We start from the raw sequence: 144,179 nt of genomic DNA, 5'->3' as shown, positions 1-144,179 counted from the left end.
AAACCAGCTACAATGGGAAAATACAAGAGATCTTAGGCTGTTCCTAAAACCAAATAAAAAAACAGCCAAAACAAGAAGCAGAAAGGCAGTCTACATACTGACTAACAGAAAGATGATGGACGGTGGCAAATTCAGGAAAACTTATTAAAGCAACATTCACACAACAGTCTATCCAAGATTCAGTAACCCATAAATAAAAACCTTGAGGCAAAAGTCTTTTAGACATGGATGCATATCCAACAAGTCGGAGATTGAAGCATCAACATTTAAGAAGCTAGAACTACAGGTCACAAGGTGAGATTGCAAAACAAAGCAGAACCACAGAAACAAAAACACAAGAATCACCAAGCATTAAACACCACAAGTGAATGTGGAGATTTGATGATTAGGAAGATGTTTATACTAAAGAAACCCTTCTTGTTAATGCCCGTGCCATTGCATGTTCCATTGAAACTTTCACCCACCCCTACCCCCACCCTCTACTCCCAAAAAGAATCTTTATTTGAATTACCATAACCCAGCACAAAAAAGATTAGTAAAGTAACAAGAACCACATAGCAAGGTCATGAGCTCATTCAGTCCAACCACAACAATCACATTAACTTCCTTAGGCAGCAATTTTATGTAACAAAACCTATCACTCCAGAGACACTGGTTTATTGCAAGACCTTAAGCAAACAAAATTAAGTATAAATAGAATCAACAAATATAATACCCCTGGACACAAAAACAATAACTATGGCAGCAAACTCAAGAAAAACTTATTAAGGAAGGACTTCCAAAGAAAATCTCAAACAATACTAGTTTATTTTTGGAAAATATACCAGCAACTGTTCATCGTCCTCAACAGCCCATTCCTCGTCGTCCCCATTGGAGATAATACTTGAGCCACTCATCATATTCTCTTTCTCAGCTTCAGTATGCAAGGCTGCAGATTCATTTTCTGGACCCAACAAGGCAACATCTTTGCCTTCACCAGCTGATAACATTGGAGAATCTCCAGATTCATCCAAATCATCATGAGAGAGATGAACCGGAGAATCAGGGGGGCTTGAAACAGAGAGTGAAGACTGTGAGTCACACCTTGTGTTCCTATTCAGTTTCTGCACCTCAGTCTCGGTATTCTCTTCCTGGGAAATTATTTCAGCTCGTCCAAGGTTCTGTTGATAACTGCTATCATACCTTGGCTGCATGGTAGATTCATTTCTAGCTCCATGATTGTACCGCATCTCATTCTCTGGAAAGGTTGAGGGACCAGGACGTTCATTCTCACCTCTATAAGGGTTTCTGTGCAATGAAGCCATAGATGGAGGGGGTAGAACACGAGGCTGCCTCATGGGATACCGTGACCTTCCAAATGAATAGAGCCCATCTGCCTCGTGGTTTTGATACATTCTTTCATGGTATTGAGGATAAGGATTGCCCTGACTAAGACCATGCCCCCATGCACTATCAGCAAAGTTCTCTTGAAGCTCAGGTTCAATCTCTGAGTTTCTACTAAAATAATCTCCATCCCCTGAAATATTCCACCTTTGACTTCTAATTTGTTGACTAAGATCATCCACATGAGGATCAGTAATCCTTCCTTTATGATAAGGCCTAGAGGGCATTAATCCAGGTCCTCCATAGAACTCTTTCCTAGAAAATGCTCTCCCTCCAACGGATGCATCTCGCCTAGGACTAGGGTGACCATTCTCCTGGTCTTGTGGAACAAATGCTGCACTGTTCTCATTGTCAAATACATCTCTCTTCCATGAATTCACAGGTTTTCCTCTATCTAAAAAAGCTGAAGAGCCATCTCTAGAAAAGTGAGGCCTAGAACCCATCTCAAATGGTCTATTCACTACTGAGGAATCAGAAGATACTGAAGCTGTGATGCTCTCCACCATCCTTTCACTTTCTTCCCAATCACCAACATCTATCGCCCTGGAAACATCTTTTTCTGTCACCATCCGTGTCATTTTCTCATCTGCAACACCAGAAGAAATGTCATTGCCACTCTTTTCTGCTTCAGCTTGCCTCTTTGCAATTTTTTTTTCCAATTCTAAGAGTTTCTGCCTTGCACCTTGTTTCCTCCTCTCCTCCTCCATAAACATTCTCTGTTTCTCCTCCTCTCTAGCTATCCGGTGTTCTTCTGCCCTTTGGATGGCTTCCAGTCGCTCTTGTTCAGCTCTCCATTCAGCTTCTTTAGCTTCTTCTTCCAACCTTCTCTGCATTTCTTCTTGTTCCCTAGCTAGCCTCATTCTCTCCTCTTCTTCTCTACGAGCTAGCTCCATAGCCCTTTCCTGCTCTTCAACTACCCGCTGCCGTTCCAGTTCCTGCATCTTCTGAACTCTCTCAAGTTCAGCCTCAAAAGATTCCCGAACAGGATCATGGAAATCAGTCTGTTTAAGCACATCCTTCTTCTTCTTAACCAAACTGATAAGCCCCCCGGAGAAGGGATCCCGTCCATCAAAACCAGAAATTCCAAAATCCTTCAAGAAAGGGTCCTCTAGATAAGGTTTTTCACTCTTTGAAAAGGGGCGTTTCTCCTTACCAAAATTCAGTATGGGGTCATTAACTGAAAGCCCTTTACCACCCACAGAAAATGATGATTTGGCAACTGAGTTATTCTGGTACGAATCACTCCTGAATCTGTTGTATTGTTCACTTCCATAACGATCTCGAGTATTCCGTTCAGGCCCTCGATTGCCAATAGAATCGATAGTATTGCTCCAGGGCTGTCTCCCTCCTTGGCCATAACCCACATCCCTACTTTCAGCATTGTCCTGAGAACTGTCCCGGAAAGCTGAAGGGATGTACTTATTCTCCTTGACTGTTTCTCTGTTCAGACTAGGTGGTCTTACACCAATACTGTTTCTTTCATTTCCAGCCTCTTGGGTAGGGAGTCTATCTTTTGTAAGAGGTGAAGAAACTCTCCATGAGTTTCCTTCCCTTCCCTCCCTGCTTAATGTTCTGACATCTCTTCCATAAGTGTCAACCTTAGTGACTTCACTGGAAAAAATCTTTCCAGCTTCATTGTCACGCTGTCCTCGCCTGTCAAAAAGATTGTGAGCTGGTTTCTGTGGTAAAACACTTGGTCTTGGAAAATCAAAATCCCTCTCCCAGTAAGCCTCATTCTTCGAAAAACCATGATCTCTCCCTCTGTCAGTCAAACCATGCCCTGTGTCCCGCTCATCATCCGCCCAATCTGACCTAGGATTCAACCGAACTAATGGCAAAGGACCCAACAAGTACTCTTGCTGTTTCCGCTCTTTCTCGGATATAACAGAACGACCCAACCGTCGGTTGTCACCACTGTACTCATCCAATCCATTACCCAAATTATTCCTTGCCTGCATTTGGGGACGCATATCAACAACCCTACTCAAACTAGATCCATCCCTCTGCCCATTACCTAACTCCTCACTCAACACCTGCTTCTGTTTCTGACTCAAACCATCCTTCTGCTTCTTTTCTGGCCCAGACACAGCAGGCAAAGTTGCCTTCAATGAAGGAAAATCCTCACCCCTCAAAACCACAGCTTTCTCCACCACTGAATAACTCCATCGACCACCAGAAGCAGCAGCCGGACCCACTGACCTCACAGAAGGCGGCATATACACACTACCACTGCTCGCTTTATTAACCCCATTACCCACATTACCCCCTCCCAGATCACCACCATCGTAATTATTTACATTATCAACTCCATTATTATTACCACTAACATCCAACCCTTCTTTCTCCTGCACAGCAATTGCAGCAGGTTTACTCCACCCCATACCAGCAGAACTAGGCCGAGGCCCATTTCCAGGACCACCACTACCATGCCCGCCACCAGATCCCAATGAATCAAACCTTTCATGCTCTTTACGCAAGGATGGCAAATTCAAGGGGGGTGGAACAGAAAGTTTCGGCCCAGCAGCTTTTTGCGAGCTACGTGGCCTCGAAAGCACCACCATTCCTCCTCCACCTCCTCCTCCAGCCCCACCAGGCCGCCCCCGACCCTGCCCATAATTATACTGATTATTATGGTGATATTGCTGTTGCTGGCCATAAGATTTATTCAAATTCACAGATACAAACTTAGACCCGACTCCAGGATTGGCCATTTCACGGTCCGACCCAAGATTACAAGGAGGATTCTGATTCAGATCCCCGCCAAAGCATCAAATACAAAAAAGCAACAAAACCCTAACCCTAAAGAGTTCCTCTTCTTTATTCCAATTGAAGCAGATCTCACAGTATCAATTAAAGAATTAGACTCCGCAAAATCAAACCCTAGAGAGTGAATCGATAGGCTCCGTAATCCTGATCGAGTAAGGACAATGAAACACAATTAGTGAAATTAATCAGCTACCAACAACAATAACGATCTCAGTGTAATTAGGGTTTGAAGAAATGGGAGCAGGTGTATGATAAGGGGATTACCTCCGGGGGCGTAAGTTAGAAACGGCAAGGATATCGTGCGCCGCGGGAGACAAGAGTTAGAGAGAAGTTTTTTCTTAAAAGTGAAGACTACTGTAAGGCAGGAAAGAGAGAGAGACAGCAACCGAGAGAACAATGAAATGAAGCTGAAGCAGTGCGCACGGGAGTGAAATTAAGGAAAGTTTGTTTTTTATTATTAGTTATATGTTTTGTTTTCTTATAGTTGGTTAATTTATGTTTGTGTCTGAGTTTTTTGTGTCTTTTTATGTCTTAGCGGACCTAAGTTCAGTTCTTTGCATCTTAGTCCCTGTAGCAGCAACCGGTTCTTTTCTTGGCTCCCATCGAGCTAAACAAACAAGAGTTGCTTTCCTCGTTTTTCTTCGTACTGAATTTTGCCTTCACTCTTCCCTCCTTTTGTTGTCATTATCATACTGATTTTAACTTTCTTCTATTGCTATTGTTGGCAATTTTTTTCCATAAAAAAAATGTTATTTTATTAATCTTGGGTTGTAAGGATATTCTATTTAAAAAAATAAATGGGATATATATATATATATATATATGTTTAAATTGGATGATGATCTTGGTGCTAATATAGGTAATTTGTTATAATACTAATAAATGTGATGATGAGAATGGTTTTGATCATAAGAAGAGAAGATAGATGATGATTTTCTAGTTATAGTAAATAGTTATTATTTGGTGCAATGTATCTTTCTTCTAATTATGAATCCCAAAACTTTCTAGACTCCGATCCTAACACTTCTTCTGGCTCAATATTATATTTTATGGGCAAATTACTGTAACTCCTGCTACTGTACATCCAGACTCATTGTTGTGTGGATTTTCATGGTGCTTTTCTTTTCATCACAAAACTTTATTTTTATTGCACTCATGTAGAATCAAATTGAAGGTCAGTTTAAGTAAATTTGTTAGGAAATGATAAAATTGAAAGACAAGGTACTAATGGGAAAAAAATGAAAAAATTGGTAGCTTTTTCAAGTTTTTGGTGAGTTTTTTATTGTAATTCTCATACTTTCCAAATTATAAATATCATGTTGCTTTTATTTTTAATTTTTCAAAAAAAATTCATTTTTTGTCCAAAACTTTATTTTTCAATCCATGATTTAAGAGAAGATAGAAAAAAGTCATCATATCCTAATGATGGAGAGAAAATCATTGTCGACATCGATTTTGACTACTAAAATAGTTGATCTTAGTGTTAACGGGTTCCATTTGATGAGAAGAATTCCACCTATGTATTTTTTTTCACCTTCAAATTGCCTAAAAAAACATATATGAGCTTGGGAAATTTTTTTTATTTTGGGCTGATTTTAGGTTTTTACACAATATTTTGAAGTTATGGATGAGTTTATCAAGTTATATAGAGTGTGTTATAGGTATTTTGGGTAAAAACAATGAATTGAAAATCGAATTTTTGAGCAAAAAATACATTAAAGCCAATTTTTTGGCAACCATTAATCATCGAAAACTAAGCCTATTGTTGTACTTTAATATTTAGAAAAGGGAATAGACGATGCATCTACTACATAGGCCGAGCACGTGGGCAACCCAACACCTCTAACCTGTTTATTTTTTTTTATTTAATGTATTTTTAACTCCTTAAAAAAATACATTATTTCATCATTTCTTTTTTTTTTTTAAGTTTTTCTATTTGACTTGAAAAAAAAATCTCTTTTTGTTATTAAATATTAAAAAAATTAGTTGTTTTTTTTTATTTCAATCCTACACGTAACCTCTATTTTAATTTTTAATTTTTAATTTTATTTGATATAAAAAAAGTCTCACATGCTTGATTGACGTATAATTACATAAAAAATAATTTTGGGAATAATTTTTTTAAAAATCCAATAAGGTGCATTACCCAAATTATAAATTTGGCAGGTTAATCTCGGATAATTCAGAATTTTTTTTGTCATCTTTTAAATTGAATGTTTTTATTGCCTATTTGGTATTCAACCTTTTTTTTATTTAATGTAAAAAAAATGCATTAAAAGAACATGTATATTGATTTTTTTGTTGAAAAAAAAAATATACCCATAATAAAGCATGGGTAAAATGTGTTGCTATGTTGGGTTGTCAAGAAGTTTTTTATGATCATATCATTAACACATGTTTATATACTCTAAACAAACTGATATCTTTATCTTATTCACTAATCTTTGATAGGTTGTTCTTATATTTTTCAATTCAAATGGCTTATAGTAGTGGCCAGCGCTTGATATATCGTGAGCAACAATTTTTTTCTTTATCGTCCCTTTTTATCAAAATCTTGAGGTATCCTTAAAATGCGTCTAAGAAATAGAGAAGTTCATCTACTAATTTTAGAAGAAAGCCATCCTTCGACCATACTTCGTTAAGTCAATAAAGTTTTTGTATAGTCTTTACTTCTAATTAGCTTTCTTTATCCAAAGTATATTCTCCAACTAGTTTTGATATCCCTTTCCTCAATAAATATCACCATCAACAACTTCTCTAGTTTTTCTTCTAGTTCCTTCTTTCTTTTTTTAATGAACAATTTCTATAAAGATCACCAAAACCCATTTTCCTTTCAACACATCTTAGAAGGTAGACTTGTCATTTTCGAAGCCGCGTATGTCACGATATGATGACAACGCCACTAGAGAACGCCTTGTCTGGTTGGACTAAGCTTTTCTTATTTTCCTGTTTATTTTGGTATGTTTTATTTTAGCATATTTAACATGTATTTTTATACTATTCATGCATAAGTACATCGGGTATGGATTAATGCCTTCATACATTTTAATTTTTATAAATAAATCCAACTCGAGATTAGGTAAGGAGTAATGGTCTACCTCATAACTTTCAGTTGGGGTTCAAACTTGTGAAACATCCAATTATGAGCTTAGTGTTTACTTCTTGATGATGCTCACACTGTACCTCAATCATTCCTTGTAAACCTCTATATTGCTTCCACAAAAGGTGATCACTAGGCAGCTCATAAACATGTAATTATTAAATTATTAAATGAACATGATATAGGCATATAATAAAGTGAAATAGTAAGAATTATTAAAAAAAATCTTAGTAAAAACCCATAGGAGGTCGACAAAAAAAGGTTGATGTGTTTTGTGTAAAACCTTAATAATTTGATGTCAATGTGATGATTAGACACTACTAATTGCATGTGAAAGCTATGATGTTAATGGCACATGCGGTGTTATTTTGCCTTGCTTATATGTTGAAAATTTTAAGGAATACATGCTTGTTTGAATGGTAGTTAAATATATATGCAATAACATTTCTTGGTGTATAAGTGAATATGTATACTTGTTTTAATGTTTATGATATTGATTAAACCTTTTATGTTATTATTTGTGTAGTTATAGGTTCCTCACATAATAGGCTGCAGCAATGGTATCAGTTGATACAGGGATATAATTGATTATATTAGATTGTTGAATTAATTTTTTTTATTAAATGATGTATGTTTATTATTCATACTATTTGATATGGAATTGATATGATTGTTGGGAGATTAATGGTAAATTATATGGAAATGAAGTAATCAGGTGGCTACCCATGTGATCATATTGGAATATGATCTAAGATGGCTGGATCATATATATACATATATGTTGAGTTGTATATGTGATTTATAGGTTGTGAAAATTTGGATTTGTTCCATTTTAAGGGGAAACTTTATCAAAATTCTAAAAGAAATATTGGAATATGCCATAAATAAAAACAAGAAATATATAAGTTGATCAAATATTGGAATGTGTCATAAATAAGCACAACAAATATGAAAGTTAAATAGATATTGGAATGTACTATAAATGAGCTTAAGAAATATTTAAATCGAAAAATATATTAAGGTGCCATAAATGAATACAAGGAGCATTAAATTGTATAATAAAGTTGTAGTGGGCTATAAATTGGCATAAGAAGTATTCAAGTTGAAAGGTGTTAATAAGTTTAAGGATTTATATGGACGAGCCATAACGGATATAATAGATGTTAAGATCAGAATTGATATTGATGAAAAAGAAAAAGAGGTGATATAATAGATATTGTGATGAATTAACAAATAATTAGTAAGCCATGATGACATATATGTTCGAGAAGCCAGACGTAAATATAATGTGTTAAAAAGAGAGGAAAGCTTGGGTAGCCAAAAAGATATATATATTAAAATTGTATGAATTAAATACGTGGAGAAAATAAAATGTGGAATAAAGCCAATGTGCTGTGAATGCACTAACATTAATGTGCCCGTGAGGTAAAACAAGACTCAAAATGAATCTGATGTGTAAAGGAACAGGATATGGAAGTATTAAAATGAGTCCGATAAATTCATAAGATGAAACAAAAAAATCATATTGAGTAAACCTAAGCTAGATTATAAATGTAAGAGTCATTACGATATGACAATGATAGTTTGATGCATATCATGATGAAAATAGAATTCAACACCAGTTAATGAGAATATACTAAGTTTGGAAACTAATAAAGATTTAAGGAGTTTACGTAATGATTAAAGAAATTGGTTTTGCTTGTGTAGTTAGTATATGTTAGTAACTATGATGATGCAAATATTTATTATGATTTTTATGATCCTATGTGTGCGTGCACGTGTTTCAAGTATTTTTTTTCCTTTAAGGTTTTAATACATCATAAGTGTCATTAAGTTATCTAGCTTTCCATGTAGGAGGGATTATTGTATTTCAAATGAATACTCCTAGAACAATTTATATGTATGTAATTTAGAAAGTATGAAAACCTCATTAATGTATAAAAATAAATTTTGTATCATTGTATTCATTGATAAAATTATTGGAAAGTGAATATAAACAATCTTGATGTTGTGTGTGTGTGTGTAATTCACCTCATTTTCATTAATGTTGTGAAGAACATTTGTTAAATCGTGATTTAAAAACATGGGATGTTGCAACTCATATCTTATTTTAACATTAGTATTCTAGCTAAAAAGAATACAATATATATCTTTAAAATCAGATAATGAGAAGATGAGAGCACCAAAATATATCTCCAAAAATTCAATGAAAAAAAAAATGTTTAACATGGAAAAGCTATTTGAACCCATTTCCATATAAACTTTGATTAATGGGGTTTACAACTATTTTTTATGGGAAATTTTGTATGCTCTCCCAACATTACCCTCCTCAATGTGAATAAGCAATGAAAAATTATATTATGGTAGAAGAATTCAGTATAACCAAACAAGAAAACTTTAGTTTCTAATCACGTATAACAAAATCTCTCCAATGCCATCAATCTCTTACCAGGGCATCTAAGAAAAGCACCAAGGAAAACATTTGAAATTATATGACATTCTATAAGCTCTTGACAATGCCTCTGAATACCACACGTAATGAAATGCTAGTTGTTATCAAAAGAAAAAAGCTTGTACATTATACTACTCCTATTAAAAACACTGTAAAATATAGGAAACCCTTACAAGTTATACCTTTTTCACCATAACCATGGGTATGACATTAAGAAATTCCATACCCTAAAAAAGATATAAAAAGATTAATAGTTCATGGTTTTTTAAAGAAATATATAAAGAAACAAATGAAACCTAAACAAAAAAAGAATGAAGTTTGCATATCCTATAATGAGGTGCCTAAGATCATATAATGTCTAAACATTGTATCTACTTATGCGTATGAAATGTTTTGAGATTTTCAATAAATAAAAAAAACATTAGTGTTTCTCCCGTATTTTCATGAAAGTCTCCATGTCTTCAATGAAAAGTTTTTATGTCTCCAATGAAAAATCTTTGTAAAAATCTTTATATCTCCATAAAAAGTCTCTAATGACTTAAATAAGAATATTCATGTCTATGACAAAACTCCATGAAAATGCCTCTACTGCTTGTGAAAAATATTCTTTAACTATAACCTAAGCTCAATGATACAAAAGTCTGTAATATTATGAATAAATTTAAAGACTTCAAGGAGCAAATTATAATGTAAAATGACTTTTTTAAAAAAAATTTAGTCATTTAAGTCTGGCTTACAAGTCTAGAAAATGACCTATGCATTTTGTTTCTCTTCTTTAGCCATGCAAAATATGTATGGATAATGAACATTTGTCAACCAATTAGTATGGATATCTAATGCCTATATATATATATATAACGAACAAAGAGATCCAATGACTAGGAATAGAAGAAAAGGAAATGAGTTTGCATAAAAGACAAAAGGATAAAGAGAAAATAAAAAAGAAAAGAAGAGGGAAAGAATAAAGCACCAAGGTCACACCCAAGCTCTAATAATAACATCTTTAGTAACACCAAGAAAACCTCAATGAGAAGAATCTAAAGACACATTGGAAGGCCGCTATTAGAGGCAAAAGTTTGTCACTTACACAAACGACCTTGCATTTTAGGCCCCCCCCTCTTACCTCAAGCTGATTAATGTTATCCCAATATATTTTTATGCATTTTTTCAAGTTCATGAGTCACACAATATTTTTCTATGCCACTTTTCTATGCCAATGATTATTTTCTACATTGTCATTGGCTAAGATCTCTAGCAATAGAGTATAAGGCACAACAACCCAAGGTTGCCATTAACATTTTTATCATCAACGAGCATGACACATACTAACTTTCCAGGAAATCATTTTGCTTCTCTATAAGGTAAGTTCAAGGACTGAATGTATAAATATACTCAGTTATCAAGTAAGAAAGTGACCTTATTCTTAGCTACACATGCTATAAGTTATAAGAGATAAGTCTTGAAAATATAGACTAAAACAGTCTTTTCCATGCTAGACACAAGAACTCTCTTCAGAGACACACTTATCCTACACTTCCAACAATGTATTTATTTTGTAGAAAAGCTCATAGAGTCAGGATCAAGCCTAATCACTTTGCCAACTTAGAATGTATTAATGGAAAGCCTCATTCTTATCCAAAGTTTTTAACTCTATCATGTTTTGTTTGTTTGTTTTAATTTGATTTGGTCTCATTCAAGTCAATTTTTTAGTTTTTGCACAAAAAATTGATCCAAATTGATTTTTTTAATCAAAACTATCCAACAAAACCAACAAACTATTCAGTTTAATTAATTTCATATACTGAATAATTTGAGTAATTTGTTGTTTCCTTTACACATTTCTTTTAGAAAAAACAAAAAAAACAAGTGGTGTGCAGTCTGAAATCTATCAAAATGCACTTGAAAACTTCCAAGAAAACAAAACAAAACCGTATTAATAATAGCAACAAAGTAGTGATGCTAGAGCATTCAGCAATCAAAGGGCTTCCTTCAACAAATCAAATAAAAGTATCAAGGGTATAATAGTAAATTAAATAGAATTGAAATATGAAAAAAATATTCACAGTATTTTTTCATGGTTTACTAGCGATAACACTTTATCTTTGTACTTTTTAAATTACATACAAAATAATTTTTAATATATATATGATAATTATTTAATTTAAATTTTAAAAATTATTTTGTATGTACACACACACACATATGAATGATATCTTTGAACTTTGATTTTATATTTTATACGTGTACATATTTACTTTTTATGTTATATCCTTAAAATCAATCAGATCTTTTTGATCTTAAAGTAAAAAGAGTAAAAAGAAAAATAAAACCCTCATAAGTAATAACTCTCTTTTTAATTAATCAATAATTATGGTAGAGGAGCAGGCGACAGTTGTTGGGGCGATAAAGGAGGAGAAATTTACCGGCATGGTGGTTTGATTCAGCTATGTGGTTGTTTCAATAGTAGAAATCCTAGCCACATAGCTAGGGATGAAAGAATAATAGTAGTAAGAATTACAATTACAATAATAATAACAATCACAGGCAGCGGTGGAGACTTGGTTGCTATAAGTTGTAAAAGTCAAGCAACTGCAATTGAGATGGGTTTGGGAATCGGCCCAAAAAAATTGTTGTCTGACAACATTTTTTCAAATGGATCTCTTAATAATTTCCTTTTCACCATGAAAGAATAGTCAAGAAGATTGTTGAATTAGGAGAAGAGGTTTAACATTGCCCTTGGAACTGCAAGACGAAGCATAAAAAGTAGGGTGTTCAATAACATCTAATGCATCTCAAAACGACGCAGTATTAAGAGAATATACATTATAATAGAATGGTGGGGCAGGGGCCTCTAGCGTGAAAAAAAGTGAGAGAATTAACAGAAGAAAGAAACGACAAATGGTAATAACGGATGCAATTGAAGAACCATCCCCTTCTTCTAATTTCAGGTACTTTTTAATTTTCTTTTACACAATAATTTATATATTATTCACTAACAAATCAAGAATGAAATCTAATCATCAATATCGTTTCAGCCAACCACCACCGCATCATTTTTACGTGACTGTTGTCGACAAACCCCACTTCAAAATGGTCTCTCTCCCTTCTCTCCTCTTCTTTTCTTTTCATCCTTTTAATTCCATATTTACTCTCTCAAGATCACTCACAGGAGACGTTGGTCCATTTATTAGGAGTTGTTGCCCGTTGCCCTGCCCTACCCAATATGGTTTGTTGCACTTCTCGTGATCAACTCGATGCTGTCTGCTCCACCATCTCCACCTCCCCTTCTGATGCGAACCTCGTGATCACGTGGTCACGCAACCCACAATCAAGATTGAGATCTGATCCCGGAAAGCCGAAATAGGTCTGATATGAGTGCGACACAATGGAAACCTGCCCCAAGGCACCAACACTATTGGAATGAGTAGAATGACGCCGTGAAGCCAGTTAATCTTCGATAAGTCAGATTCAGTTCGTTCAAGAACTGAAGAATGCAAGAATCACTCTCACACGTTAAAACTGAAAAATTCAGAATAATAATCATCAAAGCTGCCAAAATTGTGGCCTACATGAGTTTAAATAGTTCTTGAAAACTTAACCCTAATGGACCTCTTATGTGGACTTATATGAGGTCCACTCAAAACTGGCTCAAAACCCTAAACTAAAAAGCCCATAACCTGATCCAAACAAGCCTTGGATCCTAGCTGAAAACAAAATATTAATTAAGCCCAAACATGAAAGAAAATAATAAAAATAACTAGCTTGTCATTAAATACCACCAGCCCTTCTTTCCTTTTGTAGCTAGGATGAATAAGGAATCCTTATAAGAAAAGGATTCCGAAACATTAATGAATCATTGCCACACTTGTAGATTATATTGTAGCTCATTAAAGATCCTTGTGGAACTAGGAAATTCCCAAAACAAGCTGCCACATCCTTGTAGGAAAAGAATCCTAACCAAATAGGAAGTCCATAAGTCAAATGGAAGTAAATAACAAAATCCGTACAACCTCTGTTGACCAGTATTGGGGTGCCTTCCCGAACTCCGATTGACCTGCAATTTTAACCCAAGGTAGTAAGATATGTCTGGAGAGTCCACATAAAATATTAGCTCGATCCAATGGTCGGATTGAGAATTATGATTGTTGCCGTAAACCTGGACTGTTGCACTTTTTACGCCAAAATCCGAATCTGACCCTACTTGGGTCGTATCACAGGGCTGAACCGTATCATTCCCTTCATTTCTCTTGCCTTTATGGTACCTAACAATATTTAAATTTCTAATTTATTATTATTACTTTTTGTTGTTGTTGCTACTGCAATTGGGTTATAAATCATTAAAATTATTTATCGTTATATGCTATTGGCAGAACAGTGACCTAGCTGAATCGGACTGAAATGTAATTTTAGAGGAATTTAGGAAAGCAACAGTGAGGTAGAGCCAAATTGTAAATGCTGGTCAATCAGGCGACGACGGCAATAGTGGTGAAACTAGAAATAATAATGATGAAAGTAATACTAATAATAATAAGACTAAATCACATATGATAATTGTAATAGATGCCTCCCTTCTACTTTTTGCGCTCGGCATGTAGTGCAATGACCTCTCCCTTTCCTAAATTCTTCTAGTTTGAGCTTTCCTTTTCTCTATTTAGGAGAGGGGTGGCTTACAAATGGTGGGTCGAGCCCAGTTTTGAGACCAATAAATCCTAGCCATTATTGATCAAAGCATTTAGTAATGTGAATGCATGCGTGCTAAATTAGATTTTGATGTACGGTGTGCTAAATAAGAAGTTGCTCTACATGCCTCCTTTTGTTTTGCTAAACAATTCAGGATTTCATATTCTAGTAGTAGTTTTATGTGGGTGAATGCACATTATTTATAAATGACAAATAACAAAGATTCATGGAGAGCTTCTGATCACTATTTCTGTTTGCTTACTTGCAGAAAACATAATTGAGACATATGGCCACTTGCTTGGCTGCAGGTTATTTCTCAAAACTTATAGCGCCTTGTTTTTCATGTTTTTGCATTTCTTGAAAACTTGACAAGTATGTGAAAACATGTGCAGATGGGATTGTAATCAATGTAGCTATTGGTGGTGAAGTGATAACTTTTAAAAACATTGAAGAAAGCAGTAGCCTTGTCATGGTTGAAATGCCCATAAATGTGAGTTTTTTGCATGTTCTATGCTCTCCTATTAATGAGTTTGAAATAAGATCAGGGTAGGAAATGAGTTTTAAGAAGTATTCTAAAGGTCAAAATGATGTAACATGAAGCAAGTTCATTTAAATTGACCTGCCTGGATTTGAATTTATTCTTTTTATCATTTTCCCCATCTGAACTATGAATTATAGAGTTGTTGTCTACCTTTATTCTTTGGGCATGTCATTAACTTGAATATGGCATATTGCAGATTTCTGAGATTTTATGAAGATAGTCGATTTTTATAAAAAAAAAAAGGTGCTTGATCTCTTGAGTCAGATGATCTGTGAGTAGTGCAAAAATATTGAAGCTTTATCTCCATGTTTGCATATTTTCTTAATATTATATTTAAGCTTATTTTGTTTTATTATTTTACTAGTCGTTATCTAACGGTAATCTGTATGATCAATTGGCAGCCAAAATAGAGGAATGAAGAGAAAAATTGATTAAAAAAGATGCATCTTTTTATTTAAGAAATAAAACTTGAAATTCAACAAATTTTTTGTCAAAGCAAAGTTATTTTGATTGATCCTTCGTTGACTTTATCATCAGAAATGTAATATTTAAGAGATCCATAGCCCTCGAATCCCATCGAGGGGACTTGTTTTCTTGGTTGAAGCTTCTTCTTTTGTTTTCTCTTGGCTTCTTTAACAATGTTATTCTTCCAACTACGGAGAATATTGATTCAATCACATGGAATAGAATTTGGTAGGCATGAAACACATAAACGACACTACGAAACCCTCGCCCTTGCGCATTAGCGTATTTTCTTCTTTTTTCCTTGACATATATTATTCCTTTTTCCTCGAGACAGAGAAATGATTTTGAAGCAGTTGCCTTACTTGAAATGGATACCTAGATAATATTTTCAGGGAGCGATATGATAAAGAAGGAGGAGATATGACGGGAGCAACTTTAGAGAACGATAACATGACAAACGTAGAGGTAAGCTTTCTACTACAGATTTAAGAAATTAAAAACTTAGACCTAGGTAGGTCTCAGACCTGCTCCATTTAGCCATGCCATTGATAATGTCACTATTTCTAGAAGATGAAAAATTAAAGAAACGATAATTAATAGTAAAGGGAAAAGGTTTCTGCAATTTTAGATCATTTTGATTCTGAAAATGATATCCTCATTACAAAAATAGGAATTATTTACTACCACATTTAGCTAGAATCATTAAGCCTAGTGAGTTTCAAATTATTTTGTGCCTTTTTAAGAGCAGATAATTAGATTAGATTGGATTTATTTCCTTAATGTATCCAAAACTATGTATATGATGTGTTGAACTCTGTCATTGTCATGGAATTTTGTGATTAAAGTTTTGACAAGAACTTTGTTCTTTATCATATTTGGAGGTATTACTTAGTTTGGCAAAATTCAACATACTGTCTTCAAGTTTGTTAATCAGAAACTTTACTGAGAAAGTATATTGGCATGGGTTCATATTAACAAATACTCTTAAAAATCATGGAGAACAATATGCTGCCACTTATCAAGGAAGTAATAAATTACTGTGAATTGTCATAGTGATTTGTTTTTTAGTTCCTTATTTTTATTACACCTTTATATAGCCAATTAAAGCATGTTTATTAAGGAAGGATAATATTCAAAGATAGGAGACTAAGATGAAAAAAGAGACAAAAAAAAAGATGTTTCTAACCTTGGGGCTAAACATCCACTTATGTACTTTAACTTTTTAAATTATAAACTTTTAATCCCTAAAACTCGATGAAATTCAATTTTGGTCCTAAACTTTATTTTTTTTTTTTTTTTGGTCCCTAATTTAAGAGATGAGAGAGAAAGTGACTAAATTCTAGTGGTATAGAGAGAAAGTATCAGTTGAGATCAATTCCGATCATGAAAATGGGTGGTATTGGTGTTAATGAGTTTCTTTTTATGAGAAAAGTTTATACAAGGTTTTCCCCCCTTAAACTTGTTTGAAATGGTAGATTTGAACTCAAAAAGAATTTTGGTTTCGAGTTGATTGTGAGTTTTAGAGCCAATTTTTAAGTTGTTAGAGGTTATGATTATATTTTACAAGGTATTTAAGGTGTTTTTTTTTTTTTTTTCATGTTGAAATATAGTTGGAAATAGATTTCTCTTGGTTTAAAACATATCGACTTGGTTTACCAGTGACTGAAGGTTGCTAGAATTTGGGTAGTGCAGGTGACGTGTTGCGTGTTATTTTTTTTCAAAGCATTAAAAGGCACACTACAGGACGACCTGCCGCCTACCCTTTAAGAGAAAAAAAATGCCTAGATGCGTGGGCTACTCTAAGCCCATGCGCCTAGGCTTTTTTTGCTTTTTTTAAAAAAATTATCCATTACAATTGCATTTTTTTTCTTTTTTTTTTAATTTCATCACTTAATATTTGATTAATTATTAATTGGGAAATATAATTTGTTTCAGTTTGATTTTTTTTTTCAAACACTATGAATATGATATTTTGTTGATTTTTAATTTTATAGGTGTCTATTTTAGATAAAAAAAAAATTTAAAAATAAATTATAGAATTCAATTGAGTTTATGACCCTAGTCAAATGTTTGACTTGTTAACTTTAGTTGGTTAAGGATCAAGCTTGATAATTTTTTCTTTATTGCATAAATAGTTCTTGATTTATTTAATTAGATGTATGCATGAAATTTTTGAATTTCGTTTGGGATTTTTTTTATGTAAAAAAAAACACATTGTAAAAGTTTATATATACACTTTTTTTAAGAAAGAAAAAAATATTTAACCCACGACAAAGCACAAGTTAAATAACTAGTGTATGAATTCTTGTTAATGTCAGGATCCTAACCCATAACATGTTTTTCTATAATGCTAGATGTCACATATTGCATTCAAATAGTATAGACACGACAATATATACAATGACAAGCTTTTTCTCTAGTCCACCCTGGTAATATCTTGGCCTCTTGTAATGAATTTAAAAGGTGGTTGAGAATGTTTGTGTGTTTACACTCTTTAAAAGTATTTAAAATACATTTAGGCCGAAAATGCATCAATTTTATGCCTTTTTAATTCAAAACACACTTTTACAAAACTATTTGCATTACATTATTAAACACTGAATTTGGCATAAAACCTAGCCAATGTCTTTGGTTTTCATGTATTTCCCAATAATATAGATTTGGATGAACATACTCCTGAAAAAACTAATGTACAAGGTGATGATGCTTATGCTCTAGAATCCAATATGCTAGGAAACCTAGGTTTTTAAGTGTTTAGATTATGGGTGATCACATGTTCATGTCAATCTTCTATTCTCTAGAAGCGAGGCCCCAAATGGTTGGTGATGGAGGCCTGTATTCCTACAAAACAGTCTCTTTTGGTGGGATTTTATGACCTTCTATTGACCGAGTCAATGAGGGAAAGTTGTAATAAATAAGCATTAAATTCTAAGAATAAGCACATTTGTTCTTAGTTCGTATATGATAAATGCAAAGAATATGTCGCAAAAGAGTGAAGATTTCAAAACCTTTACCCGCGTTATTTAGAGAATATTTATAACGTTTGTATTTTGAACTTTCTTCTTTTTGTTCAACTATTTTTTCCCCACATCTAAATGGGCATGGAGTCCCTTGCATTAACATTAATGTTGATTTAAGTGTCTTTTTACACGATATTAATATTGATAAGAATACCACATGCCTATAGAAAATGGTCCTACATAATCTTATACACAATATTAATGTAGATGAGATTAACTTTTATAATCAACATTAATATTGATAAACATGTATTCAGCTTTTAAATGATTTTTTACACAGTTAAGGTATAGAAAAATGATGACCCTAGTTTCTTATTTTGTATGTTTGCATAGTTGAGTCCAAGAGAGTTGCTCATAACATTTTGCCAGATCCACATGTGTTTAAGCCTGGCTCGTACATAGGAGTTGCATATGACATCTTGCTAGACTCGTGCACTTGGGTCTGACATTTTGTCAAGCACATATACGCTTGTGCCGAGCATATAGCCAAGCCTAATGGAATCAGGTATGACATCTCGTCAGCCCCATATGCTCTTTGGCCTGGCATGCAGCTAAGTCTAAGGGAGTTAGATTTGACATCTTACCAAACCCACATGCTTTTGGGCTTGACATATAGCCGATCCTAAGGAAAATGAGTCTGACATCTTGTTAGACCCTCTTTCCACAAGTTTTGACTTCTATTGAGCTTTTATGATAGGTTATCCTTCTCCCGACCCTATGTTCATGTGCCTTTTAAATAATTGGATTTTAGCATAAAATATGATCCATCACAAGTTAATGAGAATTCATTCAAATTAGGCTAGCAATATACATCTGTCTATTTGTGTTATTTATGTGATTAACATGATATTAAGTTGTCTTTTATTATAATTGAAATTTGATTACATTTGACTTCCCTATTTGTGTTGTATATGCATTACTATCCTATGATTTCTTAGCTCTATTCAAGGAAGGAAAGGTTTGCTTTCTATATTTTCTTCCTGTATTAATGGTTGCAATTATTAGGAAAGAGCTTGGAAGTGGATTTAACATGTTCGCTAATAAAGTTACTGTAAGAGTTATTTTTCAGAAGAAAATAAATTAAAGTAAACTTAGCACGGGTAGGGATTAGGTGGGTCAATTTGTGTAGGGATTGACTTAAGTCCATCTAAAATGACATCGTTTTAAGGATTTTTTTTAAAAAAATAAATGAAGTTGTTTCAGGAATTTTATTTTAAAATTCAAATCGGGTCTCACTCGGGTAGATTAGGTTGTGGTTTGCCATCCATGTCAATCGAGTTTGATTGAGTTAATTTTCAACCCGGTTTGACATATCCAAGCTAAGTCCTAGATTGGCGAGTCATCAGGTTGACTCATTATGTGGAGTTAAGTTTTGTAACACCAACATAAACATCCAAGATCTTAGGCCTTGGTTTAAGCTAATTTACATTATAGTTTTTACTAGTTACTTGGCTTGCGTTTCAATGCGGGGTCAAATTCTTTTCTTTCATTTTTTAACACCAAAACATGAATATTTGCATTTTCAAAGTGCTTTTTGACATCAAGAAAAAAATTAAATGTAAATCAGAAAGTTGATAAATCAAGAATCATTTGCGCCAATAAATAAATTGAGAATAATTTATGTCAACAAACATAGAAAAAAAAAGTCAATGATAAGAAAATACTGAATTGAAATATTGAGAGATAGAAGTAGATCAATATATCTTAACTTACAACATGGGTCATGTACCTCGTCTATGTTTAATAATTTTGTTTATTAAAATTATTTTTTATTTTATCAAATGATAATAAAAATAAAAACGTATATAAAAGTGATTGAATAAAATCCAAAAAAAATAAAAAAAAGACTTTGTAGGGTTGCATTAAAAAAGTGCCTACTAATATTAGAACAAAATGTTATAATTTTATTAAAAAACCAAGCAGAAATTAAACAATATTTAATTAAAAACTAAACTAAAAAGTCGAGAGATAAATATAAATTAAAATTTTTGATCTTGAAAGATGAGTTATGAACTTGGTTATTTTCAATAACTTTATTTTCTAGAATTATTTTTTTTATGTAATCAAAAGCTAATGAATAAGTACATGAAAAAAATTGAAGAAAATAAATAAAAATAAAATGTTATATAGGATTGCAATAAAAGAATACTTGCTATACAAAAAAAAAAAAATAGCATTCTTATTTGTAAACCAAAAAAAAAAACGATAATTTATTAAAAACATCACAAATTATTATTTAATTTAATTAAAATTGAATAAATGCTAGGTCCCTCCCACATATATTAATGTATTTTAATTATTTAACATTTTCTAAAATAAATTAAAGTTAAAAAAAAAGGGTGGTGTTTTTCGGCTGTGGTGACCCAACTTATTTAGCCCATTAATAAGAAAGACTATGCATGCAGGCTTGCAAGGCCAAGACTGCATGCATGATATTTAATTTTTTTATTATTTATTTGGAATTATGGATGATGTTATATCATCTTAGGTTGATTACTTATCAATTACTAAATCTTTATTATTTTAGAAAAAAAATAAAATTAATTATTAATTTTTTTATAAGGTTCCATGAAGAATAATTATTTTTTTATAGCAATTATAACTTTTTTTTAGTAATTTTGAAAAATAAAAGGTCTAAAAAATGAAACATAATCATTAATTTTTGTGATATTGTATGAAAAAAAAAAAAAATAATAATCACTAATCATTTGGGAAAAAAAAAAAAAATGAGATGATGAAAATGAAAAGAAAAGAAAAGAAAAGAAAAACTAAAAAACTAAAAATAAAGAAGAAAGATGGGCCTGGCGTTTATCAGGCTTGCGCTCATGTGCGTAGTGGCGCCCAAGTCCGAGCGCCTAGGCTGGAAGCATCCACTATGTAAGTCTTTTAAAGAGTTAAAAAAGAGAGGCAAATGAAACGTCATCCAATTGGATGACATGTCGTGCATCAAGCCACCATCGACGACGATAATGGAACTCAAGCGTTCCCATCTTTAAATTTTGGAGACCATTTGTCGCTAGAAAAAAGAGGGCCACTGTTTTTCATCCCTCGTGCAATGTCTACTTTCAGGGACCTTGTTGCAGCATAAATAAAGTTTAGGAACTGTTTAGTACAAAGTCATAACTTTAAGGATCAAAGTGACAACAAGTACACAAAAGTTTCAAAAGATTACTTAAACAACATCGTTTCAAGGAAAAGAAATTCCTAAACCAAGGTGTTAGAAAATTTCAAGAAAATGGCATTGGGAAGAAAAGATATTGGGAAATAGAAACTGTAAGTGGGAACTGCGGTTTTTCAAAAAGCTGGCAGGTGGGAAATGTGTTTTCTTGAGAAACAGCGATTTCTCTTAAAACACTTTTTTTAATTTAAAAATAAAATTAAAAAGATAGATTTTTTAAATAGAGTTTCTATATAAATAAAAAACTTAAATATGGTTTTTTAATCTTTGAAAAGAATAAACTGCTTTTTAAATAGATTTTGTATTTAACCAAAGTTTTTTTTTTAAAAAAAAACAAATATTTAAAAACCAATCAAATCCTTCAAAACACTTACAATTAAGAATCCAAATCTAGCGAAATTGTTTCTCCTTGATTTTTCTTTTAAAATCTTAATTAAGAAAAATATATATAATTTTTTGTAAAATTAAAAAAATAACAACCCAATTTAGCTAGATCGGGATTCTTAATTGCAAGCGCTTCTTATTAAGAAGGATTTGATTGGTTTCTCAATTTTTTTTTTAAACTTTGGTTAATTAAAAAAATCTATTTAAAAACTAGTTTATTCTTTTTCTAAGATTAAAAAAAAAACATGTTTATTCTAAGATTAGAAAAACATGTTTAAGTTTTCTATTTATATAGAAACTCTATTTAAAAAAAAATATTTTTTAATTAAAAAACTATTTTAGGAGACCAGTAAGTTTTTTTGAAAAACTGTAATGCTCACTTACAGTTTCTAGCAATTGTGCTATTTAACAAAATAATTTTCTGTATGTGCTACTTTCCTTCCTTTTTTTATTTTTTTTTATTTTAAGTCCTAAATCAATGTTGTTTTAGCAAGACACTAGTTTGTTAGAGCAAAGGTCTGTAAAACCTACAAATTAATTATTTTAATGATAATAAAAATTACTAAATTTAATATGTATGTCAAAGGTTTTAATGTTATAGGAATTTTTCCAAGTCAATTAGAAAAAATATGGACTCATTAGATGCAAATATAACTTGAAGATACTTAAACTTATATTAATGTAACCAAGTCTTTATAGAATTTATTTTGGCATCACACAAATGAATTTTATTCAAAATTACATTTAATTTCCAAATTTTACCATCCAAAATTACCTTTATTGCCAAAACCTATATATTGAAGAATACCTTATAAGAAATTATTTTATCAAATATTTTGATATTATCACTCAATTCTTTTTTATATGGAGAGCATGAAAGTTATCATATGTGTTCTTGTGCTTTTAACCACCAAAAAACTTTTTACCCATTATTAGCTAAAGTGATAAGTTTATAATTTTAGAAAAAGGGTGTTTAACAATAAATAATTAACTTGTTTGGCTTGATTAACTTATTTTATACTCAAGTTGTTTGTAATAATTTTTTTTTTTTCAAAAAGAGAGATATAGCCATTCCTAATAGATGAAAAAGCACATAAAAAATAAAAATATTCTATCTCCATCTATCTTGTATGAGTAATGGCTATTTTTTATCATTGAAAACTATTATGAAAGGTTTTCTAATCTTGATTCCATAAAAAGATTAGGGTATCGGTAACGGCTCATCCATTAAAGAAACTGTGAATGGATAATAAATACTTAAATAAAAATTAAAGAAGTGTGTGAGCGATTTTTCAAATTACTATAAATTTGATTACATGCATGTTGTCATGAAAACATTAATTTGGTTACACATTCATGCACAAGATGATGAAAATAAGACTCGTTGGAACGGTGACACTTTTTTAGTCTTTTGGAAAGAGACAAAATTTTGGTTGTCAACTTTGTATCCTTGGCCAAATGAAATAAGAAATTGGACATATACATTGGAACTTATAAATGTGCTATTTGGTGATGTAATATTGTGGATCTTTTTGCTATTCGGTGACTCCCTTTTTGATGTGCCAAGAGGGGAGAAAAATATGGTGCTTGCATGCATAATATTAATTATTTAGGAGAGAAAAATATGGTGTTTATGGTTGAATGTGGATTGTGATATTTATGAATTTTAATCCTCAAGTTATTAAGATATGATATGATGTTATTAATGGCATGGAATTAAGATTTATGATGATATATTTATGATATGCTATATTTTTAGCATATCTTAAACATGTATTTTGGCAAGGGGAGCTTTTAATATTTTAAGAGGCATATTGCGAGTGATAAAGGGACATAATATTAATAATCATCTTTATCTCCTTATAATATGAATTATTTGTTATCATAAAAAAGGGAGAGATTGTTAGCTCAAAGGTCTTTGATACCCATTGATTAATTATTTTGATGATAACAACAATTATTGAATTTAATACATATATCAAAAGTTTTAATGTTGTAGGATTTTTTCGCATTAATTTAAAGTAATATGAGCTTCTTGGATGCAAATATGACTTGAATAGGCCTAAACTTATATTAATGCAATTAAGTCTTTATAAAATTTAATTTGGTATCACAAAAATGAATTTTATTCAAAATTATTTTTAAATGCTGAATTTTCCATCCAAAATTACTTTAATTGCCAAAACTTATATATAGTGAAGAATACCTTAAAAGAAATTCTTTTATCAAAATATTTTGGTGTTATCATTCAATTATTTTTAAAGGGAGAGCATGCACATTATCACATGTGCTCTTGCACTCTTAATCACCAAAAATCTTATTATACATATTATTAGCTAAAACGGTATACTTGTAATTTTGAAAAAAAATATGTTTAACACTTAAGAGTTAACTTATTTGACTTGGTTAACTTATTTTATACTCAAATTGTTTATAACAAATCTTTTTCTTCCAAAAAGATAAATATAATGTTCCTAATAGATGAAAGAACACATCAAAAATCAAAATATTTTATTTCTATCTATCTTGATTGAGTAACGACCATGTGTGGGTTTCCACATATAAATACCACCTTTCACTTCATGTGAATTACCTCACAACAAAAAAACATATATATTTTTACAACACTTAATGCTTACAATTTTTTTTTCTTTTTCTAAAAAGCTTTTATTATTTTCGTAATCCTTTAAAAGCTTTAAACTTTGCATCAAATCACTATTTCACACTGATGAGCTAGATTCCTTTAATAAAGACTTGAGTTAATCTTATTGTAATTTTCTTTTATTGTAAGGTTTGAGGATTTTTATGAGAGAAATAATTATTATGAAAGCATTCGTGACTTTTTAACCACTTAAAAAAAATTGGTTATGAGCCATTAAAAGGTTTAAACTTGATCCTTGAAAAGATTGAAAGGTTTTCTAATATTTATTTCATAAAAGGATTATTGTATTGGTAATTAAGATCTCATATGTTGAGAAAACTATGATAAATAATGAATACTTGAATGGAGGTTTAAGAATTGAAATAGATGATTGTTTGAACAACTATAAAATTGATGTGTCTCTCTTACTTTTTATATCTCTTTATATGTGCATTGCTTATTTAATTGTTTTTGCTAAATGTTTGAGGTATTAAAGGGTTAGAAATATTAAAATATCAAAGTTTAAGTTAAACTTAATTCATCCCTCTTAGATGCTATTTTAGACTTTCATATTTTATTTTAGGTTATTTATGATATTGGGTAACATATCGATATTTTATTTTTGAAAATTAGCATCCTTTTTTTTTAAAAAAATATTGATGAAATAACATAATTTGAAAAAATAATTGACAAAACAACACAATTTAAACAAGTTGCAATTGAAAAATACAACATTCAAGCTTGTTGCTATTCAAAATCGTTACATTTTAATAAAAAAAAATTACTAGATGGGTTGCATACGAAGAGATAGAAGAGAGAAAATAGAACTAAAGAAAAAAACTTGGGAGGCACACCCATTGACATGAGTGTATCACACTTGTTGTCCAAAGATGGCAGGTGGTTCACTTGCCTTTGGTGGCAAGTGTATCTCACTTAGTTTATCATAAATGACCTTTGTTGTTGGATTTATCTTGTTGAAATATCTCTGATGGTATCGATAATGTTATAATCAGAGCTTTATTGTGTCTCTACGGTTTTTTTTTTTCTATTTTTTCTCTCTCCTCTCTCTTCATAAATTATAATGAGGAGAGAGAAAAAATAAAAAAAATAAAGAAAAAAATCTTAAAGATACATCAAAGTTTCGATTATAACACCACTGATATTATAAAAAAGGTCTCGATGAGATGTATCTAACAACAACAAAGAAGGTTACTAATTAATGGTGACCGAATGGGCCACACTTGCCACTAAAAGCAAGTGAGCCACTCACCATCCTTGGATGACTAGGGTGTTTGGCGTTGTGGTTGGATCTCACTTTTGAAAAGTTTTTTTTTTCTTCAAATTAGTTTTTATTTTGTTTTTGGATCGTTTTGATGTGGTGATATCAATAATATATATTTTTTTTTAAAAAAAAAAGCATTACTTTCATACATTTTCAAGCGAAAGTAGTTTGAAAAGCAATCTTAACAATTATCTCAAACACCCCCCAACAAATATGGTATACTCAAGTCACTGTTGATGACATTGCTTGATATTGTTGGATTCATCTTATCGAGATCTTTTTAAATGTACAAATAGTGTCGTGACTAGATCTTTGGTATGCCTTCGAGATCTTTTTTTTTTTTTCTCTTTTCTCTCTCCTCTTACTTACTTCTTTTGTATAGTAAATTTTATAGTTGTTTATTGAAATATCACGATTCTAAATAGTAACAAGCATATTGAATGCGTGTTTTTTTAATTACAACATGTATAAATTTTGTTATTTCACTATTATTTTTAAATTATGTTATTTTATCAATATTAAAAAAATATATTTTTATACAGAAAAATAGCCTAATATATTTCGCATTAATCAAATGTTGACGGTTCGCTGTATGAAAGCTCTGAAAGTTTGAAAATCATTCATTAATAGTAGCGGGTCACTACAACTTGGTAGAAGTTTTTGGAGCATTTAGTCATGTGAGCTTTCAATGGCAATGCTTGCCCATATTCGGCCAGGAACCTTTTAAAGAGTTCCCTAGGCATCTCTTTTTAATTGGAGCATTTAATAGGGCGAGGCCATGTCTATTAGAAAGGAAGAAAGCAGACACAAGTGACTGTTGTTGCTGTTGCGTACGCTGTATATACATTTATTATGTTGCTTGTTTTGCTGTAAAAATTAAATCGACTGAGTCCCTACGCCATATACCAGTATTTCGTAGTAGAAGAAACGATATAATTAAGCTTATGGTGTGGCCATGGACCACTTGTCCTGGTCCCATGTTACCAGATATATAGAGGGAAACTATTGATTTTAGGCGCCCATAGTAGGTTAATTAGCCTGTGTTTTGAAGGTAAAGAGTAGTAGTTCAATGGCAATCCTTTCCCAATTCAATTGTTTTTTTTTTTTTTTTTGATAATATCCACCCACAAGAATGATTGCTAAGATAGCAGAAAAGGATAACAGTAGAGAAGATACACTTTGGTTCTCTTGTCCTGCTTGAACTCATAAAGCTATTCACAATAAACAGCAGGCACTCTGGATGACTGATTACTCAAAAACAGTATGCTATTGTTCACAAAGAGCTAGCAGACAGATTAAGAGAGTTGGTTTCATGATTTGACAGTGATTTTATTTTATATATTCCAGTTTTGACCCAATTTCTTCAAGTCCACAAGCCAAGAATTTTTCCACTTCTAGTCTTTGTAACTTTATGTCACATGGAATATGAAGGTGCAGATTCAAAGTTATGTGGCTAGAAATAAAATCTATGGGTATGTGGTATCTAAGTCTGCAAGACGAGAATCATTGAGCCCTAATTGTACAATGTTTAGTTGCCTCAGAAGGAAATTTGACACCACATTAATGCACTGTAAATGTAAATATAAACGGTATCTCTTGCATAGCTGGCCGGGCTACAGAAAAAAAGACTGTATATAGCAAGAAAATCAGAAGAAGAACCTCGTTCTTGAAGCAAATGGCCAAATGCGCCAGACTGCCACTCTCTGCCAGTGGCTTTTAGTCGAAACCAGGCGTGTGTGATCGATGTTTGAAGCTCGGAATCTTAGACTTTGCTTCTACTTCCCTTCTGCATGTATTAATTGCACGAAGACTCCCACAAGCTTCGTAGGTGATATAGAATCACCAAACCCCCAGCCTTCTTACTTTTACCCAAGCCAATGGCTTTCATGCATTGCATGGCTGTCCAAAGGCACGTGGCAAGTACAGCACACACGTGCTTGCCACTTATGATATAGTAGGTGAGAAGACCCGATCGATCCATGGAGTGTGGCCCCCCGGGGCCTCTCTTATTTTTGAGATGGTGTGTGGGGGCAAGGAGGACAATATGAAATTGGCAGAAAGAATGGGTGTTTCAGGCATAAATTGATTTGGATGATAGGTTGACAGCTTTTCATTTTTGGCCTTTGGATTTTGGAGGGGCTGCCAGCAACTGTTTAATTTTGCAAGTGAAGGCACATACTTTCACTCTATCATTTATATTTACCAGAAAAGATAAAAACCGAAAAAGCTTGTAGGTTTGGTTTAGTTTGTGAGTCGCGACGAACCCTTGAAGAAAAGGACGAGCCATCCGCATGGCCACCTCCCAGCCTTATCCTCCTCACGCTCGTCTATTCTTCACCACCAAACCCTAACTAATCTGGTGATAAATACTAGAGAGAGAGGGTAGAGTGGAGTAAAATTGAAGTGTGAGAGAAATATTACAGAGAGGCCGTGATATTTGAGTACTGAGCTTTATATATACACACATATGTTAATGAGATACAAGGAGTTAATAAAAGAATGTCCTCTGATAACAAAACTTAAACCCTGAAAGTACTGTCACCTCATAAATACCATCAGTTAGACATTTGAGCCCAAGACAAATCCTCATCTTCTGAAAAATGAATGATCAAGGGATTTCAGCTTCAATTCCTCTTTTAGGCCATTATAGTTGTCAAAAATCAAGTTTACTACTAGGAAGTGATAAGAATGTCTTACCAGATAAGCAAGGATATTGTCTTCACTGCAAAGATCAAGCGTGGCGTCCTTCCCTTTCCCAGGTTAGTATCAATGACGCCGCCATTCTTAGACGTTTGTTTGTTTTCTTTGAAGTTGTTTTCATGGGGTTAAAACTAATTAAAGAACTCAAAACTCCATTTGTTTCTCCTTTGTGTCTCTTTCATTTAGGTGGTTGCAGAGATCAAAGAGCTCTGTACCATAGCTTTTCCTATGATCATCACGGGCCTACTTATATATGGAAAATCTGCCATTTCTATGCTTTTCATGGGGAAATTAGGGAAAGAGGTTTTAGCAGGAGGGTCTCTCTCCATTGGCATAGCAAACATCACTGGCTACTCTGTCATTTCCGGTCTAGCTATGGGCATGGAGGCCATCTCCTCTCAAGCCTGTGGAGCCAAGCAATGGCCTCTTATGGGCCAAACCCTTCAGCAAACGATAGCAATTCTCATCTTGGCATGCATACCTATATCTCTTCTTTGGCTCAACTTTGAACCTGTCCTTATCTTCTGTGGCCAAGACCCAGCCATCTCTTCTATTGCCTATACTTACCTCGTATTTTCGCTTCCAGATCTAGTCCTCCAATCTTTCATTAACCCTCTCAAAATTTACCTAAGAACACAGAACATAACCCTCCCTCTCATGCTCAGTGCAGCTTTTTCACTAGCTCTTCATGTCCCTATCAGTTACATCCTTGCTTATCGTTTCCGCCTTGGCATTCGAGGCATTGCTGTGGCAGTAGCCATAACAGACTTGAATCTTCTCGCTGCCCTTCTGCTTTACCTTTACTTCTCCGGCATCTGTAGAAAGTCATGGCAAGGCTGGTCCCTCCAATGCTTTGATGAATGGAAGCCGATTCTTAGCCTAGCCATCCCTAGTTGCATCTCTGTGTGCTTAGAATGGTGGTGGTATGAACTTATGATTGTCCTTTCAGGAATACTTGCAAATGCTCCCGAGGCAGTTGCCACCATGGGAATTCTAATACAAGCAACTTCTCTTGTCTATATCTTCCCCTCCGCCCTTAGCCTTGCCGTATCAACTCGAGTTGGCAACGAGTTAGGCGCAAACCACCCCAACAAAGCCAAAATGTCTTCTATAATCGCATTATTTTGTGCCGTTTTGATGAGTATTATCGCCATGTTGTTCATGACATTAACGAGGCATGCTTGGGGTCAGATTTTTACCACCGATAAAGCCATCTTGTCATTGACAGCGACAACAATGCCGGTCGTTGGGCTCTGTGAGCTAGGGAACTGCCCACAGACCACCGCTTGTGGGGTGTTGAGGGGCAGTGCTAGGCCTTCTCTTGGTGCCAACATAAATTTGGGTTCCTTCTATGGTGTTGGATTGCCTATAGCTATGTTAATGGGCATCGGTATGGGTTTGGGCTTGCTGGGCTTCTGGTTCGGCTTGCTAGTAGCCCAAGCTGTTTGTGCTATTGTCATGGTGGTGGTGTTAGCCAGAACAGATTGGAAAATGCAGGCAAATCGAGCCAGAGAGCTTACTGGTATTGATAGTGAGGATGAAGCAGAGAGCAAAACGCTCGATGGATCGGTATCAATCATACTAGTGGATGAGTTGATTATTGCTTAGTATTTTAGTTTTCTCATGAGTTTTATATATTTAAATTTTGTATTATAGTGTTTAGTACAGCCTATGCTCACATTTGAGCCTTCTTTTTGGTTTGAATTTAACGTCAATATTTAGGCATATGAAACTTTCATTTGTCTTCCTTCCAAGTACAAGGCAGTAGTCTCATTGGGTGAGCACAATTAGATCATGTGTTATAGTAATTAATTTGGGGCCGTTTGGCGTTTTTTCTTTTTTTTTTTTTTTTTTTTCTTTTTCTTCAAATTTTTGGAGCCAGAATAGGGTAACCATGGACGGAGAAGGGAAGGCAGCGTAAGAAAAAGAGCAGCCTCCTCCAATTCCAAGGCAAGTATTTAGTGATGTATGGCTTGGGCCTTGGAGGCGTAGTGGATTTTTTTTAATAGGATTCACATAAAAAAATATTTTTTATTTTTATAAAATATGATTTATACTTTAAAAGGATTGAACTTAAAAAAAAAAACAACTATGGCTCCAAGCCAAACACACTTAAAAGGACGGTCATACCAACCACTAGTTTTTGATAGAATAAAAGCTTAAATTGGTTTTTACACTACCTCTAGAATAGGTAATTAGCGAAAAAACTAAAACAAAATAATAATTAAAGTTTAATATGGTGATTCACTATTTATATAAATAGTTCACTTTTATTCTTAAGCTTGAATTTTCTTTCAATTGTTTATTACCTAATCAGATAATATTAAGTTTGAAAAAACTAAATTACAAGACAAGGAACGGAAATATAAAACACATAAAATATATGGTTAATTTCAAATTTAAGATTTTTTTTTATTTTGATTTAAAAATTTATTTTATTTATTTTTCAATTCCTGAAATTGAAAAAATGAAAGAGAAAATCACTAAAAAACAATGGATGAACGAGAAAGTTGTTGATTGTCATGATTTTGACAACCAAAATGACCAAATTTGGTATTAAAGGGTTTTATTCAATAAGATAAGTTCAATGATGGTGGCTTTTGACTTTTATCTCGCTAAAAAAGTAGACCAGATCTATTTAGATTTTTTGGATTTAATTGATTTTGTTTTGAGTGATTTTGAAATACTTGAGAGTTGTTAATTGGTTTATAGAGGATTTGATTGTGTTTAGAAGGTTTTTTTAAGATAAAAACAACTTTAAAATTATGTTTCAGGGGTCTAAAAACTTAGCTATATAATACTTTGAAGAGATTAATTTGATTTCACGTGAATATCTTCCTCTTATATTTTATATTGATTAATTATATTTGAATGGAGTTTTTATAAAAAAAAATAGAGATGATTTGTTATTAGTAACTACAATTACTCGCTAAGATAAAATGAATGAAAACATTTAAAATAAAAAAAGACAATAGATGTAAAATATTCACATGTGTATTTATCTTTTATTTTTACAATTCTTTTTGGATTGATCAATTGATATAATTTTTAATTTATTATATGAGGCATAAACAATATTTCTCCATTGCTAAATCAAAAAATAATTATGATACATGAAAACATACCAATAATACAATTGTGTTCCTTTTACATTATAAATTAACTTAAAATCCCACATGTAGCATAATGTAAGTAGATCACTCCTGTATTTTTTTAATTTGCATTAACAACTCTTTTATATTTTATCAATTCATATATATTTTTAATTTATTTCATCAAGTGTAAATAATATTTTTGTATTTTGTTTAAAATTATGATTCAATAAATAAATATTCATAACATGAACACATTTTTTACTATGTTAAAATTTAACTTGAAATCCTATCCGTGATATTAGGCGAGTTTTTAAAATTGATGATTAACTATATAGTTTTAAGAAGGCATTAACATTATTCAAAATAAAAAGGCATTCCCTGCTGACTTTGTGTATTTTTGAGACTTCGTGTGTGTTTTTAAAATTATAGTAAAATATGCTTTTCACATAATTTTTTTTAGATTTTTTAATTAAAAATATTAACTTAATACTTTTTGTAAACAAATACTCTTTTAAAACTTATGAACATAATTAAAAACAAGTCGGATAGTAACAAAGCCAGGCTGGATAGGCCTTTTATTTTGCCTTTGTGGTTCTGTCTAATTTCCAAAGTAATAGAGGCCCAATAAACAAGCTCGAGCGAATGTTTTAGTACCATTATTCAGTTGGTTTTTCTATACAAATGAAACAAATTAAGTGTTTGTGGTGTGATTGTTATTTTTAAAAGTTTTTTTACTCTGAAATGTATTAAAATAATATAAATTTTTTATTTTTTTAAAAATTATTTTTGATATCAAGCACATTAAAATGATCTGAAAACACTAAAAAATTATTAATTTAAAGCAAAAAAAAATAAAAATAAATAAATTTTTTTCAAACCACTTTTAAAATGTAAAAAATAACAAAACCTTTAATCTTGGGTAAAGAGGGTGCACCAGGCATATAGCTCACCGAATCAGTAACTAATACACATAAGTCATGGGTGATCACTGGTCCAATGCTCTAGGCAAAACCAATTCCTAATTAAGGCTGGGGTGCATATTCATCTTGCCATGCTGATCTAGTGAGGTAATCATTATGGATTCACTCCCCTTGTAATCTTATTTTCTATTGTTGCATGTATGTCACGCGACCTATAAAGTCAATGTGAAGTTGATGTATTCCTCTCGACAAAAAACTAGTTTAAATTGATCAATTTTGATTTGATTTGATTTTTTTAGGAGTAAAATCAGTAAAACCTTTCGATTATAAGAAAATTCACAAAAAACATTTATTTTCAATGAATCAGTCTTGTTGCAAAATCAGGAAAATTGATTAAAAGTTTAGAACAATACAAGATTTATAATCAAAGCTTCAAAAAAAAAAAATTAATACATCAAACTAGCTCAACACTAATAAATAAAGATACAAAAATTGATGAAATGTTAATAAAATTTCTCCAATTAATAACTAGTCTTTGAAAAAGATCAAATCGCACTTCATTGGAAATTATGGATTGAATTGATCTTTCTTCCAAAAAATGGCTATTCATGCTGTAATATTGTTTGGAAAGTCTAAATGATCGTTTCAGTTACTTTGGGTGATTTGGTTTTTGTGATTATTTTGAACAATTCCAACATCTCAATGAAGGAATTTTCAAAAATAGTTTATTTTAGTCTCTATGCTTGCAAAATAAAATATTATTCAATTTTTTCAGGGTTTTTATATGCCTTCCTTAATTAAGAGGACTTTGAATTTCAAAATTAGAACACTAAGAATTAATCACTCAATGAAAGTATTAAAAGATAACTAAAATTTAAGAATAAGAAAATTTATTATAAATAAAAAACATTATAATTATGAAGTTGTTCTTGATATGAGTAAGATTCTTGATATCAGAATATATTTTTAGGTTTTTTTTTTTTTTTAGTTATGAAAAATTATTGTCTACTAATTATATACTTACTATTAAAAGCATATCCATTCTCAACCTACTAAATCTATTAGCCTACAAAGTTATCAACCTATTTGATAAACAAGTTATGAAAACTCTATGAACTTGGTTGAATTGCAAATCAATTGTTATTTTAATTATGATGAATGATTTGTTCCTTTCTAATAGCCTTCTTTACATTGAAAATCTAAAGTAATTGTTATTTCAATCTATATCATTCTTTGTTTTAAGGATCTTGCAGCAAATAAACTCATATTTACCTTCATGTTAATCCATTCCTTGCTTTAAGGATCTTTATAGTGTATATAATTTTTATTTATTTATATGACTTTTCTACTAAGTCTGATTCTCAATTAGCTTGGCTTGTCTAGTTAATTTTTGCTCTTAAATAGGTTTCCTGACAACTAAAGATATTTAACCCTTCATTTTACATTTATATCAATTAGTTTTTCCTTGAATCCTCCTAATCTATAATTTCTGTTAATTTAAAACTTGTTTAATTTTTGTTCTCTTCTTGGTTAATTTTGGTGTATGCAACTTGCTTTTTGATTCTCTTTCTCTTTTTATGATCCCTCTTCTATAAATAGCAGCTCTGGATATTATTCACCTCTTGAAGTTCTTTCATATTTATAAAGACTTCTCTAGGCTTTTTTCCTTTGTTTAGAGACCTTTGTAAAATCTTTTCAATGCCACAGTTTTGTTTTAAATTGTTTGATCACCAATTTATTTCAAATTTTTTTTGTGCTTGATTTAACTAAAAGATACTTTAACGCCTTCATTTACATTTATATCAATTGATATTTTATTAAAAAAGTTTACGAAAAGGCTAACAAATCCTTCCATCTCCAAATTCTATATCCCTGGTTATTTCAAATACATTAATGAAAAGGAAGCACCGATTCTTTTCTTTTCTCTTCCACTATGCGGACTTTGAACTTGGCATCTTACCGAAAGGAGGGCGATCAAGATGCGAATCAACTTGCAAGGAAAGTAAAGAATAACCTTTTCCTCTACTTTCAAGCACATCCATACTTTTTACTCCATCGATCATAGCGTAGAATGATAACCTTTTCTTTCATGATATTCTTCCGCGTAGAGGATATAAATGGAATCAGGAGCTTAAATAAGTACTGAGGTTATAAACAATTTGAATACAGCTACTCATCATATCGTAATATCAAACAAAAATGTCGCACTTGAGTTTTCTCAATTTTCATGGTCTTCCAAGAAATTCCTCCTCATCATCACTAACACCAACCGAGTCAAGAATTTATAGGGAGAAGAGGCAAAGCTGTAGTGTTTCAAAATCCATGGAACAAAACGTAATCCTGGGACAAAGCTCTAATGAGTCAAAATCTTTCCAACCGAATGTGGAAGAGATGAAATGGGTGTTTGACAAGTTTGACCTCAACAAAGATGGCAAGATTTCTCGTCAGGAGTACAAATCAGCACTGAGGGCCTTAGGCAAGGGACTAGAGGAATCTGAAATGGTCAAGGCATTTCAGGCTACTGATATTGATGGAGATGGGTACATAGACTTCAAGGAATTCATGGAAATGATGCATAACATGGGAGATGGAGTAAAGAGCAGTGACATTGAAAGTGCTTTTCGAGTGTTTGATTTGGATGGGAATGGAAAAATAAGTGCAGAAGAATTAATGGAGGTCTTGAAGAGGCTGGGAGAGAGGTCTAGCTTGGATGCTTGTCGTAAAATGATTCGAGCAGTGGATGGCGATGGCGATGGTTTGATAGACATGAATGAATTCATGGGCATGATGACCCGTACCATGAAAATGTGTTAGGGTTCATTTGGGCCGGATTGCTATCTATGATGACTCTCTTGTCTGCAACAAAGACCTGATTGTTATTTAGGGTTGATTTCTCTTGTTTGTTAAAGGTGGCCATTCATTCCCCCGAGCATTGTATCCTCGGAGGAATTATTCGATGTATCTGGAGTTGTATTCTTCCTTTAATATAAAGTTGAGATTCATGAATAATTCTTATAATGAATCTCATGTTAATGTGAGAGGAGGAAATGCCTACAACTTCGAGTATATTTAATAATTTCTCGTATCCGTATAATACTAATAATTACATGCTTGGATAAATTGAGCCAAGTATTTCTTCAAGTAGCTGGTCTTACTTATATCATATGAACCTCTTGGGACTGCTAGATTTCACAATTATCACTGTAAAAAAATTAGCAAATATAAACAAATACACCAATAAAATATTTTTCATCAGTAAATTGTAGTGTATTTTTTCAAGACTGAATATGCCCTTGCAGTATCCATCGATAAAACCAATCTTGTAACGTCTATGAAATTTTAAATTACAATAGTAATCCTTATAAGAATATGATTATGAATGCAATGAGATTGAATTAGGGTTTATGTCGATCAATGTCCAATCGTAGTAGATAAAAAAATCTAATAGAAACACGACCAAGTTTTTTGATCTTTTGAAAAACTCTAACGAATCATTACGAGATGAGTGCATAAATCATAGTAAATTATTGGTTGTTGCACAAGTTTTCACCATCGAGTTAGATCATGGGCGAGTAAGGTCGATTATGATAAAATCGTCGAATGAGTGAAAAGCATTTTACGTGAAGGGAATTGGCTTAAAAGATAACTTTCATTGCTGTTAAATCCATAATACCAAACCCCTCAGCCGTAGAATACTAGAAAATTAAACAAGTGTTCCAAACTTCTACACATTGTACTACCTTGAAAATGAAGAGCTTTTTGACCAATTACAGAACATGTGAGCATGCTCGTTTATAAAACCCAGGAATTCACAGGGGAAGGACTCTTGTTGCACATAGAAAACAAGAATATTTCTCAATCACACCTAAACTGTAAAGGTTATTTATGTAACCAAAAACTGCTAAGCATATGACATAAACATCATTCACATGATGTGATGGATGGAGTAATGGTGCACCTATTTTTATGGTGAAGCCTGAAAATATTTAATAGGGTGCATCCTTAATTTTTCCAGTTAAATTAGGTAACGTGTGTCTTGGGTTATGTATAACGGATTCAATCAATTTCCGGGTTAATTTCGCTACTTATTCTTTGTTGGCCAGTGATTCTCACGGTTTACAACTTGCCACCAGGATATGTTAGTATAAGGTAGAGTTCATGTTTTTATTCATGGTCATACCCGATCTTAATAGTCCGGGTTGAAATATAGATGCTTGTGTTTGTCCGTTGATTGATGAGTATTTGTGATTATTGAAGACTTTGACATATGATGTATTGAGGAAACATGATTTATTTTATAGACTTGACCATATGCATGAAAACAAACACATTTTTTTGTTTTATATTTTTTTTTGCAACATTTTTGAGAAAAATGGATATTTTAATACTAGATTTATATCTTTATAGTATAAAAATACAAACTGATATTAATAAAAAAAAAAAACATGGAAAATGACAAATTTTTTGAAATGATTTTTTTTTTTAGGCTCAGCCGGCGCTGCCCAGCCTAGTAAACAGTGGAGGACTCTCCATTGTTCACATGCAACATGAACAGTAGAGAACGAAGATGATGAAGAATAAGAAGAAGGAGGAGGAGGGGGAAGCTGACCTGTAGTGGATTGGTGTGGTGGCTTACGGTTGGTGTGCGCAAGTGGCAGTGGTGAACTGAGGTGGTAGACGGTGGTTACTGTCAGTTTTTTGTTTTTTTTTTCTTCTCCCTTGCTTACTTTTGGTTGTCTCTACTCCTTTTCCTCTGCTTTTCTGTTCTTCTCTCATTTGTTCTCTATGGTGGTGGTGGTGCTACGTGGCCGGTGTTGCTACGGTGTGGTGACAAGGAACTAAGGGTGGCCGATGGTTCTTTTTTCTGTGTTTTCCTTGCCCTTCTCTGTTTCTGCCCTCTCCTCTATGTTCTTTCTCATTTTCTCTGTTTTGTTTCGATTTCTCCTTTGTTCTCTATTTGGTGGTGGAGTTGTGTGTTGATAATGGCTCAAGGCAATTCTTGTCGGCGGCAATGAGGAAGGCAGACGATAGCGACTCTTTTCTCTTTTGCTCTATTTTTTCTCTTTTCTCGTCTCTGTATCTCAAAACAATTCGTCTATGTTTTTTTCATCCCTTGCCTCTCTTCTTTCTCTTTATTGCCGCCCTCATAAGCTCCTCTCTTTTTTATTGATATTTATGCAGAAAAAAAAAAAAAGAGCTACTGTCCCTATCCAGTCAGGGCACAAAGGTAGTAGGGTGGCTAGGCGGCCACTAGGCAGCCCGCTCCAAGGCTTGTCCCCTCTGTATTTTTTTCTGGTGGCAGGTGAGGGGTGTGGGTTTTGTCAGGGTTTGGGCAAGTGGGGAGAAAGAAAAAAAGTAGGAAAAATATAGGGGAGCGAACTTCTCCTTCCCCTACCTCTGCGTGTGTAGGGGAAGAAAGAGAACAATGTCATTCAAAACATCACTGTTTTTAGTTTTTTTTTTTTTTTTTGGAATAACCTAAAAATTTATTATGACAGCTATATGTTGAGCTTTCTTAATCAAATCTAAGTCGACCCTCAACCTGTTATTATTATTTTTTCTATAAATAAATGTAACACCATATAATTAGGACAACCTATTTGAACGAGGATAGCAGTTTCAGTCTTATATGTTAGGAAAAAAGGTGTCTTTCCTATTAATATCTTTTAAGTGGTTTTGTATGCTGATAAAATCTCATCAAGCAATTCATTCAACTATCTTTTGTCTCTTTATATCTTCTTCTTTAAACCATTCAACAATAGTTTATTTGCTAGCTCAACTGTCTATTATATATTATCGTGTGTGTGTGTGTGTGTGTGTTAGAACTAAAGAGAACCTATGTTCGATATTAAACCTCTAACATTATTTAACACGATCAAAAGATTGATGTCTTATCCCAAGTGTAGGAGTGTCGAAGTAATAATAACCTAGTAAGACTCGGGGTCGAACCACATGGAGGTGATCTATATAAATTACAAATAATATATATATTTAATAAAACAAAGAGTTTATGAGAATTTTATGGATATTGATGCAAGGATTAAATAATGATAAAATAATTGTTTAATGTTAGAGAATCCACTAATGGTATTAAAAATAAATGTAATATAAACTTTTTTATTTTTTTAACTGGAAACCACACACAAATTGAGGCTCTAATTGGATGATTTGTTATTAACAACTCATTATAAATTGTTAACATGATCATATAATTATTTTATTTAAGTAAACACCAAAATTTTAAATATTGTCAGGAATTCATGATGCTAACTTATGTTAACAACAAATCAAGTTCCTTTTATAACATAGGTGTAGGTATACCATACAGTTGGCTATGAAAATGCCCGAAGCATTTATTGTACCAAGTGTTTATACAACAAAAATCTAGATTAACTATTTAACAAGCAAGGTATTAAGAATTAATAAGATAAAAATAATAAGATATGTTAATAGCAAGTTGTTTTAAGATATAAGTATTGAAGTCCATATTGAGTTTATATTTACTTATCCTAACACCATTAATAAAAACCTTTTCACCTTGACATAATAAACTTAGCTAAACATAATAAAGAAAATAAACATAAATAAACAAGATAATAATATAAATTTGATATAAGTTAACTAAGTATAGTAAAGGAAATGAAAAGCATAAAATTAAAATAAAGATTACAAAATACAAAGAAAGAGAGTGATCTTGATCTGAACACCAAGATACCTAAATATTTGGCAAATGCCTCATTTTATAGGCCAAAATTCAGAACTATTGACTAATTGTTGAGTGGGTAGTCACCTCTTGACTTGGTGACAATCCTTATCTTATTTTATGAACAAAACATCATTGCTAACGTTAGAATTTGAACAGATAGTCTTCATGAAAGTTCTGAGAAATTGTCGCCTCTTTTCAAAAAAATAAAAATGAGCTCATTTGGACTTCTAGAACTCGATATATAGGCTGAACACTAAACAGTGTATGGGCTAAAGGACAGATTCCAAATTCTCTGTTATTGCTACCATTTGAACTCGAAAATGGCACTTTTAAATCTTGAACTCTCACGAAAGTTTTAGGCCTATGTCTTAGTTTTTCATACATATAAATCAGACCTAAATCCAAGTTTTACAGCTCTAGTTATGATCTAATAACTGAATGGTGTTCCAGTTTGGAATGAACCAACATCTCTTTTCTAAGTCTTAGCCATCTCTTTGTCTTTCTTAACTTTTCAGTAGTTAAACTCATCAATCAATCTTTTGATTTATGTGATAGACCTACATTTAAGATGAACATTTATCATAAATTAAAGGTATCTTATATTATTAGACATGTTATTATAAAACATGCTATAGTTAGGGAATTTAATGATACTTTAAATGCAATATGATGATATAAAACCTTGATAAAAATATACTTTTTAAGTACTAATAATTATTCCTATATCGTGAGATTGATTTTTTATTGTCAAATTAGGTGTCATTACCCATAATTAACACACGAGAAAGCCTAAATCTATAAATGATATTTTTTTCATATAAAAAAAGATAACTTTGCTAATGGTTATTTCTGCCAAGGCCTTTGCTTTCATCTATTTCATAAAATATCTCACAACCACTAAGATTAATTGCTTTTTTTTTTTTTTTCTAAATGCCATAGGGAATGAACATTGTATATCCATTCCTTACATTAGGAAAAAAGCCAAAGGAGCGGTGGTGGTTGTTTTAACTTGGTTGATGGTTGAAGAGGAACTTATGTAAATATTTGACATTTATCATATTTTTTAATGTTGATTATTACATTGATCTCATGGAGAACGGGACTTTCTAACATAACATCATACACTAGGTACATTTTGATCATCATGAATGTATATGGAAGCATACAATAGTTAAGGTGCGTGCTGATGTCATAGGAAGGTCTAAGGCACCCTTCAGTAGCACTTTTTTCCCCTTAGGCCATGCTTGTTTCCTGAAAAGTAATTTTCGGGAAACCATTTTCAAAACTTTCTTGTGTTTGTTTGCTATTAGAAAAGTTGGTCAACGAAAAACACTTTTTAGTCAACGAAAAACACTTTTTGGTCAACAAAAAATAATTTTCAGTCAAAGAAAAATTTGGCTTGGTTTTTAGGAAAATGTTTTCCCTTTTAGCTGTGTTTTTTTTTTCCGGAAAGTGTGGTTTCCGGGAAAATCACTTTCCAAACTTTCTTGTGTTTTGTTTGCCATTATGAAAGTTGGTCAACGGAAAACACTTTCCAGAAAAAGAAAAATTTGGCTTGATTTTCAGGAAAGTGTTTTCCTGAAAAATTTGGGCGGAAAACACTTTCTGGAAGTTGTGAAAAAATTAGAAATGTCATTATTTGCTGATTATATCAAATTTGATCATCAAACTTTTGATTGCTATATATATTTTGTTTTGAATATTTATTTTTCAATTTCATCTCTTAAAATTTTATTTTTATATTAACTTTTGGTCCTTATTTTTATAATTGCTATTTGCTTTTTTACTTATCATTTTTTTTATTGACATTTTTTTTTCTATCAAATTGGTCTTCATTCCTTTGATTGTTACTTATTTTATTTGAAATAATTTATAAAATGTTGATTATTATTATTTTAATTTCTTCATCTTTCATTTTTTTTTTAAATTTTTTAGATTTGATCTCTATTATTTTGATTATTATTTTATTTTATTTGAGATAATTTATGAAATTATATTTTTTTTCAATTTCATTCTTATTCAACTTTTTAATTTGTAAGAGTTGTTCCTCATTATTTTAATAAACCTGAGAAAAATAAAATATTAATAAGTTATTTTCCAGCTCATTTTCCATGACATAACCAAACACTGGAAAGTGTTTTTCAACTTATTTTCCATTACACTACCAAATATCGAAAAATACTTTCTCGGAATTCAATTTTCCTGGAATTCACTTTTCAAAAGGAAACTACTTTCCAGCAAACAAACGAGACCTTAATCTCTATTAGATGATTCTTTACTATAATCAACTTAAAGATGTCCATGCCCATTTCTATTAGGGCATCCCTTGAAATGATGCTCATAGTACTTCCATCATCAACAAACACTTTATTCACATTATAGTTAATGTAGGACAATAGAGATAACCAAGCATCTTCATGAGGAAATGTCATTTCTTCCTCATCCTCAAGAGTAAACAAGTGCCTGCTTTCTATAGGCCTTTTTCTTTTCATTGGAATCTCTGTCAGTTGAGACTCCTCCCAGCATCATATTTATTTTTTAGAGAGAAACTTGAAAGTATCACATTTTTCACTTGGTTTCTCATGGTGCTTTAATTCTCATTTCATAAACTATTGGAGATAGTCTTTAGCTATAAGCCTTTTTATTTCTTTTATAAAGCATAGCATTTTATTGGAACTAATAATATATATTTTCTTTATATTGAGAAGACATTTATAAGGTAGAGCATATATTGCTCCTAAAAAGAGTAATTATGTACACCACTAATAAGTGTTTTTATCACCATGGATTCTAGCAAGTTTTTCATTTTTGACATCTTTTCATCAAATATTTTTAAGCCATAGTGCTCTCTCTTTCTTATTAATAAAAAGTTTTGTGGAGCTTTTCTTCTTAGGTATATTGGTGTTAAAATGAGCAATTAGTTTATGACATATGTCAACAAAGCTAATTATAGAGAATGGCTCTATATTGTGGCCTAAGACCTTGGGATGGTCCATAAAAAGTGACGGGGAGAATTTTACATATGGTGTTAGTATCTTGAATCACCAACCAAGATTGTTTCTAATATTTTAGATGTGCTTTTTAGGATCAAATAGACTATCGTAGTTGTTCAAATTCATCTTTGTAACTATAAAATCTTTAATGAGATGTTTTTTAAACATTTTTAAAAAAAATCAATAGTCTCCTATATTACACGTGACATTTCTATTTTTGTCCTCATCCATGCATGATTTTTTTGGCTTTGGACTACTAGGATGGGATTTTGATAAATAATAGGTTTGTTGGTATTATGCTTACTTTCCTCCACTTCATTTTGCTTATTTTCTTTAATGAAATGGAGTTTCCTATACAAAGAAGGTGCTAAAGGAGTAGGTTGTTGAAAAGTCAGTGGTCAATGGACAGAGAAAGTTGCTGGAAGTCAATCGGGGTTGAAGAAGACAATGGAAGGTCTATTACTCTTTCATCTAGTGTTTCTATGTTATCAACCATGAAAAATATCAAGTTATAAAAGAAATGGGAAAAAGTTTGGATAGAAACCAAACAAAGCTTTCATTCAAGATTTCTATAGACGACGCCACTAATAAAGTCAATAAAAAACTTCAATGAATCCCTTTGGGCTTTTTCATGGCTAACAATGAGTTGTGCTATGTTGGTATAGGGTCACCCACAAAAAAAACTCTATAATGCTTAAGTCAGTTTTTTGACTATTTGTTGTTTAAAGGATAACATGCAAAAATTATTTAAAAGATGAAAAAGATGATTTTTCATTTGTATGTGGTTTAGAGTGAGCCTTCCTTACCTCTCGTTGGCGATTAAGTTTTATGGAAACTTGTTCCACAACTTACCTTTCCTAAGATAAAGGTCTGACTTAAAGACAACAAATTTATTTCATAGCTCACCCAACAAGGTGGTTGCGCTGAAAATGTCCTTACTTGTAAATAAAAAAGCAAGCTTCATTAGTTTAGAAAATAGTGCTTTATTGGTCGTAATTTGTTCTTCTAATAAAAAGTATGGGTTTAAATATTTTATTTATTTAATTGTATTATAAAATTTATTATGTGTAGAATCATACTCAAATAAAATAATGTAAAACAATAGGTATTAAAAAAATATATTTAAAAATACAAGACAGTTCTTCCCGTACCCGCCTAGGTTACATCTAGGCGAGCTAAGCCTTTTAGTTCAAGATCCCTTTTTTTTATGAATGGTACTTGTCGCACCCGACATCGCGGCGGCCCTAAAAATAATTCTCTCGATCATGGAAAAAAAGAACAGATTCTGGCATCCGGTTCTTTTAGAAAAAATATCTCGTTTGAGGAGTCGCCACCTAGTATTATGGTCATTAGGAACCCTAACTAGTCAACAGAGATTCTATGACTCGGGATTGGTTACGTAAAAGGGAAGATATTATCACCCCTTAAACGTTCTGCCTAAGGCAGACTGCATTGTTGGTTTTGTCTTAAATTTCTAAATATTTATTAATTTATGATGTGATGATTTGTTTATAATATTCCTGACTCTGGTGCTAGTGAATATTCGAGCTCGAATAATTCCAACTCTGGCGTTGGTAAAAATTCGTAGCTGAAAAAAATTAGATCAATATTTTTTAATTCCCTACTCTAGCGCCAGTGAATAAATAAAAATAAATTTATTTTTACGCATGCACACATTTTTTATTTTTCTAGCTAAACAAAATAAAAAATACAACGAATAAAAATAATATAAATTTTAAACTGGTATTTTTATTCCTGACTCTGGCGTCAGTGAATAAACCAATAAATTTACATTATTTTTATTCATGCATACATATTTTTTTACTTTTATTTTTTTATTTTTTTCTGTTTTTATTTTTGTTTTTCTATTGTTTTCTATTTTTTATTATTTTTTTAGCTGGGTCCAGCTCAGCCACATGGGCTGGGCTGGACCCAGCAGGCCTAGCCGGGTCACAGGCTTGACCCGGCTGGCCATTGTTTTTTTACCAGCAGGCGTGCGTGAACAATTCACGCACGCCCGCTATAGGAGCATGTAATTAAATTGCCAGAAGAAGGGAAAGCGCAACTTACCTGGTGCTGGAAGTGGCGATCTGGATTTTTTCAGTCTTTCTGGTCGTCTATCCTTGCCTCAAGATCCCTGCGTTCATTCGTTCCCCTTCTGTCGGTGTTCTCTTCTGTCAGCTGCTCGTTCCTCTCCTGTTTTTTTTCAGTCTTGTCCTCTGGTTTTGGAAGCTGGTGCTGGAGAAGAGGCAGTCAGTGGGTTTCTTGTTTCAACGTCCTCCTCTCTACGTCCCTTTTCCTTGTTTTGCTGTGTTATTCCTTGCTTCTCTGTTTTTTTTTTTTGTCCCCTTTCTGTTTTCGTTTGTGCTCTCTGTTTACTTCTTTCGTGTTCTTCCCCTCAGTTTTTTTTTATTCTCAGTCGCTCTCTATCTGTCCTGCCGGTTCCCCCTGGCTTTTTTCGTGCTCCTCGGCTCTACTCTTGTTTTTCTTTCCCTCGTTTCTGCCCCTTTTCCCTGGTTATTTTTCTGCTTTGTTCTGTGATTTTCTTCCCCTCTCCTGGGTTTTCTTCGCTCTGTCTTGCTCTCCCCACTGTCTCTGCGTATTATTTCTCTGGATTTATACTCTATTGTCCTCCTCTCGGTTCTGTGTTTTCTTCCCGTTTTATAGCCACAGAATTCCACCGTTACCAGGTAATCAATCGACTGTTATTGCAGGAGTAATGGTGGCGGCCGGCAGCTGAACCGTTGAAGAAGATGAACAGTGCTGCGTTTAATGGTCATTTGCATTTTGGTCCTTGAATTTCTGAAATCGTGCAATCAAGCCCCTGGATAAAATGTAAATTTGGACCCCTTTATTTCAGCGCTTTTCCAATGTAGTCCTTGGATTTTAATTTCGAAATTTGAACCCCAAACCTTAATAGTTCTTCAATTAAGCCCCTGAATAAGTTAATTTAATTAAATTCAAGTCCAATTAAGTCTAAAACTTATCAATTATCCAATTAAACTCTTAATTGGATTAATTAAATCAATTCCAAGCTTAATTAAGTCTCAAAACTTAATTAAATCCATGATTGGATGAATTAAATTAATTTCAAGCTTAATTAAATCTCAAAACTTCTCCAATTAAACCCTTAATTAAACAAATTAATTCCAAACTTAATTAGATTAATTCCAAAGTTTAATTAAACCCCAAAACTTCCATTCATATTGCCCTTAACCCAAAAATTAATTCATTCTTCATTTATTTCATTTTACTTGTTTTCTCATCATCATTATTATTTTTTCACCGATTTTTTTATCCTTTTCAATAAATAAAATAATAATAATAATAATAATAATAATAATAAAATGGTCAAAAATTGGGTTTATGACAGTTGCCCCCTCTTTATAATATTTACTATGCAAAGATATTGGAAAATTTCATTTTCTTTATCTTTGTGTAGTAAATTTATAAAGAAAAGTAGATAGAGAAAAAACCTTTTTTTTTTTTTTTTTTTCAGTCTTTGAAAACTTTGAAAACAGTAGATTGACACATGACCTTTACAGAGATTGAAAACAAGAAACAAGTCATTTGGAAGACGATCCACCTTTTTTTTTTTTTTTTTTTTTTAAATGGATCAAATTATTTTTGGCAACCTGCCCGATGATAAAAGTAACACGAAGAATTTCGCGAATGGTCTAATTGTTGCAGGCGACCTGCCCGATGATTGGAAAAAAACGAGGATGATTTTTTTTTTATATATAGGATGGTCACATTGTAATGGGTTACCAGCCCAGGTGGTCACATTGTAATGGGTTACCTGCCCAGTTGGTATATTGTAATGGGTTACCAGCCCAGGTGGTCACATTGTAATGGGTTACCTGCCCAGTTGGTATATTGTAATGGGTTACCTGCCCAGTTGGTATATTGTAATGGGTTACCAACCCAGATGGTCACATTGTAATGGGTTACCTGCCCAGTTGGTATATTGTAATGGGTTACCAACCCAGATGGTCACATTGTAATTGGTTACCTGCCCAGTTGGTATATTGTAATGGGTTACCAACCCAGTTGGTATATTGTAATGGGTTACCTGCCCCAGATGGTCACATTGTAATGGGTTACCTGCCCAGTTGGTATATTGTAATGGGTTACCAACCCAGTTGGTATATTGTAATGGGTTACCACCCCAGATGGTCACATTGTAATGGGTTACCTGCCCAGTTGGTATATTGTAATGGGTTACCTGCCCAGTTAAAAGAGAAAGGAAAGTGAGGGCTCTAAGGCGCACTCAAAAAGAGGTAGGATAGGAAATGCACTACCTTTGATGGTCGAGGGCTCGAAGGCGCGCTCGAAAAGAATTGAGGTGAGGGCTCGAAGGCGCACTCGAAAGGAGGTAGGATAGGAAATGCACTACCTTTGATGGTCGAGGGCTTGAAGGCGCGCTCGAAAAGAATTGAGGTGAGGGCTCGAAGGCGCACTCGAAAGGAGGTAGGATAGGAAATGCACTACCTCAAGAATGAAAAATGAAATGTGGTTGAAAAGTACAGAGATTTTTCTGGTGGCCTAATTCTCATGGGTAGACTGCCTAGGTTGAAAATTCTTAAAAGTGAAAATTTTTCAACAGCAATTTCGATCTTTGGCCATTTCAAGTTGGCCTTCCACTTGATGGATTTCGTTGGAATTTTCTCATATGAAATTTGCAAAACTCATTATCCAATGTCTCAAAGTTTAGATGATATGCATGCATCTTTACCTGATTTGAAATATAGGCCCCCCATTTAGTCTTCTCGTTGCTTGGTTGGTGAGATCTTGCTATCTGATTTGAGTCATCTTTGGCTTTCTAGTCCACTCGAGTTAGCCCATGTAAGTCTATTTCCAGATTTGTTTGCACAACTCAGCCTTTGTAGTGCTCATCATGACCCACTTACTTGCTAGAGATTTTCTGTCTCATCAAATAATCTGAGAGGATTATTCATTACTCCTTGTCTCACTGCTAAAAACATTCGGTGTCCCTTGCTGAAAGGATCAAACTGTCTTTCATAAACCAAAATGCCCCCTTGTCTTGTTGTAGGAAATGTTCCTCTCTTTTTCTAGAATTTTTCCTTCTAAACACAATGTTGCCCCCTTGTATTGGTCATTGCCACGAAGTGTGCTCTGTCAGCGACTTAGACAAATAATGGTTTTAAAAGACCATTCTCTCATTTCTCTTTTTGTTCATTTTGGTGAAGGAATGTGGGTCTATAATGAGTCTTGAAATCTTGATCATGCATTTGGAAAACAAAAATTATTTCGATGTGAATCTAAAACAATTTGCTTTTGAAATCTTGCAACTCCTTAGTTATTTTCTTTCTTGGAAAAGAGGTTATTTGCTCTTATGTTTGGCAATGAGATCTTCTGTGAAAATACGTCATGAGATGACCTTTTGTTTCAAAGTGAAGGGCTCGAGAAAAAGCTCGAGGTTTTGTATGAGAAAAATTTCTCTCTTTTTGAATCATTCATTTTTATCAGCATGAATAATAATGAGTAGTTTATTCTTGATGTCATGAATCTTATGAAAAAGTATTCTTTGCATTTTGAGAGCATTGTTTATTGTTCTAGGTCGCTTGCATGCTTGATTAGAAAGGACTTCTATAGGCATGTAACGTAGGCTATGGTTCTTGGCTATGAAAGAAAAGGATTCATAAGGCTCAAAGAGTGTTTCAGGGTTTCAAAGACTGAAGATCACGATCAATAGTTTGACTTTTGGCGTCATTCATATTTTCTTTTTTCGCTCTTCTTTGATTTGCCCCTCTTTTTTTCTTTTTCATTGCTTTGCTAGAGCATACTCATTTTATCTTGGTTATCACTTTTTCTTGTGATTTAGGCATGCCCCCTAGCATTTAAGTTTCTTGGACTCTTTTGCCTCTTGGCTTTCTCACAGCTTTATCATCTTTCTCGATCATTGAAATTTCACTTGCCCCTTACTTTTTTCTTGTGGTGTGGGCATGATCCCTAGCATTTGTGTTTCTTGGGCTCTTTTGCCTTTTGACTTTCTCACGGCTTTATCATCTTTCTTGATCATTGAAATTTCACTTGCCCCTAGTGTAGGGTGTGATCTTAAATCGGGATTTTTTTATGAAAAGAAAAAAAATTATTCAGGCTCAAAAAGGGATCACAAGAGATGTATTTATTTTAGAACGTGAAAGGAATAACAAATATGGCCTTTCCTCATTTCAAGCGCAAGCAGCTATGATCAATAAACTTTGACCTCATCTAGTGTGATGGTTTAGTCTTTGCAAAGATGTAATTCATGAGTTATGAGCAACAAGTTCACTACATACCATTATTCATACATTTAAAAACACATGATTCAAGAGTCATGGGGTAAGGGTATTTATTCATTTCTTTTTTCTTTCTTCTTTTTAGAGTTTGGTCACTTTTATGAAGGAGTTGCTTGATTCAATTGTCATTCTACAAGTAGAATGTCAAAAATATCGTTTTTGAATAAACATCAAATTATTTTTTGAAATCAAAATGCCAGATCAATTTTTTCAAAACTCCAATAGGGAAACTGATTTTTGTTAAAAGAGATGAATTGCGTCTATGAGATCGCACAAGGTTTCAAAGATGTGTTTGTGAATCTTTATAAGAAAACTCTTTCAGAAAAAAAAAATGAATAATGATAATCGTAAACATGATTGAATGACAAACTCATTATTTCATTGAAATTTTGGAAAATAAGTTCAACAAGAAAGAACTTATGACAACATCTTGGGCTGTAAATACTGGCATGATAACATATAAAGGGGCTAAACATTTAGCGATCATTGATTGGAATTTCTGGAATCTTTCAATCATTCATTCTCCTCGACAGGGGCATCTTTTCAACAATCAATTGAAGTCATTTGTAGATCATTCTTGACCTAATATCACCATAGCTTTTCTGAGAGTTGGTGTGAAGCAATTAACTATAGGAATGATAAGTGTCTTGGCAACCACCTTCAGTGAAACTGTTCTTCTCAATCGGGTTAGCAATCTTACCTAACCTGATGGCTTGTTCAATCCTCTCCGCTATAACAACCAAGTCAGTAAAATGTTGTGCAGAGCTTCTAACCAGGTACTCAAAGTATGGAGCTTTAAAGGTGTTGGAAAATAAATTGATCATCTCTTTTTCCAACATGGGAGGATTAACTTGTGCAGCTACCTCACTCCATCTCTGGGCGTATTCTCTTATGGACTCCTTGTTGTTCTTCTCCATAGCTTGCAAGCTTAAACGATCAGGGCCCACTTCTATATTGAACTTATATTGCCTCATGAAGGCATCAACTAAGTCCTTCCATTTTTTAACCTTGGTATTGTCTAACAACATATACCAGGTGAGGGTAGCGTCACTCAAGCTTTCTTGGAAGAAATGAATCAGCAGTTTTTCATCATCAACCACCTCGGCCATTTTGTTGCAGTATGCTTTAAGATGAGTTATAGGGCATTGAGTTCCCGTATATTTGACAAATTCTGGCACTCTAAACTTTTTGGGAATGACAATGTTGGGCACCAAACACATCTCAGCAGCCTTTATAGGATCATATAGGCAAATTCCCTCCAATGCTTTCAATATTTGCTCCAGGGCAACTAATTTGTTCATAGCATCTTCTTTTACCCTCTTGCCCTTTTGAGATTCCTTCTCTGTAGAATCAATGGTAAACGACATTCTCGTGGGGTATGCTGGTTGAAAATGCATGGCTTGTTGAAAATCAGATGACAACCCATTTGCCCCTAGATTCTGTGGATTGAAGGGATTTACGAGCATAGATTCAGGCTGAGCTATAAGTGTTGCTTTTCTGAATTTATCTCTCAAGGCTTGCTCGAGTAGACTAGTAAGCCTTGTGACTTCTTCCTTAAGATTGTCCACCTCTTTTTGATGTTGGGCTTCCAATTGGGCTCTTTCTTCGTTTTCCATTTGTCTTTTTCCCGAACAAGTGTTATAGATGGGTTTCAATGGGGAACCTATATTTCAACCTGCTAAATGTAAATCATGCAATTATGCAAAAATGCTGAAGCAATAAAAAAATACATATGAAATGCGGACTTGCCCTTTACGGGGTGACAACCTAATAGAAAGATCCTAATTATTCAGTGCATCAAGGGGTTGGTTATTATCTAGTCTCAAAAGGTCTCTCGCATGCTCAGTGATCGTCCATGAAAGGTCGATATGAGGCTTACAAGTAGTGTGAAGATAGAGGCCCTGAGTAATATCAGTTTGGCATATCAACCACTTCCAAGTAAACAATCAAGCGAGAGTTGGATGGTTTCACGAGTATTACCCAGGCTAAAGCCATTGGGGTACCGTTACTTCCCCACTTATCCTAGGTTGTAAAGTGTGTGCTCCCAAAGTGATGCATGACAATATAAACAAGGATGCATGCTAAAGCAATAAATGCAGGAAAAAATAAAAAAAATAAACACAACAACAACAAAAAATAATAATAAAAAAATAGCAATAATAAGACAAAATACAAAGCTTAATCCTAAGTCCCCAGCGGAGTCGTCATTCTGTCGCAACAGACATCGCGGCGGCCCTAAAAATAATTCTCTCGATCATGGAAAAAAAGAACAGATTCTGGCATCCGGTTCTTTTAGAAAAAATATCTCGTTTGAGGAGTCGCCACCTAGTATTATGGTCATTAGGAACCCTAACTAGTCAACAGAGATTCTATGACTCGGGATTGGTTACGTAAAAGGGAAGATATTATCACCCCTTAAACGTTCTGCCTAAGGCAGACTGCATTGTTGGTTTTGTCTTAAATTTCTAAATATTTATTAATTTATGATGTGATGATTTGTTTATAATATTCCTGACTCTGGTGCTAGTGAATATTCGAGCTCGAATAATTCCAACTCTGGCGTTGGTAAAAATTCGTAGCTGAAAAAAATTAGATCAATATTTTTTAATTCCCTACTCTAGCGCCAGTGAATAAATAAAAATAAATTTATTTTTACGCATGCACACATTTTTTATTTTTCTAGCTAAACAAAAATAAAAATACAACGAATAAAAATAATATAAATTTAAACTGGTATTTTTATTCCTGACTCTGGCGTCAGTGAATAAACCAATAAATTTACATTATTTTTTATTCATGCATACATATTTTTTTTACTTTTATTTTTTTTATTTTTTCTGTTTTTATTTTTTGTTTTTCTATTGTTTTCTATTTTTTATTATTTTTTTAGCTGGGTCCAGCTCAGCCCACATGGGCTGGGCTGGACCCAGCAGGCCTAGCCGGGTCACAGGCTTGACCCGGCTGGCCATTGTTTTTTTTACCAGCAGGCGTGCGTGAACAATTCACGCACGCCCGCTATAGGAGCATGTAATTAAATTGCCAGAAGAAGGGAAAGCGCAACTTACCTGGTGCTGGAAGTGGCGATCTGGATTTTTCAGTCTTTCTTGGTCGTCTATCCTTGCCTCAAGATCCCTGCGTTCATTCGTTCCCCTTCTGTCGGTGTTCTCTTCTGTCAGCTGCTCGTTCCTCTCCTGTTTTTTTTCAGTCTTGTCCTCTGGTTTTGGAAGCTGGTGCTGGAGAAGAGGCAGTCAGTGGGTTTCTTGTTTCAACGTCCTCCTCTCTACGTCCCTTTTCCTTGTTTTGCTGTGTTATTCCTTGCTTCTCTGTTTTTTTTTTTTTGTCCCCTTTCTGTTTTCGTTTGTGCTCTCTGTTTACTTCTTTCGTGTTCTTCCCCTCAGTTTTTTTTTATTCTCAGTCGCTCTCTATCTGTCCTGCCGGTTCCCCCTGGCTTTTTTCGTGCTCCTCGGCTCTACTCTTGTTTTTCTTTCCCTCGTTTCTGCCCCTTTTCCCTGGTTATTTTTCTGCTTTGTTCTGTGATTTTCTTCCCCTCTCCTGGGTTTTCTTCGCTCTGTCTTGCTCTCCCCACTGTCTCTGCGTATTATTTCTCTGGATTTATACTCTATTGTCCTCCTCTCGGTTCTGTGTTTTCTTCCCGTTTTATAGCCACAGAATTCCACCGTTACCAGGTAATCAATCGACTGTTATTGCAGGAGTAATGGTGGCGGCCGGCAGCTGAACCGTTGAAGAAGATGAACAGTGCTGCGTTTAATGGTCATTTGCATTTTGGTCCTTGAATTTCTGAAATCGTGCAATCAAGCCCCTGGATAAAATGTAAAATTTGGACCCTTTATTTCAGCGCTTTTCCAATGTAGTCCCTTGGATTTTAATTTCGAAAATTTGAACCCCAAACCTTAATAGTTCTTCAATTAAGCCCTGAATAAGTTAATTTAATTAAATTCAAGTCCAATTAAGTCTAAAACTTATCAATTATCCAATTAAACTCTTAATTGGATTAATTAAATCAATTCCAAGCTTAATTAAGTCTCAAAACTTAATTAAATCCATGATTGGATGAATTAAATTAATTTCAAGCTTAATTAAATCTCAAAACTTCTCCAATTAAAACCCTTAATTAAACAAATTAATTCCAAACTTAATTAGATTAATTCCAAAGTTTAATTAAACCCCAAAACTTCCATTCATATTGCCCTTAACCCAAAAATTAATTCAATTCTTCATTTATTTCATTTTACTTGTTTTCTCATCATCATTATTATTTTTTCACCGATTTTTTTTATCCTTTTCAATAAATAAAAATAATAATAATAATAATAATAATAAAATGGTCAAAAATTGGGTTATGACAGTACTAGTACCAACCTATCAAGGACTCACCATCAAACTTCAACCTCTATATCCTTCTCCTTTTCCATCTTAGAATTCATAATATTTAATGATCAGTCTCAAATTTACACTTTGCATTTATGTTGATTATTGCATAATTAAAGAAAGGAAAAAAGTTTTGGGGAACCAAATCAATCCAAACAGATAGCATATAAGCACAGTACATTTTTATTAAAATTCAAGATATATCATACGAACAGCGAGGGAAGATTAGATGGATGGATGGAGAAAATCATTGTAGAAATACAGGAGTAGTTTCTTTCAATATCATCTGCTCATGCCCCCACCAACAACTGGAGGAGCAACTGTAATTCCCCTGCTTTGTCTATCCATGTTAGCCTGCCAACCTTCAAATTAAACACAGTCAAATGAGTACAATGGTATCAGCTAATAGGATTAATGTTATTTCTTAAGTATTGAAAGAGAGGTAATTAATTCGTACTTACCAATCCCCATATCAAAATCACGATTCCTGAGCTCTCTATACTCCTGACAAAGTGCACAAGGCTCACAGAAGAAGTGAACCAAGCAATCTACACAAGGAGCCTCTTCCAAGTCATATTGTCCTCTCAATCTTGACCGATAGAAGCACGAGTACAAGCATGACAAACCTGTAAAACCCAGCAGCAGACCATAAACTGCACCACTTGCTGCACAAGCTGCATGAAAAGGCCAAAAAACAAATATTCCGTCACTTAAAAGGCAGCTTTTTAACTTGAGAAATTCACTAAATATGCACAGGTTTGCGTTGGATGGGGGCTTACATATTGAACCCTTATTGACTACCTCAGCAATTTGTCCAAAGGTAACACATGGACATATGCAAGTAACGAGACAATTTGCCGGGTCATCGCAACAATGGCAAAGACCAGTAGACCACCGTGTTGCGGTGGCGGTGGCTGAGGAGATATATGGAGCGTAAGGTTGTCTAGTAGAGATGTTCATTGGATACCCTTGGGATGCATATTTTGGGTTGTCTTGATATATTGGAGGATGCATTTCTTCAAGTTGCTGTTGGCTCCAGTTATGTGAAGAGAGAACTACGACCAAGAAACCTTATAGTTCTAAAAAAGATTTTTTTTTTCTGATAGCTTAGGATTGTTTTATCACTCCTAGACATTACTTAAAGTTCCAAGATTTATTGCTGTCAATCTTTGACCAGATTTGGGTACGTAGCCCAATCAAAGCAAATCCTAGTTGGGTTACAATTTTTCTTTCCTTTTCTTCATGTTACACAAAGCTCATTTAATTACGCTCCGAATCTCAAAACAAGTTCATATAATTTCTCCGACACTGAAAAAAACCATGGCTTTCGGAAGAAAATCTGAAAGTTGGCTTGTGGTCGTGGGCTGTCGAGACTGCTGGAATCTTTAGTAATTAATTAACATCAGAACGATTGGTGGTGGGGGGTCATTATAAACATCAAATTATGAACATTATAGGCGTCTTCTTTTTTATGGTACAGAGGAAACATGTTAATTAAAGATAATTAGCATTTATAACAATTATCTAAAAAAAACAATAATTATTTTACCATAAATTCATAGCTGGTGCCTGGTGGAGGTGGAAATTAACGAGTGTGTGTATCTTTTATCGATGCATATACATTTCTTTCTTGCGAGGAATCTTTCAAGAAGAAGGACCAACTTGTTTTTAGTTTAGTTTCTGAAGACTCTCTATCCAAGCAACCAAAGTCGCAACTTTCATGATATCTTCGAAAGAAGAGAGAGAAGGGGGAGAGAGAGAGGGGCAGCACTTGGCTTCATAGGGAGGCGGTATTGGCGGACTACACAAATCATCACAGCTTACATGCTCGGCTTAAATCTGATTTAAAAAAAAAAAAAAATCAAATTAAGGTCATCATACTTGGATTTCACCTTTCTCAATTCTTTTTGTTTCGCCTTGCCATTCATTTTTTCCTTATTGAGAAATACACTTATACTCATTGATTTTACTTCTATTAAACTCCATACGACAAAGACATAATATTGACAATTGATTTATTATGATAAAAGAGCAAAAATTATTATCGAGTCTTCTGTTGGATAACTCAAAATTAATATAAAGGGGACATGTATTTTACTCTATTGTTGTCTATAATAGTTTTGAGGAATGTTATTAAACTTGATTTAGTTTGATAGGTTAATTCGGTAATTTTTTAATTTAGAATTTTGTCTAAATTAATTTTTTGTTAATCATTTTAAATATTTATATCAAATCAAACTTGGATAACTTAGTAGGTCAATATGTGCCCTAATTGATTTAATTAAACTCGAGTGAGACACAAACAAGTTAATTTTAAGAATATAATTTTTATTTTTTATCCAAAACGATGTCACGTTAGTTTTTTTCTTTTATCTTTTGTCCAAAACACTATTATTTTATTTTAAAACAAAAATTCATATATATATCATTTTGTGTTGATATTGACATCCTTAGATGGGTTAGACGAAAGATTTAGTATGATAACTATAGTTTTCATAATGGCTTTATTTTTTATATATATATATATATATATATATATAAAACCATGTCTTCAAATATGACAAGGAAAGAGAAACAGAAAAGAACGGGGAAGAACAAGCATCACTTTGAAGAATAAGAAAAAAATGGCTGAGAAGGTAGGGCTGCTTTTGTCCAACTCCACAAAATTTATGTGCTTGTTATTAAAAGTGCATGTCGTTTTCTTTTCTCTTTTTTTTTTTTTTTTTTTTCTTTTAATTAGAATGAGGGCAGAGGGCAAAGGCCATGGAAGAACAAGATTACATTCTCCGACGTCTTTAATTATTTTATGGTAATGCATGCCAATATGAGCGTGCAACTTCGCTGATGTCAATTATTTTATGCTTATGTACGAGTGTTATGCCTCATTTATTACTTTATATCTGCAAGTATTTCTTCCGTATGAATATTGGAGCTAAAATTTAAAGTATATTATTTTTTAAATAGAGTCAGTAACAAATCTCGACTAACTGAGACCCTTAATTAACTCTTTATTATATTATATAGAAGTCTATTAAAGTTATCATGATTTTATTCTTTCCTGTCAATAAAAAATTATTCGATACTACACCTAGCTATTTTTAAAATAAATCAATATCAAGGTGCCTTCTTTGACTCTAGATTGATCTTCAACATTTCTCGTTCATCACATGTATCAAAATGAGTCTTCCTTTACATTTTGCACACTATATTCTACTATTAGGTAACGTATATACGTCGGTCTGACCAGGTAGAGAACATGCATTTCACTACGAGAATAAAGCTGTGAGCTTGAGTTCTAATTAAGTACCATAGAAATTAAGAAAAGATGCAACCAAAACTAAAGAAATGGAAAGGAAAGAATATATTCGGTGCTCCACTACAACCACTCGAGCATTATTATTATTATTATTATTTTGGTGAAGCAATTATCTCCTTTTATGTGCTCGTAATTCTCAAGCAGAACAGCCAACTACAACATATTGCCATAGCAAACAGTACTCCATATTCCAAGAACAACATGGCCATAATGTGTTGTTTTCAGGTGAATCCCAACCGTGAAATGACGGTGGAAGATTTCAAAGCCTGGCTCCGTCAGTTTGAAATGGACAACGATGGACGTGTTAGCCATGAAGAGCTAAAAGAGGCTATTCAAAGCTTGAGGGTTTGGTTTCCCTGGTGGAAGGCGCGGCAGGTCATGAAGGTAGCTGATACCAATCACAATGGCCAAATAGAAGGTGCAGAAGAAATCGAGAAGCTTGTGAACTATGCTCAACAACATTTGCACATGAAAATTCAACGAAGCCATGGTAGGTGGTGAAGGTGTGTATTTGTCTCTTTGTGCTTGTGCAAGTAATGATTAATAATTCGTGATTTCCCCATGGAATGATCAGCTTCCATTTGTGGTTGAGTTTTTTCCTTCTGTTCTTGACACCATTTGTCTTTGATGGAGGTATGCTAGTCCTTCACGAGGGGACAAGTTAGTCTGTTGATGGGGTTTTAAACCAGAGGGGACTAGGAACACTTGCAAAGTTTCTCTCCCCGATGGATTAATGATGGCATGCCGATCTGTGCAAGTTCACCATGTTTGAACTTTGTTCTTGAACAACATTTGTATGGAATAATTATTTCTTTTGATGTCCATTATCAAATAAATAATCCTGTTTCGATGTCATTTAATTTAACGTTTTCATTAACTCTTCGGAGAAATCAATTTTACTACGTAATTGCTCTTAGTGGAGATACCATGATCTCTGAGATTCTTGTGATCAGGTTACGCTTCTCAATACCAGGTCCAGCCTTTTGATATCCTCAGGCCTAACCATCATAAGCCCAAATTGGTAAATCATCTAGAAAGACATCGTAACCTTCGAATCCCTATCTATACCACCTCACCTTTCCCAGATCGCACGCATAAGAGAATGGTGCTTTTCTTATATACCAAGTACTTGTAATTCCTTTCATTATCATGGTTTTTTAAAGTAATTTTTTTTGTTTTGGCCATAAACATTTTTTATTTTATGACCAAATTGATAATCAATTACTTTTAATTTATTAAAAAATAATAAGATTAAAAGAAAAATTATCAAAGTTAAAAAAGGAGGTAAATGATTTTTTGATTCCTAATATGAGAGGTAAGATAAGAGAAAAAATATCGTTGGATTCTCATGAAAGAGAAAAAATAAATTTGGTTGGTGTCAATCTCAACCATGAAAAAATTGATCTTGATATCAATTAATTCTATTTGATAAGAGGGGTTAAAAAAAAAATTCTCCAAAAAATTCTCCTTCATCTCACTTGATGAAGTAAATTTGAGATTGAGAAATTTTTTTATTCAAGTTGACTTTTAGTTTTTGAACCAATTTTTTGCTAATTTGAGCTCATAAATTAGTTATTTATGTCTCTAAGGTTTTTTTTCATGATTTTAGGTCAAAAATTGATGAAAAGGGATTTCATTAATTTTTGACCTAAAACTGAGATGGTCCATTATGCATAATCTCATAGGCTCCTTTTTAAAGGATTATTTTATTGCTTAAATTAAAAAAAAAAAAATTTTTGTTTAACTGTTTTTATAAGCTCATGATCTAGTTTAACTTTGAGTTTTTTCATTACTTTTTTAAAATTTATTTTTGTTTTTAATTTTTTCCATCAACAATGGATTGGTTGAGAGCTGACCTTTGTATTTTGTTTTTTATTTTTTTATGGGATGATCTTGTTTTTATGATCTAAGTCGTGAATTTGACAAATTTATCTAAATCTACTCAAGTTGCTTTTTGTAAATTCTTTTTAAAATTGAATTTTTTTTTTATTTTTATACTTTAATATTTGGTTTATTAGAATTATATTTTCTAATTTGTTTTAATTTTTTTTAATGTTACCATATTCTTATGACTAATATCATGAATTTTATAGGTTTATTAGGACTGACCCAATCAATTTAATATGTTTCTATCTTAATATTTAAAAAATAAATCGTAAAATATATATCAGTTTTTGAATTTATCATTTTTTTCTTAAAAAACACGTTAAGAATATCATTAAATTTCTTTACTATTAGGCCAAGTGACTTGTTCATCAACGATATAGCAAGGGCAAGGGAACAGGTAAGTTGGATTGATGAATAGAATTTGCCTTGCCATCAGACAGGAGAATAAAGCAATGTCCACATGTACACCTCCGTACGCTATACAAGGTTAGATATATAATATACGTGAAACACTCTAGTAAATTAATAAAACAATTTTTATTCTTAAGTAAACTGTTTACACCAATAATTTATTTTTTCTCAAATCCAACATTTGGAAATCCGAAAAAGAAAAAAAAAAATCAAATGTACGAACGACGCTCTTCGAAATTAGGGTTGTCATCAATAAAAACCATAGGCTTTGATTGCTCCTATAATTCTTTCTTAATATCCGATTTTGAATCCCTATACTTTACATTATTTTGTGATTTAGTCCTTTCACTAATTGCTTGTTTCCTAAAATACCCTCTAGTTCTACTCAAAATTGCCACCATCAACCGCTACAAACAACACCGAGAAAGCATTTAAAAGGGGCAGCTCGGAATCTGAGAAAGATCTGATGGTCAACTGTACTTAAGCGACTAAAAAATAATCTCCGGAACCAGAAGTCCCAGCCTACAAGGGCAGAAGAAAGAGAGGCACCAAAACTACTCGTGGTCTGATTTAAGAGGTTTGACTGGTCTTCACTCAAGGCATCGGTCCGTGGGGATCCCGACACGTGGCAGAGCCGGATTCGTTTGAGGGATTGTAAAGGGTTTTAGCCATGTGAGTGACAACCATGTCCTTTGGGTACAAGTTAAATTAAAGAGACTACAATGTTGAAGTCCAGGCCTTCTTTTTATTCTTCCTGGCCTGGCCAGGCCTGCGCTGCACATGTTACTAAGACCTATCCCAGTGGTACAAAATGTCTCAGTGTACTTGCTGTCTTATTATCTTTATCTGTCTTCAAGATGCCACTCCCCTGCTTGGAGACCTCTCCTTGCCATTTCTATGGCATCTCTTGAGAGCCCGCCTCTATCGTATTTCTTAAGAAAATTCAGTTCTTTTTATATATATATATATATATATAATCAAATCCCTGAGCAGTTGATCGCCAAATTTGTTTAATTTAATCAGATCCCATATAAGAGGCGAAATCTCCAAATCCAAGAGTTGAATTTGTTGATTCCAGACCTTGCCAACTATTTTTTTCTATTTAATTATTAGATACTCAAAATATCTCTGCCTTTCATGTTGCCACTACATTTTCAGGACAAGTACTGCTCGTCCTCTGGACTCCTCTGCTTGCTGTTTAATTTTTATTTTTTTTAATACATAGAAAAAAGAAATTCAACAGCGAACAGGCTAGCCCAGAGGCCCAAGAGTACTTGTCCAGAGGCAACAGGCAAGTGACTGTATCCTTTCTTGCCTGTGGTTGCATGTGTAATGCCCCATTATTTCACAGAAGTTACAAGAACTAGCAAGCAACAGCAGAGGCTGGGTCTGGTAACTCCATTAATGTCTATAAATATCAACTCAACTTTGGTGGAGGACTTTACTCATGATCCATCGGTCATATATCAACTTCAATATCCATAAATTAAAACAAATAAAACAAAGTGATTGAGAGATGGGATTAGGGTTGAGGATAATGAAATTAAACCTGGACGGGTGTACTTAACTAAGCAAAGATAATCACTAGCTGGATGATATGCTTCATGGCTGCCACTTAATTAGTTCCTAATTACGAATAATTAATTAGACCCCCACTAGCTAGTTGTGTAGTGTTTGATTTACGAGATTTTCATAATGTTTCTATACCAATATTTTTTTGAAGGAAAGGGCTAAAGGGAGCTGATGATCACGTGGTCCCTTGATGGGTCGGTATCGATGGCCAGCTCATTCACTGCCTATTTACTTACAAGTCAAAGCTGGTCAAATTATCCAATGCATGCCACCCCAGCCCCTCTGGACTGCTCTATCACTGTGCTCCACTATTTCCATGACTCTCTTAGTTAGCTAAAAACAACCAGATAGAGCATTTACCCCCTTTATCTCTTAAACAAAGAAAGCTGTAGCACTGCATGCCAGCCATGGATACCGGCCATCTCCCTAAATCTGGCTACATGACAGCTTATTTTATCACGGCCCTCCATCATCTGTATCATTTACTCACTGTCCAGGCCATAAATGATTCTTATCTTTGCCTGTCTCTCCACATGCATGCATGCACTTCTTTTGAAAATGTGCATGTATACAAGATTTTTGATGAGCTAGAAAAGTGAGCCATCATGCATTGATGGCAAGAACATTGCTAAGATGGTAAGAAAATAGATAAAAAGAAAACTATTTCTATAAGTTTAAATCGGTAATCCTGTTTCCCCGCTCTCACCTCTTAATTAGTGTTAATGTTTTGATTAATTATTAATCCTACATAAAGGAGTGCTTTCGCCATTACCAGTAGCTTGAGAATATTGTGAGACATGTAACCCAGCAATGATCATCACTTAATAGTTAATGTAATTCCCAAATTATTTCTAGTTGTTGGTTTGTCATCTTTCACGAATAGGATCTTCCCAGATTTCTATTTTGGCCACATTGATAATTAAAGAAAATGGGGGCTTAAATTTTAAAATCTTTTTTTACAAATCTTCGTCAAAAAGAACACCTATCAATAAATCTCATTCTCAATTCAAAGAAACTTCGAGAGAAGTAATATTCAAACATTAAGTTTTTTTTTTTTAAAAAAAAAAACATGCATTAACGCCTACTGGTTGGCTCCTCCTATGAAGAGAGACTGCGTACTATTTTATTCACTGGCCAGTTTATTGTTTTAGAAAATGGTAGAAGAGAAGAGTTTCTTGGTAACTTCACCCACACGGGCCACATTCGAGGAAAACAGTAAAAAATACGGGATTGTAGATGGAGCTTCGAAACTGGTCATCATTGAATACCAATTAACATGTCATGACAAAACAAAAAATCACATCATGGATTCATGGTCATGCCATGCATGAATTCAAAAGTAAAAAACATATGACATGTTCTAGCTTTCTGGCTAGCCACCTCCCTCCTTAGATATAAATACAAACACTACTGGGTAGGTTGTAACAGTGTGTGAGGGTCCCCTATAGAATTTATTAGGGCTAAATATTTTTCTTTCTCATTTTACATGTTGTTTTGAAATCCCATGGCATGTTTAGACATGTACAACTCCGAGCACAAAGGTTATTGCCCTCCCATGAGCCCTAGAATCTCCTTCTCTAATGATTTTGTTGATTCCCAACAGATTATGAAGCAAGAAAGGAGCTCAAGAGAGACCCCGGTGTCCACTGACTTTGAATTCTCAGTGACAAACTACTCCATGATGAGTGCTGATGAGCTTTTCTTCAAGGGCAGGCTCTTGCCATTCAAAGATAATGGCAGCAACCAAATGCAAAGGACTATTAGAGATGAACTTCTTGTTGACGATGATCAGGATGATGAAGTTTCACCGAGGCCACCTAAAGGTTCTACAAGGTGGAAAGGGCTCCTGGGCCTAAAGAGAAGCCACATTGGTTCCAAGAAAGTTGATAAGAGTGAAGGGTCGATGGAGAGATCAGTTGGTGAAAGTAGAAGGTCCGGTTTTGTCCATGAGGAAGTGCAACATAGCAAGAGTTCACAGGTTAGAATATACATATATAAGAAAACTAGCTTGCAATTAACCATTTTCGTTTTTCATTTCAAAATTCTGAAAATAGAAAAGAAAACTTTCAGTTTTGTTTAGGGTTTATCCTGATTTAACTTTGTGTTATAACTGCAGGAGATTGTGAGTGAAGGAGGATCAAGTTGCAGAGACGTGGAGATTGGAATATAGTGAGTGATCTGTACTTTGTTTAGAGTGGAATGACATTAATTTTTTGGAAGAGGAAGATGATGGTGATTTTCTTCTATTTTTAGCAGGAGGTTTGGAAAAAAACTTTTAGAGATCTTAATTTGTGTTAGTTTGGTCGGTTATCAAACTTTGATTGACCTTAATTTCTCCTTTTGTTTTTTGAGCTCTGCTGTCCTTATCATCTCCTACAAGTTGGTGTTTTGGCTGTTTTCTTGTACAAAATGTTTGCAGTTGAAATATTGCAAGAATATTCCTCTTGTCCTCGTCTTCACCACTGCATCTCATCGATAGATCTGTCTGGGTTCACAAAAATATATGAACACCGAGAACATTTACTATCTCGTAATTTTTCTTGGGTTTTTCTAACTTCATTGAAGAAAAAAGAAGAAGAAGAATTCATTTTAATTTTTATAATTAGTAGAAATTAAAATTGTACCGTTTCTTTAGAATTCATGTCAATGATGGAGTTCAAACTTTCCTTTTCATTCTTGATATACTGTGGAAATGGAGTTTGGCACATGGATACCCCAACTTTCTAATAAATTCTATATATAAAAAAACAATATTTCTACTTCATCATGTTCTATCCTAATTTGTCTTCACTTGACTCCTTGTCCATACAAATGAGAGACTTCATAAGATTTATTATATTTTTTGTATTCTTCTCTCTTGGGATCTCGTGAAATCTCAATGGAGTTAATTAGAACTATTTTGTAACAAAAAAGAAAAACTACAGTAGTTTATTAGTGATATTTAAGCGAGAATGTGGTTGAGATTGTTTTTCAAAGTGTTTTTTACTAAAAAAACATGTTAATAATGTTATTTTTATTTTTTAAAAATTATTTTTGAGATTAGCACTTTAAAATGATTTAAAAACATCAAAAATATATTACTTTTAAAAAAAAAAATTTAAATTTTTAAAAAACATTTTAAAACCGTAATGCCAAACACTTTAAGATAGGGCTGGGGGCCAGATGATGAGCTCTATGCATATGACAGCTACATCCCGGCTGTTCATGCCGTAAGGTGCAGTTTCAACTTTGATCACTAACTACCCGAGTAATGGAAAATGGAACAATTTGCATATATTTGCCAATTATTTTATAGAATTAGATGTCGAACCGTGCGGGATCGATTTCTTTTTTTTTTTTTCAATAAGAAAAAAATGTTTGTAAAAAATATTAGAATTTCTTTTTTAAATAAAAAAAACTAATCCCATAAAAATAGTTGAGCTAACCTGGATTAAATCGCTAAATTTATAGCTCAAATAACGAGAGTAGTATAATCTGATAAAAAAAAATACAAAAACCTATTTTTTAATAAAAAAATGTTAAAAGATAAAAAAAAAATATATATATCTAAAAAAAAAAATGATGAGAATTCATATTAACTTTTCAAACTCATATCTAGTTTATTAGATTGAAAACATCATGCCTTAAAAAATCACAAAACTCAATCTCCAACCAATTAATATTAAATGATAAAATTAAAAAAAAAAACTATACAAAAGAATCCAAAACAATAAATAGCAATTAAAAAAAAATGAGGATTAACATTGAAATAGAAAATAAATTAAAGAACAACTATTTTTTTTTATTTAAGGGTGAAATTAAACCGATCAATTATTGAAAGATGGAATTAGAAAAAAATAATAATTAAACTATAAAAAGGATAAAAAAAATAAAGAAAATAGAATTAAATTACAAGAATGGGAATCAACATGAAAATAAAAAAATAAATTAGAGGAAAACTAAAGTTTTTTAATTGAAGGATTAAATTGAAAAGAAAAATCAATTTAATAAAAAGATATTTAAAAAATAAAATAAAAAATAAATTAGAGGACAACTACAAATTTTTTATCGAATTGTGAAATTGAAAAAACAATTAATTTAACAAAAGGAAAATTAAAAGAATAGGATTCAAATTTGAAATAAAAAATAAATTAGACAATTATGAATTTTTTTATTAAATTTTGAAATTGAAAAGAGAAATCAATTAACAAAAGGATTAAAAAATAATCAAAAGAATGAGAATGAAATTAAATATATATATATATATATATATATATATATATAAAAGAATGAGAATGAAATTTTTTTAAAAAATTAACATATCACTGATTAGAATTGAAGAACGAAGTCGAAAACAAATTAAAATTTTATAAAAAAAAACCTAGAACAAATATTATAAATCAAAAGAATAAAAACTAGAGTTGAACTTCTTAATAACTAAAGGGGTAACTCTTAAATTTTACATGGTTATTACAAAATTCAAGGGGATGTGATAGAAACAAAAGTATAAAGAAAGTGTCATAGCCACTACACTGATGCCAACATGCGTCACCCTAACAAGAAGAGAGCGACGTAATGCTTCCAATGACATGATGGAATATAGGTTTTGGCTGATGGAAAATGTCGTACATGTTGCCTCAAGGCTTTAAACACTTCCCACATGCGCCACTCACTTTACTTTTTCAATTCTATTTTATATTTGTTCAAAAATAAAATTATTTTTTAACTAACCTAATAATAATGGAAAAATCAATGTGGAAATATGAAAGCGCCTTAAATTCTAGTTTTATTTTTATTTTTTTACTATGCTTTTAAAGTCTGAAAAGACTTGTTTGTCCCTAAAAAAATTGGAATAGATTAATGGATCTCGTGAAAAAAATCTAGTGACGTAATAGCTAGGTTAAAGATTTTGGTAGGAATTGTAAATCCATCATTTCACGACTCCAGGGTGAATATTGTTATCTAGAGTTTTATTAACTTTTGTTAATGTGGTGTTTCAAACCACTTGTCATAAATCCACCTTTTTTATTTATGTCTATTAGTGATCAATTCAAAATTCAATATGACATTATTATCTTTAATAACAACTTTGATGTTTTCTTCTGGCAGCAAACCTCTCTGATTATCATACCAAAACCATCTTAAAAAATTCTTTTAGTGTAAGGAATAATAGGCTGGTCTATTAAGTTCTTTTTTAGTTTTACTTCTTTAGTATCTTTTTGCTTCAAAAAACTCTTTTAGAGTATTAAAATATTCTTTACTATCGTGAAAGAATTCTTGTGGATCCTAATTTATAACAATTTTTGGATTTTTTTTCAACCCTTAAACTCCTCAATGACATCTTAAACTTCTTCACATTTGATTTTAGTGGTTAATTCTAATCCATAAAAGAACTACAATCATAAAAAATTTCAATTTCAATATAGCATATTCTTCTAGTCAAGAGGTTTGCCTTTCTTGTTCTTGTTTTTGAAACATATTCTCACACTAACTATGAATATAGTGATCATCACCCTCATCATAATTGTCTAGGTTTTTAACTATCAATTGAAGGGTTAATTTTACAAACTATCTCTGCAATTCTTCTATCATGAGTTCTTAAAATATCTTTTTTTTTTCAAGATGAAACATTCTCATCCTTTCATGAGCACATCATATTTTATGATATTTAATTTTTAGCTATGATTATTTAAGAACACACAACAAACAATTAATCACTAGAAATTATTGAGTTTTAATACTACAAAAGCAATTAGACATAAGGTATAGGAGTCAAAGAACAAGGAAGACATAATTTTCAAAAAAATAAAAAAAAGATCACACAACAATCTTAATTCATATTTCTATTACTAAATAATTCTCTTCTAATAGTTAATTGCTCCAACAAACAAGTGTCACAATCTCTTAAATATGCCTTAACTATTTTGCTAGATGAACAAGTTTTAAGCACCCGCACCAACATTCCCAAGTCAACTATTCATTAAAATTCTTCTTGTTAGGTGTGGCCCTTGACACGGTGGAAGGCAATAGATACATATAGAATGCCTTTTTATTTTTTATGTTTTAAAAGTATTTTTAAAAAAATTTAAATTTTTTTTATTTACTTTAAATTAATATATTTTTAGTGTTTTCAAATCATTTTGATGTGTTGATATAAAAAATAATTTAAAAAAACAAAAAAAAACATTATTAATATGTATTTTAATATAAAAAATTATTTGAAAAGTAATTATAACCATACTGTCAAACAAACTTAGAAGAGGTTATGTCCACTAGCAGGTGAAAGGATTCTGGTATATCTAGGGATGCAATTACACAAATTGAAACCTGATAATTCCAATTGACTTTTCATGATACCATATACAATTCCGAGCAGATAAAGGAGGATAAATTTGTAGTTGTTTCCTTGGAGGAAATTTTTGATAAACTTCAATATTGCCTGCACGTCATCCAGTAACTTGAAGAATGAAGATCGAAGATAATGAAATGAAGGGCAGACAGCAAGTAATGGAGCACCGGTGAGTTTATGGCTCGGCCATCCTTTCTGCTTGCTTCCTGCCAACATCTCGAGGGAAGACGAGGAGCACAGACGGTAGTGGACAGCATCTTGAGCCCTGCTTATTGACCAAATTCTACAGGGAAAGTAGAGCATCAAGTCCACCTAAATGCAAATCTTTTAAAGAGAGCAACGAGATTCTTCACAACCTACAGCCGGCCTAGCTAAAACGTCCATTCTCTCTTTTATTCTTTGTTTTTGTTGAACAAGCAAAGAACATAAACTTGCATGAGTGTCCTGCTCTTCCAAGAAATCTCAAGTTCGAAACTCTCAGAAGGAAAAAATAAAAAACATAAGGGATGGTCACGGGCTACTCAATGTACATGCACCATCTTCCAAGAAATGGCAACATATGACGTCCTAGATTGTTACAACATTGTTTTCATATAAATTCCTAAAAACGTTGAAAGTCACAGCATTGTCCACATTATAAATCTTAAACCAAACACGTTACAAAAGCTGTTTATAGTAACCAGGGAGAAAAAAGAAAAGGCACTGATGATAATAGGCGACAAATACATCACCACGGAGCAAGAACCTGTTCTTGAAACTTGAGCTCATAGCCTTCAGCTTTGGACTTGAGCCTTTCAACATCAGCACCATATCTTTCATAGGTTTCCTTCAATTCCACAAGCTTTGCTTCAAGATTTCTTATCTCATCTTCAGTTCGCACTCGTTTGAATCTAGCTTCTATATACCTCCTTGTTTTTGTGGCGCCTTCAGAATCGAAGGCAAGGCTTAAAAGGAGACCTAGCTTGGCGCGTAAAAATCCAACATTCATGCCAAATAGCTCAGAAGCCTTCAAAGCCTTGTCCCAAGTAGCAAATTCATCGCGTGAGGTGTTAAGAGTACAAGCTCTCATTGCATCAGCAATATTAACAGTTTCAGAAATTATCCCAGCAATCAGCTTAAGATTAACTCCTTTGATAAGATTGTCATGAAGGAATGCATTCTGACTGCAGCAGAGTTTGTAGTACTTATTCCGAATGTCTTCTGAAAGTTCCGAATCTAAAAGTAACCCATCAACCAGAATGTTGAAATCCTCAAAGCTTTTGATGTCTCTAAATTGAACAGCAGGTAACGATAACTTGAAACCTTCTAGAACTTCTGAACCAACCTCTTCACTATCATTTTCAGATTGCTCGGCAGATGGGCCAGCTTGCAGGACTGATGGTCTTGGTTGGCCGGACTTCTTATTCTTCTTTTGAACAATAGCTAGAGGAAGAGACCTGGGACGCTTCCTCTTTGAACTTTTACAAGCAGTAGTGCCCCTTTCGGCGTTATCTTTTTTTACCAAGTTAGACACCCAGATGCAACAAGGAAATATTAAAAATTAACATACACAGGAAACCAAAAATTGCAAGACAGAGCCATTACCCAACTTGCCTGCAATGTTTTGTTTAATTTGAGCATCCAAATTCAGCAGACCTAGAGCTCCATCCACTTCAGTCAAATCATTTGCCCTTATTACGTACACCTGCATCGATGAATCAGATACTTGTCATGAAGGGGGTGACTCCAAAAGTAAAGCTTCAGAAAAAAGAAATTGCATGTCCTCATGATTTGCACCACTTATATTGCTGGAATCAGACAAAGTGGAAAGTTAACAATTTGGCTGTATTGAACAAGGGAAAGCTGTTACTCCTTCAATAGAACTCAGTAGGTAGGGCAGGTCATGACACCAAACATAGTATTGGACATCTTCAATTCGAAGTTGCTGTGTTAGTTAAAAATACCTTAATGCTATTGGCTAGTAAAACTTCAAGTGTTAACTTATATTTCTGACAGAAGTTACTCTCCAAAGGTATTATTTATGTATTGTAGGTGGGGAGGCACTTGGTATTAGACTTTCAAAAGGTTTGTCAAAGGTGAACTCAAATACTTGACTGGGTTCGAAAAAAGTTGGACTTCAAACATCAAAGTGAGTTTTACCCTTTTTACATAGCCTGCAGATGATGAAAAATGCACCAAATGAACCTGGTGAGGCAGTAGTGAAGTTAATTTTCCCCCCCCCCCCTGTATTGTGTTTTTCATGATCCAGTCCCACAAGGATTATGGTCATTTGTCCTGGCACTCTCTTGTCAAATCAGATATGATGTGAGTTATTTCCATAATTCAGCCTTTATTCCACAGAATAAAAAAGACAGTTCCTAGTTTCCCAACATGAATCATTCTCCCACCAACCAAAAGGCAGATTATAAATCATTCCCCCCATGTTCTAAAGTATTTTCTACACTTATGAACACAAGGAGTCATGCAGATCACATTAAATGTAGTAATTTCTATGTTTTTGCCATTGTATCATTCTACCTTCTAACCCAAACACATACCATATAATGAGTGCTGAAAGAAAAGGTCAGCATATGAAAACAACAATCAATTCAAACCATCACCTTAAATGTGCAAGATTCGATTAATTGAAAGACCAATACATCCCCCTCAAACAATCGGTGTGCAACACAGAACTGTCTCCAACCAGCACTCAAGCCTGTCTTATATGCAATGTATTTCATCTTGAATTCCTTCCCACATTCATCTTGCAATGTCACAGTAGCATCCACATGTGGTAAATGTGCTCTACAGAATTGTCCAGGAAGCCCCTGTTGTATGAAAATAACCGTCATAGCATATGTAAGCCCTGTTTCTTTGGGAGGTTATCAACCAACTCAAGCTCAAGCAATGTTGTTGCTCTTACCATCCAAAAACAACTAGCAACATGTGATCTGACCAACGATTTCACAAAGCTAGGGAATGCTGGTTCTAGATTGGATTGGACCTCTTCTGCCCGAATCAAAGCAGATGACCTAGTTTCTCCAACAGTGTTTGATCTTTCAACTGGAGCCCTATTCTGCCTACAGCTTCAGCAAAAGCAGAAACAAATGGATCACAAGTTAGATTTTCAAAAGCCAAACAGCTAAGACTTAAATAAAAGAAAGGCATAGTCTATTCCTCACTGACCAGATACACTTCCCTGCATGACCTGATATCACCTGTTCAAGAATTTATCACAGTTCTTGTTAGTATACAACTGAGAGCAACATATAACACTAGCTAGTTATGGTCCTGAAGAAGCGAGATACTGAGTGGAAAAGTTTACAAACAATCCTGCATCTAAGCATTTAAGTGCTCTCAAGTCTCTAATCAGCATTCGTGTAGTTGCAAACCCAAGACTAACAATCCCCCATGTACAACTTGAGGAGCAATACCATCACTACACTCATTGTAATAGAGAGCTAAAGTCATCTAGATTAATTTTGGTTGACAAAATAAGAATGACATAAAACATGCCACAAGAAAGGCTAAAAACCAAAAGTCAGACATCGGCAGGAAACAAAGTTCCAGAAGTCAATTCCACCTGAATTATATCAGTTGCAGAAAATCCCAGCTGCATAGATGTATGGGTCCAATTAACTTGCAAATGAGGGGTTAGTTGATTTAGTTGAGCTCAGTAGATGACTAGATGGGTAATAGTTTTGTAAGAAAAAAAAAAAACATTGCAGGATGAGACAGACTTTATCTATAACCAGTCTAGTTAAACAGGCAGCCATATTGTAGCCAATGCCTTTCATCTGAGAAGAAGGAAAGGAAATGGAAAACAAAAAGGGACAACAACTCTGTCCCCGACAGGAAAAGGCTCATATCCATGTCCAAAAAAAAAAAAAAAACTAGAGAAAACACCTTGTCTTACATCAAACAATTAGATGGCAAATCGCTAATGTAGTGATACTATCAGCAAGAACTACAAAATATCCCATCTCCCCTACTTGTCAGGCAGGCATTACATTCCTCACCTAAAACTAGAGGAGCTAAGCAACAGCATAACAGGAAGTTCTTAACTTACAAACTTAAGTTTGGAATCCGAATATCTTCTCTTAATCTTCAGACGCTTAGCAGTTGTCTCCATCGGACTCTTCTGCTTACCCTGCCAACATTTAACATCCAAAATCACATCTTAATCACCTATTTCAAAAGGAAAAGAAAAAAAGCGAGATCTGAGGCGTCAGGCGGTGTTATTCTGTTAGAAACCAAGAGGATGAAGATAGACAGGAAGAGAAACAGAAAAATCGAGGAGGAAAGAGAGAGAACTAATTGAGCGAGAATTACGTCTCCGTCTTCCACATATTTCCGGTTCTCTTCATGAAACGGCTGCGGTTTAATCAAATCTGTTTCTTCAACTTCTTTCTTCACTCTTCCGCTCATGATTTCTCACCCAAATTTCTGAATAACAACCACAGGATTCGATCGAAGCCAAACCCCTGCCTTGCCTAGCCTTGTCCTGGAAAATGATTTTTTTTTTCGCAACAAAATCGTTTTTGTTAGCGTAATCCGACTGGAAAAGGCCGCAAAACGACTCCTTAACTGTCTAAATAATGTCGTTTTGGCCAGGTCTTCACCTTTTTTTCTTCCACGTGGTTTTCACGTGGATTGCTGGATTCTTCATGCTTCATTTGTTAGTGTGCCTGCACAATTTGCTGGATTTCGCATGATGGTTTTAATTTTTTTTCTTTGATATATTGATATTAGGCGTATCTTTATTTAATTAACCTATCTTATACATCCTATCAAAAAAAAAAAAAAAAAAAACTTTGATATTTTTTTAAAAATGTAAAATATATATATATATATATATATATATATATAAAATAACACCTCAATAGTTTATAAAAAGATTAAAACTAAATCTAAATTTAAGCGCAAAAAGTAATTAAAATTTTATTATGGTATAAAAATTATATTTTTTATAATATAAAAAATATAAGACAGTTATTTCTTACCGCATTAATAATATTATCATTAATTTTATTTATCTTGGTGTAAGGATCATATTTCTTTTGTTATAGCTTCTTAAATAACCTCTCTTTTTTTAATGAGGAAACATCATCACCCTATCTTATTACTTGAATACTTTAAAACGACATTGTCTATTGACAACTTCCTTGTAATTGACATTAATTTTCAGCATCTTCTTCCTTACATCTTCTAACATAGTTTGTTTATCCATAGTCATCTTAATCTTATGAACTGGTAAGAGATCTATCATATTCCTAAGAAAATATCAATTGTTTTTTTTTTTCATCTCAAGTAACTAGCCAAACCTTCTTTATGCAAATTCTAAATGACTTTCTCTTAAAATGTAAAACAACAAATGAAAAATTGATTATTTCTTATTGAGAACCCATCATAATTATGAAAGTCATCAACGACAAATTCTCACTACAACAATTTTCTCATAACTCACTAAAATTTTCATCATACTTATGAAGTTCTTTCACACAATTGAATCTAATGATCGCTCCTTTTAAAGTAACCACCAATGCTACTCTTATACTCAAAGTATTAACAACTCTATTATAAAACTCCAATTGTATGTATAATTTTGATTAAATTCATAGAGGACATCTTAGTGGAATAATGTGTAAAAAAGGTGAAATAGAAAAACAAGTCGCCAACTAGTTTTATAATAAATAGAAACCCTAACTAGTTTTTTATAGTTTATAGGTAAGAAGCTGATTATGCCAAATAAAAGATAAAAATCACCCAAAGCTTTGTGTTCATTTATTATGATGATAATACCTTTTGTACTTACATACTAAGAATTTACCTAAATTTTTATGTGCTTTTTGTATTGATGGTAAGAGGCTATGTGACCTAAGACAATGATTTAGGACTTAAGCCAGGCTACTAATCTTAATCCTCACTTTTAGAATACAAGCATTAAACCTAAAAAGGATGGTGGATGATAAATTAGATTTTGGATTATTTCTCATGTTATATAAAAAATAAGCTTGAGGACCACTATTCGCTCTTAATAGGTCTATGTAGGATAGCGTCGATGTGACTTAAATTCTCTCACCACATTAAGGAAGAATGTCACTCAGCACATGAAAATAGTTTCGCATGAATAAAAAAAATTGTCATTTTTTTTATTTTATAATTATAAGGAGTATGTATTAAATGTTCCTACTATCCACTTGTCAATGTCTTTGAACAACAATCAAATGGTTTATTTATCTCAGGGTGGCTTCACTGATAATAACACAATTATTACATAACAAAATTACAGAAGAAAAATGTTGTAGTGTGCAGCGTAGCAGCGATCATCCTCTGGGATCAGGATGGTCAGGAATGATTTAGATGGAAAGGACAAGAAAATCTTATTTTTTATCCGTAGAAAAATAAATAAAAGTTACCACCTAATATTTTAGTTATTAGAAACCTTAGTTAGTCTTAGAGTATGGGAAAGAAGATTGATTATGTAAAGGGAAAAGTATTAGTACTCCTAATACAACTTACCTAATATAAACTAGGAAAAGCCAATGGATTCTTGTTCTTTATCAATAGGAAAAAAAAAAAAAAAAACAGGGAGGGGGGCGGATGAGAATCACTACCTAATATTTTGGTCACTAGGAACCTTAACTAATCTTAAAGTATGGGAAAAAAGATTGATTGTGTAAAGAGAAACTATTAGCATGTCAATATGACTTACTTGAGATAAAACATTTTCTTTATTTATTTGATATAAACTAAGAAAAAAAATTGTGTTTTCTAATAGATGGTCTATATAAGATTTAAGAAAAGTCTTCATCAATAAAGAGGTCTTTATTTTATCAGATTAAAAACCTAACCGTTCTAATGATAATAAAAAAATAAAATGTCTTTTTATTTAATATCATGATTATATCTTACGTATAAGTTCATAATTTTGCGTATTAAAAGAAATAAAATACAATTTTTTGCTATTTTTGTATAAGACCAAATCCTTTGGAAATTTACAAAGTTGTTGTAAATCCATGCAATATTTTTAAAAATACATGTCAAATTATTTTAGATTTTTAAAAAAAAATATATATTTATATATTTTTTAGGCTTTGTTTGGCAAAACTCATTTTTTCATTTTTTGTAATAAAACTACAAAAAATAGACTTACAGGATGTTTTCCAAACACATTCATAGCAAACAAACATAAGGCTTTAAATTGACCCAATTTGTTTTTGGCCCGACTTGACCAGGTTGACTCAACTTGGTTGACCCAAAATCTTTGGTTTAATAATAAACCAAACCAAAGATCTTGGTTGACCAAAAAAAACAACCTGAAAACAAAACCAAACCGAAAACATATAAAAAATTTAAAAGAAACACAAAAATTAAAGAATTTTTGAACAAAATAGATCAAACACCCCAAAAGATGAAAAAACCCAAGAACAATCAAGAACATTCAAACCAAAAACCCAACAACATGAACTCAAATCTAGACATATTTCATGAAATCAAAAGCACATAAAGGTTGTAAATCATTCAAGGATTAGGAATTAAGAGTTTATTAACCTCAATTATCATTAAATCATCACAATTTGGCCAAAATAGGTTTCGGTTCAAAACCAAAACACTATAATTAAAAACTATTTAAGCATGCTATTGATGCGAAGAAACACTAAATTATTGGTTAATCGTGCATAATGAAGGTGTATGTGCAAAGAAATATACCAAAAGTTTCCCAAATCTAGTGTCTAAAGCAATTTTTTTTTTTCTAAGAACACGAAGAACATTAACCAAAACCCAACAAAAAAACCAAGCCATGAAGCACCCACTGCCAAGCCCAGAAATGGGCATTTTTTGCCTTTTAAAGCATTTTTTTTAATTTTTTTTTATCCCAAGTTACAATATCATACAAAAACATGTTTGAATCTAAAATTAACAGGAAAAAAAAAATCAAAATCTAGCATGTGATACCAAATCCAAAAATTAACAATCTAAAACAACCTATATATTCATATATTCATGCAACATGGATTCAAAATTGGTTTTCTGAACCTATTTTGAGCATGAATATGCTTAACAAGCTAAGAATAAACTCTTCTGCTTTAATATGCATAACTTAAGTTAAATCAAAGCTATAACAATATTTATATATCAAAAAAATTAAACAACAAATTTAATACGTCAAAAACATTTAAAAAAACTTTAAAATAACTTCATTATATAGAAATTACAATAACAAAAAGGTGAAGGCAACATTACTTATTAAGCATTCCAACCTCTTTTCTATGCTTGTAAATATATATATATATATATATATATATATATAAAAAATAAAAAAACAACAACAAAAGTAGGCCATAAAGGTATAATTAGAACAAATACTCTCTCTTTGCTTTCTTTTGAAAGGTTTTACCACTCACAACCTTACTTCCCTTTTCAGAGCTTAAGAAAAATTAGAACAAATATCTCTCTTCCACCCCTTATAAATAAAGATGGATTCCATGCAATGAGGGAAGAGAAATCAAATGCCAAAGTTGAAAAAAAAAAAAAAAAACCTCTCGTGATTTCCCCCCTGCCATTGTTATTATTCCTCTCTCTCCACTCCGCTGTGTTCTTAGCCACTCCAACGTCACCCACGTCGTGACCAATAATGAACTAACCTCCTCTACCAACTCATCTTCCTTTCAGCAACGATAGTAGCTGCCAACACCGCCAGTTTCTTCCTCTCCATCCATGCAATAATTCCTAGCTGCAACACTAGGAGTAACTCCAATAGCTACTCAGTCACACCAGCCACTAGGAACGCCACCAGTAGCTCCCCTTCTCTACGTTAGGTAGTCTCCTTCTCTCTTCTTCTTCTTCTTTCCCCCTCCCCCTCGTTGCTGCTACGTGCAGAATTCATTGTGCATGTAACAACTAAAATAATTAACATGGTTGCTAAGCGAGGCCAATGACCATGTGGGCCGTGTGTTGGACCTGTTTCAGCCCAACCCAGAAAAAAAAAAAAAAAGAGATGAGAAGGCTTTTGGGCTACCAATTGTCCCAATCAGATTGAGTCGGGTTAGACTTGTTTCAACCCAGCACAGATGGCTAGGCCAGGTTCAGCCAAATATATTTCATAATAATATTAATAAAAAAAAATTTAAATTTTTTAAAAGGTATTTTAAAAATATTTATGGTCTCTCACATGTTTTTTCAATAATTTTGCATAATATCAGACTGTAGACTTACACTATAAGATACAAACCCGATATTAAAATTATTTGGTTTCCTCTAAAACTTCAAAAAAAAAAATAAATAGAAATTTAAAAAATAAATCTTCATTAAAAAAAAAAAAGTTTTGTTTTCGTGTATAAAACCAAATCGTACAAGTTTTTCATGCATATTTTCAAAAAAGATAAAATCGTATTTTAATCATGTTTTTAAAAGTATAAAATGAATATAGTAACTAGTTTATGATTATTCATTAAGATTTGACAAAAAAAATCATAACAATTCCTATTCAAAATGTTAGAATTAGTTATATTTAGAAAATAAATGCGATGTTAAATTTTAGAACTTAAAACAGTTAGGATTTAAATCAATAAGGTAAAGACTTTTTCACAAAGAAAAATTTACCTTGAATCTTAGATAATACCAAAAATAAAAACATGACCTAAAAAAACAATATAGCTTAATTTAGGTAGAGTGCACTATAATCAATGTATCTTTTCTCTTGCACAACTAATTTTATACCCAAACTTTATAATTAATGTGTTTTTTTCTTGCACAACGAATTTTATACCCAAATTTTCTTATATTATAAATTTTCTAGTAACAATTATATTAATTATATTAGGTGGTAACTTCTAAATTTTATAATAACACCCAAATCCCTTTTTCTTTCAATATATTTTCAGGAGACAAACCTACCGTCATTCTCGACGGCTCGACAAGCATCACCATGTGATTAAACTTGTATGGTCGGTTTTTACTTCATTTTTTTCCCTGACAAGAGTGGTGCCTCAGCAGCCTTAAGTAATGAAATCACCCGACCACATTAGGTATTCTTGGACTGGCCTTATAGGTTGGGTTTTTATTTAATGGGTTGGGTTTTTAGGTTTTTTTTTTTTTTTACGATGACTATGAATGACAATTTCACTACTATTTTTTTGTTATTTTGTTACGTTATCAATTAGGTGGGAATTAACGGCTTGACGGATTAGATATTATTTTATATATTATTTTATTATCAACCAGCTTGACAAATTACATTCAAATAATGAAAGTAGATAAATTCATTCTTTTGTTTTTTGATCATGTTGGAAATATAATAAATTATAATTTAAAATATTTTTTATTTGAAAATATATTAAAATAATATTTATTTTATTTTTTAAAAATAATTTTTGATATCAACACATCAAAATAATCTAAAAATATAAAAAATTATTTTAATAAAAAAATTAAATTTTTTTAAAAAATATAATTTTAATGATATTTCTAGATATTACCTGGTCAAGTTTCCACCTGTCTCACTAAACGAATGGCAAATTTATTGAATAAAGTAATTAAGTATCCCAAAGTCCCGCATTAAAGAATAATATCGTTGTTTAACGTATATACTCACCATGCAAGTTCTTTATAAATAGTGTTCTGTTGTTGTTAAGGAATATAAGAGATGAAAACATGGATATATTTTTTGTATTGAATATATTAAAATTTATTTTAAAAATATATTTATTTTCTATTTATATTTCTTCTACCAAATACTTTTATATTTTTTTTCTATAGTATGATATGATATTAATCAAACAAAACATACTTGTAGCCAAGTTTTCCAAAATGAAGTCTAGTTAGAAAACTATAGAGTTGAACATTGCACCTATCTAATCAAATATAAAAAAATATGGCCATTGCACCTATTTTTTTAACATTAACATATAAAAAATATTAATTTAATATAAAATTAAACACACTTTAAATTACAGAAGCACACAGACAAACAGTTACAACCACACAGAATAGAGTTAGCAAGATAACGTGGCAAGATATGAGCAGTTCTATTTCTTTTCATTTGCCAAGTACTAGCGTTTGGTTTGTACTCGACTTTTAAGGGGGAAATAACATGTGTATTTGCCTATTCTAATACTTTAATAATGTGTGGTTATAATTATTTTTAAAGTATTTTATATTAAAATAATTTTTAAAAAAGAAATTCATTTATATATATTAAAAAACATAAAAAATTAAATTATAATCTTTTTAAAATTTTTGAATTTTAGCAAAACTGCGTCACTCCCAAACGGGTGCCTAATCATCCCCGTATGATTTTCAAAGCACCAAAAAACTGAGGTGGAGCAGGTGTTACTAGAAATAATGCAAATAGCAAGTATGCCTTCGTGGAGTTGACGTCATTGCATGCCTCATCACCCTGGACGAAAATACCAGAAAAACAACCACGGCTATCTCATGTTCTGCTTCGCATTTGACGATGTCTTTGACTTTTTTTTTGGGGCGGTTTTATGTGTTGATTTCTTTCCTTTGTCTCTTCTTGCAAGAAACCTTGTTTCTCTCTCTTTTTATAATCTCTTAACAGAGGAGTCTTGTGGTATGGTTTTAAAGGTTGTGCCTTTTTCTCGTTTAACTACTATAATTGGCTTTTACTGAGATTTTTTTTTTTCCTGGGCTTATAACAAGCGTTACGATTCCTTTTTGGGTTACAGCCATTTCCTATTGGTTTGCTTTCCTGTTTCCAAGGTGTTCTGGTATGGGAAAGTCAAACAATCTCCATGGTTGGTTAAGGTTTCTCTATGTGATTTTTGCCTTCTGCTCAGCTTTCTTCCTGGGAGCTCTTAAAGGTACCATAGGTTTGTTTATTTATTTTGTAAAGCTGGATTTAGGTTCTCTTTAGGGGAAAAGAGGTTCGGTTTTGGTGTGTTTGATTACATGCAAGTTCTAGTTTTGAATGTTTATTTTAAAGTTTACATGTGAATTTGATCTGGGTTTTGGGATTTGTATTGAATCAGGGCTGTTGGTGGGGCCTATTGCTGCTTCTGTACTAATATTAGGGAATGGTGCAGTAATTCTGGGAATGTTTCCTCCACATATTTCCTGGACAGTCTACACCCTTGTGAAGTAACTTCCTCAGAATCTTCCATTTTAAGAAATTTCAAATATATTGCTCCTTTGGTAGTGTTTTTTACGTTGTAGAATATTGGATTCTGTTCATTTGGTTATAAGTTTTTTTTTTTTTTTTTTAACTTCTCTTTTCCCTTAAGATTTTATGTTGATTTTGGCAATATTTGGTATCTGAAGGACAGATAGGTTTGATATACCTCTTAAAGTGGCCCTCTTGGTTGCTTTGCCTGCTTTATTTGGTATATGGCTGGGTTTAAGCATAGCTGGGACAGTTCTTGTGGGACTGGGGTATGGGTTCTTTGCTCCCTGGATTGCGAGTTTTGAGGCCTTTAGGCATGATGATGATGATGAGTTCAAGACATTATACCACTGTGTTGTGGTAAGTTGTTAGTTATCGCATTAATGCCATCTTCATGTCTTGTTTTTGTCCCCATTGCTTGATATTTAAAGTGTCTGTTTTTGTTAACTAAATTTTATAAACATTTAGGATGGAACTTGGGGAATTATTAAAGGCAGCTGTACTGTAGTTACAGATTTTGCAGATATTTGCTGCCATTCTTACCCCCTCTATTTGAAGGAGTTGCGAGAATCCTCTGCTTCAAATGAAATTCGAACTCTGAGGTAATAATACTGTTTCTAATTGTGATATCTATCATAACTATGTTGCTTTCTGAGTTCTGCTCAACGATGTATTGTGTACTGATTCCGTTTTGATTCACTGGGTTGTCTGGACTTGTACATAATGAACATAGCAATTCAATTTCAAGATTTTGGTTGCATGGTTCTCAAATAAAGATAATTGTTCATTCTATCATTTGAGTTGAATAGTTATTGTACTATGTATAAATGAAGTCTGCTCTATTTGCTAGTTAGAACCCGAATCAGAATAGAAAATGAGATTGGAATATTCTTTGCTATTGTTGAGTTCATTAATTTTTACCAAGTCATCACTCTTATAACACTGTCTTGTAGGTTAATTCATGTGCCTGGATGTATCATTGCTGGGCTGGTGGGGCTAATAGTGGATGTTCCTCTCTTTGCTGCAATTGCTATAATTAAGAGTCCATACATGCTGTTCAAGGGCTGGTATCGACTGCTACATGATCTAATTAGCCGAGAGGGCCCGTTTCTCGAAACAGCTTGCATTCCTATTGCTGGCTTGACAATCCTTTTGTGGCCACTAGTTGTTGTTGGGAGCATCTTAGTGACCATTTTCTCAAGCATTTTCGTTGGATTGTATGCATCAGTAATATTATATCAGGTTGGTTCATTGTTCAATGTATTTGTAGTTTGTCATCCATCAATAACGAGCTGACCTTTATCATTCTGATGGATGCAGGAAAGATCTTTCTGGCGAGCTGTGGCTTATGTGATTGCAATGGTTGCAGAATTCGACGAGTATACAAATGACAGACTTTATCTCAGAGAGGGAACTTTCCTTCCAAAGTAATCCTTTTTCTGTATCATTCTCAAGTTTGTGGATTTCCAGCTTAAACCAATACTTCAACAACTTTGTTATTTTGCGATGTCATAGTTTAACTTTCAAAATCGCATTTCCCGTGTACAGGCCCAAATATAAAAAGAAAGGGACCTCTCACTCATCTGAGCTTTCTGTTGGAGGAAGCCTTGCCAAATTTAGTTCTGCTCATGTAGAGGCTCCTGCGATGCTTGTGCCAAGCTTTGCACATTCAAAATCAGTTAGGGAGACAGTACATGAATTGAAAATGGTTCAGGTATTATTTTTCTGATGCAGCTGTACGCTTCCTTTTGCTTGAAATTGTTATGTTGAGCAATTTAATGAGAGTTTAATCAGCAGAAATATCCTCTACTTCATTTTTGAAGTCGTCACTTTCCTTGTGCTTATGCGATGTTGAATTTACAATTAGATGTAGTTGCTGCTCTATGTGGAGCTGTCATTTATATCATAGGCACTTTGATTTTAACTCCAAGGCAGTCTGGACTTGAGGCTGCTTGGCAGCTAGATTGTGGTTTTCCCCATATGCACATTAACAAGTCGAGTGGTGCACCAAAGGATTTAAATGGGAACAGATTTATGAATTTCCTAGATGCTTGGAAATTTGGGAAGATAGGCTACTTGGTTTAAAGAGTAGTGAAGATTCAGTAGATGCAATTTGGTGGCCTGCTATATCTCGACGACCTCTTTTACTGATTGGTTTATGGTTATGTTGGTTGATGTAAATGGATGGATGAGCATTGAAGAATTTGACTAGAAAGCAGGACATTTGTTTCGAAAAACATAATGGAATTGCCGTAAGTTACAATCAAATAAAGGAATATAGGACTTCTTAAAACCAACATGAGCAACTGATTATTTCACTAAAACCATAGGGTATAAATAGTAGTTTATTCCCTAAAATAATACCGATGAGGCGAAGTTAGTAAGGTGTTTTTCTAAGGTTTTTTCTGCTGCCAAGTAATCAAACTCACCACATGTTCTCTTTAGATAATTAGATGCACGTACGGGTTTATGATGTTTGGCTCTAATTGCTTACAGGTATGGGGGACAATGATGAGATCATGTGAAATGAGGGGCAGGGATCTTTTGGATTCTGGTGCAATAACACCGGCTGACCTCTGTAACTATTTGAAGGCCAGGGGTGGCAGTGAAGCATCCGTTATAAGTGTTGGCTTGCCTTGTTATTCATTTTCGATATCCCTCCTGAATTCCATTAAAGCTGGTTCAGATGGTTTTCTGCTTGCCGATGGTACTGAAATAACACATCATAATAGACCAAATGACAAATTGTTTGACTGGTTCTTTCAACCGCTGATGGTCCTAAAAGAGCAAATAAGGGTCATTAAATTGGAAGAAGGTGAAGAAAGGTTCTTGCAGAGATTAGTTCTTTATGGAAATGATACGCAACGCATGGAGACTTGGGATAATGGCAGTTTGGTACCTCAAGAAGCTCTGCGAGCTGCTCAAATACAGGGCATCACCAGAAGGTATAACAATTTCTGCATTCCTCTTTCCAAGTTATTAAAGAAGGAGTACATTGCTTTCAATAACCGAGAAAAGCTAAAAATCGGGGTGAGATGTCAGGAACATTCACATTCACATGATAAAACGTCAAATTCTCCTATTCATTCTCAGCAATTGAAGGGACATCGCATTGCTTTTACAGTGCTTTCTTTATCTTGCTCTATTTATTTTTTGAGGATAACAATATACTCTTTTGAAATGCATATTAGCAGAATCCCAATTTTACATTTCTTATTTACCAAGGCCCTTTAACTGCATCATACACACATTTGGATTAGTGATTTTGGCTAGACAAAAGTATGAGAGATGGTTCTTGCAACATGTTAAGTTGTGTTTTGTTTCTATGTCGAGATCATAAAAAAGATAATTCTTGCAACATATATTTGTTTCTTCTATCCTGGGACATTAACTGTACGCAATCTTTAACTTGATATGACAAGTTTTCTTCCTTTCTCTTCTGATATTTTGTGTAAAAAACTTGTCACCTTCAGTATTCCATTTGTCTACTGATAACGAATACATTGGCAGGATGATAGGAGTGATTAGAAGTATATCGAAATTTCCCACTTACAGACGGAGATTTCGCCAGGTTGTGAAGGCTTTGATGGTATATTACACGGAGAAGGAGGGTGTTATGAGATCATGTTCCATGCGATCAGTGGCAAGCATTGAAAATGTATAGGTCGAAGCTCAACTCTGTCCCTTTTTGGGTTTTATAAAAGCCCAATGTTTTGTGAATTGCTATAGGTTATTTAATAAGTGCTCTTTACATCGCTGTATAATATTCTCAAAACATCACTCTTGGTGGATTTTGAAAGCCTCCATTGAATTTGAAGCCAAGGGCTCTCTTTGCCACCCGCCCCACACATTTTGTCTTGTATGTCAAGTTTGAAGAACCAACTCAGTTCATGGAAGGAATATCCCTGAGAATCAGCCACTGATATTCTGATGCCCTCAGCTATTCTTTTCACCCATCATGGCATAAATCTTGCTTCTCAAAAGTACACAGAGTCATGCTTGATATTACGAAAAAAAAATCAATGAGAAAAACCTTCAAAAATAGGTTTCAAATTAAGGTCATGATCTAATGTCATAATCTTCATTAGATTATTCCTTTTTTCTTTTCTTTTCTTGAACGATCATCGAGTTATTCTTAATGGTCAGCAGTTATGGAACACAAATGCCAACAAGAACATGGAATCTTTATTTTGAATAATATTGCATCTTGAGCAAGATGAATTACGAATCTGCTTGGATTTTACTTGGAAACGTGCTGCTAACAAAACACGATAGATTACTCGCTACTCCTGACATTACTACCTTGAGAGTAAAAAATTCTCAAATCAATTAAAGAAAATAAGGGCCCAATAGTTCTTTAGCAAGTTAATTAAAAAAACTACCGCTTGCGCAAAATCTCGGGATTGGGGCTACAGGGCTAAAGTTGAAAGACAAGCCTGTCGAAGCTGAAGTTCTTTTTCATACTATTTCACGGTAAAAGATATATTAATATAATATTTTGTTATTTTTTATGTCAACCCATCGAAACAATAAAAAAATATTAATTTAAATTTTAATAAAAAAACCGGTTGAAACACAAACACATAAAAAGTATCAAAGTTAAACGTTAATAAAGAAATCCCATCAAATGGCTTCGGCTACCTTTTCTTTTTCTTCTTTTTATTGGTTTTTTCCCCATAAAAACCCAGTCAGAATTCTAACGGGGAAAGTGGGAACCCCAAGGCAGCAAATGGGGTGTTTGTTGGAGGCACCAGATCCAAGAGAGATGGCCAGCTGCCAGCCTCTGCATTCCCTTAGTATTATTATATTATTATGTGCCCATTTCCATAAAAAAGAAAGTATTTTTTTCCTCCTCTTTGAACGTAAGAGTTATATAGCTCAGTGGAGTCCTCCATATTACCAGCATGTATAATCGAGTAACTAGCTAGGCAGAGAAGGGAATTCATGTCCTTTTAAAAAAAGATTAAAATCAATATAATTTGGACCTCTGATTTTTGTTTTGTTTTTTTTTGTTTCTTTGGATAATGATAGTTTGTAGTTTGTACCAGTTTTTGTGTAATAAGATTACATGCCTCCATGTCTAGGATACTGTGCTGTCCTTTTACCTGCAAATGCGGATGAATTCCTATGTCAAATATACTTCATGAATAGACATTGCCATATCGCTTATGGCATCGAAGAATGACGTGGTTTAGACATTCCTCTGTATTTCTATTTTTTTTTTTTATGCATGGGAGAGGACAGAAGACAAATAGGGTAGAGACTGGATTGGTGGGCGAACAAAAAAATAACGTAAAAAAAGAATGAGATGGTTTTATCATAATTATATATATTAACAAAAATTATAAAATATAGTAAAACTTTTTGATCTAGCAAGAATCTATGATAGGATGTGGAAATATTCACTTGCTGCTATATTTAATTTAAGTGAAATCAAATTGAATTTTATTCTATTATTTTTGTTTCAAATCAAATCAAATCAAGTAAAAATTAATTCATTTAAATATGGTAAAATAATTCACTTGCTGCTCATAAGCCTTGATGAGCTAGAAGCTTAACTGAGCTCAAGTCGCCTCGTTGTATATAACATGAATAATTGTCACCCAAATGGACTAAAGAGTAAACTTAGTCTAAAGGGAAGTCTAAAAGATTAAAGAATTATTTGAGATTGTAATAATAGTTGTGATTTAAAATTTTTTTTAACTTAAAATATATTAAAATAATTTTTTTTTATTTTTAAAAAATTATTTTTGATATTAACATATTAAAACAATCTAAAAACATAAAAAAATAATTAATTTTAAGCCAAAAAATATTTTAAAATTTAAAGATTTACACCATATTTTCAAATAGAAATTAAAAAATAATTTAAATATTAAAAAATAGAATAAAATAGAATAGAGGCGCTGGATTAGGCCACATTGCTATTCAATAACAGTTCTCATATAATAATACTATTTAAGGATAACGATCATGCTATGTTGGATAAGATAAGGTTACCCTTTTTTTTTTTTCAAAACTCCTATATTTTCCCCTATTTTTCTTACCACACCCACACGCCCAAGAAAGAAAATCTTGGAAGAAAAAACGCAAACACATGTGGACAAGAAAATGAAAGAACTTTGGAATATTGAAAAAGTAATTCAAAGAAAATAGAAATTGATTTGGGTATATATATATATATATATATAAAGCAATCAAGGATAAGAAAAACTTTCCATTCTCAACCACGTGTTCGTAACTTGGACGGCAGGCATGGTGCGTGCACTTGCCACCTTCCATCCCAAAACCCACCCACCAAATTACCACACCTAGACCCCCATCTTTTTTTTTTTTTTTTTTTTAATTAATACGAATGTTTTGATTAATTTTACAAATTTTAAAATTAATAATAATATAAATTTTTAAATAACCCTTAAATTTATCCCGAAATATCCCAAGAAAAAAAAATCAGAATTGAATTAACTGGAATGACGACAAACAAGAGAATTCCCCCCTTCTCTTTCTATTTCTTTGATGATGAGAAGAAAATCCAAGAGGTGAGAGCATCGGACTTGCCAGTAAAACAGACACGAAAATTATGGACAGTTTCCCCAAAATGTAAGAATCGAAAACAACAATTCCATTATTGATTTCCCCGAGTGGATATTTTTTTTTTTTTTTTTTTAATCTTTTTGCTGCAGAGCAAGGAATGAAGGAAGAAAAACAGGAAAGAAGCTTCTCCTTGTTATCACTACCACCGTACAGCACACGAAGAAACAGATGATCAAACTCAGCTCCTGAATTCTAACTAAATCATAAATATAACAGAGAGAACAAAAAAGAAGAAGCTGTACACAAAACAACAAGGATAGAAAAATAAAAATCTTGGAGTTCTAAATAAAAATAAACAAGGCTTAATTAAGCATACGCCATTGTTAATTTCTTTCCTCCTCATGGATTTAATCTAACCCACTCATAACGTCCTTCCAACGCCTCATCTTTGTCAAAATCAAAGTTATACCTGCCATGGAAAACCAAAAACAATAAATCCCATTTAGTTTTTCTAGTCACCGTAATTTACCGAGTTTTCTTGGAGCAAATAAATCTCAGTGTGCAGACTCAGTGCATGCGCAATATGCATGAGTTGAATCTTAGAATTCAGTTGATAACCGCAATCCTTACTTGTCTTTGAAGCGTTGTGGAACAGTTTTCTCAATTTCGCAGAAGAATTGCTCAACCTCTTCATCTCTTATCCTTATCACCGCCGCGGCCGTTGATCCTCGATGGGAATTAGGCTTCTTCAATGGCACTGGGGTTGCCGTTGAATCCATGTTTTCTGATGTTGATTCTTCCCGGAGAGCGCTTGAAGTCGGTGTTTTCTCTCTGTATATATATATGTAAAAGAAGGAAGATTAAATCAAGAGACTTTACGTATATAAATACGACACCAACTCAGCTTAGAGAGGAGTTTCAAACGGAACCAATTTAAATTTTTTTGAATTTCGAGAATTAAATGACATTAAAAACAAAAATAAATATCCCAGACAAACCTTTCCCTACGAGAACTACTATAATACATTGACGTTTCTACTTCAACTCTCTCTTCCTGCAAAATAAATAAAGAAAAATAATAATAATTAAATTAAATTCGAAGCAATTAAAGCTGGACACACTGATAATTAATTCAAGAATTCAAGAACTGAGAATTGATTCAATTCTGACCTCAAGATCTGTGAACTTAATTATCTCATCACATGATCCATTGCTAGAACAACAAGAAGTAGACGACATTAATGAATGATTATCTTCAAAATCATCTTCTAAGCTAGGGCTTGAACATCTCTCTTCAGTCACCATCCGGTGACCGGAACTAACATCCAGTGGATATGAAGCTGAATTGTCAGACCTAATTATTACGCGTTCTTGACGACTGCTAGTAACATTACTTCTAACTTTAATAGAGATCTTGATATGTCTTGATCTTTTCTTTGTAGCTCGAGTTCTGGTTCTCACCCCAACTTGAGCGGCGGCGGCGGCTTTCACCATTGCAACGTCTTCAATATCTCTAGAGTGTCTTACCATTTGTAGTTGAATTTTGTATGCTGATTCTTAACGGAGAGGATTGAGAAAGTGATATTTAAGGGATGGAGAGTGGTGGTGGTCCAAAGTCAGTTAACACTGACGGGGGGAATTTGTAACGGGGAAATTGACGGCGCCGTTATGGGGATGGATAGGCCGTTGGGAGAATGAGCCGAATTATAGGCGAATTAAGGAGAGGCACGTGGGGGAGTGCAGGTTAGGGAAGGAGAGTAATGATTGAGGTTAAAAAAAGAAGTGGAGTTCGTACGGTAGAAATTACAAAATAAATGGCCTAAATGAATACCAAGAGGGGAAGCGTGCGGTTGGTGTGGCAACTTTAGCGTGTGTGGCACTTTCATAGTTTTTGCAATTGAGCTAAGAAAAAATAATGTTTTTTTTTTTTTAAAATATTTTTAACTATAATTTAAAAAAAAAAATTAAAATTTACTTGATTAAAAATATTATGAGATGAATTTTTCATGTAAAATAAATTTAAAAAATCTTATTTATTTTTTAAAATCAAGATTTAAAATACAATTATATATAAAATTTAGTAAAAAAAACATAAATTATTACAACAAAAATACCTATTTAGTGAGGAGTTGGTCTTAATCATTCTTTTTGTTTGTTTATGTTATTAGTTTTGTTGTAAATCACTGCGGATAAGATTAGACGCTATTTGAAAAAAAAAAAAAAAGGAATCAAGATAAATATTAAAAAAATATATAAAATTTAATAAAACTAATAATCATTTTTTTTTATAAAATCAGATTAAAATACAATTATATATAAAATTTAAAAAAAAAACATAAATTATTGCAACAAAGATACCTATTTAGTGAGGAGTTGGTCTTAAGTATTCTTTTTGTTTGTTTATGTTATTAGTTTTTTTGCAAATTACTGCGGATAAGATTAGATGTTATTTAAAAAAAAACAAAAGAATCAAGATAAATATTAAAAAAATATATAAAATATAAAATAAGGATAAAAGGGATTTTTTAAATTAAAACCACTTATCTGTTTTTAGCATTTTCTTTCAAGAATATTTATTATTTAAAAAAAAAAAGCTCACCAAAATCATAAAAGCAAGTTTTATTTTAAAAAAAAAATTTTTTTTAATGCTTTTGACAATAATATGTTAAGAGATATAAGAATAATGCATCGATAAAGTATTGTCACGATGACTTTTAAAATTTTATTTTTATTTAATTATATGATAAAAAATATATACGAAAAAAAACCAATGAATAAAATTAAAAAAATATATAAAAAATTGTAAATAAAAACTCTCGTCAAGTATAAAAAATAATATAATTTCCTTAAAAAACTAATTAAAAGTTGAAGTGTGCCACAGTAAAACACTTAGTAGATTTTTTTTTTTTTAATTATAACATACCATTGCTCACTAATTTAGAGTGAGATTGTAATAGCGGTTATAGTTTAAAATATTTTTTGTTTATAAATATCTTAAAATAATTTTTAAAATTAACAAATCAAAATAATTTAAAAATTATTTTTAGCAAAAACAAAACAAAATTTAAATTTTAAAAAAATATAATTTTAACTGTGTCCCAAACACACTCTTAATAAATAGATTTTGCACAAAATATGTCCCTAAACTAGATTTCTGTAGGAACTTTAAGGTCATATTTACTAGAAATTAACTTTTTCAGTTTCCTGGAAAAATGCAACGAGAAACAAGAAAAAACCAAAGAAAACACATTTATTAGTTGAAAATAAAAAGTGTTTTCATGAATTCTCATTTTCTAATAATCTAAAAACTGGAAAATAAGACAATAATTGTTTATCAAGTTCTCCAAAATTAACCCATTTGGTGTGTTTTCCCCTTGCCCTAATAAAAACAAAGTAGACGAGGACTTGTTTCCTTTTCTTCTCTCTTTTCCTTCTGTTTTTTCTATTTTCCCATCATTCGTAAATTTACAGTGTTAATTAATCATTGCAGACAAATAGCTCTTGAACATGTTCCACGTTTAAATTACTTGCTAGCTTAAAATTTATAAAAGCAACATAACATGCGTTACCTATGAAACTTAAATTTTTGGACTTTTGACGATTTTAATTAGAAATCAAGACTTGAAATATTTTTAATCGAATTTTTATTTAATTTCCTTTAATTCTTATCTTTCTTTCTTGTTCTCTAATAATTAAATTTAGGGATAACTTAACTAATTAAATTTTTAAATTTAATTTTCAATAGTTATTAGTTTGTGTTTTTTTATAGCTAATTAAAGATTTACATAATTATTAATTAATTTCAGGATTTATAAAATTAATTAAAATACATACAAATTGAATCAAATATTTATATTAATAAAAAAAAAATCAACTCCGATTCCGATCATTTTCTTGTTTTAGACTCGGCAATTTTCAGAGCCAGCCACCCTCTGGCACACGCTTGGTCATTTAGTTAGTGCCATAAAGGCTTAAGGGTTAGGTAAGTAGAGGAATTGATGAAGAAAATAGAGATATCTTGCACGTTAACAATACATATTTATAGGTGTACTTGTCAAGTATGTTTTACCATCACACCCGGGGCTCAATTATGTGGACGGTTCGAAATAGTACACATCATGGACCTCTTCCATCAATTTTTTTTGTACTTACCTACCATTTATTTAGCCGATCCATGCAGTAAGTATTTGTACTTTGAGTAAATTCAATTCACGTTTCGTGATGTGAATCTTACCACACAACCTAACACGAGATTTAGGTACCAGATTTAGGCGCCGTTTATTCCATACAAAACCACTTTTTAAACTTTTAATGTTTATTTTATTGATTTTTAAATTATATATTTATGTTTTTATATATTTGATAATAATAATAATATGAAAATTGAACACCTAGTTGACAATAAATTTTAAACATGTTTTAAATGAAGAACACATCAATAAGAATGACAAAAGTCTAAGAAAAAAACAAAATGAATACTTAGTTTAGGTATTTATTTTTATTGTTAAAAGTAAATTTTTATATTCTATTTGATAGCATAAATTAAAATGAATGCTCATACTTCATTTTGCATACATTTAAGAGGATTGAGAAAAAAAATTCTAAGAATTTATTTGTATTAAAACTGATAAATCTGAAATTCTACATGAATCAGTCGACCATTTAGTGATACTAAATGAACTAGTCGATTGTGCTGTTTATTCATGATGAACACTTGAGGATTCTACAGGAACATGTCTATTGATTGACGTTACAATCTGTATCATTCAACTGTTTTAGTTGAATTAGTGGGACTGTAACAACTATAAACAATGTTTTTTTTTTTTTTTTTTTTTTTTGTGCTAGAAACATATAAATAGCTTATCTAATTATAAAATCAATAAGAGGATATGAACCTATATAATATACAAGTTATTTTAAGTGAAAAAAAAAACACATCAAAATCATCAATCCTTAATTATTCTCTAATTGGTCGTATTAAATCTTCATATTCTAGCACAAAAGTATTTAATCTCATACTCACTACACTTGAATACCTTCAAATCCTTTATGTATTATCTTGAGAGATATAGGGATATTAAAACATTGAATTGTATCATCCACTATAATAAGAGTGTTAATTATTGTGATATCAAAATCACTTTTGTAAACCTTTAAGAGTTAGTTTAAAACTCTTGGTATTAGTGAGGTGTTTCACCAAGAAAAATCTAAAAGATGACATATCTTCAAGTTAGAGAAGAATCTTGAAGGAAAAATATCTTCAAGTGATGTAAGAAGCTTGATGTTGATTTATCAAGTAACAATTGTAATCTTGAAATTGAGCTAGTGAAAGAATACAATATTCAAGACTGATTTGGTGCTTGAGGTGTGGATGTAAGATTGTCGAACCACGTTAAAATCGAGTTTGCAATTTATCTCCTTTACTTATTTATTTTAAGTACTTTAATTGTATTGTTGATTATCGTGTTTATTGAGTTTAATTGAATTAAATTGCATTATTTATTAGTATTAGTGAAAAACCTAGTTTAGCCTCTCTTAGATGATATTTTTGCCTTAATTCTAGAACAATAAGTTAGTCATTAGAAAAGTTGGTAAATGAAAAACACTTTTCATTTTAAGGAATTAGCTTGGTTTCCATGAAAGTGTTTTTTTTTTTTTTTGAATGGAATACACTTTCTAAAAGTTGTGAAAATTTCAAAATATCATGTTATTTGTTGATTACATTAAATTTAGTTCTCAATCTTGTGATTGCTATACATTTTGTTTTGAATTTTTTTTTTATTTTTTTTTTCAATTTCTTCCATTAGAATTTGATTTCTATATTAACTCTAGCCCTCATTCTTTTGATTTTTATTTATTTTTATCTTTTCATTTTTGAATTGATTTTTTATTTATCATATTTGATCTCATTGTTTTGATTGCTATTTATTTTATTTAAAATAATTTATGAAATTTATTTTTCAATTTCATTCTCTTTCAAATTTTTTATTTGTCCAATTTGGTTCCAATTATTTTGATTTCTATTTGTTTTATTTGAAATAATTTAAGAAATTTATTTTTTTTAATTTTATTATTTTTGAATATTTTTATCTATTAGATCTGATCCCTATTTTTTTAATTGCTATTTATTTTTTTTAAAATAATTTATGAAATTAGAATTTTTTTCAATTTTATCCTCCTAAAACCTTTTCATATGTAAATTTTTGTCTCATTCTTTTAGTAAATTTGAAAATAAATTAAACCATAAATAAGGTTTTTTAGCTTGTTTTTTCATAGAATAGCCAAATACTGGAAAATATTTTTAAATTTATTTTCCATGATACTACCAAACATAAAAAATAATATACTTTCTAGGAATGTACTTTCCATGGAAACCATTTTCTAGAGAAAAAATTATTTTCCAACAAACAAATAGGGATAAATAAATAAATAAATAATAGACTACTCTATAAGTCAACACCTTAAGTTAATATTTTCTATTATAATTGACTTGTATTAAAAAAAAATTGCATAGGTGTAATGATATACATTATAGTTAGTTGATATGTAATAATCTTGTAATTATTCTTCGTACCTTTGTGATGGAGGATTTACTCAAATCTAAAATGTTGATTTATAGATAGATTGATTGCATATCTATATTTTATAGCTTTTTGTGATGGTAAGTTGGTTGCGGTAAAAAAATAAGCACAATATTGTAAATGCCAAATTCCTTAAGGAAAAAAAGCAATACCTTTATGCACCAACACCCCAAACTCAAAACACTCCATCAAATATTGTCTCTATAAACTATATTTTTTTTACAATATATCCTAGTTCACACCCCCTCATTAATGTTTAGAACCTCAAGACCTTTTATACTTATCACTCTAAACATTAATGTTGAGAAGCGAATGTGTTCTCAAGAGTACGCCAAACACAAGGAGAACTCTAATATTCCACCACAAGGTGCAATACATCAATAGAGAGAGAGAGATGAGAGTAACATGCTTAAAATAAGTTGATCATGTTACTTCCAATAAAGAAAAAAAGGGTTGATTGTTGAAGCATAACCATCAGAACTATCAGAAACATGAGTGGGAGGATACGACATTAAACCATCGACAAAGTGGAAAACACCTTGACCAATAACATATGGCTTCATTTGCATTCACTAATAAAGATAATTAATGTTTGTAAGCTTCAATAAAACCACTTGCTGAGTGTTGGACAACACAATGACAGAAGGAGTTGATGTCCCCATGATGTGAAGATGGACGACATAAATATGGGAGAAGGAACTATGGTGTAACAGCTTTTGATTGGTTGGTCGGCTGAGCTGCACTGTCGGTATGGTGGATGGAGAGGGCGGCAATAGTAGTAGTGTCCATAGGAAGAGGTGAAAAAGAGTTTTTTTTTGTTATAGAAAGCTCTGATACCAAGTTTAGAATGATTAGAAGGCTTGATCTATTGGTTAACTAACATTTTCTATATATATATATATATATATATATATATATATATATATATATATATATATATATATATATCTCTGTGTGTGTGTAGGTCAATATACAATAATAATAATGGTGGAGATTACAATATAAAAGTATGCCTATAATATTTTCTATATAGGTACATTCTATAATAGAGTTCGATTAAAGAAACAAACATGTATAAAATATTTTTATAGAAGTAATTCAGTTGAAGCTAGAATTAGAGAAATTAAATCATAAATGATGTAAGAGGTATGGAAGGGAGAATAAACATTTAAATGGTTTTCAATAAAAAAAACTATTTGAAAGCATTAGATAAAAAATTTATCACGATTGAATTTAATCAATGCGAAAATATACATAAGAATTTTTTTTTACAATTCATCCAAATTCAAGTTATCCACCCTGATTCCACCATACACCCAAACTTGATCAAATTTTGCTGAGACATGCCTGAAAGCCAACATAAAAACTGTGTTGTGTTTAGTATATTCCAACTCAACATATCTTGACTAATTTTCTCTCTATATTCTTAAAATAGAAACTTCTAAGTTTATCAATCATTTCATATTTCATCAAATTTGATAATAAAAAAAAAAATGCAAAAAATTAACAAAAAAAGTTCCCTTTTTTCCATAATAAAAAAGAAAGAAAAATTATGTCTAGTTATGGGAAAAAAAAAGATATAAAGAGGTGATTTTTTTTTTTTTTTTACAAAGACATGATGTGGAAAGAAAAAGAGGAAACACAACTTAAAGTCTAGACTCTTTTTTTTTTTTGGCATTAAAAAAAATATGCTTGGGAGATAAAGAGGGCAATGACTATATCAAGAACTCAATTTAATCAATTATGAATCACATACTGCAAATAATCAACTAATCTTTAAAACATTAGTGTTGGATGTAACACAGTAGATTTTCTAGATCTATTATTTTTATTGTTTAGCTAATATAATAGCTTGCAAATGTTACAAGTTCCCATCATTTTCAATGTTAAGGGATACTTACTGCCCGATCATAAGAGTGCGAGGTCTCCATGAATTAGGAAGTAGTTTTTGAAAGCCTGGTTGAAGCTGCTTTGCCCTGTTTATTTCTTGTTCCCTCTTTTTTGGGTAAACTTAGGAATAATTATGCTTTCCATTCAATGTAAACAAAAGAATTCAAACTACAATTATGAAAGTAGGGAACCTAAAGTTACGTCGAGTACAATTATGGAAATAAAGGGTTAATAAAGTTATCATTGATGGGTAAGAGCTGGGAGAGAAAGAGATTAACTTTTTTTTTTGAAAAAAAAAAGAAGGGAAAGATATACTATTTGTTTAATCAAGGAGGGATCAACCAATAATTAACCCTTAACATGAAGCATATGTGAATGCTGGATTTTTTATTCAAATTAAAGGGTGCCTAACATTATGACTTGTTCTAAATCAAAAGGATTGAACAATAAAAAAGCAAGATTCCTTTGAAGTAAGTTATATCGCAATAGGAAAGAGATAGACAAGGCCACATGGATCTTAGCCATGGGTAGGCACAGAAAACCAGAACAGATTTTCACCTCCCTCTCATAAAAAACTTGGGACTGCCGTCGTATAAAGAGTAGTGTCCCCGTCCCCCTCTCCTATATGCCTAAGATTACAACTTTAATCTCAAAGTGCTTTTGCACTACTTTAGTTGAAACTCTACATGAATAATTACAAAAGCTGGTCTGAATGATTAGCGTGAGGTCACCAAATATTCCCAACTAATCTTACTGGAATAATTTCCTCAACCTCCTTGATGCGTGGGTTCTACAGTTTTCATGCTAGTGTTCATGTTTGCACTTATCCACTCCATTTTATGCATGCCCTAGGAATCATTAGCTAGAAGAAAGACAAGATGTGATCCAATCTGTGCATTTGTTGTGAGTGGCTTAAGGAGATAACTTGATCTTGCTGCTAGGCTTCTGTAAATCGGTCCAAAATAAACCAAGGGATTTCTCAGAGACTTGGTTTCACCTTGTAATCAGTGGCAAGAGTATCGTTGTCTTGTTTATTTCATATTTAGCTTTGGTGTTGTCTCCATGTTTAGTTTCAAGAATAATTAAGTAGTTAGTGCTTGAGGGAATATGTCTTACAATATATTGCACTATCAACAACATGATGATTGGTGATATACACAGAGACTCCAAATTATGCACCGCATAAAGAATTAGAAGAAAGTAATTATAATGGCCCGTTCTCACTCAGAGCCACAGAACCAATCAAGAAAAAAAACAATGAAATGGTGGTGGATCCAATGGAAATATTAAAGGTAGTACGTAGATTCAAGCGCATGGGCATGTTTTTACAACCCTAAAGAACTCCTAGGCTTTAAATTAAAATTGAACTTTTAAGTTTTATACCTCTTTATGATACTGCTAAATAACAGAAAGTCATAATTTCAAAATTTGCCTAAAGAAATGGAAAAGAAAGGCAGGGGAAAAGTAAACAAAATATATAAAAGAAAGGAAGGGTTTGAAGGTGGGATGAAGCAAAATGAGGAGCCTCGAGGTAGAGCAGCAGTAGGAGGAAGAAGAAAGTGATTTTTCATGAAACCAAGGGAGGGCAGAAGGGCCTTACGTCGGAGACATGTTTTCATTGACAGTGAGTTAAATGGTCCTTCTCAATTCCAAAAGCATTCCTTTTTTTTCTTTCCTTAGTCCCTAATCAAGGCCTTTCACCTTTGTTTCAGACAATTTTTGGACCCCAAGCTCCTCTCAAGTCATCTCCTCACTCCTTTTAAAAGTGTGACTTTTGCGGCTTATTTCATTTTATTTTTTTTGCTTCCTTTCAAAGTCATCATAGGAAACAAAATAAAGTAAAATGGTTGTCTTCATGGATGTTCAGTGGTGCCTACGCACATTGCTATAACATGTTTTTTGTGAAAGCTCTAGCTAGGGTCAAGCTTCTAGCTAGCCAATTATCTAGTTTTTACCGATTAATTAGTTAAAAAAAACTCCACTTTATTACCTCAAGGAAAACGCCACATGTAATTCATGAAGTGGGTGTGGGTGGCCCACTTGGGTTGGTGATTGTGGGCCATGCTCTTAATTGGTCATGGGAATTTTAGCGGGATCGATTTTGACAAGAGACTTGAAATCGTGACAGATGATGCATATGTGATACAGGTCATACAACTGTAGCTTTGGGGAGATTTTCTGCATTACTGAAGCTGGAAGTCATAGTCTTTGGACCCCAAGGTGTGAATTAGAATGAAATGATGATAACGATCTAAGGACCTCCCAAGAACATCAACCTCCAACAACTAGCAAGAAGAAAGATGAAACAAGATTGGATGCATGAGCAGCTTGATATTCCAATTATTAGGTTAATAATTGATCACCATTCCATTATACTTTTATAATTTGTTTCTTTCTATCAAAATAAGTTGCTAAAAAAACGATCAAATTAAAAAAAATGAAAAAAAAAACCAAATTAAAAGGAAAAAAAAAAACTGATTTAAAAATTAAAAATATCACTCGGATGGGTTTAATTTTGATTTTAAAAAAATTAAACTCGATACTGAATTAAACCAGAATAGTTCAGTCCAACTTGAACTTATCTTAAAAAAAAAAAAAAACAGGGTATAAAATAAAATATATCCTTAACTAAATCATTTTATCTCTTTTTTAGCCGCCCCCATCTGCTCCTCTCACTCGAATTCTCACCTAAATCTCCCTTTTAAGTTTTGACAGGAGCCCACCCGCACCTCCCCACCTCCTCTTGTCCTCTTTATCTCGTCTCTCCTTTCTTGTTATAAGAAAAAAAAAATTATAATATTTTAAGCTCAGTAATATGGCTAGTGGTGTTTACTATTTTAGCACTGTTCAAGAGTTAATTAATTGATGATATCTTGCATCAAGATGTAGTTGTGGTTTTAACTTTCCACGATCTGTTTGTGTCCATTTTCCACATGTAAGAAAATTTTGCTGTGCTGGATTGTTTGGTGAAATTTGATGATCTTGTTTAATGCTAGTGCAGGGAAAGAAAGAGTGCTTTGCAGTTGCCCTGTTTGTTTGTAATGATTTTAATCTGACCGGATGTTCTGGCTTGGATGAACAGTATGAATGATTTTGTTTTTTAGTTTTTAATGCAAAAACAAACAATTTTTTCTAAATTAATTCAGTTTGATTTGAACTGGTTTAAGTTCTACTGGATTATGTTGTAAAAAAATACTAACTCTGAATTCGGCTAGATTTTTTGATTTGAACCATGAATACTCCTATTATACATTATCCTATTCTTAATTCCCTACTTATAATTAAATATATTGTAAATCAAACAAATTTCCTCTATTTTTCTTACTAAAACCAATCAAAGTATAGTAGTTTTTAAACACTTTACGTTGGGAATTGGGAAGCCAAGAAGGTAATTGTCCAAAAATTAGTCAATGCTATGCAATTCTTCGACACCTTTTCTTTCCTAGGAAAGAATGATGATGCGAATGATTTCGAATGCATTGTAGTTTGGACCAATTTGTACTCGACAAACGGGGAATTATAGCAATATATATGCACGCACAAATTGAAGCTGTCGATTGTTGGGAAATTGATTCCATGCACACGCAACATCAAGAGTTTTGATGAAGATTGTGGAAGAATCACTTTAATTCGAAAGTTCAAAACCCTATCTGTGTTTCTACGAAGAACATAGTGGCGAACAAGAAATCAAAAGAGTACATGCCAAGCAGTGAACCTTAACCATAAGCTGACAGAACATCTGCAGAGTAAATAAAATGGGTTCTTGATCAAGTGATCCTACTGTGATTAAAAAAAGAAGAAAAAGACTCAAACCAGCAAAACAAGGAGAGAAGGCACTACTGGACAAAAAAAGGAATTCCATTTGTTTTTGAGACAAGACTGGGAAAGGGTCGTCATCATCCATACCTAGCTATAAGATCATGTTGTAAAACACCTCTCACATTGTCACATTCATGCATTTAAAAACAATTGTGGTCCATTTGGAGACAACAAGTGCGGTGGGGATATCCCCTTGTCCTTAGCAAAATTGACCCAAACACGCCATCTCAAGCCTATTCCAAAATAGCAGAATGCATCATTTCTATTTCCATTCGTTGCTCTCAAACCTTGGCGTTTTCACCTGTCAGTATGTGGATGCACTTAAATTGTTGCTTAGCTCATCTTTTATATATTAGTTAAACTTGCTTTTAAAAAGCCACCAATATAATTCAATTCACAATCGCAAGTACTAATTCTTTTCTCTCTTCGTCCAATTAAAAATAGTACGAATTGATTAACAAAAATAAAATGTGTAATTTAAATAAAACAAAAGAAATTCTTACACGAAAAATCTTGATGTGAAAAAACCTATGGAATCATAGCGCATTCAAACTTTTCCACTAATCACAAAGCTCTTCTTTAAATCAACTAAGGATCGTATACATAAAGTCACAAAATTCATCATTATAAGGATGAATTCCATCAACAACAAAGAAAAATGGTAGTTCTCATCAATCATGTCTTTTAAAAATACCTAAAGGTAGAAGGTTCTCAACAATCAATGCTATCTAAGTTGAAGAGCTCATCATCATGAATAACATATCAAAATCATATATGGGTTACAAATCATCATCCAATTAAGGTTCAAAGATGAATAACACACCTTTTTTTTCATTCTCTCACACTTTCTTACATGATCTACTCTAAAATCATAGCAAATTTCTAACATAATTCAGTCTGATCCAAAAACACCACAAACCACCTTATTGCCACAATAAACCACCCATTAATATGTTAAATCTCCAACCATCAAGAGAATCTAAAATATATTTCCTCCATTAAAATCCACAAAGTCCTTCCCCTAAAAAAATTAATAACCTAGCTGCAAATCAACCTCACAATGCCACCATCATTTTCGTCAACACTAATGGTTTGATTTCCTTTTCCTCTCATAGACTTAAACACACAACCACCCTTAGTTCCATCACACAATTCATTAAAAATACAGTTATAAGTGCAATATATATATATATATATATATATATATATATATATATATATATATATATATATATGTTTTTATTCATTTTACACTGTTTTTTGAAGTGTTTTGAGCTGAGTTTGGCATATGCCTAAAGAGACTTTATGAACTAATTGCTACAAGATATGAATTTTTGCATTTTATGTTTCCTACCTTACTTCTTGTGATAAGTTTTTTACTAAATTATAATTTCAGAATATGAATATGAGCTTAATCAAATAAAGACTCATATATGATAAATCTTGCTTCCTATGATTATTTCCTATAAAATACATCGACAAAGGATCATGTTTATTGTAATAATTTGGCTTTGCCACTAGAGTGAAAACAAAAGAAGCATGATAATATAGAGGAGGCAAAATAGGATGTGCTTCACTAAAAATGATCAATAAAAAACTTTGCTAGGAAGAATACACAAAAAAGACTTTTACGGTAAGAGATGTTATGAATTTAAAGTATAAAGATGGTCAAGAAGCTTCATATATATAAATGCATCCCGGGGTTTCTTGAATCAATTGTTATAATAAATCTTGAGTTAGTTGAATCAGTAATTCTATTGAGTTGATTACCATATAGTTGGGAGACTTTGATGATGTTACTTAATATTTCTGCTTCTGAACACAACTAAAAATATTTAGTATTATTCATTTGATAGTTTCAATTAATTGAACTCAATGACAAAAATAAGTTATTTTATTAATTATAAAAGTGTTTGCTTGTCGGATAATGAAAAATATAAAAGTTGAAATAGTAATTTCATTGATTATAAATAAATTATATATTGTATAAAACATAAATATTGTCCAAAAAATACTTGAAAAGAAGCCAAAAGAGTTAAAAAAAATATAAAGGAAAGTCTTGAAATTTAAAATATAAACTGGTAATAAATGCATGTTCTCCATTAATAGGAACTAAAGTGCGATTTTTGTAAATAATCTCAATATCAAATTTAAAATCAAATATTATATGTATATATTTTATATGCACATAATAAAAACTCAATTAGAGGCACACATTTTATGATATAGTAGGGATTAAAAAAAATCAATGCATCACATCAAGGACTAAAATGAAGCTCACAATTCATCTTCTTCCAATCTTTTTTCACAAGTAACCCTAACATGAAATAAAATGTCTATTTTTATACCCACTAACCTCGGACCTCTGCTATCCTGATTTTGTTTGTCAAGCCTCTTATCAATTTGATGTGTTAACTTGATCCTTGTACTTTATGATATTAACAAATGATTTTTGTTAATACGAACTTCCATCCAAGTCAAACGGTTAAGTTTGACCAAAAATATCCACATGTCATTACATTGCGTATTTAACTGATCATAGATTAAAAATTAGTGATAATTCTTTATGAGGGCCTGGATTAGCAAGATCAAAATAATTGAGGGACCAACAAGGTCATCCAACCATTTTTTTATTTTTCAAAGCTACTAGTTATGCTGACAATAAAATCGTTGTTGCAACAAAGCTATGCGAATGGGGTTTTGTCAAAGAAATTGATCAGTTTTATTACATGTCCTGCAGAAAACATGAACCTGATTTTTTTCTTATGAACTAGCTTTGAGATTAAAGGAGAAGGAAAGAACCTCCAGCTAACTAACCAACATAGTTAACATCAACATTATTATTTCAGTTTGGTCTGTTCTAACACCAAGTGAAAACTTATTGCAGCTAACAACATGTGTTAATTTTGGCCAGACCAAAATAGGTGTGTGTGAGTCAGCAAGATTGGCCGCCTCCTTGCATTGACGGCATTCCTTTTGTTGGCAAAGAAGCTCAATTGATTTCATTTACATCTAATTAATTGCCGGGATTGTGGGCCTATGGAAGGACAGATTTCTTGTAGTTTTTGTTCAATCAAACTTTACGAATAGGGTTGGCAAGAATGTGGATTTTTTGGCAATAATTTATGCATGCATGGGCCATAAACTTGGTGTACACATTAAAGGTTTCAACAACTTGAATATAAATTGGTATTTCCAGTTGTTTGAAAGAAAATACATAGAAACAATTAATTCGTATTCTACCATGAATTGCAAGAACTTTAATTATTTTTCTGTAGGCATTGCTGTTAATTAGCTATGTCTTGCTTCTGCTTGTTGCTATTTCCATATTGCTTTTACCGTCCACTTTTGATTTATATTTGCCTATTTCTGCTATGGAGGTTGAAGAACTGTGTTTATAATTATATATCATACAGCTACCATTATATTCAATTTCGCATCTTCAAAGCTTCAAGTTTTAAGCCCTACAAGCAGATATTCTGGGCCACCTAGCAGACAGCTGAATTTCGTACTCTGTAATGGTTACTCAGCAATTACAAGGAGGTTGTGGCCATTTTCCTTTTTTTTATTATTATTTTTAAGAGACAATGGTTGCCCGCTGCAAAACTAGACTTTCTAACCTTCAAAATATAATAGAGAGAGTAATTATTAGCATAAATTATTACAAGAATCTGCACGTTGAATCAGATTAATTATATTACATTAATCCTTACGCTGATTGATTTCAACAGGCAAAAGAAAAATACACGCATGGTGCCCACTCCTGTCATATACTCATTAAAACACACGGTGCTTGAGCTTATAGAACCAGCATGATCCGAAGCTCAAATGTGTCGAAGCATGAAGAAGAAGAAGGACCACCTTGAAAGGTAGTTTGAAGAGATAAGTATCCTTTTTTAAAAAAATATAAATATTTTTAAATCAAATTTCACTTTGCTGGCTAAAACTTCTATTTTGTTTTTTTTATCTGTCCCACGTCATGTATGATCCATCAAACTTCATTTTCTGTCCTAGCACGGGATGAAGTGAGGCATGCAACGTACCAGAGGCGCCTTCACACGCCAAATTATGATCGGTCACTATAATGTAGAACTAGAAGCATTGTGTGGGACAACTTTTCATTATCAATAATATATTGACCGGGAATGTATTTACCTTCCTTTTTTACTGTATTTATTTCCATTAAGATTTTTTGTTTTTGTTTTTTGACTTGTTTTTAAATATTAAAGAGTGTACGACTTTTCATTTATTGTTGAGAAAGTAAATTAGGAGACGGTAACTGGCATGGAGTTCTTCTGGATGAAGAGAACAATTTGCCACTTTAATCATTATTATTATTAACCCTTACTTGAAGTACCTTATTTTAATTATGGAGCTTCAAGTAAAATAAAGAAAATTGGAAATTAGAAAACCATTTCTTTTGCATCAAAGACCATAATGCCTCGAGCAAGCACCCAGCATTTTATTATTATTAATCTGCTTTAATTAGCTAAAATTAAAAAAAAAAGAAAAAAAAAAGAAGAAGAAGAAGAACAATAGACTTAAGATTTTATGTAGTTGATTTACTCAGTTAGATGTCTCTTTCTAAGAACTCTTCTTATTGGTGAAAAAAATGAGGATAGCAAGCTGAGGGCACCACAACATGGGCTGGGCCCACAGTCAGAATGAGAAACTGGAAGTCTCTCTATCTCCACTGCATCAGATTCCAAAATTTGTCCTCATGGAGCTCACAGAAAACGACAGGTCGTCTCAGCATGTGGCATGGCCACATTTTATCCAGGTGGCCCCCCCTTTTTGGCCTTTCTTCTCTAATCTCCATGTCAATACAAACCTAAATAATTGAAATCACTAGGTGCACTTGGCACTGAGCAATTTATACTCCCCATTGCGCTCTATCTTTGGCATATAACATTGAGTTTGATAGTTCATTATTGGTCCGTATTATTCTAATTGCGAAAGAAAATTAACTATTGGTCCGCAGGTTATATAATTTTTCAAAGTAGTAATTAATATATTGTTAAAAGTATCATGATTTTATTTGTGGGTCAAATTAAACTATCAAACAATAATGTTTATTTTATGAAACCAACAGATAATATTGCTAATGAACAAGCATGACATTGAGAACTTTAAATCTATAAGCATACTCGTTGTTGTTTTTTCAAATTTAATTAAAAAGTTTCTATATTAAGAGTTTCATTTTTTATAATGCTCATTTAAAGTCTTAGATTGTATAAAAAAAACGGATACAAATGTATTTATTAATATTTAATATAAAGTTTATGATCATAAAACGAAGGGCCAACCTCAAGTTAATTAGGAATGAATGCAAATACTTTAAGCCTCCATGGACACAATTTTTAGAAACTTTTAGGAGTGAACTTACCCACTAGATCCATCTTCAAGCTTCTTCATGTAATTAGCTTGGGAACCTTTTGCTTTCTTTATAATCGCGATCGAACACATTTCCAAAAAATGAAAGAAAATGAATTCCTAATAATACATCTCAAAATCCTCTCCATAAAAGTCTGTTCTGAAAAGATGACAATAACATCCAGCTTCCGAACCCAGTGGCCTCAGCAGGTGCATAAAACTTTTGTTACACTTATTTTCTACGTTAAGTTTCTCGTCTGCATTATCCTACTTGCCGGAAAACTTTTCAAGGTGCATTACGGGTCAACAGTGTCATGATTTTGTTTGTGGGTCACTTGAAATTATCAAACAATAAAGTTCAAGTGCGAAGCCAATGAATAATGTTTATAAATTAGCATGTTATTTTGAGAAATTTGATTTACAAGTGGATGACCTCATTCACAGAATTTGTTGTTTTGTTCTTTTTTGGAATTATATATTTCTAATAATTATCATCAATTTAAAACGTACAACTAGAATTAATGCATTCCTTAAAGTAAAATCCACAGTATAATGGACATCAAACCTAATGTCATTGTTTTTGTTTAGGCTAAAAAAAGACTAGCTACTCTAGCACGAATCTTGTGAAGAACATAGTTAAGAATTAAAAAAAAATGCACGCTTTTATTTTTCATTATACCCCACTTGCCCAGTACTAGACAATAGTCACACGAAAAAATATTTTCACTTTCTTTACAATATAATATATATATAAAAAAATTGAATTTCCCGTATAAATCTCAAATTGGTCAATTTCCATCAAATCTTTCCCTTTAAAAAGTAAGTATCAAAATATATTAGTGAAAATACAATTCTTCTTGTAGACAGGACGAATGATGAGCAAATTAAGCTTGATCTATCATTTTATCATGGCGTTAATTCAATCATTCAAAATCACTCAAGTCTTATTAATAATTAGCTCCATAACACTTTGTGTCTTGTCTTGACTCAATTGAGACTAAGTGTTAATTGCCATTTAATTGCTTTATTAATTGGATATGATACTATTATAGGAAAAACAATTATATAGCAAAACATGCTACCTTGTATAGTTTTGATTATATGTAGGGTTCGCATTGTCAATATTCAATACAATCCTAATTGTATATAAAAAAAGGATCACTAATACAATTGTTTAAGCCTTCTAAATACTTATTCTATCTCAATCAGGTACCACAGATCTATACAAACTTATTCTTCAAAGGTCCTAATCAAAACACCAACACTGCACTTGATTCTGCTGCTAATAAATTTGCAATGTCATTTTGCTTTGTTGTTCTACCAACAACTCATTCTTCTTCAATCATACCATAATTGCAAGCCTCTACACTAATGCTTAATTTATTCTTCTTCCATTATGATATCTAGTTTTGTGCTTCATCAGCTACCATTATCTGCATTAGTGTTTTCTTCTCCTCGGTTTGTTGAACTCTTACCGACTACCCCTATTGCTGTAGATTCCACTCCTGGTTTTCATCTTCATTTTGTGGTTCTCTTAGTCCACACAAAGTAGGTTATTCCCTTAAAACTATCACATAACAATTACTTGTATTGGAGGATACAGATGAAACCTTATCTCCTAGGCCAGGGTATTTACTCTTTTGTTGATGAATCTCTACCATGTTCTTCCTCTCATCTTTTACCATCATCCATGGCTATTCTTGTGCATATTTAGCATTTATGTCATGGAAACAATAAGATCATATGATTATAAGTGCTCTCTTTTCCTTTTTATCTACTAAACTCTTACACTTGGTTGTTGACGGACACACCTTGTCCTTTATATGGCAGACTCTTAAGCAAACTCTCACCTTACCATCGAATTCTTGCATTATGAATCTTCATAGGTCTTTCCAAGACCTATGACAAGGTGAGACATGGTCTGTTTCTATTTATAAAAGGTTAAATCTCTCTTTGATGAGTTTGTTGTCGCTAGATAACCCATTGTGTTGGCAAACTTCAATCTCTATATTTTTTTGGGGGTTTTCATAGAGGATTTAAAGACTTGGTTACTAGCCTCACCACCAAAACTGAGCCACTTATTTATACTGAATTGCATAACCATCTACTTACTAATGAATATCTTCAAAAAAAGTTCTACATCCTGGGCAGGGGGATTTAATTGAAACAGGGTTCAACTCCCTAAAGATAGAAACAAGCACATCATTAACAACCTAATCATAACAAAGCCGCAAAAACCTCCAAATTTCCAGTACTGCCAAAGAAAAAGAACAGAACCAACCAAAAGAAAAAAACCATAAAAGTACCAAGACAAGAATACAAAACCAGAAGCCAAAAGACCAAGTGTGTTAATGCTGAACACCCCATAAAAGTAGAGTAGCAATTAATCACAGGCAGTATTTGCAATGATGGCCTTTAGACAAGATTTCTTACAACTCTTACCATGACCAATAGCAAAAGACATATCTTTGCTTAGTGTCCTATAAGTTAACTTAACAATAAAAGAGAACTCTGGATTGCCCTTTGCAGTTGAGTCAGACCCAGAAGAATCATCTGAGATTGTGATAACAGTACCACCCGAAGTAGTGTGCAGTGCAAGTAAAGGAGGGAGGTCATTGTAAGTAGTAAAACTTTAAAACTTTTCTAAGAAGTCTCCCTATAGAGTAGCATGTGCACTGCATCTGAGTCACCAATATCATCATAGTCATACTGGGTGGAGTCATTATGTTGAGAAGATAGCTTAGGCTTTTTATCCCCTTGAGGAGCTTCTCAACTTTCAGATATCACCCCTATAGGTTGGAGGGATTGATCAATATCATCAGCAGGAGTACAAAGGTCAGATGCCCTCTTCATCATCCTAGAAGCAGAAGTACCCTCAACACCTTAGTGAAGCTTCTGATAGACATTGGTGGTATGACCAGGAATACGACAATTAGAGCAAAAACGAGGTTTATATTCATATATGACTTTTTGGTTAATAATGGTTCCATCCGGCATGGAAAGGCGGATAGAACAAGGTAAATCATCAGTTAGGGTCACCTTAACCATTACCCGAGTGAAGGACACCCTAGACATGGATAGGGTGAGATCATCACATCTAATATGTTTACCTATAGCATTGCTGATTTTGGATAGGCAAGCCGGTGACCAGCATTCTAATGGGAGATTTGGGAGACAAACCCAGACCGGCACATATGTCATGTTTGGTTTGCCAAAATCAAAATATGGAGGCATTGGCTTAAGTACTAGCGGTTTTTCCTGAACTGAATAAGGCCCTCTGCGAAACACTCTACCCATATCAGTGGCAGAGAAGAACCGAAAAATCAGCCAACTTGAGTCATGCATATGCAGAGTTGCATTGCATTTCCATACATTGGCCATGTATTTCCCTAGAATGGTACAGCCAGGAATTCTACCAATTGAATATCCTATTAAACACATTTTCCAAATGTCTTTATCGTCACCGAAATCTTCAGGTAATAGAGGACATATATCCAAATGATGCATAAAGCAAACAGGAGGAAGAGCATGGCTAGAAATATTGCCATGCAAATAAGAAACCCTAGTGTAATCTTCACCTACAGGAGATGGAGTGATACATGTTGAAGTGGAGACATGGGATGGTATAGTCTGGCCAGAAATGCCAAAGAAATGCTCAGATACACCACCAGCCAATGAAAATAGAGAAGATGACAAGGCTGGTTGAGGACTAACCATAAAAAAAGGTTGTTGAGAGCACCTTTTATCGAAGCCAGGGCATCCATCCAAAGTTGGTTTTGTACCCCCAATCACCGAAGGAGACCCAGGGATTTTTCCCCAGCCTAGGTTTTCAGTTGAGGATATCATATTAGAGTGAGAAACAAGAAGATTAGGAGAAGATCCCCCTTTAGCCAGAGTTGGAATGGAATAGTTAGGTTTGAACCCCTATCAGGACGAGAGAAGCGATTAGCCACAAAAGATGGTTGGGAAGCGCCAGCCATTTGAGTGGCACGAGGCAGTGTTGATTTCTTTTTAGATTTCCCATGAGGTAGAGAAATGATCCCACAGTAATCCCCAATTAACAAAAAAATTCAAAAATACCTAACCAGACAAGTGCGCCACTCGCACAGGTGAACAGTGCAGGAACAGATAAGTCCAAAGGCGGGGACCAAAAAAGTGTCGTGATAAGAGCAGAGATTAGGAGCAGACATGTTGTACAGTAAGAAGAACCAAGGGCTCACAGCGCTTTGCAAGACCGTTTTCTCACTATAAACCAGAGCTTCTCACTCATCTCTTTAACTGACTGAGAGCTCTTTCTTGGTGATGTTATCTATTTGTTTGTATATGTTGATGATATTTTCCTTACAGGAAGGAACTCGGCTAAAATAGCAAAACATGGGCATTACGGTTAGATCCACATCTATGAGACTTACACTCGTTCAACATAATATGCTTTTGATACTCTTTATATAGTAGGTATATCATTTTGTAAGTTTATTGATACTTCCATATCCTTTTCTTCTTCTTCTAAGCCGGTCATATTAATAGGTGATTTATACTATGATTCTACACATTAACGATAAATTATTGGTGCTCTTCAGTATCTTATCTTTACTAGGCCTAATTTGCGTTATGCCATGAATAAAGTGTGTCAATTTATGCATGCTCCCACTGCAAATCATTGGGTTGCTATCAATTGCATTTTACGCTATGTACAGGCCACAGTTTCCTATAGTCTTCACATTCATTGTGGTGACACTTTATCTCTTCATGGTTTCACTAATGTTGATTAGGCTGACAGTGTTAATGACCCGAAGTGTACAAGTGGGTATTTGTGTTCCTTTGTTCTACCTTTATCTCATAGAAATCAGAGAAATAAAGGACAGTTACTTGTTTCTCCACTAAAGCTGAGTGTAAGACTTTAGCTTATGGTACTGTTGCAATTTTATGAATTCACTCTTTGCTTTCAAAGCTTTGCCTTTTGTTTGTTTCCACAATTACATTATGGTGTGATAATTTGGGTGCTATATATTTATCGGTCAATCCCATCTGTCATGCTCACACTAAGCATGTCGAGGTTGACTATCACTTTTTTTGTGTATAGGGTTGCATTATTAATATTGTATATAACCCTAATTGTATAAATAGAGAGAATGGCTAATTAAATTGTTTAAGCCTTCTAAACAATTATTCTATCTCAATTAATAAAAACATACAATTTTCACATAGGATAAAATTAAGCCCATACACCTAGATGAATGATTTTATATTACCTGATATAATCAATAATTTCAAAACATAAATACTAATTTATTCCCAAAAATAATTATAATTCTTTCCATATCTTGATCAAATCATTTAAAAACTTTTTTCTATCTGGAGAATTTTATTTATCATCAAAAACTTTCAAAACATGCCCCTAATGTGTAGGGCGATCTAAGTCTAGGTTATTATCCAAGAAAATATGCAAGATTCATATTTGTAAAGGATATATAAAAAATGACATTTCTTCATCCCAAATTAAAATAAGCTCAAGTTGATAAATCTTAGTCTTATTTAAAGATTTAGAGAAGAAAAGGAGGATCATGACCTAGATGTGCCATATTCATCATTGTTTATATTATTAAATCTCTTAGATCTATTTTAAGGTTGTTTTAATCAATATTTTATTTTTAAGGTTTATTAGGGGTGAAAAAGGTAATCTTAGAATTCAAAAAGGAGAGATAATTTAAACTCTACCTTACAAATTTTATTTAGATAAGAGAAAGAAATTTTATGGTTCAAAGAAGGATTGTACCCTAGCATTCTTATGGTATGTTTTAAAATTTGACCAATAGATTCATATTTATGTTAAATGTTACTTTCATGTAAACATCTCTTGGTTTTAAAACAATAATAATACATATAGAAAGACACATTTTATTAAAAGATGTGGTCTAATCTAAAACAAGAGAGAAGCTAATAAAAAATTCATATAAAAGTAACTTATTTGCCAAGTCCAATCATAAAAATAAGTTTACAATACAACACTCCTTCCATTTTCACATCAGCTTCTTCCATCACCCATTTTAGATTTGGTGACATCCATCATATGCTATCTTTATCATTTTAGTCGATTACTTATTATGTTGATAATTAATCAATGATGATAAGGTGTACACCATTTCCCTTTATAAATTCAATATGGCCTCAATTTACCAACTTGAACTGGATACTTGAAGTTCTTACAACTTTTAAATAAATGACCTACATTCCTATCATGATATTCACATTCCATAACATATAGGATACTTGAAACTCAATAATGATACCATGAAACTTGATGATACTTGAGATTATAAAATGGCTAAGGGTTTCCATTTGGAATCCATTTTCTAATATGCCTTTGATATGGTGCTAAAGTTCATTGATTGTTTTCTAATACTTCCGATCTAGAGCTTACTTAAATCCAGGAAGCTCAATTGCTTTAAAAATGACTTCTTTTAATGTTATGCATGTTAAAAAGGTCATGACTTCTTTTCATGGTAACAGAAAACTTGATGTGAGCTATGATGCATCTTATTCAATATGCTAGGATTTTTCAAGAGTTCATTCATTAGAAAATGAGGAACATACCAAATAATTTATTAATTCTTCATACACTCAACACCTTTTTCTTTAAGTGTCAATCAATAAAATTTTAATGAGCAAGCTACATATCAAAAACTTTGATATATTGAGTTTTCTCTTTAACAAAATCATGGCCTTTTATATTGGAAGCTTATAATGGTTAAACTTTTTGTGATGTCATTATTGCTTCAACTTGATTGTTAATAGGATGTTGAGTGTATTTTTTTATCTCAATTGTCTTGTCTCCTATTTCATAAAATCTCATACACAATAGGCTTGTCTAATGGTATTATAGGGAGAAACCCTAGAAGAATAGTTATATCCCTTATATGTGAATATGTTAGCTATCATATTAGTTTTAAAAGGGTTTGTTATAACTTCGAGAATCAAACCTTAAAAGCTTGCTCCAAGGCCTATGAAGCTCAAAAAGTATAGATCTAAAAAATCTACATCGGCAACTAATCACACTTTATAAACTCTCAACAAGAGTTTGGGGTATCATGAGTACTAACATAGGGTAAAACCACATCGAGTTACCATTATTTCCATATATGCTAATTTAGATGAAGTTTGTGTAAAACAAGACGTCATGTAATAAAAGCATGAGTATAAACTATATCCAATTCAAAGAATGATGAATAAAATTAATAAAGATGAATGATGTATGAAATACGGCATACAAGAATTATATAGACAAAGATATATACCAGAACATAAATCACGCAATAACAAATAATAAAAACACATTAATTAATTTCAGCAATCAAACATAAAATATATACAAAGCATGTCAAACATATTGTCACAAAATCAAATAATCAAAGCTTAACCTTAAATCTCCAATAGAGTTGTTATTTTGTCATGAGGGATGTCTTGATAATCTGATTATTCGAAAGGGGTAAAAAAAAAATGAGATGACACTTATTTTTATGACTATTAGGAACCCTAACTAGTCTTTCAAAGATTTTAGGTCAGGAGCTGGTTATACTAAAGGGAAGATAACAATCATCTTAAAACATCTCACCTAAGGTAAGCTACATTAGTGTTTGATTTTAACGATAAAAATATATATTATACATACATGCTAATATTTTATCTAAAATGAATATTTATGTTTATTAGAGGTAAAAATTCCTAGGGTGGTGATTTGAGATGCAGGCTTGAAAACGAAGCATAATCCTCACTTTGTTATTATGAGGGCAAGATTCAAAATAATAATAAATGGAGACTTGAGTTTTGATTTATTTCTTTCCATTACATAATTTATATTAATCCACAACAAATTAATTATTCCTCCAAACATATCCACCATAAATAATCATAAATATTCCAACCAATTCAATTAATACAAGTATAAACACAAAAAGAAAATCAGATGCTCATTGTGAATTTATTCAAAACAATATACAAATTAATACATGTTCACAATTCAAATATTAACAAAAAAAATCACAAAATTATTCAATCAACAAATAAATCACATGTGGGGGTTAAAATTGACCTTTAAGAGTTGGTAGAGTTGGTTGGAACTGGATTGGAGAGCTAGAATGAAGAAAAAAAATGTTGGTAAAAAATAGTGTTAGTGTGTGTATTACACACAAGGGATAGCTAGTCTGGCTTTTGAGGTGTTTTTTCATACGCCACTACGACTTGAAAGAGCATGGATGACTCCGTGACATATACGACTTATTCTTCTTGTTGTTGGTGTCAGCGGGGTCAATCATCTCCATCGAAGATGGAAGATTGAAGGCTGGAAAGTTGATGTTATGTTGCTAGATTTTCTGGGCAATTTGACAACTTATAACTTGTCTCCTTCAGCTATTTTCTTAGGTTTTTCTTTGTAAAACTCTCTTCTTTCAATGTCTAAGTGTGCTCTCTTCTCTCTGTATCTCTTTCTTTATTTATTACCTGGGATCCTTTGTAAGAAAACTAAACTACAAAAATAATGTTGGGTAATTATATTGTTTTTTCTTTACTATAGATTTCTAATTAATTAAATTTTATTTTCTCAAAATATCTTTCAATAATTTTGCAATTTTGTTTGATTCTTCAAATTTTTTTTTTCTTTTTCTCTTTTGCATAATTTCTTATTATTATTTTAGTCCCTAATCTTCTTTATCCCTTGTTCTTTCTTTCTTCTAATTTCAGTCCTTGAACTCTTTTTCTTTCTTTCTTTTTTCTTTATAATCTTAATTAAATTAAATACCAAAAATAAAATTTTATTAAAAATATATTTTTTTAAAAATACATGACCCCTATTCTTAACAATACCTGAACGCTCAACACCGTATCCTAAGAATACAATTCTCATATGAAATCGAAGTAATATACAAAAGATCCAAGATTGTAATATATTTCAGGAGTGGATATTGTTGCTCTTATTAAATATACAATATATGTTGTGGTAAACTCAATCAACCACCTGCAGCCACCAACTATCAACCACCCAACCACCACTTGAAGTTTGAATTTTCTTACTTTTAATTTGTGTATAAATAGGCAGCTAAGTTTATATTATTATGTGTGGGAAAGACAAGAGAGAAACACTGAGAAACACTAAAGAGAAAGAGAGGGTGTGTATTAAGAGTTTTTGTTTGTATTTTGTAAGTTTGTTGTTTTGAAATAAAACCGTGTGTTTTATCCCCTCTAAGTGTTCCAAAGCCACCACCAATGGTTTCTCCCACCAACAATTAGTATCAGAGCCCCATTCGTTAGAAAACAAAAGAGTTTTGGGATATACTAGAATTTTTAAAGTTGTCAAAAACACATTTTGATCATTTCACAGTATAGGGTTCATCCATACGAACTCACTAGTCTAAAAATCAGCTTCATCGGAGACAGAGGTAGCCCACACGTGCCGCCTAAAAGTTTGGTATTGTAGCCCACACACAGCCCACACGCCTAGAAGAAGAAGACGACTGAGCCATACACACCATATTTGAGCCGCACTGAGCCGCCTAAGCCACCTCCTAGCCGTGCTGTAAGCCAAGCCGCTCGTGAGCCACACTGAAGAATATTCCCTAGAATATTCCCAGTTCAACCCCAGCGAACCGCCCATCGTCCAGAATCGGTTTCCTAACTGGCTCAACCCATTTTTGCCCTATTTTCAACCAAGTAAAATTAATTGCCTATTGTTTTGAGCATTCTGAATCGATCTACAGTGTCCATTTTGCCAAATTCAACTCACAGAAGGTGATATAGTCATTCAAAGTGAAAAATAACAACAGAAAATGCACAAACATTCATCCCGAAACTAACCAAAGACAACTATGATAATTGGTGTATCAAATTGAAGGCATTTCTTAGTTCACAAGAGTGTATAAAGATTGTGGAATATGGTTATGATGAACCAAAGTCCAAAGAAGCAGAAGATTCATTACAAGAGGCACAAAAACAAGTCCTGAGAGCCAATAGAAAGAAAGACAACAAAGCAAAGACCATCATTTATCAAGGTCTTGATGAAGCCACATTTGAGATCATAGCTTCCGCAGAAACATCAAAAGAAATATGGGAGGCTCTCCAACAAAAATACAAAGTTGCTGACAGAATCAATAGGATTCGTCTTCAATCTTTGCAAGGTGAATTTGAATCAGTGCAAATAAAGTCATCAGAATCTATTTCTGATTATCACACAAGAATTATGGTGATAGTCAATCAGATGAGAAGAAATGGAGAAGTCCTCTCAGATGCTCGAATTACTGAGAAAATTTTGAGATCCCTAGATCCAAAATTTGATTTTGTTATTGTTGCTATTGAAGAATCCAAAGAAGTGGACAGGTTGATAGTGGATGAGCTTATGAGTTCTTTGCAAGCTCGCGAGCAAAAGATTGTAAAAAGAAATGGAGATAAGGTAAGTAAGCATGCCTTACAATCAAAGTTGTCTCTCAAAAAGGGCAGGGAGATTTCAACAAATAGATATACCACTCAAGGAAGGAGTTAACAAAGACATGGAGGATTTCAACAATTTCAAGGAAAAGGATCTTGGAATATATGATTTAGAGGAAAAGGAGGTAGAAACACCACCAGAGGAGGCTGGGGACAACAAGCATTTACTCCTAGAGAAAGAGGAGGCGGTTACAATAACCGTGACAAGAGAAATATCCAGTGTTATAGTTGTAATCAATTTGGGCACTATAGCACTGAATGTCGAAAGAAAGCTCCATTAGAGGTACGTGAACAAGCTAACTATGCAGAGGATGCCATTATTAAAGGACCAGGTGAGAATCATGCGAATATTTGATATCTAGATTCTAGAGCCAGCAATCACATGTGTGGCCATCGGGATCTATTTGGTGATCTAGATGAGACCATACAAGGTCTAGTCATATTTGAAGATACCTTAAAAGTTCCAGTAAAAGGTAAAGGCAACATCTCAATCAAGTTGAAAATGGCAATCATAGCTACATCGCAGATGTTTAATATGTTCCAGCTATAAAGCACAAGATGTTGAATAGAGGTCAACTTATGGAGAAAGGTTATACTCTTTACACGAAGAATTGTCATTTGATAATCAAAAACTACAATGGGAGATTAATTGCCTATGTGAAGATGTTTAAGAATAGAATGTTTCCTTTAAACATCCAATATGATGTCGCACAGTGTTTGAGTGCCATCACCAATAATGAAGAGTGGCTCTGGCACTTAAGGCTTGGACATCTAAATTTCACAAGTCTGAAAATGCTAGCAAGCAAGAAGATGGTCAAAGGTATACCCCACATTGATCATCCAGATGAAGTCTATGAGAGTTGTGTCCTCAACAAACATCACAGATCTAGTTTTGCTAAAGAAGTCAACTGGAAAGAAAAAAAGCCACTGGAGTTAGTGCACACAAATGTGTGTGGTCCTATAAAGCTTATGTCAACTGGACAAAATAGGTACTTCCTTACTTTCATTGATGATTTTAGTAGAAAGACATGGGTATACTTTTTAAAGAGGAAGTCAGAGGTATTCAATTGTTTTAAAGATTTTAAAGCAATTGTTCAGAAGCAAAATGGCTATAAGATCAGAACCGTGAGATCTGATCAAGGTGGAGAATATACAGTAAATGACTTTGAAGCCTTTTGTACACAACAAGGCATCAGACATCACACAACACCAGCTTATACACCATAGCTGAATGGTGTAGCTGAGAGAAAGAATCGAACAATTCTTGACATGGCAAGAAGTCTACTCAAAGAACAAAAGCTGCCCAAACAATACTGGACTGAAGTTATATCATGTGCAGTGTATATACTAAATCGCTGCCCAACTAGAAGTTTGCAAGCTGTCACTACAGAAGAAGCATAGAGTGGTCACAAATCAAGTGTTACTCATCTTCGAGTCTTTGGTTATGTGGCATATACAAAGATTCCAGATGCAAGAAGGGCCAAACTCAATGATAAAAGCAAGAAATGCATCTTTGTCAGATATGGTGATCGAAGGATGGGATACAAGCTGTATAATCCTATCATAAAAAAGGTGATCATGAGTAGAGATGTTATTTTTGAAGAAGATAAATATTGGCATTGGAATAATGATCAAGAAGAAGTAAAATGGATCAGTATTTATTTGATCCTAGAAGACGAAGTGGAAGAACCAACAATACTTGCAAAAGGTCTAATATTACCAGCAGATAAGTCATAAAGTCTGGCACACAGATTCCCTATATTCAATAGGAGAAACACACTAGAATCATTATCAACACCACCATCAACATCCTTATCAGAAGGACCAAGAAGGATGAGAAATCTAGAAGAGCCATATAATGCCACTCAAGTCATGGAAGATACAACTCTATTTTTGTTTCTTTGTAGATAGTGACCCACTTAGCTTTAATAAAGCTGTCACTAAAAAGAAATGGATAAAAACAATGGATGAAGAAATACATGCCATTAAGAAGAATGATATCTGGAAGCTGATTAATCTATCAGAAAATAAGAAAGCAATAGGTGTCAAATGGGTCTATAAAACAAAGAAGAATACAAAAGGAGAAGTACAAAGATACAAAGCAAGATTAGTGGCAAAAGGCTACAAACAGAGAGAAGGCATTGACTATAGAGAAGTATTTGCTCCAATAGCCCAGCTAGAGACAATCAGACTGATGATCTCACTAGCTGCACAACATAAATGGAAGATCTATCAACTCGATGTGAAGTCAGCATTTCTGAATGGCTTCCTAGAAGAAGAGATCTATGTTAAATAACCACTTGAATACATTGAAGCTGAAAATGAAGGCAAAGTATATAAGTTGAAGAAAGCCCTCTACGGCTTGAAGCAAGCTCTGTGTGCTTGGAATACCAGAATTGACAGGTATTTTCAAGACAATGGATTTGAAAAATATCCATATGAACACGCAATATATGTGAAGAAAGAAATAAATGGCAGCATATTATTTGTGTGCCTATATGTTGATGACTTGATATTCACCGGTAACAATCCTACCATATTTTAATACTTCAAGAAAAGCATGGTACAAGAGTTTGAGATGACAGACATTGGTCTAATGACACATTTTCTTGGCTTAGAAGTAATGCAGAAAGAAGAAGGGATTTTTGTATCCCAAAGTGGTTACGTCAAAGATATTCTTGAAAGATTCAAGATGGAAAGCTGCAATCCGGTATCAAATCCAGTTGAGAATGGAGTAAAATTGAGAAAGAGTAAAGTTGGAAATGTTGATCCAACTTATTTCAAAAGCTTAGTAGGAAGTTTAAGGTACTTGACATGTACCAGACCGGATATACACTACAGAGTTGGACTTATCAGCAGATATATAGAGACACCAGACCAGTCTCACTTGAATGTAGCAAAGACAATTCTTCGCTACATCAAAGGAACAATAAATGAAAGTATGTTTTATACCTCAAGTAAAAATTTAAATATTGTTGGCTACTCGGATAGTGATTGGGGTAGAGATCTGGATAAAAGGAAAAGCACAACTGGATTTGTCTTTTTCATGGGAGATACATCTTTCACATGGTCATCCAAGAAGCAATCGATAGTAACGTTATCAAGCTGTGAAGCTGAGTATGTTGCTGTCAACTTAGCTATATGCCATTTAATATCGTTAAGGAATATACTGAAGTTTTTGGGATTTCCTCAAAAAAGTCCTACAAAGATTTATATTGTTAATCAATCAGTGATTGCATTAGCCAAGAATCCAGTGTATCATGAAAGAAGTAAACACATTGATACACGTCATCATTTTATCCGAGAGCATGTGAAGAACAAAGAAGTTGAACTGATATCCTACAAAACAAATGATCAAGTTGCAAATATCTTTACAAAGCTATTGAAGGGAGAAATATTTATCAGATTGAAGTTCATGCTTAGCATGACATCCCTCGATTGAGTTTAAAAGGGGAATTTGTTGTGGTAAACTTAATCAACCACCTGCAGCCACCAATTATCAACCACCCAACCACCATTTAAAGTTTGAATTTTCTTACTTTTAATTTGTGTATAAATATGCAGCTAAGTTTATGTTATCATGTGTGGGAAAGACAAGAGAGAAACACTAGAGAGAAAGAGAGGGTGTGTATTAAGAGTTTTTGTTTGTATTTTGTAAGCTTGTTGTTTCGAAATAAAACCGTGTGTTTTATCCCTTCTGAGTGTTCCAAAACCGCCACCAGTAGTTTCTTTCACCAACAATATAGACGTCTAAGTATATGGAAAAACAAAAAACCAAAAAGTGTTCTATAATCCAGTCACAATACAACAGAGCAAACAAGTTTTAGTTTTCTTCTTCCTTGGCCGGTGCTGAGTTAGACTGCAGGAGTTTCCTTTCCTCTGAAAGTAGTTTTGCAAATCTGCATGCATTACAAGTTTTACAATTTAGTGTGTGGTAGTCCAGCAATATATAATCAGAAATACTGATGCGGAAGGGTAATGCTAATTAATTGTAATTATTTATTACCTTTGGAGTGCTTCTTCGTAGGTACCACCATCCTTAACCGGTTCATATCCACCAGTGTCCAAATTTATGTGCGAAACTGGACTCTTCAGCAGGTCCTCTCCGACTTTCACTAGATTTTCCAAGTTTTCTTTTGTTGCTATATCAACAGAAGATAGATCACCTTGCAGCTTGTCGTCCTGAATTTTGAGAATAGCTAAATCAGTTTGATCAATATAAGTTAACAAAAAACAGAGGCATTAAGCTTGTGGAGAGTATATTCTTCCTATGCATTGACCTAACAATCATCTCATCCGCGTATCTAACAATCATCTCATCCGCGTATTTGCTCATAAAATACTGTGGCTTGGTCATACAAGAAAAGATGTTATGTACCAGCTGTCAAAGAACCCTTTTCTTAATACTATTTTATGTTTTTGAGAAATAATGGGATGTACAGACTCTTACATCAATCCGGAGGTAGTAATTTTCAGAATGAGAGGCTTGAAAAACCACAGAGTTGTGGTAATCAACCATATCAGAACTAGCATTATTGTAGCAAGTTATCAAGGGAGTGCGTCCTTTGTGGAATAACCAGCCGATAACCCCCCACTCTGAAGCTACTTTAGCACTGTATGTTGTTCCATTCTTATTGGCACCAGTCCCTATAGAGATCACCAGATAACGTTCATAATTCATTGGCTTGATAGGGAAAAAGTCTGGATTCTTCTTTGACATCTGTTTGGCTACTTCGCTAATGGCCACCAAGGTCTGCATGAATCAAATTGACAGACGAATTAATGAAATATCTATTGTTACCAAATTAAAATTACGTTCCTTCCATTTTTTGTTCTTTTTTGGGAGAGTATCTTACTGGGTTATTAGCAGCTATGCCACCATCGATGAGGTTAAATTCTTCAAAATTTCCTTGTTCATCTTGGTTCTTGAAATAATGAGGAGGAAAGTAAGTTGGAGCTGCTGAGGTAGCTATGCATATGTCTGAGAGTAGTGCATCTGTGATTGGATGGTCTGGAACCTGCATGAAGAAATTGAATGTAATTTAATAAGGTTAGTAAAGAAGTAGAAAAAGAAAACCAAACTGAAAAACTGACGTGTTAATAACATGTAGAGATGACCTGATACGAAGAAAAGATCACAGGCTGGATTTTCTTGATGTCAAAAGTAGGGATAACCACATTTGTCAAGGTTTGGTGCAACCTTGTGTCCTTTAATATATCTCTTACCAGCTTGTGTAGATACTTGCCATCATACTTAGGTCCAGATATAGCTTTCCAAACATTTGTTGGCCAGGCAAACATCCCACTGCATTTTAGCCGAATGCAAAAACAAAAACTAATATTAAATTTTCATGCGGCACAAAATTGATATATATGGTCCAGTATATGTATCATGTCAAATATATATCTAAGGATTATATATCCTTTGTCTTTATACCTTGTTTGTGGGAAAATTTTAGGGGAATTGTTAAGGTAAAAAGGAACTAGATCTTTGGCATCAAAAAGAGGACGTTGCTGTTCGTTTGGTGCAGCTAACATTGCAGTTATGAGACCACCAGTACTTGTTCCTGATATTTCATCAAAATAATCTGCAATCCTTGCATCCTCGCCATCAAGCGCCTACATGCACCAGCCAGAAAAGATATATAACATTATTAGAGCCATAAGTTTTCCGTATAGATATATATTCATGGTCCACTTGTATCAAAGTAAGTATATCAAAGCTTGTGGAATATTAATTTCTTGAGGAATAACTTAATTAGAGAAGTTTCGAAATTATATATACCTGTAGTTGAGCTTCAAGGTATGCAAGAATGACTCCAGGCAAGATTCCTCTAATCCCTCCTCCATCAATACTAAGGATGGTAATCTTACTACCGTATACTGGGGGTTGAATTTTTAAAGAACCTTTTCTTGTCAACATGTTTGAGTTGCACGTTGATGAAGCTTGAAAATGGACAGAATTAGAAATAGAATGAGCAACAATTAGCGTACTGTGAGTACGAGGAACAGTTTGATTTTAAGGATAGAAGAAGAACTTAATGAAGTTGATCCATGGAAGTGGCTGGTAGTCTATCTCTACATACATGTAAGAGTGTGTGTGTGTGTGTGTAGTGCACTAAACGTTGTTTGGTGAAATGATTCCTTTCCTAATAATAATTTGGAGGTGCCATACACGTTATCAAAAATAAAATAAAATAAAATCATAAGAACATTGGCAAGGTAGCTCTTATTAATTGATCATTCTAATCCATTAAGTATAAGATTAGAAAACGAAAACACAAAAAACTCAAGGCATCAAAGCGCTGACCTGACGAATTTAATTAATTAGGAAGGTTTGGCATGATAATCTTCGAACATTATTCAAGTTCTTGTTGAAAGAAAGGTTGTTGATTATAATATCTAATTTTTAAGTTACTTTTCTAATGAAGCATTAAGTAGGAGTTTGCGTTTGTTCTTCCGTGTTTCATGCTTCCAAAATAGTGGAGGGAACAAAAGGAAAGAAACAACTCTCAAATGGAATTTGGTTTACCTGGAAAGATAGTTCTTTCATCATATGTATATATAAAAAGCGCAGTGAATTTAAATATATGTGAAGACTAGAAATGGCTTGAATTCAGTTGTATTTACCTTGTATCTATCCTTAAAATAATTTTAAATGGTTGTTGAAAAATTAAAATTATTTCCTCTTTATTTTTTGTTTTGATTGGTCTACGTATTTAATAAGACTATTATTCATTGATAGGAAAAGTTGAAAATGTAAATTACTAAGATTGATTTATAATAGGAAAATTGGCAATGAAAGGATTTCTTCTATTTTGATGTAATTTTTTTTTTGTATAAACTATTTGCTGTCTAAAATAAAAAAAAGAAATGTTGATGAAAAACATTTCATCACTATTTTTCAATGAAATTGACAATGGAGAATTGTCATCAGTAATTTCCAATAGAAATAATGACGAGCTACATTTTGTTAGTAATTATTGACTAAATCATCTACCGAGTAAAAAATAAAAATAAGATCGATTAAAAATCCATTGGCAATTCTATTAGTAATTTTACACATCATTATTTACTGATAGAATACTTTTTCCAACAAATTTAAGTTATAATTGACAATTCCTCCCCATATTCTTCTTCTTCCAAAAAAATTAATACCAGCAACCCCCCTATTTTATCACAAAGTTGGTTACCCCAACCCACTAGCATCGATCTACATTTATTAGTAGTGTCAACATTGATTATTGATTTTTTTATGAAGTTTTGATACATTTAGTAAGCAAACCCATCAATTTTTTGTAACTCATTTATGTTTTAGGTTTATTTATTTATTTATTTATAATTTCCTTGTATATTTAAGTGTTTTAAAGCTTTTTTCTAGATGAACTTATTGTATTAATGTGTGATTTGTATGCTAGAATTTATTTGGGATTTAGAAGAAATATAATTTTGTTGTCATTTGATGAAAATTAGTTTGATTTTATAACTTACGTATGCTATAATTGAATAAATGATGGGTTACTTTAATGAGTATCAATCATATTTTTTTCAATTTTATTATTAAGTTGGAAAATTAAGGAAATTTTATTTTTTTAATTAATTAAATAATATTATTCTATATGTGTGTGTGTGTGTATCATAATTAAGCAATGAATAATTATTATTAGATATATTGAGATTTACTTGAAGGGTTGTATATACATGATTATCTTTAAAGGGTTAAAGGTTTTATTAATTGTACATTCTAAATCAATGAATATTAGTGCACATGAAATTAGATGTTCCATGTATGAAATGTAAGAATAAAAAGTTTAACCATAAATATGTTTATTGAATTATGCATATGGAGAACCATATGTTCCTCACAAAACCATATTAAAAAAGAATGGTAGACTTAACTTCTAATTCTAGTAACATACATGGATTTGCGGATGATAATAGCAATCCGTATAACAGTATAGTGATGGATGCAATAAGAATGAATCATGGTTATTCAAGTGAAGAATCATGTAACATCTCTTTATATTAAGAACCAAATGTAGATACAACTAAGTTTTTAAAACTTTTGAAAGATTTAGATAAATCATTATAGGATGAATGCATAATTCAATATAAATTATTTGCTATTGCACGAGTTTTTATAATCAAGTCAGGTTATGGTTTGAGTAAAGCCCATTATAATAGTATAATTAAATGAGCTAAAAGAATGTTACCTAAAGGGATTAGGCTAAAACAAAGTTTTTATACTATTAAATCCGTAATGAAACCTCTTAACTTAGGATACCATAAAATTAATATGTATCCAAAAAATAAACAATAGCAACAAATAAATAAATCAATTAAAAACAATTTCCACCTAACCTAAAAACCCTATTCCAAAACCCATAATCCAGCAACAAATAAATTTATTCAATTGAAATTGAACAACAAAATTAAATAATAATAATTAAAATCAATCCTATACATTTAATTGAAATTGAATAGCAAAATTGAAAAACAAATGCAACTAAAAGTCAACAAAATTGTTCTCGTAAGAAAATGATTCATACAACAACATTCATACAATTATTAAGAATATAAAAATTAAAAAAAAAAAAACAATACTAAGAAAAAAAATATAATGAATAAAAAAACAAAAAAAGAGAAGAAAAAATAAAAAAAAAATCTTACCTTAATTTCATTACGAGTGAAGCTGAGAAGAAAAAATAAATAAATTTATAAAGTATTTTAACAAATATGTTAATTAGCAAAAAAAAAAGCAAGAAGATAAAAGAAAAAAAAAAGACATACTTTCCTGTAGTGAAGAAGAAAAGATAAAAAAAAAAAAAAAAAAAAGATATTTGTGTTTTTTATAGAAAAAAAAAAAACAAAGAGGAGAAGAAGTATCTATTATGAAATTAGTGATTCTGATCTTTAATTAAGCTTCACTGCCAATGATTTTACTAATAAATAATTAAATATTAATATTTTTAATTATTATGTTGGTTATTCTATTTATTATATTTAATTTAAAATTTTAATTGAATTAGAAATTTTCATAAACCCCCAAAATGTCATTGTATCTTCTACATATAACTGTCCCATAATCAATAAAATTTCCTTTTTGTCTAAACAGATTATGAAATCTCCAAAAAAAAAAATTATTATCATTAGCAACTTTTGTTTTGTCATTTTGTTATTAGTTTCTCTAAAGAAAAGCTAAAAACCTTTTTGTTGGTTTTCGAAAAGCTAATAATTATGCTATTTTTTAATAATGTTCATTAAAAAAAAATTAAACAGAAAACCCAAACAAAAAATATCTAAATTCTATCTTTATATCTAAAAACTTAGAAACAAAAATAAAAGATAAAAACCGCGAAGCATACTATTCCTTATTTCTTCTGGGCAAATCTTATCCATCATAACAAGTCTCTTCGCGTGTGGATAAATAGTTAATAGGTATATATAAAAAGTAAATATGGCCCATTTCGTGTCTAAAGACTAAAAACTAAAATAAAACGGGGAAAATTTATCATTTAAACTGATTAATTTCTCAAGTTTCCTTATCAAATCATGCTTAGATGATAGAGGGACACCTTCACTAATTCATTGAAATTAATTAGAATAAATAAAAATTATGAGGGCAGATGTAAGAGTCATTGCCCCTTCGAATAGTTAATGATGAATGGAACTTATCCTAAATGCATAATCATTTTTTATGGTTGTAATTATTTTTTAAATAATTTTTTATATTAAAATATATATTAATGATTTTTTTTATTTTTTAAAAATTATTTTTAATATCAGTACATTAAAATAATTTGAAAATACTAAAAACATATTAATTTAAAATTAATTAAAAAAATTAAAAAAATTAAATTTTTTAAAAAATATTTTTTAAACACAAAAACAAACAAGTCCTTAGTTTTCTTTCAGTTTTTTGTCATCCATATAAAAATACCAAGTCGACTGAAGAATTTGGAAATTTAAATCATGAGCGACATGTTCGCTAATTTATGGGAAAACAATTAGAATAAAATAAAAATTTTTGAAGATAGGACAAGTGTAGGAATGATTGATGCCAGGTGTTGCAACCCAATTTTTTACTTCTACTGTTGTATATATTTTTAAAAAAGAAATAAAAAAAATTATCCTTTCAATGTGTTTTGACTAAAGGGAATGAAAAAGATAGGAAGGAAACGACGTTGTTCTGTTCATGGCTTTCGTAGATTTCTGGGTAAAAAGAAAGAGAAAAAAATGATGGTGTCCCATGCAACTTTAGGACTTAATTCTGGTCCTGATTAAGTCTCTTGATGGCACAGAAATGATGAAAATGTGTTTTCTGGCATATAGTCTACAATCTTGGTGCGAAAGATTAGGGTTTAACTTTCAAAATCAACTACAGATTCTAAGTCAAACATACATTCTCAGGCAGCCAGGCAAACCTTTCCATTCTGGTGCAAGATTTGAATTTCAATATTTTAATCCTCTCTCAACAAATCAAGCAACGTGATATACTTAATTTTCAAGAATCAATCCTTATAAAGACGATAAACTATTTCCTTTTCAAGGAAGATTGAACTCGCCTGTAAAAAGGCAGCAACAAGTCCAAACAAGGGTGGCGGAGAAGAAAACTACTGAGAAAGAAGAAACTAGTGAGAATAATAGAGATCGAGAGGCAGAAACACTTACACAAGAGAAAGAAAAAGAGGCAGAATTCACATCAAACAGTAGGGAGAGGCAATTGCAGTATTGAATCCAATACATCCAGTTCATCCTAGGAGCAATAGCCATACGTACTTAATCAGGTTCAAATCTTTGTATAGTGATTTTGAATCATACTTTCTGCAACATGTCCTTGTGTAAAGCCTGTTAGGAACCATTAAGTTCTTATTTGTTCTTATTATCGGAATGTATGTATGAATATTAGACATCATGAATCATTAATTAACTTCTGGTATTTGAATTTCAAAGAGAATATGGGTTTAATACTCTGTTCCAGTTATGAATCATGACTAAAACAACTTCAAGCAAGGTAAACATTAGGAACAATATCAAGGGACAGTAGTAATGAAATTTGCACCTTAGACAGTAGAAAAGGCTTAAGCTTCTCTTTTCTTTTCTTTCTTTTTTTCTTTTCGTTGCTGTTATGAACCCTGCAGCACCAGTACCTACTCTCTCTCTCTTTTTCCCTCATACAAGCTTTCCCTGGAAAAGATGCATGCTTACGTAAACCTGCAAAAGAAAATTGGAATGGGTGCTGGCAAATCCTTAAAATATAATTATTTTGATCTTCCAAGCATGAATATGGGCTCCTACCTTATGTTTATTGGGCTAGGCTTGTAAGTTAAAATTTTAAAAGAAATCTGGGTATTCTTTGTTGAGTCCATTGGTCTGTGGGTTTCTTTGAATTCTAATTTTGGGCTAGTACATGAAAGTGGGCCGTTATCATCTTTTCTTGGTTTGGATTTCTAGTTTTAGGTCCAAATGTTATTGCGGGCTTAAAAATAACACTATGTGGACTTGCATGGGTCAATGGGTTGATTTGTTTCAATTAATTTAGAGTGGATCAAGATTAAATAGGTTAATTCATATGAAATTATTTTTTATTCTAGACATCGGTTTGTAAATAAATCTTTTCTTTTCTTATCCTTTTTTTTTTATAGGTCTCTTCTTTAAGACCGATTTCAAAGTTCTCTTTTAAGTTTTTTTTATCATAATTTTCTAATTGATATTAAATTTTAACAATCAAATTGACTTGTCTTCCGTTTTTAAATATCGACATCAATTTTTTTTTGTTCTTCTTCTTTTCACAAGATGATTTTAAAAAAAAAAAAAAAACCTAAAAAGAATAGCTTGGATAATTGATAACAATCAAAAAGATAAATTTATAACAAAATACATAGTAAAGGTAACCTTTTCTGAAAAATGATGTTGTAAGGGTGACTTTGTTCTTCCCTAAACATAATTAACCTCTTACATAAATCTTTAGAACTAGTGTATATTTTAAGATTTCTAATTTCCTTCAATTACTAGGTGGCAAGTCCTACTTTCCACAATATACTTTTTAACCCTCATTGTCGCTAGGGCTGAGCATTTTCGGTTTGGTCCGGTTTTGGACCAAAATTAACAACCAAACTGAATTTTTTTTTTTAAGTTCTTGAACCAAACTGGACAAAAAACCGGTTCAAACCGATTAATTTTGGTTCGGGTTCGGTTTTTTTCCCCTTCCAAACCAGGTTAAACCGAAATTATGATGCTCATGCAAATTTCATATTCAATTCACTCCTTCTCCAGGGAATGTTGCGAGGCCTACCAATTGCAATCAAATAGAAATCAATTCCCAGCACCCAAATCTCATCATATTGAGGTCACAAAAGATTAGATCGAGTCCATGATTACTGATTCAACTAAAAGCATTTCCAAAAACAATTACCAAACATTACTGCAGGGAAAGAATTGAACAAAAGCATTATCTGAGAGATGAACCTACTAAAACTATCAAACACCACAACATTTGGGCTAAGAACATGCAGATCTGAGAGATGAGAGATAGAGATAAAGAGCATGGAAGAGAATAAGACATATTTGACTCAAATCATTTGAAGGATGAGAGACAGAGAATAAGGAGAGGGGGCGGCTGAAAGAGATGGAGCTTAAGCAAAGGAGCATGAAGTAGGAGCTCAACAACTAATAAGCAACAATCATAGAGTCGAGCATGAAGAAAAATAAAAGAGGAGAGATGAGGGGGAGATGCAAAGAGCAAAGGGAGGGGGGAGCAAAAAAGGAGGGGGGTGGCGGCTGAATGTAGGTTTAGGGTTAAAAAAGCATAAAGAAAAATAAGAGAGGAGAGATGAGGGGGAGATGCAGAGAGCAAAGAGAGAGCAAAGGAGGGGGGGCGGCTGAATGTAGGTTTAGGGTTAAAAACTTTCTATCTATACTTGTTTTTTTTTTTTAAATGGTGGCCTGGTTGAACCGGTTCGGTTCGGTTCTGTTCAATCGGTTTCAGACTTTAGAAACCGAAACGAACCGAACCGGAATTTTTTTTGTGATTTTTTAATCGGTTAATTTGGTTTTTTTTTTCGGTTGGTTTTTTCGGTTTTTTTTTTTCCGATTTTCTCAGTTTTTTTGCTCACCCTTAATTGTTGCGATGTCCACTAAGATACGATAAAATAATGACTTTTCTAGTAACCCTAGGATTTAGCAAAAAATGATGAAGTCAACAAACCAATAAGCACATTGAATATAGCATAGTAAATCAACTAAAGAAGACATCTGGTCGGATTTCCTTGATGTCATTAATTATGAGCTTTGAGTTGCACCATAATACTTTACAGAAGATCCTTAATGAAGGTTATGTCCCCTAGACATCACAAAAGATTCTATAGAACATATAATTGGCTAAAACCAATCTACAAACTACATGTTTTTCACTGAGGATGAGCTTTATTTTGAAGGAATTATTCATAATAAGTCATTACACATCACTATAAGGTGTGAAAAATTTATAATTATCAAGGTTCTTATAGATAATGATTCTGCTTTGAATGTCCTACCATGACATATATTGGATAAGTTACTAGTAGATATTTCTCATATGAGATCGAGCACCATGATTGCTAGAACTTATGATGGGTCGCCTACACAAATTATTGGGAATATTTAGATTGAGCTAGTTACTAGTTATTAGTCCATAACTATTTCAAGTGACATTCCAAGTGATAGACATTCACCCTTCATATAACATGTTGTTAGGAAGTCTATGGATTCATATGGCCAGGACTATCACATTATCTTTACACCAAAGAATAAAATTTAGCATCAATAAAGGCATGGTTATTGTAAAGGCTAAAGAAGCATTGCCAATGATAAGGAATGGAAATTCCTTACATTGAAACTGAAGACAACACTGATGGAAACCTACATGCTTTTGAGTTCGTGAATGGGTATCTGAAAATACAGTGCTAAAAAAACCTTAAGTTTCAAAAGCTTCCACAATAGCCATAAAATATTTGTTGAAGCATGGGTTACCATTCTAATATAACCAAACCCTAAGTATGGCAGAGAGGTCTAATATGATGGAAATAAATAGTGTTGATCAATGGTTTGGTTTGGGATTCAAGCTTGGAAGGAAAAATTACAACAGGGCAATTGAGATCAAGAGAGAAAGAAGGATAGCCTAAATGGATGGGCATGAGCCAAATAAAAAAAAAATGATGGAAACTAATCCTTTTACATGTAAAATTTCCACTATCCTTTTAGTTAGAAAGTATGAGGAAGAAGTTCAATGATACTTTTATCAACTATATAAAAAGAGCTGAAAGGAAAAATTTCTATGAAGAATTTGAGATTAAAAGACTAATGAATTGTTGTCTCAACTGACTGTTAACACCTTGAAAGATGTACCAACAAAATTCATGAGAAGGCTAGTTGAAAGAGAAGATTTGAATAATTAAGAGATCCAATAAGTCCCTTTTGTTTTCAAAAAGTAATAGTGTGCTTATTTATGTGCTTTGTTGTGTTTGAATGTTTTTTTCTTACCTTACCGATAATCATGACTCAAGATATTGGCAAAATATTTTATTGTTGTTGAGCTCTTTTTTTAAAAAAAAAAATTAATGAGATCATACATGTTTTCTTCAAATATATATTTGACTTGCTTATTTTTTACTCACAAAACACTTTCTATTTTAAAAAAATTTGAAAGAATACAAATAAAAAGGATATAAAAGCAAAGATAATAATAATAATAAAAAGATAACATAAAAAAAAAAAAAAAACTTGAGCTCATCTGAATTAGTATGCGTAAAATCATGACTTTTTTTGTTTTTAAACATTTAGAAATCATTAAATAATGCATTTAAAATGAGTAAATATCAATTTGTCTCTATCAATAATACAATGACAAATTAGTCAAATAAAAAAAAAAGATAAAAATACCACCCAAAGCAAGTTCAAGTTTTTTTTTTATTAGAATCGTTAAAAAGCAATTATACTAGAATAGTATTAAATGTCTAGTTATGATGAATAGTGCTATATGTTTATCATGGCAATAATTTTTTTAAAAAAAAATTTTCATGGTCCGAGGGAAACTTCCTAGACCTAATCTATCATCTTATACAAACCAAATATAAAAGAAAGTATGGTTGCTCTCTCTCTCTCTCTCTCTCTCTCTCTCTCTCTCTATATATATATATATATATATATATATATATATATATATATATATATATATATATATATATGCGCGCCATAATTGACACTGCAACACACCGGCCACCCCGGTTTACAATCCTTCCAAATTCATTTAGTCTATTGTCACAGCCCGATAATTAAATGCACACCTCCCGTCCTGACAACAGCCAGCCCAATTTCATTTGGTCGTTTTGTGGTCTATTTATTTCCGTTTTCTCATTTTACGATTGTTCTTGTTTTTTTTTGGTATCTTCCCGTGACCAATCATCCCAAGGCTTCACCACTCAGCTGAGCCCGGTTGGCACCTCGTTATGCGAACGAGTGACAAGCCCTCGCATTTCATGAGACAGACCTGGTGCTCGGTCAAATAGCATATTGACTGCTCTCTTCTCAATGTTAAACTCATACTTTAATTATGTTCCGTAAATAATTACTAACAACTTTAATATGATTTCTCTGTCTCAAATGTTCAATTTTTTGTGTATAATGCAAGGTTGTGAATTCTGTTCTAGTTTGCTTGTTTTTTCAATTAAAATAGTATGTTTTAATTTTGAAATATTTCATGATTTTTAGTCTTCATATTTATAATTGAAAAAAATATAATTTTAATTCAAATCTAATAATAAATTAAATTGAAATTGTGCAATTTAAATTTTAAACATAAGTAAAAATATGAAAGTTGACCCGATATAATTTGATGACTTGACAAGGTTTCAAAAACTTGAACATTTGATAAAAATATAGTTTACTCAAAAATTCATCCAAGATTCATCCAAGATGACATCTTTTTTTCTTTTAAACGTTGATAATATAACATGTTGGATTGACCTAAATCAAAATATCATAAAATGACTTAATTCTAATTGGGTTAACTTGTATAACCCGAGTCACGAGACTATAATAATTCTATATAAAAAAAAAACCTTAAACAAGTTAAAAAAGCTTAATTCATAATCAATAAGAATATTAAAGATGTTGAATAATAAAACAAAAAAAATCAATTAAAAAAAATTTTTTTTTGAAGTCAACTGGATTAAGCCCGACAAACTTATAATATAGGTCATGAGATTGAGATAACCATGAAAAAAAAAACCACAATAAATTATGAAGTATAATATCTTATAAATCAAATATTAAAAATAAAATTAAAAAAAATAAGTGAAAATAAAAAACCTATTTTGCTTGAACATAACCAAAAAGCTTCTACGGGAATTTGACTTGAATTTCTGAAATAAATCAAGATTTTGAAAGAGATAATTTTTTTCTAGTTTATTTTGTTTTTTTAAACTAAATGTGATATATCTAATAATTTAAATGAAATAAAACGAAATTGATAAACTTGGCAAAAAGGAAATAGTAGTAAACATAAAAGAATTTTATTATACTATTACTTATTTTTGTATTGTAATAATAATTGAAACATGGGCACCACTGCCACCAAATTGTGTAGCTTCAGGGTGGGGTTCACGTTCTAAACAAGCATTTCATGATTTTCTTTTCTTTATTGTTTTCCATTCTCATTATGGAATAGAAAAGAAAACTTCAACTGGAAGACAACGTTGTGGGTAGGTAGGCAACGTTGTCAAACAACTACATTATTCTTATCACTCCATGTTGTTTCTTTTCACATGTTTTGTGTATGTTTTTATTGTCGAAACCATCAAAATTAAATTTGATTTTTTGTTTAAAGAATTGATTTATTTGTAGTACTATAGTGAGAGCAGGTACAACCAAGAGAAATTATTTTAATTCTTCTTATAAGAAACTAAAATAAAGACCGTGGATTTGAATAATTAAAGGAACAAAATTCTAAAACTGAGATTAATATATTGATATGTTGTTAGCTCTATTCAAAGGATTCATGCATTTATTTCTATAAATTCATTGATTATAGAAGTAAAAATAAATATTTTATCAAGGCAAACAAATAAATTTGATATTCTTTAAATTAATTAGACAAAGTTTTCTCCCATCATCCATCTTGAATGAGGATTTTAATCTTGAAAATGATTTTATTTGACTTGGAGCCTTTCATAAATGTTGTCAACCTAAATGTAGATAAATTTAGGTTTTTTAATATCAGGATTTCAATATCTGAAGCTCAAAATATATCTATTTGAATATCTAGTATGAAACCAAAAAATCTTATTGCGAGTAGGATTTTGTCCTAATTTTACAAGTTTCTTTAAAGATCTAAATAAGATTGGATTTCTGCTAATAATACCTTCCTAAAAAGCTAAATGAGAAGACTTGATTATGTTTTTGCAAGGAGAAGAAAGAGATAAAAAAGAGGAGAAGAAAAAGTCGCTTGAGACTTAAACCACTCTTTTATTGCTAGTATGTGCGGAACCGTTGGTAAGAAGATAGCGAGCCACTTGGAATGTTGTCATAGAAGAGAATGTATAGGCATGGAGAGATGCCACACAAGTCGCCCACTCGCTAGGTCATGCACGCATGTGCTAGCATGTTTTTTACTAGAAGAGTAAAAAAAAATAATTACACTATTATGATAAATATTATCATATGTCTAGTTTTTGATGAATAGTACTATATGTCTATTGCTATTTTACCATGGCGACCAGTTTTTTTTTTTTTTTTTTTTTGTGATCCCAGGGGAAACTCCCTACACCTAATCTATCATGTTATCCAAACCAAATCTAAAAGAAGTGTATATATATATATATATATATATATATATATTTCATGCCATAATTGACATTGCAACCCACCCGCTTTACAATACTTCCAAATTCATGTGGTCTTGTCACAGCCCGATAATTAATTGCACACCTCCCGTCCTGACAACAGCCAGCCCAATTTCATTTGGTCGTTTTGTGGTCTATTTATTTCCGTTTTCTCATTTTACGATTGTTCTTGTTTTTTTTTGGTATCTTCCCGTGACCAATCATCCCAAGGCTTCATCACTCAGCTGAGCTCGGTTGGCACTTCGTTATGCGCACAAGTGACAAGCCCTCGCATTTCATGAGACAGACCTGGTGCCCGGTCAAATAGCATTTGACTGCTCTCTTCTCAATGTTAAACTCATACTTTAATTATGTTCTGTAAATAATTACTAACAACTTTAATATGATTTCTCTGTCCCAAATGTTCAATTTCTTGTGTATGATGAAAGGTTGTGAATTCTGTTCTTGTTTTGTTTTTGTAATTAGAATGATATGTTTTGATTTTCAAATATTTTCACATGTTATTTCAAACTTGTAATATTCGTATTAATAATTTAAAAAATATAATTTTTATTCAAATCCAACGATAAATTAATTTGAAGTTATGCAATTCAAATTTTCAAACATAATATTGAGACAATTGACTCGACGGGTCTAAAAACTTGACATCTTGTAAAAATATAGTTTGACTAAAAAAATATTTAAGACGATAATCTTTTTTCTTTTAAATATTGAGACAACAATATATTGGATCGATCTAAACCATGAAACCGTAAAACAACCTAATTTAACTTGAATTAACTCGTAAAATCTATTATCCGAGTTATGAGATTATAATAATTTTATAGAAAAAATCAAAATAAATAACAAAGCTCAATTATAATCAATCAAATGTTGAAAATATTGAAAATGTTGAAGGATAAAACTGAAAAATAAATCAATTAAAAAAATAGACAAAAAAAAAAAACTTTAGTCAGCGAACTAACCTATCAAACATGTGATATGTGTTATGAAACTAAGATAACCATGCAAAAACAAACCATGATAAATTATAAAGTTCAATTTCTTATAAACTAAATTTTTAATGATGAAATTAAAGAAAAAAAAAAACATAATTTAGCCGGAACATAACTGAAAGTTCATGTAGGAATTTAGCTTAAATTTTTTAAATAGATCGAAATTTTAAATAAAATGAAATTTATTCTAGTTTTTATTTTTTGGACCGAAAGAAGATATATTTGCCATGTTGAATATATAATACAACGAAATTGATAAACTTGGTATAATGCAATTCATGGCTTATGTGGGGCAATACCTAACGGAAAAGAATCCATATCAACAATGCATAATGATACCTCTCCCAACTTTCCAAGTATAAAAAACAAGAAAGGAAATAGTAGTAAACAAAAGAATTTGATTATATTATTAATTATTGTTGTATTAAAATAATAATTGAAACTTGGGCACCACTGCCACCAAATTGTGCAGCTTCAGGGTGGGGTTCACGTTCTAAACAAACATTTCATGATTTTCTTTTCCTTATTGTTTTCATTTTTAATTATGGAACGGAAAAGAAAGCTTCAACTTGAAGAATACGTCGTGCGTAACGTTGTCAAACAACTACGTTATACTTATTACTCCATGTTTTTCTTTTCATATGCTTTGTGTATTTTAATTTGATAGCATTTTCGTTGAAGATGGACGTCCATGCCTATTAGTTAATTCTATCCATTTGTTGAAGAAAGCAACTTCTACGGTGATTTTCAATTCTTGATTACAAAAATATGAATGGTTGCTTTTTAAATAATTTTTTATGGGTAGATATATAGGTAACGTTGTCAAGAATATATTTTGTGTATTTTGATAGCATTTTTGTTGAAAATGGAAGTCCATGTCTATTATTTAATTCTATCCATTTGTTGAAGAAAGCAACTTCTATGGTGATTTCCAATTCTTGATTACAAAAAAATGCTTACATGTTGTCCCAAACGCGCTTGCTGACCAGTATAAGATGAGCAAAGTAAACGCTTGTAAGAATATTCAGCACAAAAGCTTAGCCATTTGTTGCAAGAACGAAAATAAAATCCTTTTGGAAAAGTAAGCATTTGACTCGTTCATCGCCAATGATGACATTGATGGTCATACTCATGCCATGCGTGGCTAGGATGTCAGCTCCTCATTTTTCTATTCATCTCAAAAAGTCATCTCTCCTAATGCTTTTAGAGTAAACCATAGGGTAATAGATAGAAGTTTATTTGTATTAATTAAATTACTCTTACGATATACTCTTTTTTATAACCCCTAAATCAAAACCTTTAACTGAATATTTATGATTAAATGTCCAATCTTAACAAATAGTAAATAAGATGCAGAATCATCGCTGAATGCATAAATAAAATATTGTCTAATTTTGGCCTAATATATTATCATCTACATTGTCACCATACTCAAATTGAGTCATATTTACGTGTGATTAGCATATGAATTGTTAAACATACTTTCATTATCATTTTTCAGCAAACCATTCATCAATGACATGTTTAGCCTGCTTCTAATTGACCAAAAAATTGTGATGCTTTTTTACCCATTCAACCATAAATTGGGATAGATAAAAGAGTTGATTGACTACCCACATATAATTCTATCATATTCAATCCACTTTAGATAGAAGAATCATTCAATGTCTTAAAACTAATATCACTTACAATCGATACAAAATAATACTGATGTTCCCTAACTTTAGACTTCCAAGTTATATCAACTTCAACATCATTATAATTTCATCAAAGCCCGTGACATATAACTTGTTTAGTATCCACAAATGACATGCATAAATTAGCATTCAATAGCATATTACTTTCATCATTGTAAGTGATATTATTGTTCACACATCAAGAGCAATAATACTATTGTAATGATATAATATAAAAATGTTATAAGACATTTTGTAGACAAAAAATAAAGTCGATTTCGGTTAATTTAACATAAATCAATCAAAATCTCCAAGACAACTTAGTCGACAAGTCAACACGAAACTTAATTTATCAAAATTCAGCCTAAATCATGTTATTTTCATGTTTCTTTATATGAAATCAACCATTAACACAAATCGATCAAAATCCTCAATTTTGACAACTTAGTCGACAAATCAATGCAAGGCATAACTGATTAAAATTAAACATGATTCATGTTATTTCCATGCTCAATTTTAATTGCATAAATTCATAGCTATTTAACACAATTAGTTCAAATCCTAATTTAAACAAACCTAATTTTCAAACTAAACTCTAATTTCGAGCAAACATAAAATAACTATAAAATGCATCAAAATAATACAAATATAGGTTGTTTACCTTACTTTTTTCAACTAGGAAGTGGTGGCAGTCTAGTGCACGTGCCTTAAGGAATGGTGCTAGTGTTTTAGGTGGTGGTTCAGATGCTAAACATGGTGAATGTAGGCTTAAAGATGGGGAGAGTGATTTTTTTTGGTGTGTTTTAAAGCTATGAGTGATAGTTTTGACCTTTTTTTAGATGAAGTTGGTGTAGATGACATGTTTTGACCCTTTTGTTTTATAAAGAAAGACAATGTAGATGACAAGTTTTGAGAGAGAAATATAGATGTTACAACTATGGAAGAAGGGAAGAAGAAGAAACTAGGTTAAATTTCATCATTTTGTCATGATTTACAATTGTGACATCATGAGTTATTGTATTTTAGAAACACGATATTCGATAGATGTTGTGATTTTGAAACTCGACAACCTTAAATGTCACGATTGTAAATCATGATATGTACAAATTGTAAGAATTTTGCTATTAATGGGCAACAACATGTGCAACCTACCTTAAAAAGTAGGGTTGCCATTGTCAAAAGGCTATAATGAAAATTGCACTAATCATTTGACAAAAATGGTGCAACCCATCTGTTGCCACCATTTGTGCTATAAATTATGGCAAAGTTTCCTTACCATTCATGCCTATAAATAAAGGCATTATTTAAGAGCAAAATGAGAGAGAATTAGAGAGTATATGAAAAGAATAAGAGAGAAAGAGAGAAGAGCTGTAATGACAGCAACTGCAAAGGCAGCAATATGAGTTGGGAGTTGAGTTTGGGTTGATGTGATCCTCTTTCTCCATATATTTGTTTTGTATCCTTTCTCTATCTCTAATAATATGGACCTCTCTAATAACATGCAATCCTCTTCCTCTATATATGTGTTTGAGTTGATGTGATCCTCTTCCTCCATATATTTGTTTTGTATCATTTCTCTATCTCTAATAATATGGACCTCTCTCATAGATGTAGGCAATTTGCCGAACCACGTTAAATATTGTGTCAATGTGTTTAGCCTCTAATGGGCAACTATCAGTACATCACTGGTCGAATTTCCCAACAATTGGATATCAGAGCCACTTTGAGGCGTCCCAGCTGAAAGAGGATGCGACCGTCTATGATGAAAGGCGAAGACACCAAAGAGAGTTGGTGTAGGTGGACTTGTTAAGCAGAAAGGCGTAGAAGCTCCAAACATAGAAATCAAGGTGAAGGAGTGTACCACAACTCTCTCTTTCTATGTAGTCAGTGGTAGTGATCTCTCACAAGTCCATATGGTGGTAGAGAATCTTAGAGTCACTACAGTCATCCCCAATGAAGGAGGATGAGACCGCCGTATGACGGGCAAAGACACCTCAAATAGAAGGTGTAAGGGCCACAATATAAGCCCAAGATTAGACCGCCCCATGACAACGGGTGAAGATACCTTAGAGAAGGTATGAGGGCCACAATATAAGCCTAAGATCAGACCATCGCATGACGACAAACGGAGACACCATAAACATAAGGTGTGAGGACCATGATATGAGTCCAATATCTGACCGTCTTATGATGACAGATAAAGACACCTTAAAAGAAGGTGTGAGGGCCATAATAGGAGCCCAAGTCCAGAACGCTCAGAGCCAATATGATGGCTGGATATAAGTGGACAAGTGTATAGCCAAATAAAATGGCTATGATGAGTATGAAGACAAATAAATGATTGACTTTCATGGATATTTCCCCCATGTTAAAGATCAATGAGCTTAAAGACATTTGTCTTGGACAATAAGTGGGTGACTTATGGAGCATTAAAACACGACTGCTAGGAATGAGTAGAGAGCATGCACAGGTTCAGGGAACAAGTTGACTTTTGTCAAGGTGGTGAGCTCTGTGATAGCATTGTAATACTCAAAGTATAAAGATAGATATGGATCAACCTTTAATGGGCTGCCCCCATGGTTAAAGGTGGAGAGCTACCTGGACTATTAGGACTAAGAGCGAGATACTCATGGAGAAGTAAGATGTGGTTCCAAGGTGGAATCGAGGGCAGACGCAACTCTTGGATGAGTAGACTCTTGGAAGAGTGGTGAGCTCGTGATCACATTGAAATACTTAGATAATGACTGTCGCATTTGGAAATAGAAATTTCTATTTTAGGGGGTGTTGTAAGCCTTGGTGAGAGGCTTGATAAATCATTACGGACCGAGCATGGTTGATACACTCGAAGGGAAATGTTGTGTCCCAGAGACAAGTGTTATCACTCTTCATATGTGACGTGGTAGATCATCTGGTTGAAGTGATCCTTTGGAGTGAGCAAATGGGTGCTTTGGTAACTTTGGTGATTGAAAGGTTTGGCGAGTACCTGTAAACTTGGCCATAGACGCTCTTGGAACGGTAAACTTGGAAGAGCTGTAGGATGCAAGCTTGTGTTGAAGAAGTAAGAGAACAATTGCCCATATAAATGTCAAAGGGGGTGATTGTTGGGATATTGCCATTAACGAGCAACAACATGTGTAGCCTACCCTAAAAAGTAGGGTTGCTATTGTCAAAAGACTACAATGAAAGTTGCACCAACCATTTGAAAAAAATGATGCAACCCATGTGCTGCCACAATTTGTGCCATAAATTATAACCAAGTTGCCTTATCAGTCATGCCTATAAATAGAGGCATTATTTGAGAGCAAAATGAGAGAGAATTAAAGAGTATGTGAAGAGAATAAGAGAGAAAGAGAAAAGAGCTGCAATGGCAGTAGCTGCAAGAGCAACAATGTGAGCTGGGAGTTGAGTTTGAGTGGATGTGATCATCTTCCTCCATGTATTGGTTTTGTATCCTTTCTCTATCTCTAATAATATGGACCTCTCTCGTGGATATAGACAATTTGCCGAACCACGTTAAATATTGTATCAGTGTGCTTAGCCTCCAATGAGCAATTATGAGTACATCACCGGTCGGATTTCTCAACACAAATTGTTCTATATATCAATTCTTTTTCAAATTGTGCTATTCCGTTATATTTTTAATTTATTATCCTAATTTAAAAAAAAATCTTAAAACTAAAGCATATGAAACATAAAAAAAAATGCCTTGCTTTTTTAAAGAAAAAATATTATATCCATGCTTAAAAAACAATTTATTATTGAATCCAATATTTTATATAGGAAAAATATAATTTCTTTATAAGCATATTAGTTAGTTGCTAAACAATGCTTATATTAATGTTACGTTTTCTTTTTCAGTATAATACAACAATATCAAAGAGACTCGTATAACAAATTGCTTTGCTTTTTGATAACTAAAAAGACGGTATTTTACTTTGTTTTAAAAGCAATATCCCTTTCTTTTCTCTTCTTTTAAAGTGTTATATACTTTGATTTCAAAGCAAAATATACTAAACAAACAATGTTTTTAGAGAAAAAATAATAAAAATATGTCCTTTAAAAGCACAAAAATATTAAAAGGTATTTGTAACTTTGATAATTAATCCACTCAAAATTAACCACAAATTTAATTTGTTTATAAGCAAGTTTAGATAAACTATCCCTAATAAATTAATTCATTTATATTTTTTCATGGGCATTTCTTCTATCAAATTCAATCCAAGATCATAAGTCATAACCTTTAGATGAGCTATCACTTCAATTTCTTTTATATTTTTCTTTTTAATTTTGATAGACCAAATTAATTTGAATTGAAAGATAAAATTGAAAAGAAAAATTAAACTTACAAAATAATAAAAAAAATATAAATCAAGAGAATAAATACCAAATTTGAAAAAAAAGAATATAAATAAAGATCATGGATCCGAGGATGAAGTTAAAAAAAATTTTAATTTGATAAAATAACTATATTCAAATTTAATAAATCAAAACATTGATGACCAAACCTAAAATGTAATAAAATAAAAGGACAAATTTAATTTTTTTTAATAGCCAACATGAAATTCAAGGGAAGTAGAAAGAGAAGAGAAAAAGAAAAGGAAAGGGCGGGTAGTTATCAAATGTCATCGTAACAACCATACACGCTGTTCTAAGTAGAAGGGGCCCTGGGTAGCTTTCAATGTTGTAGTAGAAGCTATCATTCCTCCACTAGATAGCAGCAGCTCACGCGCCACTTGAAGGGCATAAAGCCATCTCACACTAAGTATACGCCAACTTTTTTTTTTTTTAAATGATTTTTAAAAATAGAAAAGATTGGATTGTCCTTAACATAGCTTAATGATAATAAAAAAACTCATGGGAAATGACAGAAACATCACTTGACACAAGGCTTAGAAAATTTGATTTTAGTGGCAATGTAGTCAATTTATTTTTAAAAATAAAACAGAAAACCAAAAATGCCCCTCAATGCTAATTAAATGAAAATAATTTATTAGAGCAATTTAATAATTTTATTGTGAAAAAAATATAAGCCAACCAAAATGTCCATTATGAGTTTGGTAATTACATTTGGCTAAATGTTATAGCGTGGTGGGGTAAAATTGTAAATTTACCATGTGATCCCGTAGGAAATTGTGAGGATATGCATTGTATTTAACTGATTCCAATTACTTTTTTTGTTTTTAATTTTTTAAATGGTAGTAGGAATTTGAATGGCTTGCTAAAATAAAAAGTTCGAATATTATTTGAGATCAACCAGTAAATTGAATTATTCTTTCATGGTATTTCGTATGGGAACGAAGTCAAAGTCTTACCAAGTATTTAGAGTTGTGTTTGGAGAGTGAGACTTCGAAGCAGCAGCAGACACAATCTCAAACACTTCAATATACATTAACTCACGCCATATCCCTTCATGTACGGCAAATGTGCACGCCTACGTATGAAAAGATAACTCCTGCTTTTACACGGTCATGAAAACCTGGGCCGGCTCATAGATAAGATAACTCGATTTATAACCTCGGCGACGTAAAAAAATAATAATTCAAAATTAATTTAGTTTGACTCTCTTGATGCATATTTTAAATCAGAATTTATCTTAATTTTTTCTATTTTTCTATTTTTTATTATTTATGTATTTAATTTATAACTCGAATCTTAAATTATATTATAAATGAAATCAACCTGAATTAATTTATGAATTGACCCGATTTATTTAGTTTTAATAACCTTTCATTTACATTATTACATACCTAAACTTAGACTCTCCTAGGAAAATTAAAAAAGATGTATGGTACTAATAATTTAATAATTTGACAAAATCTAGAGGGGAAATCGATAACGAGGCAGGCAGTAAAGCCAGCCGCTGAAATACAAGAGCAGGCAGCGGCTATTGTTTGGGGTATTACAAAAAGATAAATAAAAAGCAAAGCACAGGCCTTAAATGAAGCGTTGTTTTCCACAAGGCTTCAAATAAAAAATAGCTCCAAATTTCGTCAAGTTCTCTTTGGCAGCTTCTTTAAACTCCTCTCACTATTTGAAGAGACTTTGTGGCTGAGTCTACTTGATGAATTCATCCATTATTTGTACGGGTACTAGCAAAATCTGAAATAGAGAGAGAGGGTGTCTGTTTTTATCTATACTTTTTCTTGCTCTACCTTTGTTGGGTTCTCTGGAAATACAGCAATGGCTGAGTATATTTGTGTATTAAACAAGGTGCCCACTGATTCTCACTTCCCTCTCTTTTGTATGAGTAGAATAATGGGAGTTCCTTAAAATGCTGCTAGATTTTTTTAATTTTTTTTTTATTATCTGGGTAGTGTTGAAGGATGCTTTATTTTTTTTTAGTTAATTTTAGTAGTTATATTTGCTGTAGAAAAGGCTATTTCTTCTTATAAATTGTTGTTTCAGTTTTGTAAGTTGATGGTTGTGTGGAACATGTTTTGAAATGGGTTTGTTGAATAATGCATGTCCCGATCTGGGTTTTTTTCGTGGTTTTCCTAGTTGTTTATATTTCAATTTCTAAGCTTATTCTTAGCCTACTGTTCTCCAACCGACACTCTATTTGTTCTTCCTTTTATAAAGATCATTTATTTTTTCCTTTTCTGGCTGTTTATACTACATAGATTCTATGGTTTTGGTGCTTTCTGTTGTTAATTGTTTGTGGTGAAACATTGTTGTTCTTTTGAATTATTTCTATTAGCACAGTAATTTCTTCACCTGCCAAGCTAAGATCAAGACTGGAACGATAATTTTACTTTAATTTCAGCTGTTCCTTGTTCTTTAAAGCTAGTTTGCATACTATTTCTTCCATTATTAACAAGCTTAATTTGCTCTTTAACAGGATACGATAATCATAAAGCCCGCTAAGAAAACTCCCATTTTGTTAAGGATGATAGTTTTAGTGTTTGCAATGGTCTGCGGTGTTTATATCTGCTCAGTTTGTTTAAAGCAGATAAGTACCAATAGTAAAATTAAAATTCAAGATATCCAAGTCATTGAGAGGCCGTCTCCTGATGTTGACCATGAAAATTTGCAAATTTCTACTGTACATTATCCAAATCCTGAAACTTTTAGCAGGTAATTGGGCATTTCTGCCTTTTGTTTTTGAATTGGATTTAATTAAAAGGTGTGCTTAAGTACTGTGTTGGTGTGTTTACAGGGCTGAATGCGCACAGAATCCTGTGCGGTACTTTGCTATATTATCGATGCAAAGATCTGGGAGTGGATGGTTTGAAACGCTGTTAAACAGTCATGTTAATGTAAGCTCAAATGGGGAGATATTTTCTGTTTTGGATAGGAGGATAAATATTTCATCAATTACACAGACTCTAGATAAAGTCTACAATTTGGACTGGTTCACAAGTGCTTCCAAGAATGAATGCTCCGCGGCAGTTGGCTTCAAGTGGATGCTTAATCAGGTAACTGAGGTTGAAAAGTAGGTTAATGTTTAAATCTTTACCTTATTTGTGCTGCTAGGTGGGGTACTAAAAGACTTGTTTGATCGCCCGCTGTTGGCACAGTAATTAGAAACATCAAGCTGTCAACTACCACTCTACATTAGTGGTTGCCCAGAATAGCCTATCATTCTTAATCATGAAATGGATTTAGGTGTTTCCTGTTTTTCATTGATGTGCTGCTTAAATAGTGGTTTTAGTTTGAAAGGAAAAAAAGAAGGAAAAAATAGTATTTATGATAAAATATCTAACTTTAAACTCTCAAGGAGACATGCCCTGGGTCAAATTGTTTAGTGTTTAACAAACTCGTATTCATGTGTGAAACAATTGTAACATGGTATTGGCTTATCTCATGGTTCATCCAATCAGGATACATGGTATTAGAAAGAAAATGGCAAGAAGGAACAGCATCAACCTTTAGATAAACAAAATGGCAAGTAGGAACAGCATCAACCTTTAGAAACAATTGACACTTAAAAGTTCTCGTATTATTTCTATAATAGGAATTCCTACCAGATTTGTGAAAACCCCTATTTGGATCTAAATTAATCGCATCAGCTTCTAGTATCTTGTTAAATTATTGGTACCTTAAACTATGCAGATATAACAGTGCTAAGGTAGCATTCTTCGTTGTTTCTTTTTTATTTGATGGCTATCAGCTGATGTTCAGAAGGGGTTGTGAGCTGTGAGCTGTGAGCTGCTGTTTTGCGAATCCAGTTTCTGTGGTGGGAGAACAGGGTGGATAAATAAAGTGTAGCTGATACTGAACAGTTAGGAGGGCAAAAAGTTGTGTTTTTTGTATGTTATTAATCTATACCCAAACAAAAACTGTGTTTGGATGTTAACAAGGAATTTCTTCCTTTTCTGTCTGGTTTTTGGAAACCAGTTGCTGTACCATGCAAGAGCACTTTCTAATTTAGAGACCGAAGGCAGTTTACATTTTTTATCATAAGAAGACTGTTTAGCTTGATAGTAGTACCTTTAGCAATTTTCACTTGGATAACTTTAAAGGAAAATGTTTACTATTTGCTTATATAAACTATAAAAATAAATAATTTTATGGTTTCCATATTTGCTTGAAGATTATATACTTTTAGGACTGCACTTTGCGTGGTTGAATGAGGTTACAGAAGTGCATTTTTCATTTTGTTTCTGCATGTCAGTTTTTATTCAATTTCTCTCAACTAGTTGCTAAAATAATATCCAGCTAAGGGAACCTTAGGGAGGCAGAACCCCCATTTCTATATGGGGGACTAGAAGAAGGATCATGTGCATGTGTTATTTATTTTGGGGAGGAAAATTCCAAAGTAATAGCCATTTTTTTTTTCTTTCATGCAGGGAGTAATGCAGCATCACAAGGAAATATCAGACTACTTCAACCGCAGGGGTGTCTCTGCAATATTTCTGTTTCGAAGAAATCTACTACGTCGCATGGTTTCAGTTCTTGCGAATTCCTATGACCGTCATGCTAAGCTATTGAATGGGACCCACAAGTCTCATGTTCATTCCACAGAAGAGGTCCTTCTTTATTTCCCCTGCTCCCTCCAACTCTAACTCTCTTTCATGCTACATATAGTGTTGAGCTTTCAGCTGTAATTTCTTGTAGGCCGAAACACTTGCAAAATACAAGCCTATGATCAATTCCACACTGCTGATTTCTGATCTGAAGGAGGTTGAGATAACAGCTACCAAGGCTTTAGAATACTTCAACAGCACCAGGCACATTGTTCTGTACTATGAGGATCTCATAAAAAACCCCACAGTAAGTTATCATGTCAAGTTCTCACACAAAATACATCTTGTTTTCTATATTTTGAAGTTCACTGAGAAATACCTTGATCATTGGAATGATTCTTGTTTCCTAACATTTCTGCCATTCAACCAGCTGATCTATAGATTAATTCTAACTATTCTTTTTTTTTTTTTAGTATCTATTTTAAAATTCTGATGAAATTTAATTTATGTCTTGGGCTCCCTTAAATGGTTCCCATCTAGAGATAATCCTTTCCTGTGGAAACGGTCTCCCATTTTAATTGTCAGTTTGTGATTGTGGTAGTTTTGCATTTGTTGATAGCACTGTAAATCATCTCTCAATGCGCATTATTCTTCATGCTTGTGCTGCAGAAACTAAAAGATGTTCAAGCATTTCTAGGCCTTCCAGTGATGGATCTAACGAGCCGTCAGGTCAAGATACACAAAGGTCCATTGTCAGACCATGTTAAGAACTGGGAAGATATCAACAAGACACTGGATGGAACTGCATATGAGAGTTTCCTCCAAGCTGACTATTAAAGCTATAGCTAGTCTGCTAACTTTTGAACAGTGTGAATACCAACTTTAACTAATTTTGTTAGAGCTGACAAGGTAAGTGGTTCCCGTTAAAATTTTTGACAGCCACACCCAGGTGCGATGCTTCCAGGCTTGTATCTTTTTTCTTCACTCAACTCGTTGAACTTCGTGCAAAATTTCTTCATTCGACTCGATGATCTTTGTTCTCAAACTCTTGTATCCCTCCTATTCTAAGCAAATACCATGTAAAAATGTCATCTAATCAATTTTAAGCAAATGCGAGCAATTAATCAGTAGGAAAATGTGTATTTGCTAACCCACAAGGGCCAGTACAAGTAGTAAAAGACTTTTGAGTTTAGACATTGGGTGGTCGAGTTCTAGTTGCAGCCGTGGATATAGCTTGTGTAAATATTTCTTGTGTGATGGAGCCTTGTCCGAAAAAACGCTATTCTTGATCAAGGGATCTGCCATAGATATATAAAAAAGAAGAAACTGTGTATTTGGTCTCCCTACTCCTTTTTGTTCCAGTTTGGTCCTACTGTATCCTAGTGCCATTCCTCGTCATCTTGTTTCTTTATAGCTCATTTATTTCCCATGGATGT

General features: G+C 32.5%; 10 protein-coding genes across 15 annotated transcripts in view; 5 read left to right on the top strand and 5 right to left on the bottom strand.

The window, feature by feature from the left end:
• The window catches only part of LOC118047896 (uncharacterized), an 11,477-nt gene extending 6,888 nt beyond the window's left edge, over positions 1–4,589 (bottom strand). For both annotated transcript variants that reach the window (XM_035057327.2, XM_073410391.1), the window contains exons 1-2: positions 4,414–4,589; positions 825–4,293 (exon numbers count right to left, since the gene is read on the bottom strand). In XM_035057327.2, the coding sequence (XP_034913218.1) occupies positions 825–4,094 (3,270 nt within the window). In that variant the 5' untranslated portion in view covers positions 4,095–4,293; positions 4,414–4,589. The remainder of the gene's footprint in view (positions 1–824; positions 4,294–4,413) is intronic.
• An 8,010-nt stretch (positions 4,590–12,599) lies between these two features.
• On the top strand, positions 12,600–15,136 carry LOC118047834 (uncharacterized). The gene is given in 6 exon segments (XM_035057240.1): positions 12,600–12,649; positions 12,737–12,794; positions 12,871–13,002; positions 14,072–14,213; positions 14,774–14,871; positions 15,119–15,136. Coding segments are annotated over 6 exon segments (498 nt in total).
• A 13,174-nt stretch (positions 15,137–28,310) lies between these two features.
• On the top strand, positions 28,311–30,350 carry LOC118047843 (protein DETOXIFICATION 48). Its single transcript, XM_035057247.2, has 2 exons — positions 28,311–28,651; positions 28,779–30,350. Exons 1-2 carry the CDS (start codon positions 28,493–28,495, stop codon positions 30,198–30,200), a joined length of 1,581 nt encoding a protein of 526 aa, XP_034913138.1. The 5' UTR covers positions 28,311–28,492; the 3' UTR covers positions 30,201–30,350.
• A 22,815-nt stretch (positions 30,351–53,165) lies between these two features.
• LOC118047879 (cell number regulator 1) lies at positions 53,166–54,090 on the bottom strand. Its single transcript, XM_035057299.2, has 3 exons — positions 53,777–54,090; positions 53,459–53,671; positions 53,166–53,359 (listed from the first exon to the last, which is right to left on the bottom strand). The coding sequence occupies exons 1-3, from the start codon at positions 54,009–54,011 to the stop codon at positions 53,280–53,282; spliced, it is 528 nt and encodes a 175-aa protein (XP_034913190.1). The 5' UTR covers positions 54,012–54,090; the 3' UTR covers positions 53,166–53,279.
• A 7,497-nt stretch (positions 54,091–61,587) lies between these two features.
• LOC118047842 (uncharacterized) lies at positions 61,588–63,125 on the top strand. The gene is made up of 2 exons (XM_035057246.2): positions 61,588–62,161; positions 62,300–63,125. Exons 1-2 carry the CDS (start codon positions 61,688–61,690, stop codon positions 62,351–62,353), a joined length of 528 nt encoding a protein of 175 aa, XP_034913137.1. The 5' UTR covers positions 61,588–61,687; the 3' UTR covers positions 62,354–63,125.
• A 3,866-nt stretch (positions 63,126–66,991) lies between these two features.
• Positions 66,992–71,079, bottom strand: LOC118047755 (B3 domain-containing protein Os01g0234100). Of its 4 annotated transcripts, none has more exons than XM_035057120.2 (7): positions 70,805–71,079; positions 70,560–70,640; positions 69,677–69,708; positions 69,414–69,570; positions 69,112–69,318; positions 68,105–68,195; positions 66,992–68,002 (listed from the first exon to the last, which is right to left on the bottom strand). In XM_035057120.2, exons 1-7 carry the CDS (start codon positions 70,916–70,918, stop codon positions 67,239–67,241), a joined length of 1,446 nt encoding a protein of 481 aa, XP_034913011.1. In that variant the 5' UTR covers positions 70,919–71,079; the 3' UTR covers positions 66,992–67,238. The 4 variants fall into 4 exon arrangements, with proteins under 4 accessions (XP_034913011.1, XP_034913010.1, XP_034913012.1 ...); XM_035057119.2 differs by having other exon boundaries at positions 69,414–69,576; positions 70,805–71,078; XM_035057121.2 differs by having other exon boundaries at positions 69,414–69,576; positions 70,823–71,074.
• A 6,718-nt stretch (positions 71,080–77,797) lies between these two features.
• LOC118047754 (uncharacterized membrane protein At3g27390) lies at positions 77,798–82,454 on the top strand. Of its 2 annotated transcripts, none has more exons than XM_035057116.2 (10): positions 77,798–78,068; positions 78,184–78,318; positions 78,487–78,595; positions 78,776–78,977; positions 79,086–79,219; positions 79,571–79,859; positions 79,938–80,044; positions 80,166–80,331; positions 81,114–81,562; positions 82,128–82,454. In XM_035057116.2, the coding sequence occupies exons 1-10, from the start codon at positions 77,879–77,881 to the stop codon at positions 82,279–82,281; spliced, it is 1,935 nt and encodes a 644-aa protein (XP_034913007.1). In that variant the 5' UTR covers positions 77,798–77,878; the 3' UTR covers positions 82,282–82,454. The 2 variants fall into 2 exon arrangements, with proteins under 2 accessions (XP_034913007.1, XP_034913008.1); XM_035057117.2 differs by having other exon boundaries at positions 77,931–78,082.
• A 2,855-nt stretch (positions 82,455–85,309) lies between these two features.
• On the bottom strand, positions 85,310–86,781 carry LOC118047753 (uncharacterized). The gene is made up of 4 exons (XM_035057115.2): positions 86,322–86,781; positions 86,150–86,205; positions 85,782–85,982; positions 85,310–85,620 (listed from the first exon to the last, which is right to left on the bottom strand). Exons 1-4 carry the CDS (start codon positions 86,679–86,681, stop codon positions 85,551–85,553), a joined length of 687 nt encoding a protein of 228 aa, XP_034913006.1. The 5' UTR covers positions 86,682–86,781; the 3' UTR covers positions 85,310–85,550.
• Positions 86,782–117,110: 30,329 nt separating this feature from the next.
• Positions 117,111–119,210, bottom strand: LOC118047751 (patatin-like protein 3). Its single transcript, XM_035057114.1, has 7 exons — positions 119,073–119,210; positions 118,725–118,906; positions 118,406–118,592; positions 118,144–118,305; positions 117,738–118,040; positions 117,294–117,469; positions 117,111–117,186 (listed from the first exon to the last, which is right to left on the bottom strand). Exons 1-7 carry the CDS (start codon positions 119,208–119,210, stop codon positions 117,111–117,113), a joined length of 1,224 nt encoding a protein of 407 aa, XP_034913005.1.
• A 20,545-nt stretch (positions 119,211–139,755) lies between these two features.
• LOC118047893 (uncharacterized) lies at positions 139,756–143,788 on the top strand. Its single transcript, XM_035057324.2, has 6 exons — positions 139,756–140,047; positions 140,676–140,911; positions 140,994–141,252; positions 142,627–142,806; positions 142,895–143,050; positions 143,413–143,788. Exons 1-6 carry the CDS (start codon positions 140,018–140,020, stop codon positions 143,578–143,580), a joined length of 1,029 nt encoding a protein of 342 aa, XP_034913215.1. The 5' UTR covers positions 139,756–140,017; the 3' UTR covers positions 143,581–143,788.
• Positions 143,789–144,179: the final 391 nt, after the last annotated feature.

Source organism: Populus alba, chromosome 7 (assembly GCF_005239225.2).
Source record: "Populus alba chromosome 7, ASM523922v2, whole genome shotgun sequence".
Lineage (NCBI taxonomy): Eukaryota > Viridiplantae > Streptophyta > Magnoliopsida > Malpighiales > Salicaceae > Populus > Populus alba.
The sequence above is the reverse complement of the archived record's forward strand: the minus strand, read 5'-3'. Positions and strand labels throughout refer to the sequence as shown.

Excerpts from the sequence above, each read along its gene's own strand:
- LOC118047843 (XM_035057247.2), top strand. The coding sequence starts at position 28,493 with ATGAATGATCAAGGGATTTCAGCTTCAATTCCTCTTTTAGGCCATTAT. Across the intron at positions 28,652-28,778 it reads GGCGTCCTTCCCTTTCCCAG|GTGGTTGCAGAGATCAAAGA; the intron begins GTTAGTATCAAT and ends TCTTTCATTTAG.
- LOC118047879 (XM_035057299.2), bottom strand. The coding sequence starts at position 54,011 with ATGCATCCTCCAATATATCAAGACAACCCAAAATATGCATCCCAAGGG. Across the intron at positions 53,672-53,776 it reads AGTCAATAAGGGTTCAATAT|CTTGTGCAGCAAGTGGTGCA; the intron begins GTAAGCCCCCAT and ends CTTTTCATGCAG. Across the intron at positions 53,360-53,458 it reads TGATTTTGATATGGGGATTG|GTTGGCAGGCTAACATGGAT; the intron begins GTAAGTACGAAT and ends TTTAATTTGAAG.
- LOC118047842 (XM_035057246.2), top strand. The coding sequence starts at position 61,688 with ATGGCATGTTTAGACATGTACAACTCCGAGCACAAAGGTTATTGCCCT. Across the intron at positions 62,162-62,299 it reads AACATAGCAAGAGTTCACAG|GAGATTGTGAGTGAAGGAGG; the intron begins GTTAGAATATAC and ends TTATAACTGCAG.
- LOC118047755 (XM_035057119.2), bottom strand. The coding sequence starts at position 70,918 with ATGAGCGGAAGAGTGAAGAAAGAAGTTGAAGAAACAGATTTGATTAAA. Across the intron at positions 69,709-70,559 it reads CGGATTCCAAACTTAAGTTT|GTGATATCAGGTCATGCAGG; the intron begins GTAAGTTAAGAA and ends ATTCTTGAACAG. Across the intron at positions 69,319-69,413 it reads TTGCTAGTTGTTTTTGGATG|GGGCTTCCTGGACAATTCTG; the intron begins GTAAGAGCAACA and ends TTCATACAACAG.
- LOC118047754 (XM_035057116.2), top strand. The coding sequence starts at position 77,879 with ATGCCTCATCACCCTGGACGAAAATACCAGAAAAACAACCACGGCTAT. Across the intron at positions 78,596-78,775 it reads ACAGTCTACACCCTTGTGAA|GACAGATAGGTTTGATATAC; the intron begins GTAACTTCCTCA and ends TGGTATCTGAAG. Across the intron at positions 79,860-79,937 it reads CATCAGTAATATTATATCAG|GAAAGATCTTTCTGGCGAGC; the intron begins GTTGGTTCATTG and ends TGATGGATGCAG.
- LOC118047753 (XM_035057115.2), bottom strand. The coding sequence starts at position 86,681 with ATGGTAAGACACTCTAGAGATATTGAAGACGTTGCAATGGTGAAAGCC. Across the intron at positions 85,983-86,149 it reads AGTAGTTCTCGTAGGGAAAG|AGAGAAAACACCGACTTCAA; the intron begins GTTTGTCTGGGA and ends ATATATATACAG. Across the intron at positions 85,621-85,781 it reads CCACAACGCTTCAAAGACAA|GTATAACTTTGATTTTGACA; the intron begins GTAAGGATTGCG and ends TTTCCATGGCAG.
- LOC118047751 (XM_035057114.1), bottom strand. The coding sequence starts at position 119,210 with ATGTTGACAAGAAAAGGTTCTTTAAAAATTCAACCCCCAGTATACGGT. Across the intron at positions 118,593-118,724 it reads AAAATTTTCCCACAAACAAG|TGGGATGTTTGCCTGGCCAA; the intron begins GTATAAAGACAA and ends GCTAAAATGCAG. Across the intron at positions 118,306-118,405 it reads TGATCTTTTCTTCGTATCAG|GTTCCAGACCATCCAATCAC; the intron begins GTCATCTCTACA and ends TTCTTCATGCAG.
- LOC118047893 (XM_035057324.2), top strand. The coding sequence starts at position 140,018 with ATGGCTGAGTATATTTGTGTATTAAACAAG. Across the intron at positions 141,253-142,626 it reads TCAAGTGGATGCTTAATCAG|GGAGTAATGCAGCATCACAA; the intron begins GTAACTGAGGTT and ends TCTTTCATGCAG. Across the intron at positions 142,807-142,894 it reads ATGTTCATTCCACAGAAGAG|GCCGAAACACTTGCAAAATA; the intron begins GTCCTTCTTTAT and ends AATTTCTTGTAG.